The following is a 144,179-nucleotide window of genomic DNA, read 5'->3' as shown; positions in this document are numbered from 1 at the left end:
TTGGCATTACTTTACACACTGTACTAGTTAAAGTAATAAAAACTAAGATAAATGACCCACTGCCACAACAGTCTAAAATAGTCAACACCATGCCAAATAAAGTATTTCCATAAAATATTTCTTTGAATTATAAAACAGTAGCACATTTCTAATGAAGGGCCTACAAAATACAAACTAAGCTTAGTAAATTCATCCTAAGTTAAGGCTAAAATAACATTAAGAGTCAAATATGTGAGAGACAACTTCCACTGAACAATAAATAACAGGGGACTGACTACAACAACAACTACAACATGCCCTCCCTCCCGCCCTCCCTGTTAGAATGTGAATAAACGGGTGTGGAGTCAATCACTCATTCCCATGGCAGGATAGGTCAACATGGCAGGATATGGTCAACTTTCATAAAACAAACAAAAACGCTGATTCATGACAAACAAATATTAGCCAGCCAGCTAACATTTATCCGACGCTAGCTAGCTGGCTAACAGGACAAATAAACAAACTTGGGGGGGGGGACAACAGCGTTTCACCTCCACCTCTCCAGCCCACATCACAAACAAATAACTTACCTTTCCCCTTTGCAAGTTTTTCTTGATCAGTTTTCTTTTCCTTCCGTTTTTCCGCACCGCTGGGATAACTCCTTTTTGATGCCATTATGGTGTCTGTTTGTTTTTAATCCTCTTGCTAACGGGAACGAATGGTAGCTGTCAATCATTCACGTCATACCTGTGCGTCGCCGGCCCTCCACGTCACAACCTGCGTGACAGTGCGGCAAGCCCCCAGAGTCCAAGATGGCCTCCCATTCCTTTCAATGAAGTTGCTCACCCACCGCATGACTCCCAAAAACGTTTTGACTTCCGCATTGATGGGATAATAGAGCATGCGCAGTGTTGTCAGTGTGGAGACCATCACTGACAGACGTGCGCGCTCACGGACCGTACAAAATTCAACATGGAAATCAATGTATTTTTTACGGAATAACTGACGATTGTTGTTTGGAAATTTTAGAAATAATAATGATGATGATGATTATTATTATTATTATATTCATAAAATAGTATTATTATAATAATATACTATTATTTGTGTATTAAACAAGTGAGCAATGTGCCACTGAATAATAAATGATAATTCTTTGAAGCAACTCTCTTTGGAAAGCAGACAAAGTAATGAAATGATTGGTCTATTTATTTCATCAGAACTAAAAAAAATTTAAAATAAAAACTCAACGATCTTAAAAGTTCCTCCCTGAAAGTTCCTCCCTTTCTCTTGCACTTGTCGATGTGTGTAGCTAACACAAATTTGCAAATATTTTGTCGTCCTCGTGGAATTAAACAGCACACCATGTTAATTTATCAGCGAGTGCTCTCTCTTTTCATGCAATTCATCACGCTTAACATGTAATGCTGAATCATGAAAGCTATGGAGCAAAAAATAATAATTACATAAACCACGAGTGAAATAAAATGTGTCATTCATTCAATAAAGATTTCATTCATTCATCTTCTATACCCGCTTATTCCTATTCAGGGTCACGGGGGTCTGCTGGAGCCTATCCCAGCTGTCTTAGGGCGAAGGCAGGGTGACACCCTGGACAAGTCGCCAGTTCATCGCAGGGCCACATAGAGACAAACAACCATTCACACTCACATGCACACCTACGGACAATTTAGAATGTTCAATTGACCTCACGTGCATGTTTTTGGAGTGTGGGAGGAAGCCCGAGAACCCGGAGAGAACCCACGCAGACACAGGGAAAACATGGACACTCCACACAGAAAGGTCCCAGGTCCAGGCCCCGGAATCGAACCCACGACCTTCTTGCTGTGAGGCGGCAGCGCTAACCACTGCACCACCGACTATTTTATTGCTTAGTTGAAAATGCCATTTTATTTCATTTAACAAAGCATATCATTATTTCAAGATGCATTTAATTGTTTTGTGGTCCTGTGTTTTAGTGCTTCATAATTGTATTCTGTTGTCAAATTTGCCCATCAAAGTCAGATTAGTAATCCTGTACATCAGTTTAAGGAAAACCAATTCTAGGTAATGGATTGCAGATCTTGTAATGACCTGTTACAATGGAAAGAAATGTATACATAATAAGTACGTCTGTGTGCCCGATATTTTAGCTAACACTAAACTTTCTGCACAACTGTCTGCATTGTGCTTTTTCTTCGGCCACAGAGAACAGAAACGTCTGTAGTTCTTTGTTCACCCATGGTACAGTTTCATAAGCTTTTCAGTTTTTAATACGTGTTAATGTAAAAATCCACACGCGAGGCATTTGAAAATGGCGGTTTTGGTCTTTCGTGAAAGACTGCCTTTGGCCAATCAGTGTCCTGAACGTTGCTACGTCACCCTTATGGTCTCAGCTCTGCTCGCTTCGAACCCCAACGAGGCAGGTACCAAAATCCTAACCCCTGGGAACGTGACAATTGTTTTTTTCAATTGAAGTTTTCGTTATTTTGTTCGTTTTCGTTAACTATTATAACCGTGGTCAGGACCTCCAGTGAGAAGATCCATTGGAGGACATTTAGAGCAAACAGTCAGACAACAGCAGCTTCACCACATCAGCTGAAAAATGGAGTTTGGAAGCTTTCAGCTTCAAGTCGTGGACAGAAAATGATGCTCACACTGTCACACTGATGTGTTCTGCTGTCTGTTTTCTTCTCCAACCTTCTCTCAGCTCCAGAGGTTGGTGGTCTGCAGGAGCTTCTACAGCAGCAGAAGATCAGTCTGGAGAGGAGATGTGAACGTGTGACTGAAGGTGAAGAAGCAGGAAGTCAAACTCTCCTCAACAACATCTACACTGAGCTCTACATCACTGAGGGACTGAGTGAGGAGGTCAACAGAGAGCATGAGGTCAAACAGCTGGAGACCAAGAAGACCAAGGAGATCCTTCACGACCGTCCAATCAGGTGCAGCCAGATCTTTGAAGCCTCACCTGAGCAGCAGGGACTCAGGGAGTCACAGTGGTGCTGACCAGGTCTCTGGGCTGGACTGGGAAGCCTTGGGGTCCCACTGGAGGAGCTGGAGGAGGTGACTGGGTCCAGGGAAGTCTGGGGGTCTATGCTGAGGCTGCTGCCCCCGAGACCTGACTCCGGATACGGCAGTAGAAGATGGATGGATGGATGGATGGATGGATGCCAGGTGATAGAACATTTAAAAAAAAAGACTCTGCATTATAACTTCTATTAAACTCTAAGAAACTCACTCCAATATAACTGCACTCGTCCTTCTCTCACATTACATTGGATCACAATGACCAAACAACACAACAAAGACAATGATCCAACTGTACTGCCACGTCCAGACTCAGTGTAGGTCTGTAGGCCTCTTGGACCTTCATGTGAACCACTGCGTGTTGACTGGAGGTGAAACATGACTGACTGCTGTCCTCCTACCTGGACAATGCAATCTCACTTTCATTCTGCTGCAGATGGCCATTTTCATTTTACACCGTCCAAATTTACAGCTCAGGGCGCTGGGACGAATTCCAAATTGTGTGCAGATACAGGCCTACACTTCAAATAATTATGAGAAAAATCCAACGTAAAGAGAGCACTTCCATTAGGAAATAGTCAACATGAAATTTCGTCTTCTACTGACACCTGCTGGTCAAATTGAATAGTTGCAAATATTGTGAACAAGTTGTCATCTAATTCTAATCCTAAACAATATGGCCATTCCAAGTCAAGTATTAAGACAATTAATCAGGTTTGTACTGCTTGATTGAACACATTCATCCCGTTCCAGTGCACTAAAACCCACTTCCCTTCAGGACCGTGTCAGCAAAGCCAAAACTTCCTTGAGTGACGCTGTTTCCCAGCATGCAATGCGAGCTAGCGATTCACAATACTATTCCATCACAAACATGGATGTAAAAAATAAAAAGGGACGAAAAATGAAACTTCAGGAACACCAACCATTGCAATACAAGCAGAACTGGGCCGGAGTTTTATATTATGTACACCATAATACAGCCTTCTGGTGGACAAGCCATACTATTTAATCCGTGTCTTCCTATGGCACTTCCGTGGGTAGAAGCTCATCGTAGAGGTCACGTGCTGGGTGCTCGTCACCCCACCAACCACCTCGGGGAAGGTCTAACAGGAGAAGCTTGCTGGCGGAAATGATGCACGACAAGTAGATGTGACGCTAATGAGTGCGATGGATGAGGTAGAGCAATGCTCCAGAACCCGATTCAGACTACTCTCCCTCCACTTTTTTTGTTTTGTATGAGCGTTTAAAAAAAAAACGACGTAATGATAATCGAATAAGCTTTAGTTTATTAATCAGAATTAAAACAAGGTTGTAGATTTGTTATGGATGAGTTTCTTTGTTGTAGTTTGGCGCTTGAAAAACTATATATGGGATGTACCATGACCTGAGGGATTTCCTCATCCCATCCCAGCTTGGTTCTGATGCTGAATGTGAATGTATTTTGCTGTACATCCCACTGAGCTCCAAGGGCCCTCTCCATAGGGAGCTGGTCTCTGTCAAGGTTAAGTGTTTTTACCTTTTTAGCTCTCTGCTCTTCAGAAATGGCGGCCAGCACCGAGCGATGATTGCTCACCCACTTATTGAGCTTAAATCCACCTCTACCGCACAGGTCTGTTAGCTGCTGGTACAGATGTATTGCTTGTTCCACCGTGCTGACGGCCTTTAGACAATCATCCACGTAGAAATTTTGACCAACAGTGTTTATAACCTCGGCTGGGAAGTCATGCTGATTGTCGTCAGCTGCTTTCAGCAGGGCGAATGAAGCACAGCTTGGGGATGACACTGCCCCAAAGATGTGGACCAGCATCCTGTGCTCTTGTAGGTCCTTTGTAATGTCCCCATCTGGCCACCAGAGGAAGCGTAAGAAGTTTATATCCTGGTTGGAAACTCTTACTTGATGAAACGTTCCCTCAATGTCAGTCATGAATGCTACAGGGCCTTGGCGAAAACGAAGCAGCACACCTAGCAGTGTACTTGTCAAATTGGGACCCTGCAGGAGCTCTTTATTTAATGATGTTCACTCACTTTCGATCTCACAGCCACTAAAAAACCTGATTGTGATTGAGAGGTCCTCAGCAGCCAATCACTGTTGGGAGTCCAGCCTTCAAACACTCCTCCTGAATCCACAGTCACATCTGTGAGCATCTGGAACTTTGGCCCTGATCCTCCACACCACACAACTTGGGATGACAGCGCCACCTACCTGTATCCTTTCAGCAGCCAGTCCATGCTCTGACCTGTTTCCACTGTGGCCTGTTGTGTCATCTGGACCGGAGTCTGGATCATCAGTGTCCAGGTTCATGGAATCTGTCAGAGTGCCGCCGTCCTGTGATGTAATGATAGAGAATCACTCTATTTATACTAATGTGCAGAACCACTAGAGTGTCATTTCTTCACTGCTGTCAGCAACAAGCAATTGGTGTCACACTGGTGTACAACACTTATGGGCTAATTAATCAGAAATTACATATTTATGAATCACCCGCAATGCCCAGATTGTTGCTGTTTATCTGCTGATATGAGCCGTCAACTGTTGCAATATAGAACCACGGGCAGGAAATTACAATTAGTGTAGAGCGTATTATAATTTAAAAGTTTACTTACGGTAGTTCTTTAAAGAATTTAGCAGGGATGGAACAGGCTAACGTGACGACGTCACCTGTAACACGGTAGGAGCTCAACCTGCTGTCACGGCGAAAACTCTGTGTTACGTCCCGTCGAGGGGGACCGAGACGCAACGTGTGGGACACCTTCCCCCACTCCCAAGCCTCATTAATTTTTCACTGCAGTTGGCAGTTTCAACAAAAAACATTTTATTAATCATTAAATTAAATAAACAAAACAACTTAACCGGTGGGCAGCAAATAATAAACCAAAGTCCAACTAGCTTGCCTTAAGAACAAACGAAAGAAAGAAAGAGAACCCAAATACAAAAAGGCTAACCTGCCTATATACTTAATAAACAGGAGAAAAGAGGGGACAAAGAAAACGGCAGCGCGCTCTAACACCGTTTCAGAAGTGACTAACTGCAGAGTTTGGAGCGGAGGAGGGACGACGTCAAGCTGGCTCGACTGCTCCTCCTTCTCAGCCGTGGCGCGTACAATCAGCAGCAGACATCCAGCAACCAGGACGTGACCTCTACGACGAGCTTCCACCCACGGAAGTGCCATAGGAAGACACGGTTTAAATAGTATGGCTTGTCCACCAGAAGGCTGTATTATGGTGTACATAATATAAAACTTCGGCCCAGTTCTGCTTGTATTGCAATGGTTGGTGTTCCTGAAGTTTCATTTTTCCCCTTTTCCCTTTTTATTTTTTACATCCATGTTTGTGATGAAATAGTATTGTGAATCGCTAGCTCGCATTGCATGCTGGGAAACAGCGTCACTCAAGGAAGTTTTGGCTTTGCTGACACGGTCCTGAAGGGAAGTGGGTTTTAGTGCACTGGAACGGGATGAATGTGTTCAATCAAGCAAGTACAAACCTGATTAATTGTCTTAATACTTGACTTGGAATGGCCATATTGTTTAGGATTAGAATTAGATGACAACTTGTTTACAATATTTGCAACTATTCAATTTGACCAGCAGGTGTCAGTAGAAGACGAAATTTCATGTTGACTATTTCCTAATGGAAGTACTCTCTTTACGTTGGATTTTTCTCATAATTATTTGAAGTGTAGGCCTGTAGTTGATGAGGAATCACGGTGTGCTAACGCTACTCAAACAGCTTCGATGAAAAAAGGGAGTGTGATTTGGGTTTGTGGTACATTATGACAATCTTGGACTTGCAAGACTGAGGCGACGGTTCAATTCCCACCAATGTGTATTATATATGTGTTATTTAGCTCATCTATTCTACATTTTAAATAGATCACATTTGACATCTGACCCACTGAACACTTACTATTGAACATATTTTTAAACTATGGGCTATTTAGTCTTGTTTTAGGATATAACATAATTCATTGCACAAACTGTCAGGCTAAGTATAGAGCTATAGTCTACTACAATCAGTCGTGCCAAAAAAGAGACATTGTCTTTATTTTTCATTTTTATTTTATTGTGTCAGCATTGAACCATACAAGCATGTAGTGTTGTCCAACAAGAATGCATGGCGAATCAAATCCCAAACAACCTATGAAACAATGAACACGTTTCCATTGCACTTCATTTTATTGAGCACTAGATGACCTCCTCGAGCACTGTGTCATTGAAGCCTCGAGTAATGAACCATTTTTTGAAACAAGTGTTGAAGCTTCAACAAAGCCTCCATCGGCCATCACTACCTACGGCTGCGTGCTCTAACACCATTTCAGAAGTGACTAACTGCAGAGTTGGGAGCGGAGGAGGGATGACCGTCAGGCTGGCTCAACTGCTCCTCCTTCTCAGCCGTGGCGCGTCCAATCAGCAGCCGACATCCAGGACCGCACCTGCAAGACGTCATCCACTCTCTCTCTCACACACACACACACAGACACAAACATAGAGGCACCTAGACCCACCCGTGGGTCATAACACTCCGTTAGGATCTTTTCACTCTGGCATTGAAAAGGGGTGCTAGCGCTAGCCGTTTGCTAAGCTATGTACAGACAGCACCACCGCTTGCCGAACCACATAGTCACACTGTTTATATACAACAACTCGTCATCAATATCTCTAAAGTAGAAGTCAAGAACTTTTTTCAAAAACGATAACTAACTCAAACTTTTTTGTGTGTTTATAAAAACAAACTAAAACAAACTTAAATTGAAGTCATATTTCACTTCGTTTACGTCTGTCAAATGAATATTTGCCCAGGAAAATGTTTTCGTTTTACGCAGCAGCACCTAAATGCACCTCGCGTTCTGTGACGTCACCCCCCTTTCACAGCAGTATGTTGACGAGCGACTCGCGGCGGGAAAGTCCGATATGCCACTTTTTCCCAATACGACGAAGAGAGTGACAAAAGCCAATGTCTTGTGGTGGAAAGACACAAAATATGTGGCTTGCTTCTAAAAAGGGAAAAACCCCGACAAACCTCCATTTAAGAAGCTCGCACAAAGCAGTAGTGAACATTTTTATTGAGACTGGAAAGTAGACACGACAGTTTGACTCAGTTGACTCAAATATCCTGTGGTGATGAGAGTGGTTATGGCTATCTGATAAAGCAAGATTTAATATTGGGAATTTAACAAAATGAAAAGGAACCAACAACGCCACCCTGGGAATTTCACCCAGGGAGTTCTACTAAACACAAAAGTAATAATTAGGCACACAGGTAAGTTCTACGAGGAAGGAGTAGGAGATGTGGTTCAGAATGTTTAAAATATCAAACCAACTTTTATTCAACATTTAAAAATAAAAGGAACAAACAGACCAACACTTAAAACGGAGCTACTGAGCTCCTTATTCTTGGTGTAGAAACTGAGGCTTACCGATGAGGGGCCCAAACGGGGGAGGAACCAAAGAAAACAAGGAACACCCCACTCACACGTGACACACCTGCAAAGAAAGTGAAGTGCAAAAAAAAAGAAGAAAACAACCACAATCCCGGGTCACAGCACTCGAAGTGGCCCACCACCCGGGACAACGCCACCACCAGCAGCTCTCAGCGACTACAAAACAAAAGATAAACAGTTGGTTACTAAAAGTTCCCAAAAATCTGTCACATGTACTGAAATAGCAAGAAAAACAAACAAACAATGCAATTACACACACACACACACACACACACACACACACACACACACACACACACACACACACACACACACACACACACACACACACACACACACACACACACACACACCAAGTTCCCACCAACCACGCACACGCATACACGCACGCACACCACTGTAGCTGGACCGGCGACTTGATAGTGTAACGTCTGCTGTCTGAGGGTCAGCAGTGGCGACGTAAGCAAACAAAGAAAAACACAACGAGAACGGAAAAACAACAAGTAAAACCAAGGCGAGACGGAAGCAACATGCACCGTCCACCGTCTGTACGGGGCGGCTAGCACAATCAAGTGCGGGCGAAGCGGCAGTGTTCCTGCACTTATCTTATAGGACCAAGTTTTGGGCCACAGGTCTTGATCACCAAGCGTCCTCCAGGTGAGGAGAACAACGAGGAGGCTCTGCGCAGCTTTGTGCTCGCAGGCGGCTGTAGTGTGCCGGTGAGGTGTTCAGGAAGCACTGTAAAAAGAACGGACAGGTGAGGTACTACGTACCTATGCTAATAAGCCATAATAATTTAAATGCTAAAATGTCCGCACCTGATCCTCTTAAAACTCTGGCACACAAAGCAGATGTTCAGTGTCCCATTGACCACAATGGACCACTAAACGAAGCTTTTAAGAAAAATGCGAAATGAAGCCACTGAGAGCTAAAACAACATGCAAACAATTTTGAAATCATTTTAATCAACTCTGTCTTCATTGATCAGAAGGTTTTTGCAGATTTGGAATTAAAAAAAATTTAACTGCAGGAATCATAAAATCGTCTCATCAGTGACGTTTATAGAGCCATTAAAAAATTGAATATGTGCTGAACAGACAAACGGAGGTGTAAGAGGCCTGTGTGACCAGCGGGGGGCAGCAGAGGACCGACAGCCGCAAGTTCCTCCTCAGAGAGGCCTGAGAAGGTTCTGCACCTTCAGCTCCTCCAGGAGGTCCTCAGCAAAGTGTCAGAGTTTGTTGGGTTTTTTTACCTCGGTCGGCAGAGTCAAAGTATTAAACTTGTAGCCAGGGGGCGCTGCAGCTCACTCAACACCTACAAGGTTTGAAAAGGAAATTGAGTGGAATTCATCTGGAATGAAAAGAAAAGCACAACTACAGCAGAAAAACTGAACACAAAGACGCACAAAGTTTGAACTACACAAAGATTTTCTTCTTCTGTTGATTCAAATGAATTTGACAGAAATAATATCTGAAAAAATAGAAACCAAATGTTAAATTTCGACATTTAAAAAATGGACAGATTAATTTACACCCAGTAAGATAAGAAGATATTTAGCTCTCAGCCAATTAGAGCTGCTGCTCCTGTGTGTGTGTGTGTGTGTGTGTGTGTGTGTGTGTGTGTGTGTGTGTGTGTGGATGTGGTGGTGTGTGTACCTGAATGTGGGAGTGGGTGTGTTTAAGTACGTCACTGGAAGTAGGCTGCCAATTAGTGCGGCCTCCGAGGCCGCAACCGCCCCACGCCAGCGACGAGCCCGGGGGGGGAGGGGGGGGGGGCCGGACACGGCACACACGCCGCAATGCCGGCCAGGAAGAGGCCCGGAGCAGCAGGCCCCCGGACCGGAGGGCACCCGCCCCACGAGGAGCCAGGGCAAGATGACAGGGAGGCAGATACCCCAAGGAGAAGGGACACCACCCAGGGCGAACAGACAGCAGAGCCCGTCCAGACGGGGCCCCCCAGGGCAAGCGAGACCGGACTCATCCCCATTACAGGACCCAGCCCCTTCACCCACCGGGAGGATCGGTACCCAAGGCAGGCCCGGGCACCCAGAGGCCCCCCCCCTACGGACCCAGTATGGCGCATCGCCGCAAGTGGCGAGGTCCCCATAGGCCCAGCCGGTCTCGCACCCCAGGGGCACCGGACTGCACAGGGCCCATCCAGAGTGGGAAAGATGCTGGATCCCGCCCCCGCTAGCAGGCCGACCCCACTGTGTGTAGGGGTGTCAGTGTGTGTATATGTGAACTTGCTGGTGTGTTGAACTATGGTGCGTTTAAAATGGAGGGGTGGTAAGGCCCTGGGGCAACCACACTGCTGCTGAGCAGGGCGGCGGCCGCAGTGCACAAACCACCCCCCCAGTTCCAAAGTGTCTATAATGCCATTAAGATTGGAGAGGGTCTTAAGGCCAGAAGGCCGGCAGCGATCACCCAAGACACAAATCCGCCGAAACTGAAGAAAATAAATTAATTAATTAAAAATTTAGGGGAAAAAAACATTTAAAAAACACCTATTATGTGACCAGGGGGGACTCCCGGTCAGGGCGTCCCCTCAGCGACATCGGGGCCGGGGACACCACAGGGATCCAGGAGCCAAAGGGGGCCCGCCCCCCCACCGCACCGCACCACCCGGGCACACAGGAGCGGTAGCCGGCGAACGCGCAGCCCCACCCCAGGCATGCGACCCCACCGCGTACGATCCAGCGCCAGTCCCCAGACACAGGGACGGACCAGCCCTCCCCCCGGAGCACCACCCACCCAACCCCCGACCCCCCACCAACCCTGCATTAACTGTGTAGTGTGAGCAGGTCTGAGAGGCGGTCATGCCCATCTGAAACATCCGCTGCCCGGTGTAGTGGATCCTGTGGAGTACTTTAAAATGTATTAATTGTAGAATAGGTTGTTTTATCAGTGAAAAGGTGTTCAGGCAGATTGTTCTCCAGAAATTAGAGTGAGGCTGGAGAGACAGGTCTCTTTCCCAATTAACAATTGGGATAGAAATCGTGCGATCTGTATTTGTAAGCAACTCACTCCAATAGAACTGCACTCGTCCTTCTCTCACATGACATTGGATCACAATGACCAAACAACACAACAAAGACAATGATGCCACTGTGCTGCCACATCCAGACTCTGTGTAGGTCTGTAGGCCTCTTGGACCTTCATGTGAACCACTGCGTGTTGACTGGAGGTGAAACATGACTGACTGCTGTCCTCCTCCCTGGACAATGCAATCTCACTTTCAATCTCACAGCCACTAAAAAACCTGATTGTGATTGAGAGGTCCTCAGCAGCCAATCACTGTTGGGAGTCCAGCCTTCAAACACTCCTCCTGAATCCACAGTCACATCTGTGAGCATCTGGAACTTTGGCCCCGATCCTCCACACCACACAACTTGGGATGACAGCGCCACCTACCTGTATACTTTCAGCAGCCAGTCCCATGTTCTGACCCGTTTCCACTGTGGCCTGTTGGCTCATCTGGTCCAAAGTCTGGATCATCAGTGTCCAGGTTCATGGAATGAGTCAGTGTGCCGCCGTCCTGTGATGTCATGATAGAGAATCACTCTATTTATACTAATGTGCAGAACCACTGGAGTGTGGAAACAGACAGTTACCATAATCCAAATGAAAAAGCAACAGCAGAAATGCTTTTTCATTTTAAGAACGTGGCTGCATTATTTGACTCATAAAAAAAATGGTTAATAAATAATCCAAACTGCATTTTCATTTTCTTATTCATGACTGCTCATTCTTGTACTTAATTCAAATGAAGGAAAACACATTTGAGATTTAATTTTCAAAACATGCACCAGCAAAGAGTTACCAAAATTCAATATGAAATGTAAAATTCAAAAATGAAAAAGCAATAGCAGAATGCTTTTTCATTTTAAGAACGAAGCTGCATTATTTGACTCATAATTAAAATCATTAATAAATATTGCTATATGCATTTTCATTTTCTTATTCGTGTCGCACCTTTTATGACACAATCAAAAAGAAAACTGAGAGCATTGCTTTTTCATTTTCGTGGTCCTGCCCTGCACAAGAGTTACCACAACTCGAAAACGAAATCGCAATCTCAAAGTTTGATTGTGTCATAAAAGGTGCGACACGAATAAGAAAATGAAAATGCATATAGGAATATTTATTAATGATTTTAATTATGAGTCAAATAATGCAGCTTCATTCTTAAAATGAAAAAGCATTTCTGTTATTATATTCTTATTTTAATTTGGATTATGGTAACTGCTTCCATATAAAACAAATACATCCATAAATATATACAATGTGAGAATTGTTTCTTGCAAGAGCTGTACTTCAACCCATGACCATCGATAAAAGTGTACACATCTAATCGTAAACAATCTGCTGCAACCTGAATTTCCACTTCTGTGTCTATAAACCAGTCACAGCTTGACTGATGGCTCTGAAGAAGCAGTTTCCATCAGCCTCTACATTCTCATTTGTACACGGCGAACCTAATGGGCCATTGCAATCAGAAATTGGAAAACTCGCACGGTCCAAATGAATCTTCAAGTTTTTGCAAAGGTCTAAACAAACATCAACATCAAGGGGAGAGAAGTTACACTCTTCATTGGTCACAGCACTGACAAACTCTACGTCAGAATTATCCATGTCAAAGTGAGGAGTTTTGCTCTTCTGAAGTGACTCACTGTTGCCAGCTGGTGCTGGAATTTTAAACCGTGACCGGTTTCGCCTTGATGAAAAGAACCATGCAGAACCTTGGCTAATCTAATACCAGTGCCATGATCTGCCACTGCATCTTCACTAGTACTAACTGATGATGGATCACAAATCACATGTGCGAGGCGTAGAACGAGCGGAGCAGTCAGAGGCAACAGAAGAAGAAAGAAAAGCCTCCTTAGCTTAGTTGATCTTCTGTGTTGCCTCCTGGACGGTGCTGGCCTCCTCTGGCTTGGTGCTGGCAACCACGGGAGCCACAGGAACCACGGGCACAGCTCTGGTCATCTGTGGCGTCGCCTCCACCTGATTAAAATAAGAAAGATGTGATTTTATGCCAATAAACATAGAAAGGAAAACACTAGGCTTTACACGATCACGATTTTTGTGCCAATCACCGATCAGTGAGTTTAAAAAATCAGATCACGTTAGGGGCAATAAATACTTGTTTCTGTACACCCCTTGCCTTCTCACGAGCGCCGTCTAAAGTTGTTTGCTTTAGCATCGGTTTCACAGTTTGCTTTTCTTTTTCTTTCTCCGCGTGTTTCTTGAACTCAACATGCTCCTCCGTGTGTATCTTTTCCAAGTGCCTGATTAAATTTGTGGTGTTGAAATTTTTTGCCAAAATTCCCCCGCTAGGTACTGTAGCGTTGCATATATTGCAGATAGCTTGTGCTATGTCTGTTTCTCTCACTTTGAAAAACTTCCACACCCCCGACACGTTTGTTTGTGTCACCCATGGATGTTGCTGTCGTGAAGATTCAAAGAAACTTTATTGTCCGTCACATAGCGACAGTACTCAAAACAGGAAGAGGCACGAAGACGAAAATGAAGGTTTTTGAATCATGAATCATTATGTCTCGGATACAAACAAATAAACATGTCGATGCTGTGAAACTACTTTGGAGGAAATGAGACAGATTAAAAAAGTTTCAACACGACCATGACGTCATTGATCGGTGATTCATGACATGACGCCCGATCATGAACGTTTCTAAAAATGCCAAATATCGGCCGATCCGATACAGCCGATAAGATCGGTGTAAAGCCTAGAAAACACACACAGGTGATGAAGTGGAAATGAATAAGTACAAACCTGCTGCACTGCTGTGACATTGCTGGAGGCAGACTCAGTCATGTGGACAGTTGAACGTGTTGCCCACACCTGCAAATACAAGGACACAAAGTAACGTTTAAAGAACTGCATTTATTGTCCTATCACAAAGATGCACACAATGAAATACACATATCCCAAATACCAACATGTCACTGGTTTGTTTTGGTTTTTGAGGCAACGCGTGCTGATCGACGTCTCAGGCTGGACATCTGGAAGAACATAAAGAAATGAATTCATAAACAAAGTAACACACTAATTAAACTGTACATGTACTGTACATATGTGATCTTGTGTTGATAATAGGGGTGGGGCGATACGGCTAACCCACGATTCGATACTGTGACGATATTTGGCCCACGATAATGACATCACGACACACGATATCTTCGATATCTTCGAAATTTTGCAGACGATATTGTCATAACCCGGCTCAAGAGTTATGACAATAACGGAAGGGACACTGCGGATTGCGATTAATCAAAAGGTTTATTATAACAAAATAGATAATTGTAAGCAAAATAATGAAATATATGGTGTGTGTTTGTCAGTATTCATCAGTAATGTAAGTGTGGATGAGTGAATAATAGGATGTGGGGTGTTGTCAGGTGCAAAACAGAACAAAAGAAGCTGAGAGTCGGCCAGACGCCCATGGCTGCTGGATGGAGAATGTGGAAGAGACCGAGCGGCACACGCAGTCGGCCTTTTATCCTGCAGGGGGCATCGGCACAGGTGTCCTAATCGGAAGATGCCACTCCCACATCCACCGCTTTCCACCATTTCTAGAACGGAAGTAATGTTGTGTTGTTACAATATTCACCGTCATCATTATTGAATATTGATTCAGATTCCCTGACACTCAGTTACACAAAAAAAACAAAAACAGTATGGGGACAGCATATAGTGTTGTGTTCCTATCACCACTGATAACATGTTTGTTCCAACAGACTCCCACCCACCCTCAAGTTACAACTACCAGGGGAGTGTATCACTACCTATGCCTAGTACACAGCTCTACTCCCCAATAAAATCTTTCCATTCTGCCATGGTCTTTTTTGTATGAGGCTGTGGTGTCTCACTCATGGATAGTGTCCTGTAGCACTTCTGTCTGAATGACAGAGAGAAGGGTTGCCACACACTTTTGGATATGTGAGGTGCAGGGCATAGTAGTAACCCATCAGATGAAGCAGACCGTCACTCAAGTCTTCCTTGGCAAGCGTGGTGGCGGGAGTGGCTCCAAGACAGATGAGACAGCGGGTCCCATCAAACAGCAACACAGTGGTGCAGAAAGACCTCTTCTGCGAGTACATTGTGGGAGCTTCTGTTGGCTAAAGAAAAAGAAGAAGGAAACGCCACATCCATGCATGGAACTATGAAGTGTTGAATGTGAGAAAATGCGAACAAACCTTCACCTGAATGACATGAAGCAGTGCCTCACTGGCATGTCCCAGCTTCTTCGGTGGTGGACTTGGTGAAGGAAAGAGTGTGGGGAGTGCCCTGAGCAGCGCGATGGAATATTCCACTGGAATAGAACAAATCAACTTTGAGTTCAAAGTTAGTCTTCCTAAAAATGAGTCTTATTAGGTTTGTGTTGATCACAAAAAAAATCTTATTTTTTCAGCATGAAGAGTATTACCATTCTGCATCTATTCATTCAGCGCAACATAAACCATCCTATGTCCAAGGAAACAGCTACACAGTCAATTAGAGACACAGCAAAATGACTCACCTACATCCAGCATTATGCGTGGCTTCATCACTTCATTTTTTTTCCAAACACCATAAAATTACACATCGGTGCAGAAGTCTTCCCATCTCTTTTTTTAGTTCATCAATGAATTTTCTGTTGCCCTTATCCAGAATGCGCCGCAGCTCATTCATCGCCTATAATGCAAGTCAATGTTAAAATCTGCAAAAATGCTTGCTTTTCATCATAAACCAAAACAAGTTAATCACTTACACGATAAAGATCCTTGACACATGGATATGCATCCAGGATCTTTGTTGGCCTTGTCCTGTTCTTTCAGAACATCACTATCAATGAAGGATCTTCTTGCTTGAAACTGCAGGTCAAGAATTTGGGAGACAGCATCTTGGTTGGGTTTTGGTTTCTTGTACAGCTCCTGCAGGGTCTGATAATGTCTGGCCTGTGCTGTCAGACCATCTTTGGCTGATGAAATGGAGGAGACAAATCAGTAAATCAGTCAAATGGATGAAATTGTTTGGAGCATCAAAATATATCAAATGACAATTCAAATGTAAAAATGCCTGTGATATATCATGATATCCAAAACTATCATAACATTGCCTGGCTTTCATACATTATCATTATTATTAAAATGGACATGTTTCTACTTACGTGAAGTGTGGACATTATCAGAACTGCGCCCTGGTGTGTGACACAAAATAATTGTTGATCCACCAATTGAGTCTGCATCATGATCTTCTTCTTGGTCACTTGCTGAGAAGTCAATGCGATGCCTTTTCTTCTTGTGGCCCCTCTCTGGCGAATCTCTTGTGAAGATTCTTGTAAGTGCTCGCCTGTGGTAAATAAAATTTCACTCCCCCCCCATGCTCCTCACTTTGTACATATATATATGACTTGAATACAGAACTGTCCATTTGTGATGTTTTGCACTTGGAGTCAAGAGCATATAGGTTTATTTAAATAAAGATGGAAAGTAAACATGCACAGATAAAAAAAAAGTATCAGCCAAAAATAACCACACGCTTCAAAATCTAAGTGCGCAAAATAATATAATCACTTACATGTTTCATTGTTTTGTCTTAATCCTTCAGCATGGGATAATACTCCACTAGTCTTTTAGCCATTGCAGTGACTTCATGCTCAGAAGGGTACCAGACCCCCTCTCCTTGCTGACTGGCTCTCAAGATAGAAATCATGCTGGTGACAGTGTTTCTCACCAGCCTGCGTCTCAGCTCTTTGAACATGACACATTTCCCCTCACTGGCAGTGCGGGCCATCTGGAAGTAGTGCTTACGAGCTTGCTCCAACTCACTGTCTGTATAGAAGGTGGGCAAACTTTTTTAGCAACAGGCCACATGACAGACCTGCATCGAGTCGGCGGGCCACGGAAGGGGGGGTTGTAGGTAGGTACAGAATTCATACTTCAGTGCCTTGGAGCGAATAGCTTCGCCACTCAACTGGCCAAGAGACATGTGGCCTGTCCTTCTCCAATGCAAGCGGGTGGGAAAAGCACAGGAGTTGGTGTCTGCTCTTTTCTTAGAAGACAGCCTGCAATATGATGTTGTAAAGGAAGCAATTTTTCCTGCTTATGAGCTTGTTCCTGAGCCCTACCGGCAAAAATTTAGGAACCATAGAAAATCTAGTGGTCAAACCTTTGTCGAGTTTGCATGGGAGAAAAGCAACCTCTTTGATAAATGGTGTGCAGCTAATGATGTCAAAAATGACTTTGAGTCACTCCGTGAGCTCGTTCTTTTAGAAGATTTTAAAGACTCTTTGCCAGAGAAGGTGGTAATGTTCTTGAATGAACAGAAAGTGTCGTCATTGTCCAAGGCTGCTGTCCTCGCAGATGAGTTTGTGTTGACCCACAAAAATGTCATCTCATCTTCCCCCCCGATCGGACAGGCCTTCTGCTTCTCGTCCCACAAGAGCCGAGTCTAGCCACCTCCCCCTTGAAAAGGCTAGAGGGAAGGGACTTCTGGTTTGGCCATAAAGCGGTAGACTGCGCGACACCAGGGCTCTCGACCGTCTAGGGTAAAAACTCCCCGAAAACTTGAATAACTATTGTCAGATATCATATTAACTACAAAGTGATCAGGGGAACGTTGGAATGGGAAGGAAAACTCCATTCAACCAAAACAGAAACACGGTAACAGACAATATGGCCGAACTACCAGCTTGCTCTGAAACAGAGGGAGATGGCGAAACAAACTCCTCGTGACTAACGACGCGGAAAAGGGCTCGGACATAAAAATTATTAGCAAGGAGATACGGGATTTAAAAATGGAATCAAAAGAAGTCCTTCGCACGTTTGGAGAAACACTGAGGAACGACGTGGAAAAAGACTTGGACGACTTCAAACACAAAATAAATCAACAACTTGCGAAAGTCATCACCGAACAGGAGCTCCAGACCGGCAAGATCAACGAGGCTGAGTCGCGGATTGAAAAGCTAGAACGTTGGGCACAGGAAGCTAATGACGCTCTGGTCATATCACTGAGAGAACAAAAAGCTCTTCAGGACAAGTTAACTGACCTGGAGTCCAGGCCGAGGAGAAACAACCTACGTATCTATGGAGTCACTGAAGGAGAGGAGGGAGAATCTGTGGCCAAGTTTGTGGAAGACCTGCTGAAAAGCAAACTGCACCTGCCAGCACATTTTAATTTCCAAATTCAGAGAGCACACCGCTCATTTGCACAGAAGCCAGCGGACGGTGCCCAACCGAGACCCATCATTGTTAACTTTCTGGAATTTACTACCAAAGAGAGGGTCCTGAGAGAGCTATGGACAAAGAAAATAGAACTGGGGAAGAAATTACCGTCATTCCATCACGATTACGCGACAGAGATGGTCCAAAAGAGAAAGGAGTACAACACTGCTAAAAGAATCCTGAAGGAGAAGGGCATCCGCTTCCAGACGCCATTCACCAAGATGAGGACCCACTGGGATACGGGAACTCGAACCTACAACAGCGCAGAGGAGGTAAAGGAGGAATTGGCGAGACGCGGCCTGGCGGAGAAGACGGCGGTGGCGACGGGTGCGGAGGGGCCTGCGGCACTCGGTGCCCCACACTACGACGGAGTGGCAGTGCAAGGAGGGATCCTGGAGGGGCTACGCATCAGCAGCGACACGAGCCAGAGAAAAGCTACAAGAGTTTCAAAGATTCTTTGATTAAATTCAGAGAATACAGGGAAGAAAGCTGGTAGGGATGTTCTAGTATGACGGGTGTTTTTAGTTGACAAATTATTAAAATTGAATTCCCATGTTAATAGAAAAGAGACTGTGGGAAGTCCGGGTCGCTCCTTTTTTTCTAACGTTGGACTCATTTAGAACGACTAAAATACTCATTGCAGGTTCAAGTGTCATTTCTAAGTTAGGTTAGATTTTTGACTGCCTTCACGCGGGCCGGACAGAGACACGCCGTAGTTTGGCCATGCCTGATCTACAGGAAACACATCTCTCTCAGCAAGAGCTAAATCAACATGATTTAAAAGCTAAACTCGACACAACTAATGGCAACAGAAGTCAGACCCGATTAGACCAGGTTTAGCTGCCTGAGTGTCAAGGAAATAAGTACCATACCAAAAAGACTGTTCAACATTAGAAAATAAGGGGAACAGGGCCAAAGAAACCAAAGAAAACTCAAAAAAGGGAATAAACAAAGCTAAGGGAATCACTACAAACCAAAATTCACGCTACGCCAACTCCTGTCCTAAAGAAAAGAGAACAAAATTAACATACTAATACCTTGAGACACCCAGGCAAGCGTTAAACAGTTAGAACTAAAGGAAAACTTTTATTTATTCTTCGCGCACACACACACGCACACGCACACACACACACACACACACACACACACACACACACACACACACACACACACACACACACGACCAAAACCCAAAACAAAATAGTAACGATCACTGGGGAACAAGATATTAATGAACTAAAAAAGGAAATCAAACTATAACAAAATCGCTACTCAATAGAAAACCCAAAGTTTCACCAAAATTTCACAACAAAACAAAGAAAAGAAAACCAACCAAAGAAAGTGGTTACGCTAACAAAAGAAACAGACAAACTGAATTGTCTAAACCAAATAAACCAAAATCAAAGGAAAAGTGTCCGCGTTGTGGTGGTGACACCGCTGTTACCCGGCTAGACTGGTGCGGCAATTGATTGCGAGGACATCGCCGCCGCAACAGTAACAGAGGGGAATGGAGAAAACAGAGGAAGACGGAGCGACTGCACCCAGGCAGGGGGTTGAGACCAGCGTCCTTCCAGTACCCGTCTCGGCGCACCGGTGTTCAACTGCAAGGCAGCCTCCCCGCCGAGCGCCAGAGGAGGAGGGGGGGCGGGGGGGGCCTGCGGTGAATGCACAACGATCACGCACACACAGCGCCACCTCCCGATGAACGGGCACCCGCCAGGGTTCCTCCTCCGGCTGTGCTTATGGCCCAGCCCGCTCTGGGATTGCTAGCCGAAATGCTAAGAACTGCGAAGGACAGAGTTCTCAGCGTGGACACGCCAGAGGACAGAGTGCTGACTCCAGCCTGCGCTTGTTTTTAAAAGAGCTGCTTTCACTCTGCACTCTCTCTCGTTTACATGCAGAGCTTAATCGGACTAAGCAATAATTCGGTTTTCTCGTCCAATCGGAGTTCTCACCTTGTCCCCCTATACATGCAGCTGAGAAATTTGAATTACTGACGGGAACGTGTCCTCCTCCCAACAGTAGGGGGTGGAGTGAGCCTTTTCAGCTGGTCAGCTGCTTTTTTCGGTTGACATATTACACCATTATGATATAGAATGATAGTTCATAATGTACGTGTTACTTACTTTGCAGATAAGCTGTACCCTATTTCTTGTGCTCATGGTTATCTTAAAAGATAACCATGAGACAAGAACATTGTTTACTGTTGGAGGGCTACAACAACACAATGTCTTCGATGCTACGCTTTGTGCCGTCGCCACGGACCTCAAACTCTCGTTCTTGTTGGATGCGGGTTCTGCGCAGACTGGTGGGAGAGTTTGTGTACAGGTTTTGCAAAGGAACGGTGTCTTCAGTTATACACACGCTCATTAAAGTGCCGACCGTGGAGGAAGCTTGTGCCACTGCACGCCGTTTCCAGCAGAATAACAGCGAAATTATCGAAATAAAAACAAATCAGAAACACATCTCTTTGCTGTGCTTTTATTTACAAAGTTGAAATTCTTCTAACTTATAAAAAATGTGAACGAAAAGGTAGAAATATAAATACGAAGGAATACGTATTTGTTCAGGGCTGCGCAAAGCCGGAGCCCTGCATTTGCTGCGCTACCCTTTTAAAAAAGGTCTCTGTTGTGTGTTATTTTAATATGTCCATCTCTTTTAGAAGAGAAAGCATCGCCCCGGTCTCATCCTCTCTCCAAATGTCAACATTCTTATTCGCGTTTGCTGGTTGTTTCGCGCCGAAGGCAATAATTCAAATTTTTTCATCGCGATTAACGCACACGGTGCTTTTTGAACCTTTGGCCGCTCCGTAGATTGTGGAAACGGGAAATGAATTGACTCACAGCACACAGTCACACGCTTGCAGCCGGCTTGTATGCACAACAAAAAAAAGAAAAATACACTGAGCGTAGGTGAGCACTAGGAAGGACTAACATGGATAAGGCGTCAATTGTAAATGGAAAGTTCCACTTCAAAACCCTGCCAGATGGCAGTCTTGACAGGACAAAAGTGATATGCATTTACTGTAAAGCTGTATTTAGTTTCCACCGGAGTACGAGCAGTCTTACGTTTCACTTGTCTGCGAAGCATACAGCTGACGCGGAGAGCCCTCCGCCCCCTTCTGAGGTAAAGCAAACCACGTTGGATGGTGTGGCACGGAGACCACTGGCCGCGTCCACCACACGCCAACTTTCAACAGCGGGGGCTAAATGGGTGTGGCTACGGCTTGCAGGCCAATTAATGTGGTGGAGGACGAGGGTCTGCGCGATATCATATATATTATACTGACTATGGATGAATATGACACTGACTGTGGATTACTATGGATGCTGAACAGCTGTTATAGGCTATACTGCCTAACTGCACTATATCAGTTGAGTCCTGTACTGTATTGCACTGCCCCCTGTTTAATGCACACTTTATTTATTGTTTTGATTTAATTTAATTGATTTTGTGCATCACAGTTTGATGCAATGCATAAGTGTCATCCTTTTGTCTTAATGGCTGCTGAAAAAAGGGGATGAATAGTTCAAGTTGGAGTTGAAAAGTAAAATAGAGAAATTTTGGTAGTACTAGTAATCATTACTATGTAATGTTACAGTTATGCCCATCTGTTATCTTTGTTGGGCTTGACTTTATGATTATTTTTTTTTTACCCTGTGCATCTTTTGTTTTGTTAGTCGTACTTGTCATTGCTCCAACACGAATAAACATGCTGCATCCCACTAGATGGCGCATTTGCCTTATTTACAAGCACCATGGTCATCGGAGCTGATCGCTGACACTCTCAGCAGCGTGCATCTACTAAGGTCTACTAAGATTCCACAATCTATTACACCTCGTGAGCAAAACAGGCTACAGGTAAAATTAAACATCTTCAGTTGAGCAACTCAGGCAAGTTAAACTGATTTAAAAACAAACAAACACTATAATACTAGGAAAAGAATCCTCTATATGTCAATAAATACAACTTACTTTAAATAAGAAAATCCAACAAACCAACAAGTGCAACACTAAAAAGCAAACCAACAATCAAAATAATGCTTAATTGCCTTAGTTTCGTCCCACACTTATCAGCTTAGCTACTAAGAATAACACACATTATTCACCTGGACAGAAGGAGGTTCTGAGGAACGTGTTGGTCCTGGAGCTTCCTGGTCAGGATGTTCGGGAGATCCCTCTGGCTCAATGTCTGGAGCGCCAACATATTTTAGAATTGCTCCTGCAGAGACAAAGCTCATTAGATCATCAAGCAAAATAGATCAGAAGCGCATTTTCCTATTTTATTATTACAGTGATGTTGCAGTAATATAGGAAAATTAAAAATGAATTTGTTTTTAAATTAAACATTATGGTTGCAGTGTCCCTTTAAAGCTTTTACACAATTACAAAACTGTCATTTTTAAGAGTTTTTGGCATTACTTTAAACACTGTACTAGTTAAAGTAATAAAACTAAGATAAATGACCCACTGCCACAACAGTCTAAAATAGTCAACACCATGCCAAATAAAGTATTTCCATAAAATATTTCTTTGAATTATAAAACAGTAGCACAATTCTAATGAAGGGCCTACAAAATACAAACTCAGTAAATACATCCTAAGTTAAGGCTAAAATAACATTAAGAGTCAAATGTGTGAGAGACAACTTCCACTGAACAATAACAGGGGACTGACGACAACAACAACGACAACAACATGCCCTCCCTCCATGTTAGAATGGGAATAAACGGGTGTGGAGTCAATCAGTCATTCCCATGGCAGGATAGGCCAACATGGCAGGATATGGTCAACTTTCATAGAACAAACAAAAACGCTGATTCATGACGAACAAATATTAGCCAGCCAGCTAACATTTATCCGACGCTAGCTAGCTGGCTAGCCGGACAAATAAACAAACTTGGGGGGGGGGCGTTTCACCTCCACCTCTCCAGCCCACATCACAAACAAATAACTTACCTTTCCCCTTTGCAAGTTTTTCTTGATCGGTTTTCTTTTCCTTCCGTTTTTCCGCACCGCTGGGATAACTCCTTTTTGATGCCATTACGGTTTTTCTTTTTAATCCTCTTGCAAACGGGAACGAATGGTAGCTGTCAATCATTCACGTCATTACTGTCGGCGTCGCCTGCCCTCTACGTCACTAACTGCGTGACAGTGCGGCAAGCCCCCAGATGGCGTCCCATTGCTTTCAATGAAGTTGCTCACCCAGCGCATGGCTCCCAAAAACTTTTTGACTTCCGCATTGATGGGATAATAGAGCATGCGCAGTTGTGTCAGTGTGGAGACCGTCACTGACAGTCGTGCGCGCTCACAAACCGTACAAAATTCAACATGGAAATGAATGTATTTTTTTTACGGAACAACTGACGATTGTTGTTTGGAAATTTTATAAATAATAATGATGATGATGATGATGATGATGATGATGATGATTATTATTATTATTATTATTGTTATTATTATTATTATTATTATTATTATTATTATTATTATTATTATTATTATCATATTAATAAAATAGTATTATTATAATAATATACTATTATTTGTGTATTAAACAAGTGAGCAATGTGCCACTGAATAATAAATGATAATTCTTTGAAGCAACTCTCTTTGGAAAGCAGACAAAGTAATGAAATGATTGGTCTATTTATTTCATCAGAACTAAAAAAATAAAAAATAAAAACTCAACGATCTTGAAAGTTCCTCCCTTTCTCTTGCACCTGTCGATGTGTGTAGCTAACACAAATTTGCAAATATTTTGTCGTCCTCATGGAATTAAACAGCACACCATGTTAATTTATCAGCGAGTGCTCTCTCTTTTCATGCAATTCATCATGCTTAACATGTAATGCTGAATCATGAAAGCTATGGAGCAAAAAATAATAATTACATAAACCACGAGTGAGATAAAATGTGTCATTCATTCAATAAAGATTTCATTCATTCATCTCCTATACCCGCTTATTCCTATTCAGGGTCACGGGGGTCTGCTGGAGCCTATCCCAGCTGTCTTAGGGCGAAGGCAGGGTGACACCCTGGACAAGTCGCCAGTTCATCGCAGGGCCACATAGAGACAAACAACCATTCACACTCACATGCACACCTACAGACAATTTAGAACGTTCAATTGACCTCACGTGCATGTTTTTGGAGTGTGGGAGGAAGCCGGAGAACCCGGAGAGAACCCACGCAGACACAGGGAGAACATGCAAACTCCACACAGAAAGGTCCCAGGTCCAGGCCCCGGAATCGAACCCACGACCTTCTTGCTGTGAGGCGGCAGCGCTAACCACTGCACCACCGACTATTTTATTACTTAGTTGAAAATGCCATTTTATTTCATTTAACAAAGCATATCATTATTTCAAGATGCATTTAATTGTTTTGTGGTCCTGTGTTTTAGTGCTTCATAATTGTATTCTGTTGTCAAATTTGCCCATCAAAGTCAGATTAGTAATCCTGTACATCAGTTTAAGGAAAACCAATTCTAGGTAATGGATTGCAGATCTTGTAGTGACCTGTTACAATGGAAAGAAATGTATACATAATAAGTACGTCTGTGTGCCCGATATTTTAGCTAACACTAAACTTTCTGCACAACTGTCTGCATTGTGCTTTTTCTTTGGCCACAGAGAACAGAAACGTCTGTAGTTCTTTGTTCACCCATGGTACAGTTTCATAAGCTTTTCAGTTTTTAATACGTGTTAATGTAAAAATCCACACGCGAGGCATTTAAAAATGGCGGTTTTGGTCTTTCGTGAAAGACGGCCTTTGGCCAATCAGTGTCCTGAACGTTGCTACGTCACCCTTATGGTCTCAGCTCTGCTCGCTTCGAAGCCCAACGAGGCAGGTACCAAAATCCTAACCCCTGGGAACGTGACAATTGTTTTTTTCAATTTAAGTTTTTGTTATTTTGTTCGTTTTCGTGAACTATTATAACCGTGGTCAGGACCTCCAGTCAGAAGATCCACTGGAGGACATTTAGAGCAAACAGTCAGACAACAGCAGCTTCACCACATCAGCTGAAAAATGGAGTTTGGATGCTTTCAGCTTCAAGTCGTGGACAGAAAATGATGACACTGTCACACTGATGTTTTCTTCTCCAACCTTCTCTCAGCTCCAGAGGTTGGTGGTCTGCAGGAGCTTCTACAGCAGCAGAAGATCAGTCTGGAGAGGAGATGTGAACGTGTGACTGAAGGTGAAGAAGCAGGAAGTTAAACTCTCCTCAACAGCATCTACACTGAGCTCTACATCACTGAGGGACTGAGTGAGGAGGTCAACAGAGAGCATGAGGTCAAACAGTTGGAGACCAAGAAGACCAAGAAGACCAAGGAGATCCTCCACGACCGTCCAATCAGGTGAAGCCAGATCTTTGAAGCCTCACCTGAGCAGCAGGGACTCGGGGAGTCAGAGTGGTGCTGACCCGGTCTCTGGGCTGGACTGGGAAGCCTTGGGGTCCCACTGGTGGAACTGGAGGAGGTGACTGGGTCCAGGGAAGTCTGGGGGTCTCTGCTGAGGCTGCTGCCCCCGAGACCTGACTCCGGATACGGCAGTAGAAGATGGATGGATGGATGGATGGATGGATGAATGCCAGGTGATAGAACATTTCATAAAAACAGACTCTGCATTATAACTTCTATTACACTCTAAAAAACTCACTCCAATATAACTGCACTCGTCCTTCTCTCACATTACATTGGATCACAATGACCAAACAACACAACAAAGACAATGATCCAACTGTACTGCCACGTCCGGACTCAGTGTAGGTCTGTAGGCCTCTTGGACCTTCATGTGAACCACTGCGTGTTGACTGGAGGTGAAACATGACTGACTGCTGTCCTCCTACCTGGACAATGCAATCTCACTTTCATTCTGCTGCAGATGGCCATTTTCATTTTACACCGTCCAAATTTACAGCTCAGGGCGCTGGGACGAATTCCAAATTGTGTGCAGATAGAGGCCTACACTTCAAATAATTATGAGAAAAATCCAACGTAAAGAGAGCACTTCCATTAGGAAATAGTCAACATGAAATTTCGTCCTCTACTGACACCTGCTGGTCAAATTGAATAGTTGCAAATATTGTGAACAAGTTGTCATCTAATTCTAATCCTAAACAATATGGCCATTCCAAGTCAAGTATTAAGACAATTAATCAGGTTTGTACTGCTTGATTGAACACATTCATCCCGTTCCAGTGCACTAAAACCCACTTCCCTTCAGGACCGTGTCAGCGAAGCCAAAACTTCCTTGAGTGACGCTGTTTCCCAGCATGCAATGCGAGCTAGCGATTTCACAATACTATTTCATCACAAACATGGATGTAAAAAATAAAAAGGGACGAAAAATGAAACTTCAGGAACACCAACCATTGCAATACAAGCAGAACTGGGCCGAAGTTTTATATTATGTACACTATAATACAGCCTTCTGGTGGACAAGCCATACTATTTAAGCCGTGTCCTCCTATGGCACTTCCGTGGGTGGAAGCTCATCGTAGAGGTCACGTGCTGGTTGCGCGTCACTCCACCGATCACCTCGGGGCCCTTGCAGGGGATCTGCAGGGTATCTGATTCAGTTGAGTATATGGAAAATATGGGTCGATGGTCAGTTGTAACAAGAGAAGCTTGCTGGCAAAAATAATGTACTACAAGTGAATGTCACACTTTATTTTTGTTTTGTATGAGCATTTAAAAAAAACAACATCATGATAATCGAATACAGACACACACCCAAATCCAACAAGAACGAGAGTTTGGGGTCCGTAGCGACGGCACAAAGCGTAGCATCGAAGTGTTGTTGTAGCCCTCCAACAGCAAACAACGGTCTTGTCTGCCTTTTAAAATAACCAGGAGCACAAGAAATAGGGTACACCTTATCTGCAAAGCAAGTAACACGTACATTATGAACTATCGTTCCATATCATAATAGATTTAATATGTCAACCGAAAGCAGCTGACCGGCTGAAAAGACTCACTCCACCCCCTAGTGTTGTGAGGAGGACACGTTCCCGTCAATAATTTGAATTTCTCAGCTGCATGTATACGGGGACCAAGCTGAGAACTCCGATTGGACGAGAAAACCGAATTATTGCTTAGTCCGATTAAGCTCTGCACGCTTCGCGGCGCTTCCACGTCCAGTGTGAACCGGGCGGAACTTTTCAACATTTTGACGTGGCAGACGCGGGACGATCGTTTTCTATCAGGAGTGTGCACTACATAATCTGTAACGGAAAGTTTGCGCTCCACGACATACGGACCAGAAAAACCAGCCTGCAAACGGGAACCGGGTAACGGCAACAATACCAACACTCGGTCGCCTGTCTCAAAAACTCGAGCCACAGCTTTCTTGTCAAACTGCCGCTTCATTTTAGACTGGCTGGCGACAAGAGTTTTGTGAGCAATTTCACAAGCACGATGCAAGCATTCACGAAAAAAAAAAAAGACGTAATCTAACACATTATTCTCGACTCATTTAACATTGGAAAGCCACTTACCCCTTAACAGACGTGAGGGTCCTCTCACCGAACACTAAATCAGCTGGGCTGAACCCGAGGGACTCCCACACATACAATCGACGGCTCATTTTAACCCCCCCCCTAGATAGATCCCTAGATAGTACGTTTGATAGATGGATAGAAATAGATAATTTAGTTAAAGTTACACACACACACACACACGCACATATATATGTATATATATATATATATATATATATATATATATATATATATATATATATATATATATATATATATTATATATATATATGTATATGTATATATATATATATATATGTGTGTATGTATATATATATATGTATATGTATGTATATATATATGTATATATATGTATATATATATGTATATGTATATGTATATATATGTATATATATGTATATATATATATGTATATGTATATATATATATATATGTGTGTGTATGTATATATATATATATATATGTATATGTATGTATATATATATGTATATATATGTATATATATATGTATATGTATATGTATATGTATATATATGTGTATATATATATGTATATATATATATATATATATATATATATATATATATACATATATAAATAAACCTCTTTCAATGAACTCCAAAACATACATGGTCAAAATCCATATTATTATGTTGTTGTTGTTTTTAAATGCTCATACAAAACAAAAAGAAAGTGTGACATCCACTTGTAGTACATTATTTTCGCCAGTAAGCTTCTCTTGTTAAGACTGACCACATACAAAACAAAAAGGGAGTGTGACATCCACTTGTAGTACATTATTTTCGCCAGTAAGCTTCTCTTGTTAAGACTGACCACATTGACCCATGTTTTCCATATATTCACCTGAATCAGATAACCTGCAAGGGCAACGACCTTGTCTCAGACCTTCCCGGAGGTGATCGCTGGAGTGACGCGCAACCAGCACGTGACCTCTACGATGAGCTTCCACCCACGGAAGTGCCATAGGAGGACACGGATTAAATAGTATGGCTTGTCCACCAGAAGGCTGTATTATGGTGTACATAATATAAAACTTATATAAAACTTCGGCCCAGTTCTGCTTGTATTGCAATGGTTGCTGTTCCTGAAGTTTCATTTTTCCCTTTTTCCCTTTTTATTTTTTACATCCATGTTTGTGATGAAATAGTATTATGAATCGCTAGCTCGCATTGCATGCTGGGAAACAGCGTCACTCAAGGAAGTTTTGGCTTCGCTGACACGGTCCTGAAGGGAAGTGGGTTTTAGTGCACTGGAATGGGAATGGGATGAATGTGTTCAATCAAGCAGTACAAACCTGATTAATTGTCTTAATACTTGACGTGGAATGGCCATATTGTTTAGGATTAGAATTAGATGACAACTTGTTCACAATATTTGCAACTATTCAATTTGACCAGCAGGTGTCAGTAGAGGACGAAATTTCATGTTGACTATTTCCTAATGGAAGTGCTCTCTTTACGTTGGATTTTTCTCATAATTATTTGAAGTGTAGGCCTGTAGTTGATGAGGAATCACGGTGTGCTAACGCTACTCAAACAGCTTAGATGAAAAAAGGGAGTGTGATTTAGGTTTGTGGTACATTATGACAATCTTGGACTTGCAAGACTGAGGCGATGGTTCAATTCCCATCAATGTGTATTATATATGTGTTATTTAGCTCATCTATTCTACATTTTAAATAGATCACATTTGACATCTGACCCACTGAACACTTACTATTGAACATATTTTTAAACTATGGGCTATTTAGTCTTGTTTTAGGATATAATATAATTCATTGCACAAACTGTCAGGCTAAGTATAAGAGCTATAGTCTACTACAATCAGTCGTGCCAAAAAAGAGACATTGTCTTTATTTTTCATTTTTATTTTATTGTGTCAGCATTGAACCATACAAGGACATACAATGAGGATACTCATTATAATATTGATGAAGTGTTGTTGTTTCATGTTTTGTTGGCTGTTTCAAGGGTTTATTTAGTTTGTTGTGACACAATCTAAGGTTCAATTTGTAAAGAAATAAAAGTTTTTGTGAAAAAAGATAGTGGTCAAAGTGATTGATATTTGTGTTTTTTGTAGTCTTGTCTGGATTTGTCCTGTTCGTTTCTGGTCTGTGTTTGTGTTCCCACTCTTGGCCTTCACCTTGTCGTGGTGAGTGGGCTTTTAACGAAGACAGGCTAATTATATATATTGTGTGAAGCCAGCAAAACAGTCATTATTATGAGAATTACAACTGAAGCACACTAAATAATACACCATAAGTCACATTTTGCTTTTCTGTTATTAATCTAATGTGTGTTATGTCAAGCCTCCACAGTGGCGTGCTGCAGTCAGGATGAGACGAACAAGGTGAATGGATGGACGGATTGATGAGCCCAGCGAGCCTCCACCATCCACAGACAAGCCAGTCCCATCTTCTACCCAGAAGGATGTCTCTTCCATCTATCTTTGCCTGCCAGGGAAATGCAACCAAACATAGTAATTACAGATGGTGTTGTCTCTGTTAAAGTGACACATGGAAAAAAATATATATATATATATGTTTTGTGATTCATGTTCATGACAATAACAATCGAAGAGATTGTCTTCATTCTTCCAATGAGTTTCGCAAACAAACATGGAATTTTCCCTGGATCATACAAATACGTTTGTAGATTATATAAAGACAATTATAAAACACATTTGTTGTGGTTTTATATTAAAGCAGATAGTCAAACGTAAATGTAGCATGGTAATGTTGCGAAGACACATTTATTTTTGTTTTTCTTTGTTTCTTTAGAAGCTTTTATTTTTGTTTTCTGTGGAAGCACAACAGACAACACACATGTTAACGTCCGCTACTACGGTTCGCTAAGCAAAGGTCTCACGAGCCACTTGAGAGACTTCCTCTCGAGCGTTATCTACTTTTTACATTTCAAAACACAGATCCATACCCGACTTCGACTTGAACTTATTAATCATGTCGTTTCCCACATTTCCCACATCACTCAGAGACGATACATTCAAAACGTAAATTTAACTCACATACCCTCGATCTCAGACTTCAATTACGAAACAGCCACACATACATTTGCTCTTATTTTCAACCATTTCCCCTTCTCACCTGTGGAAGCACAACAGATAACACACACGTTAACGTCCGCTACGACGGTTCGCTCCACATAGGTCTCATGAGCCACTTGAGACCTCTCTAGCGTTATTCCCCGGGGCGAACACGACCTCCACTGGTAGAAGTGGGTAACTGCACCCTGCTCACTGATCACTCTCACACACGCCACAAACCACAACAAAAGCAGGAACAGTGCTTTGCCACAATTATGCTACATAAACACGTCCTGGTCCCCTCTGGATCCTCTTTTCCGGTCCTCGCGATCACTCTCTTGGCTGCGGTGAGCATGGTTCTGCCCGCGGTGTCTTCCTTTGTCAGGGCATTCTCTGGCCCAGTGACCCATTCGGCCGCAGATGTGGCACGCCCCCTTTTCGCCTCTGTCTCCGCTAGTCGCCCTTCGTCGGTTGTCGTTGTTCCTGTAGGGCCGTCTCGCCGTGTCACTGAGGAGCTTCATCATGGTGAGGGAGGCACGCTTTATCTTCTTGTCCTCTGCATCGCTGGCCTCCTGCAGAAGCCTCTCAGCGTGCACTGCATGACGTCAGACCTCTGTCAGCCGGGCATCTTCAATCCCCACGCAGCAGCTGCTGTTAACTGCTTTGGCGATCTGGGGGAGCAGCCCTTGTCTGAAAGCAGTGATGAGGCTGGCCGTTTGGTTGACGGCAGTCCTGATGAACGTGGCGACGCTGCGGCGTCGGTGCTGGAGTGCGCAGGGTTGTACGGTGGTAGCGTTGGATGAGGGCAGGCGGGAGGAGGGAAGACAGGCATGTCCAGGAGAGGGTCCCTCAGGCCTGTAAGAGAAGGATACAGACGATTTGGTGCATTTGAATGCTCGTGTGTGAGTGGCTCCTTTTCTCCCTCCTCTGGGGAGTGTGTGTGAGCGTGTGCACCCTCTGCCGTTATCTCTGTCACCCCTGTGCTCCAGCGCCCAGCGCTGTTCACACCTTTCTTTACTTGTTTCCTGTCCCTGACCTCTGCTTCAGGTTTCCAGAATGAAAAACACCTTTCATGATCTTTGATGATTTGAATCTCCCACCTGTTTGGGTTTTTCTTTTTTGTAACCTTTCCCTCGGCTATATTCAGTTTATCCCGGAGGTTTCTCAATTCCTCCATACTCAGTGATCCCCCCTCTGGGAAACCATACTTTTCAACCCAAACATCCAACATATCAAGACAATCTGGACCGTATTTTTTCCGCATGTCGTCCACAATTTGTCCCCCCTGGGGAACTGCAGCAGCCACTTTGCTCTGGTTCTTCCCCATCCCTGTCTAGACTTATTACTTGTAGCTGCACAGGCGTCCCTGTGCCCCCTTTTTTTACTCAGGCGCAAAAAGGTAGAGAAAAAATTCACCCCTTCAGTACTTAGTCACCAAAGGTTTTGCCCGCTCAGCCCTCACCAACCTTCTTGGATATCTGGTGAGCGGGACAGGCCCGCGATATGACCTTGACTGGCGCGATATTATGATTTAGCGTACGTTACGCTCAACGTCATTCCGTGCGGCAGGTAAAAAAAAAGGTGGTGTTGTCCCGGGTGTCCCAATTCCATCGCAAGCCGATCGGAGCCGATTATCACCCGGGTCGTTTGTCGGGTTGGTTGACCCGTTTTGTCGTGCAACAGCTGCAACTGCAAACTGCAGGCTTCAATTTACCGACGCCTTACACATGTGATAGCATGGAGACTGTGCATTGTAGCAACATCAGTCCCCTCAGAGAGAATCTTCTCCAAAACAGGGCAGATATTTACAGAGAGAAGAAACAGGATCAGCCGCACAAAGATGAGGCTCTTGGTTTTTCTCATTGTCAATCTTCACTAAAGGACAAAACTGTTATCTGAATGCTGAGGTTTTTTTCTTTTTGTTTTACACATTTTAATTCATATTTTGTTGTGTGAGTTTCTGTAAGCGTATGTTGTTTGACTTTACATTTGTGTAGTAGTAAAAAACTAAACGTTTAAAATTGGTAATAGTTATTTAGATAGAGGCACCTAGACCCACCTGTGGGTCATAACACCCCCTCTCTTAAGAACTAAACCCTATTAACATACCTACAAACAAAACTAAACAAGAAAAACCTCAGTTCCCCTGAAATAAGAATTCCGCAGCTCGTCCACATGTACACGTGATAATGCATCTGCCAACACATTATCAACCCCCCTTCCTGTGGCAAATCTGGAGATTGAAGTCTTGCAGGAGCAGAGACCACCGCATCTACGGCTGGTTTGATTGCGCATCCTATCCAGGACCACGAGGGCATTATAGTCTGTAAAAACCTGACCCCAAATTAACATCAAGATGGGCACTGTCAGAAGGAGAGCCAAAGCTTCTTTCTTAACTTCCCAGAATGGACTCTGTGTGCGTGCTGCTTACTTGTGGCATGTCCCTCTACTTCTATGTCATGGTGCAAAACTGACGTACGGCGGGGGTGGTCAGAAAACAATAGTGGGTGGCTCTCAATTAATTTAACAATATCATGACGGGCTGATGCAGGCAAATGGGACAAAAACAAGCTTAAGTTATTCATAATTTCAGAGTTTCCCAGGCGCGCCGAAGGAACACCGATTTTTTTTTTTTTCAATGAGCCCTCCCTCCGCCAATGGGCACGGAGGGGGCGGAGGCTCACCCCTGTTTTACACCAGAAGCGTCAGCAGAGCGTCAGCAGAGCGTCCGTGTCGACGCAGTGAAACGCGGCCACTAAAGTCAATGAGCAGGTTTACACCAGGCGCAGAGCGTCCGCGTTTCAGAAGCGTCCCAGAAGCAGTAAAACGCGACCCGCTGGAAAAGAACGCCAGAATTTATTCTTTGACGCTTGCTGCGTCAATCGCAGCAGGTAGGATCGTTCAGACAGGAAGTCAATGGTGTAAAAACACGGTGGATCCGGTTGATTTTCATCATAACACAATGTGCTGGATTTTGTACTTATGTGCTGTACTTTACTGTGAAACATCAACGTGACGCATCGGCTTCAACGCTGTTCAGGTCGGCCGTCAAACAAAAACAGATTTCACTTTGAATCTCAAACTATGATGAACAAAATGCATCTATACTTTAAATACCTGCATTTTGTATGATGCCAGTAGTTTACTTTATTATTATTTTTCTTTTTTACACACATCGATACTTCGAGACACTGTTGGGACAGTGTCTCGAAGTATCGATGTTTTGTTTCATTGTTGTTTTCTTTAAAAACACGCGAAAACTACCTGGGTTGTCGCGCGATCTTGCAATCCTCGCGTGAACTGATCGAGCCGCTGCACGAGACGCTCTGCTCGTAAAACGCGTCCTGTGTGGGAGGGTGCTGGAGCGTGAGCAGAGCGTCAACGCGGTCGCTCTGCAGACGCTCTGCAGACAGATACTTCGAGACACTGTCCCAACAGTGTCTCGAAGTATCGATGTGTGTAAAAAAGAAAAATAATAATAAACCGAACTGCTGGCAAAATGCAGGTATTTAAAGTATAGATGCATTTTGTTCATCATAGTTTGAGATTCAAAGTGAAATCTGTTTTTGTTTGACGGCCGACCTGAACAGCGATGAAGCCGATGCGTCACGTTGATGTTTCACAGTAAAGTACAGCACATATAAATACAAAATCCAGCACATTGTGTGTTATGATGAAAATCAACCGGATCCACCGTGTTTTTACACCATTGACTTCCTGTCCGAACGATCCCACCTGCTACGTTTGACGCAGGCGGGACGCGGCAAGTGTCAAAGAATAAATTCTGGCGTTCTTTTCCAGCGGCTCGCGTTTTACTGCTTCTGGGACGCTTCTGAAACGCGGACGCTCTGCGCCTGGTGTAAACCTGCTCATTGACTTTAGTGGCCGCGTTTCACTGCGTCGACGCAGACGCTCTGCTGACGCTCTGCTGACACTCTGCAAACGCTTCTGGTGTAAAACAGGGGTAACTTTTCAACATTTTGACGTGGCAGACTGGCTGCTAATAGGAGTCAATGCGCCAAGAGCCATGGAACCATGGAAGGTAATCAGCAGCCAGGGTAGTGGGCCTGCTGTGAAAACCTTGCTTGGATGGGTCATCAATGGGCCTCTCAGTGATGATGGGAATGATGGATCTCTGCAGTGTAACAGAATATCAATTGAAGAGCTGCTGGTTCAACAATACAACCAAGATTTTATTGAGCAATACTACGAAGAAAAAAAGAAAATGTCTATTGAAGACCTTGAGTTTATGAAAATAGCCTCAAGCTCCGCTGTTTTGAAAAATGGACATTACAGCCTAAGGCTGCCCTTTCGTAAAGCTGATGTACAACAAAGCTGTGGCCCAGCAAAGAGCACATCATCTTCTGAAAAGGTTCAAGAGGAAGGACAAGTTCTTCAGTGAGTACAAAGATTGCATGAAAGATGTTTTTGCAAAGAATTATGCAGAAATTGTGCCAATAGATGAATTGGATCATGAAAGTGGAAAGGTGTGGTTTATACCACACCATGGCGTCTATCACCCACGCAAAAAAAAACTTGCGTGTGGTATTTGACTGTACTGCCACCTACTGTGGAACATCATTAAATAAAGAGCTCCTGCAGGGTCCCAATTTGACAAGTACACTGCTAGGTGTGCTGCTTCGTTTTCGCCAAGGCCCTGTAGCATTCATGACTGACATTGAGGGAACGTTTCATCAAGTAAGAGTTTCCAACCAGGATGTAAACTTCTTACGCTTCCTCTGGTGGCCAGATGGGGACATTACAAAGGACCTACAAGAGCACAGGATGCTAGTCCACATCTTTGGGGCAGTGTCATCTCCAAGCTGTGCTTCATTCGCCCTGCTGAAAGCAACCGACAACAATCAGCATGACTTCCCAGCCGAGGTTATAAACACTGTTCGTCAAAATTTCTATGTGGATGATTGTCTAAAGGCCGTCAGCACGGTGGAACAAGCAATACATCTGTACCAGCAGCTAACAGACCTGTGCGGTAGAGGTGGATTTAAGCTCAATAAGTGGGTGAGCAATCATCGCTCGGTGCTGGCCGCCATTCCTGAAGAGCAGAGAGCTAAAGAGGTAAAAACACTTAACCTTGACAGAGACCAGCTCCCTATGGAGAGGGCCCTTGGAGCTCAGTGGGATGTTCAGCAAGATACATTCACATTCAGCATCAGAACCAAGCTGGGATGGGATGAGGAAATCCCTCAGGTCATGGTACATCCCATATATAGTTTTTCAAGCGCCAAACTACAACAAAGGAACTCATCTATAACAAATCTACAACCTTGTAAGGGCAAAACCTACTTGTTTTAATTCTGATTAATAAACTAAAGCTTATTCGATTTATTTGATTATCATTATGTTATTGTTTTTTTTAAACGCTCATACAAAACAAAAAAAGTGGAGGGAGAGTAGTCTGAATCATTGCTCCACCTTATCCATCGCACTCATTTGCCAGCCGCAAGCGATTCCAAGTTAGTTAGCGTCACATCCACTTGTAGTGCATCATTTCCGCCAGCAAGTTTCTCCGGTTACGACTGCCCACGCTGACCCATATTTTCCATATACTCACTCACCTGTATCAGGTACCCTGCAAGGGCAACGATTAGGCTCTTGTCTCAGACCTTCCCCGAGGTGATTGGTGGAGTGACGCGCAACCAGCACGTGACCTCTACGACGAGGTTCCTCCCACGGAAGTGCCATAGGAGGACACGGATTAAATAGTATGGCTTGTCCACCAGAAGGCTGTATTTTGGTGTACATAATATAAAACTTCGGCCCAGTTCTGCTTGTATTGCAATGGGTGGTGTTCCTGAAGTTTCATTTTTTGTCCCTTTTTATTTTTTACATCCATGTTTGTGATGAAATAGTATTGTGAATCGCTAGCTCGCATTGCATGTGTAAAGGGTTATAATTGAAGAGTCATGTAATTGATCACAATACTGCGTTAATGTTAAAAAAGATGAAAAGTGTTAAAAAGAAATGTTAGAAATGGTTAAATTGAATAAGATTTAATTCATTCATTTAGTATTTTATCTTTTATATTTTTTTGTTGTTGGTGTTAAAAAGTAATGTTAACAGTGATCCGCACGGCGATCTGAATCCAGGAGTCTGTGATCGATTGTGTTTGCCTCCACACCGTACCCCACAGGAGTCGCGCAACACATGGTGGGAAACAGCGTCACTCAAGGAAGTTTTGGCTTCGCTGACACGGTCCTGAAGGGAAGTGGGTTTTCGTGCACTGGAACGGGATGAATGTGTTCAATCAAGCAGTACAAACCTGATTAATTGTCTTAATACTTCACTTGGAATGGCCATATTGTTTAGGATTAGAATTAGATGACAACTTCTTCACAATATTTGCAACTATTCAATTTGACCAGCAGGTGTCAGTAGAAGACGAAATTTCATGTTGACTATTTCCTAATGGAAGTGCTCTCTTTACGTTGGATTTTCTCATAATTATTTGAAGTGTAGGCCTGTAGTTGATGAGGAATCACGGTGTGCTAACGCTACTCAAACAGCTTCGATGAAAAAAGGGAGTGTGATTTGGGTTTGTGGTACATTATGACAATCTTGGACTTGCAAGACTGAGGCGACGGTTCAATTCCCATCAATGTGTATTATATATGTGTTATTTAGCTCATCTATTCCACATTTAAAATAGATCACATTTGACATCTGACCCACTGAACACTTACTATTGAACATATTTTTAAACTATGGGCTATTTAGTCTTGTTTTAGGATATAATATAATTCATTGCACAAACTGTCAGGCTAAGTATAAGAGCTATAGTCTACTACAATCAGTCGTGACAAAAAAGAGACATTGTCTTTATTTTTCATTTTTATTTTATTGTGTCAGCATTGAACCATACAAGCATGTAGTGTTGTCCAACAAGAATGCATGGCGAATCAAATCCCAAACAACCTATGAAACAATGAACACATTTCCATTGCACTTCATTTTATTGAGCACTAGATGACCTCCTCGAGCACTGTGTCATTGAAGCCTCGAGTAATGAACCATTTTTTGAAACAAGTGTCGAAGCTTCAACAAAGCCTCCATCGGCCATCACTACCTACGGCTGCGTGCTCTAACAGCATTTCAGAAGTGACTAACTGCAGAGTTGGGAGCGGAGGAGGGATGACCGTCAGGCTGGCTCGACTGCTCCTCCTTCTCAGCCGTGGCGCGTCCAATCAGCAGCCGACATCCAGGACCGCACCTGCAAGGCGTCATCCACTCTCTCTCTCACACACACAGACACAAACATAGAGGCACCTAGACCCACCCGTGGGTCATAACACTCCGTGTGGATCTTTTCACTCTGGCATTGAAAGGGGGTGCTAGCGCTAGCCGTTTGCTAAGCTATGTACAGACAGCACCACCGCTTGCCGAAACACATAGTCACACCGTTTATATACAACAACTCGTCATCAATATCTCTAAAGTAGAAGTCAAGAACTTTTTTCAAAAACGATAACTAACTCAAACTTGTGTGTTTATAAAAACAAACTAAAACAAACTTAAATTGAAGTCATATTTCACTTCGTTTACGTCTGTCAAATGAATATTTGCCCAGGAAAATCTTTTAGTTTTACGCAGCAGCACCTAAATGCACCTCGCGTTCTGTGTCACCCCTCTTTCACAGCAGTATGTTGACGAGCGACTCGTGGCGGAAAAGTCTGATATGCCACTTTTTCCCAATACGACGAAGAGAGTGACAAAAGCCAATGTCTTGTGGTGGAAAGACACAAAATATGTGGCTTGCTTCTAAAAAGGGAAAACCCCCGACAAACCTCCATTTAAGAAGCTCGCACAAAGCAGTAGTGAACATGTTTATTGAGACTGGGAAGTAGACACGACAGTTTGACTCAGTTGACTCAAATATCCTGTGGCGATGAGAGTGGTTATGGCTACCTGATAAAGCAAGATTTAATATTGGGAATTTAACAAAATTAAAAGGAACCGACAACGCCACCCTGGGAATTTCACCCAGAGAGTTCTACTAAACACAAAAGTAATAATTAGGCACACAGGTAAGTTCTACGAGGAAGGAGTAGGAGACGTGGTTCAGAATGTTTAAAATATCAAACCAACTTTTATTCAACATTTAAAAATAAAAGGAACAAACAGACCAACACTTAAAACGGAGCTACTGAGCTCCTTATTCTTGGTGTAGAAACTGAGGCTTACCGATGAGGGGGCCAAACGGGGGAGGAACCAAAGAAAACAAGGAACACCCCACTCACACGTGACACACCTGCAAAGAAAGTGAAGTGCAAAAAAAAGAAGAAAACAACCACAATCCCGGGTCACAGCACTCAAAGGGGCCCACCACCCGGGACACCGCCACAACCAGCAGCTCTCAGCGACTACAAAAGAAAAGATAAACAGTTGGTTACTAAAAGTTCCCTAAAATCTGTCACATGTACTGAAATAGCAAGAAAAACAAACAATGCAATCACACACACACACACACACTCTGGATAAGAAAATCGAACTCACCCTATGGATCTGCAGTCGTCTGTGTCCGCAAGAAGTGTGGTGGCTTGCGGTTGTGCATAGACTACCGTGAGCTTAACAAAAAGACAATCCCTGACCGCCAGCCAATTCCAAGAGTGCAAGACATCATGGATGGCCTGGGAGGCCACTCTTGGTTCTCCTTGTTAGATCAAGGTAAAGCATACCATCAGGGCTTTATGGCTGAAAAGAGTAGACCTTTAACTGCTTAATGCTGACACAATAAAATAAAAATGAAAAATAAAGACAATGTCTCTTTTTTGGCACGACTGATTGTAGTAGACTATAGCTCTTATACTTAGCCTGACAGTTTGTGCAATGAATTATATTATATCCTAAAACAAGACATCCATGATGTCACACACACACTTCGACGGAAGCAACATGCACCGTCGACCGTCTGTACAGGGCGGCTAGCGCAATCAAGTGCGGGCGAGGCAGCAGTGTTCCTGCACTTATCTTATAGGACCGAGTTTTGGGCCACAGGTCTTGATCACCAAGCGTCCTCCAGGTGAGGAGAACAACGAGGAGGCTCTGCGCAGCTTTGTGCTAGCAGGCGGCTGTAGTGTGCCGGTGAGGTGTTCAGGAAGCACTGTGCTGAACAGACGAACGGAGGTGTAAGATGCCTGTGTGACCAGCAGGGGGCAGCAGAGGACCGACAGCCGCAAGTTCCTCCTCAGAGAGGCCTGAGAAGGTTCTGTACCTTCAGCTCCTCCAGGAGGTCCTCAGCAAAGTGTCAGAGTTTGTTGGTTTTTTACCTCGGTCGGCAGAGTCACAGTATGAAACTTGTAGCCAGGGGCGCTGCAGCTCACTCAACACCTACAAGGTTTGAAAAGGAAATGGAGTGGAATTCATCTGGAATGAAAAGAAAAGCACAACTACAGCAGAAAAACTGAACACAAAGACGCACAAAGTTTGAACTACACACTGATTTTCTTCTTCTGTTGATTCAAATGAATTTGACAGAAATAATATCTGAAAAAATAGTAACCAAATGTTAAATTTCGACATTTAAAAAATGGACAGATTCATTTACACCCAGAAAGATAAGAAGATATTTAGCTCTCAGCCAATTAGAGCTGCTGTGTGTGTGTGTGTGTGTGTGTGTGTGTGTGTGTGTGTGTGTGTGTAGCTGCTCTCAGGGGTAGATCCTCAAAAAATGGCGCGCAGCGCTAAAATGCGGCGCATTTTGCGGCGGGATTGTGGCGGCAATTTGCGCAACAGTTGCGGGTATCCACAAAGGTTTTTGCGCTAATGACATGCAGGCGCAAACACGCCCACGAATGCGGCACCTGAAACAGGTGCGAATGTTGCGGTCTGGCAACCTGAGAGCAGTTTGCGCCAAAGGTTGTTGGTGAGTGCATGTGTTTGACAGTGAAACTCTGCTAGGATAAAAGCGCTCCTGGCATTACGATGCAAGACGCGTTTGTCACCAACACCTGAGTACCATTTGTATTTTTCATAGCCGATCTAAAATATTGGCATATATACTGTAGTCTATGCTGATCTATATGTAAGATTTGGGGACCTACATATGTAACCGTGTTATTAAATTGTGTTCAATCATTTTTAAACTTGGTTGGGGCACAGCCATGGCACTTTATATTTTATTTTTATTTTATTTTGTATTTTATTTTGAAGTTAGCGCTTTGCATTCTGGGCGATCCTCAGTACAGAGGAAGCCCATGAAGCAGGTGAGACGGTCTCCTCCCTGCTGAGACAGAAATTAATGCAATAAGTTGAGCTATGCTTCATGTAACTGTGTTTGAGTGTTTAAATGTGTGCTGGTGTCTTTCATTTAATTTTTTTTTTAAAGCAAAGTTCGTTTTTATTTTTATTGCTATTAAAAACGATTAGCATGCTAGCATGTCCATTAGCAGCACACAGCTCTCATACGGAGCACGTTGTCTCTGCAGGAGGTGACCAAGTTTCACGGAGCAAGTTATGGTTGTGTCCCATTCTGTTTCAGGTATGTGTGTGTAACTGGAAGAATGTTACAGTGTATAAAAATGGAGCTTTAGGGAGTGAATTATTTAAATTGCGAATGTCATTTTTTTGTATTTTGTAGAAAAATTTATTTTTATTTTTTATTTTATTTTATTATTTTTAATATTATTTGTATTGTAAAAACAACTATATGATCACTACTTCAGTACAGAGGAAGCCCATGAAGCAGGAGGTGACCAAGTTTCACGGAGCAAGTTATGGTTGTGTCCCATTCTGTTTCAGAGAATAAACTGCTGCTCCACACCTGACTTCTGCAAGTCTTCATTATACAGCAAGCAGGACAGTAGGAGAGGTCACACACATATATATATATATATATATATATATATATATATATATATATATATATATATATATATATATATATATATATATACATATATATATACATATATATATATATATATACATATATATATACATATATATATATATATATACATATATACATATATATATATATATATATATATATATATATACATATATACATATATATGTATATATATATATATATATATATATATATTGCCGGCTTTTCAGAGAGGAAAGTTACACTCAGAAGCCAGAAACACTTTGACAGACAGAAGCTACGCCTGGTTTTGGCCGGCGGTGTTTGCGTCTGTCAAACTGCGCGCAGACACGAGCGCAAACTCTTTCTGGATCTGCCACGGTTTGAATTAGGCATATTCGCATAGAGGGGGGGTGTCATTTTGCGCGTAATGACTCATTTAAATACATTCAAATGAGTCTGGCGCAACCCTGCCGCTACTTTTGCGCCGATTTTCACGTTTGCGTCCTCTCTGTGGATCGGAATCACCGTTTTTGGCGCTATTTACACGGATTTTCAGGCGCAAAAGCCGCGCAATCGCTTTGTGGATCTGGCCCACAGTCTTTTAAACTGGGACAGTCTTCACACATTTGCAGATTTAATTTTGATTTCTAAAGTACTGCATAGTTTGGCTCCAGATCCTCTGGCAGAGTTCACCAGCCAAAGAAACAGGTGTGTGTGTGTGTGTGTGTGTGTGTGTGTGTGTGTGTGTGTGTGTGTGTGTGTGTGTGTGTGTGTGTGTGTGTGTGTGGGGTGTGGGGGGGTTAGAGAGCGAGTCTGGACACAATTTGAACAGCTTGAAGATCTCGATTGAAGCAGCACAAGTCCTCCATGCAGACATCAGGTTGCACAGCAGTGGGTTGAGGACCACTCAGCTGCCCGCTGAGCTGCCCACTCAGCTGCCCGATGACAAAAGAACACAGAAAAAACAGTTCCTGAAAGCTCAACCCTCGGGGATTTGAAACAACTGATGAATGTGATATTTATGTCCCAAGTTTAGTTGTGTCTGTTTGAAACAGGGAGCTCACTCACTCACTCACTCACTCACTCACTCAATCATTCACAGTGCTCTGGGATTTCAGGTAACGGGGAGCAGCTCAAAGCCCAAGTGGTTCTCCGTCAGGCTCCATGTTGAGTGGAGGCAGCAGCAGCAGCAGGGTGAGTCCTCACTGACTCATGGATCCACATGAAATGTGATACCAGTCAACAGGGTCAGTGAGAGGTGGACCAGTGTCTGTTTCACTCCACTGGAGACTCAGTGACATTGTTTGAAGCAAGTGTGATCGTCCTCCTGTAGGTGGCTCTGCTCTGCTGTGATGTGGAACTGGCCAATCCTTGATCCACAGTCTCTATTGCAGTGGGTGCATGTGTGAATGCTTGTCGTGGTGGTGGTGGTGGAGGTGTCAGGACGCGTCTTGGTGGTTGCTCTCTCCTTTCTCAGTGGCCTCTTTTTCCCTGCGGCACTGTGGACGTCCCTCTCTATTTGTACTGAGCCTTCATGGACCATCCTGCTCCACATGCCTCTCTGGAGGGCAGCCTCCTCCCAGGTGTTGAGCTTCAAGTGGCACTTTCTCTAAAGTGTGGTCTTCTAGTTAATGTTTATCACTCTCTTGAAGGTTTATCGTTCATGTTTTCTGGAATTTCTGGTGAAAAACAGATTGCAGATGTTATTTTTCTTGGGGATGAAAAGTGGATGAAAACTGTTTTTATCTTCATCATATGTTGAAAAAAGTCAAATTCAGTTCATTTGATTAATTTACTGGAAATGTCATATTTTAGCATATACAGACTATTGACGTTCCATGATTACTGACTTTTTTTTAAACCTTTTTCCAGAGTGTGCTGTCATTTCAGGCAACACTTCCTGTATCAGAAAGACTAGAACCAGGAATCCTGAAACACTAAAGCAGCAGCTCAAAGTCCAACACGGTCGTGTTCACCTCCCGCCCCTTACTTTAGTCGCAGATCAGAGGCGAGGAGTGTTGGTAGATCACAGCCAACGATCTATACACTGGAAGAACCCAAAACGCTGGAAATTGGACATGAGATGTGCTGCAGAGACCAGGACCAAGCAGGTACGGATGATGAATGAATGATAAGATATGATACGTTGTTTCATCAGGAAGTTGTTTCACCTGGGACGGTCGGCACGTAAGCCCGGGAAAGAGATGTGTACCTGCAAAAGACTTTGTTCAGTGTGAAATGAGTGAGTGAGTGAATTGGTGAGTGAATGAGTTGGGGTGGTGTGTATGGGTCTGGATACCCATTCATTTCCTATGGCGGTCACTTTTGACCGGGAACACCACAGGTGTTGATTAAAACACTCAAAATTCAATGAAAGAGCTCAAAATTAATTTTATATGTTCAAGTGCGTAGAGTGTAAGGCCTTGAGGCAATCAGATGTAAAACACAATATTTATGAGTGTTTTAACTTGTACATCAATCAGATTTGACCCAAACACGACAGGAAGGTGAAGAGGAGGTGAAAGTGAAAGTACAGCCACCACCAGTGGACACACAGACCTGGAGAGAATTCTTGGTCAACTCCACAGTGTTGTTCCTCCAACAATGATTCTCACCTGCTTTGTGGTGCTTCTTCCCTGGTTGTGCAGCTCAGCGCCAAGGAAGTTTCTAATGGCTTCACAATGCTGTCCAATATTTCTGCCGTTTGGTACAATCTGCCACTTATCAGATTCACCCACTAATTATGTTTGAAGGCTCTTCTATGACAATAAACAACCTACTGCTGTGTAGAACCAATATATGAACGCAAGAAGGTGAAAATGAGGAGATGATGAGTGTGTGTGTGCGCGTGCGCTCTTGGTGTTAGCCACTCTGCTATATCAGCAGCTCCTCCAGTCACAGGGTGGATCAACATCAGCAGATCCACTTGTGGCTGCAGGTCTCCAAGAAAACAATGAGGGAAACACTGAGTGGTGACTTATAGCAGCAGGCTGTCAACACAGGGTTAACTCAGCTGCTTTGTGTTGGATGGTGAGTGCAGTGAAGCTGCTCCACTGGAGTCTAGGATGGAGATGAAGATGTGACGGTGGCAGAATGAGGAGCTTTGTTCAGTGTGAAGGATTCATGCAGACAGTCAATCAACACATTGAACAAACAAACACATCACATCCTTCCTTCATTTGGCAGCAGACAATAAAACAGCAGTTGGATCAAAGATGCACTGGAGTCCGAAGAGACGCCAGTGAAGGATCTCTGATCCAGTGGAGCTCCAAGCTGCAGTGACTTTACACACAACTGAGCATCATGTTGAGTTGAAGCAGCAGATCAGAGCAACACTGTCAGTCACAACAGGACGTGTTGACACTCAGTGGCTGGAACACACTGGAGTGTGAAGCTACACTGAGGACACTGTAGTGGAGACACTGAGGACCTGGGGCTTCATTTACAAAAACGTACATGGATTTCATCCTGAAACAAAAAAATCTGGATGTTCAAAATGTTGCGAATGCACAAACGCACACCCATTTCCTTTGAGCGTCCCAATCCTCGTGGAATTGATCGCACATGAGCACGAGCCCTGCTCCTCCCTCGGAACATCTCCACATACAAAGCGTTGTCCCCCCTTGTTGGAAATCCAACATGCTGGTGGACTTTTGGAAGGACAGTCTTGAGGTCAGCATGACTAAAATCTCCAGTGAGGATGGTAAAGCTTTTGGGTTTGCTGTCTGTTGATCACTGATGGCCTGGTACAGTTCATTGAGTGCAGCGTTCCTCTCACTGCTGTTGTTGGTGGGAGGGATGTAAACTGCAACTAGCAAAATGGCAGTAAACTGCCAGGGCAGATAGAATGGACGGCACTTTATGATCATCAACTGTGCCAGTGGTGAACAGTGTTTGCATACCACTGCAGTGTCCCGGCACCACGCACCACAGATGTAAACACATGCTGCACCACCGCGGGACTTCCCTCCATTTACATGATGATGGTGATGATGATGATGATGATGATGATGATGATGATCAGACATTAATGAGTCTTGATTCACTTTCACTGTCTTTAGAATCTCACATGTCGACCACAACTTCTCTCTCTGCTCTCCTTCATCCAGTGAACTCTCAGAGCTTCAGTGTGCAGTGGTGTCTTCAGCTCTGCAGTCCAGCCCCTCCCACCTCACACTGCTGGACCTGAGTGAGAACTTCCTGAGGGATCCTGGAGTGAAGCTGCTCTGTGCTGGACTGCAGAGTCCAAACTGCAGACTGGAAGTTCTCAGGTCAGTTCCTGCTTTCTACTGGTGGACAGTGTGTGTCAGCAGATGACAACTGGTGTGTAACGCTGCTCAGTGTGAAGACTTTGAAGCAGATATTCAAGACTCATCTAGACAAAGTGGATGTTGTTGATATTTTCATGTCAACAATCTGCAGCCAGAAAAGACTTTGGATGGTGGAAGAAAGTGTGGAAAATGTCTCCAGTCACTTTGGAGCTCAATGGAAGTTGTTGATTGGTGATGAAGGTCACATGACTGAGCAGAAGATCCTGTGAAGAAACATTAGAGGCAGATTAATAGTGCAGCAGTATTTCTTCATCTTGTCCTTTGAATGTGTTTGACTTGTAACGAGACTCTGATGACTGAAAACAGCCACAAGCACACAAAGGACTCACTGATTATTTTCCATCTTCACTGCTGATTGGCTGCACACTGACTGACACACTGCTGTTGTTATTGTGTTGACAACCCACTGGCACAATGAGTCGTTTGAGGGAATGACTCAGTGATCCCAACAGCTGCACATCTGGATCATCAACAGGGAGAAATGACTCTGAATATGACATTTACACCATGGAAGAAATCAAATATTGATTCTTTATTCAGGCTGGAGAACTGCTGGTTGACAAAGCTCAGCTGTGATTGGCTGCTCTCAGCTCTGAAGTCCAACCCCTCCCACCTCAGAGAGCTGAACCTGAGTTGGAACCACCTTAAGGATTCATCAGTGAAGGAGCTGAGTGGTTTTCTGCAGAGTCCAGACTGTAAACTGGAGACTCTGAGGTCAGTTCACCCTCTTCACTCTACAACTTCTATCACTCTTGTTGTTGTCATGATTTTCACTTCACTGCTGTTGGAAATTCAATTTGCAGTCACATTTGTTTGATAATGAATGAAAGGGCGTGTTTTCATTGCCTCACCTCGCCTCGCCATGGTATGGTGTTAGGGTGTTTGCACTGGCTACTACACAGTTGTAGGGGGCGCTGTTTTGGTACCTCAATCCCCCAGGGTCCGAGCAAGACGAAGCGAGTTTAGTGGTGACGTAGCGACGAGCAGGGCACTGGATTGGCTCCGTGTCCGCGTCGATGTTCCCGGTCAGAGCGGACATCCACGCCAACTCCTTTGACACAGAACTTCCGTGTCAGGTACATTTTACCGTGAATACAAGTAGCTACTATTGGTGTTGTACAAATACATTTATGTGTATACAGTTTTTGAAAACAGCTTTTTCAATACATGTTTACTTTCGTCTTTTGGGGAGAGGCAGGCGAACCGGGAATGCCCTCGACGTCGCGAGTGTGTTCAACCATATTCGCGAAAACGACAAACGGCAAATGGCGAAGCGCTTGGTAAAGAAAACAAATCGAGTTGCTCTTGCATTTCTTCTCTATTCAGGTTGGAGTACTGCTGGTTGTCAAAGCTCAGCTGTGATTGGCTGCTCTCAGCTCTGAAATCCAACCCCTCCCACCTCAGACACCTGGACCTGAGTCAGAACCAGCTGCAGGATTCATGAGTGAAGGTTCTGAGTGGTTTTCTGCAGAGTCCAGATTGTAAACTGGAGACTCTGAGGTCAGTTCACCCTCTTCACTCTACAACTTCTATCAGTCTTGTTGTTGTCGTCATGATTTTCACTTCACTGCTGTTGGAAATTCAATTTGCAGACACTGGTTTGTGTTTGAAATGAGTGGAACTGGGTTTGAAGCAGGGGTGTCCATTAGGTCAATCATGTGGAGTCCTCGTCACTTCCAGCAGGTAGAATGGTTCAGGCAGGAACTCAGTGATCTTGGTCATAATGTACGATGTGCTGGATTTTGTTTTTATATGTGCTGTATTTTACAGTCAAAGGTAAATGAGACGAATCGGCTTCTGCACCGCTCAGATCAAATAAAGGAGACATAAAGCAGATTTCATTTTAAATCTGAAACTGTAATAATTGTTAAAATCAATGTATACTTCAGATACCTGCATTCTGTATGAGAGCAGACAGGGACAGCAAAAAGAGTTTGGCTGTTGTTTTCTTTAAATACACGCCAAACTACCGTGCTTGTCGCGTGAGCCTGCAATCCTGGCGTAAACTGACGGAGACGCCTCACTCACAAAATACGCTTCAAAGTCACGCACAGCAGAAGCACCGGAGATCCTGGGAGATGCTGCTAGCAAAACATCTGCGTTCCACACACACACACACACACACACACACACACACACCGATTGTATAGTAGGTAGATCTTTTTGACTTGGTCATTTTAAAAGTAGCTCGCATGTTGAAAAAGTGTGAGCACCCCTGGTTTAAAGGTGCAGTGTGTAAAATCCTGCCATCTGGTGGTCAGATTTCAGATTGCAGCGCTCATTCACTCACCCTCTCTCCTTTGATGAGTGTCAGATTCTAAAGTCGACATTTGACTTTGATTCTCAGAGTGAAGACACCCTGGAAAAACTCTCCATCATTTCTTCTCTATTCAGGTTGTGGAGGTGCAGGTTGTCAAAGCTCAGCTGTGAATGGCTGCTCTCAGCTCTGAAGTCCAACCCCTCCCAACTCAGACACCTGGAGCTGAGTTGGAACTGCCTTCTGGATTCAACAGTGAAGGTGCTGAGTGGTTTTCTGCAGAGTCCAGACTGTAAACTGGAGACTCTGAGGTCAGTTCACCCTCTTCACTCTACAACTTCTATCACTCTTGTTATTGTTGTCATGATTTTCACTTGACTGCTGTTGGAAATTCAATTTGCAGTCACTGGTTTGTGTTTGAAATGAATGAAACTGGGTTTAAAGGTACAGTGTGTAAAATCCTCCCATCTAGTGGTCAGCTTGCAGATTGCAGATTCTGAAGTGGACATTTCACTTTGATTTTCAGAGTGATGACACCCTGGAAAAACTCCATCATTATAAACTCTCCATCATTTATTCTGTATTCAGGTTGTGGTGCTGCAGTTTGTCAGAGCTCAGCTGTGATTGGCTGCTCTCAGCTCTGAAGTCCAACCCCTCCCACCTCAGACACCTGGACCTGGATGGGAACCAGCTGCAGGATTCAGGAGTGAAGCCACTAATGGATCTTGTCTACAGCAGTGACCATCAACTGGAGAGTGTGAGGTCAGTACTGGTTTAGAACCATTGGATGATGGTTCCAGCACCAAAGCCAGTTGATCCCACAGCAGAGGTCCAGTGTTCCCAGTCACAGTGTGAGAGGAGGACGGTGACGTCCAGCTGCTCCTCATTCATCCAACATCTGCTGCCAAACTGCTTCTTCTCTCAGTTCACCACCCAATTATTGATCAGTTCATCTTCATCAGGCCTCAGTATCAGTCCAACACTCCATGGTCACATGACCCTCACATGTTCCACACTAGACATGTGACTGAGAGTCTGCTTCTTCTCACCAGTCACTCCACCATCTCCATCAACAGTCAGCGTCTCTGTGATGATGCGTTCAAGGACCCTGAGTCCTGACTCCTGCTGTCTCTTCTTCTCTCTACAGGTGGAGGTGAGGGAGGATGAGGAGGAGACTGAAGAGGAGCGCTCCATCTAGTGGTGGCTGACAGAACTACAACAAGTGGAGCCAAACAGCAAGCTGTGTGTCATGACTAGTGATGGTGAGGTGAAGCCTCATGAGGCATTGAACCACTTGAGCCAACTGGTTCGAGAAACGGTTCATTTCTCGAAGCTTCATGTGCACACGAAACCACCTACTGGCCAAATGTACAATCACAGGCAAGCTGTGTCTGAACCATGTGTGATGCATTGAATTTTTGTGTCTGTTATGTCTGTTGGGAATGACTATGAATTGCAAAAAATGAATGACCAAATAATTTCTGTACATAAATTATATATATATTTTTGTTTTTTTTTCTCACTTATTTATGATTATTTTTATGGGTACTGATGCCAGTGGTTATGGGGATGCTCCAAACAAATGTTGTTGTTAACTTTGTTCAACAATGACAATAAATAAATAACTTGACTTGATAACTATGTGTATGATACATTTTTTGAATGTATTCTGTTTGTGCAATTTTTTTCTGAAAATGGCATGGGTGTAATCAGGCAGATGACAGTGAAAGTGATTGTGGGACTTGGAAAAGGGCATAGATCAGGGGTGCTCACACTTTTTCAACATGCAAGCTACTTTTAAAATGAGCAAGTCAAAAAGATCCACCTCCTATAAAACAGGAAAAGTCATTCAGCAATATATTTGTAGTCCAATGATAAAGAAAGAAAGAGGATTAAATGGGTCAACATGTTCCCATGTGCATTTATGCTCATCATTGCACAGAAAACTCATGGTTTAAAATTGTTTAGGTTATATCTGCTTATGTTTGATTTTATCAATTAAAGTGTGTTTACGTTAAGATGTTTTGCTGTATAGTTTTCTGTTTTCCAGCGCATAGGTTAGGGATAATTGGTGTGTGTGTGTGTGTGTGTGTGTGTGTGTGTGTGTGTGTGTGTGTGTGTGTGTGTGTGTGTGTGTGACGCAGACGTTTTGCCAGCAGCATCTCCCAGGATCTCCGGCGCGTCTGCAGTGCGTGCGCACTTTGAAGCGCATTTTCCGAGCGAGGTGTCTCCATCAGTTTATGCCAGGATTGCAAGCTCACGCGACAACCCCGGTAGTTTTGCGTGTAAAACAACAGCGAAACTCTTTTTCCTGTCCCTGTCTGGTCTTTATTTGATCTGAATAGTGCCGAAGCCGATAGTCACATTTACGTTTCACTGTAAAGCACAGCACATTTAAGAACAAAATCCAGCACATCGTACATTATGACCAAAATCAACCAGATCCACCGTGTTTTCTAATCCTGCCTGAACGATTCTACCTGCTGTAATTGACGCGGATCTCTCTCTCTCTCTCTCTCTCTCTCTCTCTCTCTCTCTCTCTCTCTCTCCCTCTCTCTCTCCATGCGATCACCCAAACTCCCTTCGCAATTGACCAGTAGATCGCGATGGACGTAATGGGCACCCCTGGCATAGATGCTTGTGTAACATGGACATTGATGTACAGGACAGGGGGCTCCATCCTATCACCTCTCCTCTCCTCACTCTCTCCCTAAGCTCTCAAAACTATCTCCAAACTAAACGCTATCTAGTCTCAAACACTCCAAACTATAAACACTATCCAAAATCTAGTCATCCAAACTCTCTCCAAATCTCAGTTGACTGCAACTCTCCTACAATAACCCCCATTTTGAATGGAGCCTCAGGGGTCTATATAAACCGTTAAAATATGAATTGCAGATATATATATATGGGTCCACTTTTCTGCTGCAGCTGGCCATTTTCATTTTACACCGTCCAAATTTACAGCTCAGGGCGCTGGGACGAATTTCAAATTGTGTGCAGATACAGGCCTACACTTCAAATAATTATGAGAAAAATCCAACGTCAAGAGAGCACTTCCATTAGGAAATAGTCAACATGAAATTTCGTCTTCTACTGACACCTGCTGGTCAAATTGAATAGTTGCAAATATTGTGAAGAAGTTGTCATCTAATTCTAATCCTAAACAATATGGCCATTCCAAGTGAAGTATTAAGACAATTAATCAGGTTTGTACTGCTTGATTAAACACATTCATCCCGTTCCAGTGCACTAAAACCCACTTCCCTTCAGGACCGTGTCAGCGAAGCCAAAACTTCCTTGAGTGACGCTGTTTCCCAGCATGCAATGCGAGCTAGCGATTCACAATACAATTTCATCACAAACATGGATGTAAAAAATAAAAAGGGATGAAAAATGAAACTTCAGGAACACCAACCAATACAATGCAATACAAGCAGAACTGGGCCGAAGTTTTATATTATGTACACCATAATACAGCCTTCTGGTGGACAAGCCATACTATTTAATCCGTGTCCTCCTATGGTACTTCCGTGGGTGGAAGCTCATTTTAGAGGTCACATGCTGGTTGCACGTCACTCCACGGATCACCTCGGGGAAGGTCGTTGCCCTTGCAGGGTACCTGATTCAGGTGAGTATATGGAAAATATGGGTCAATGTGGTCAGTAGTAACAAGAGAAGCTTGCTGGCAAAAATAATGCACTACAAGTGGATGTGACACTTTTTTCTTGTTTTGTATGAGCATTTAAAAAAAACCACAACATAATAATAATATGGATTTTGACCATGTATGTTTTGGAGTTCATTGAAAGAGATTAATATATATATGTATATATATATATGTGCGTGTGTGTAACTTTAACTAACTTATCTATTTCTATCCATCTATCAAACTTACTATCTAGGGATCTATCTACTACTAACTCTCAAAAAACTAACGGACAACCAAGAGCAACAAAACCAACCTACTGCAATTCGTATATTTTAGTGTGTGTGTGTGTGTGTGTGTGTGTGTGTGTGTGTGTGGGGGGGGGGGTTAAAATGAGCACAGTGATGGTTCCGCAGCATAAAGTGTATCTTCAGTCGTCGATTGTATGTGTGGGAGTCCCTCAGGTTCAGCCCAGCTGATTTAGTGTTCGGTGAGAGGACCCTTGCGTCTGTTAAGGGGTAAGTGGCTTTCCGATGTTAAGCGAGTAGAGAATAATGTGTTAGATTACGTAATTTTTTTTCGTGAACGCTTGCATCGTGCTTGTGAAACTGCTCACCAAACTCTTGTCGCCAGCCAGTCTAAAATGAAGCGGCAGTTTGACAAGAAAGCTGTGGCTCGAGTTTTTGAGACAGGCGTTGTGTGTTGGTATTGTTGCCGTTACCCGGTTCCGGTTTGCAGGCTGGTTTTTCTGGTCCGTATGTCGTGGAGCGCAAACTTTCCGATACAGATTATGTAGTGCACACTCCTGATAGAAAACGATCATCCCGCGTCTGCCACGTCAAAATGTTGAAAAGTTACGCCCGGTTCACACAGGACGCGGAAGTGCCGCGAAGCGCCGCGAAGCGAAGTGAAGCGCTGCAAATCGCCAAGCGCTTCCATTCAGCGCCCATGTTAATCAATCAGTGCGTTTACATGCAGAGCTTAATCGGACTAAGCAATCATTCGGTTTTCTCGTCCAATCGGAGTTCTCACCTTGGTCCCCGTATACATGCAGCTGAGAAATTCAAATTATTGACGGGTCCTCCTCCCAACACTAGGGGGTGGAGTGAGTCTTTTCAGCCGGTCAGCTGCTTTCGGTTGACATATTAAATCTATTATGATATGGAACGATAGTTCATAATGTACGTGTTACTTGCTTTGCAGATAAGGTGTACCCTATGTCTTGTGCTCCTGGTTATTTTAAAAGGCAGACAAGAACGTTGTTTGCTGTTGGAGGGCTACAACAACACTTCGATGCTACGCTTTGTGCCGTCGCTACGGACCCCAAACTCTCGTTCTTGTTGGATTCAGGTTCGGAGCAGACTGGTGGGAGAGTTTGTGTACAGGTTTTGCAAAGGAACGGTGTCTTCAGTTATACACACGCTCATTAAAGTGCCGACCGTGGAGGAAGCTGGTGCCGCTGCACGCCGTTTCCAGCAGAATAACAGCGAAATTACTCAAATAAAAACAAATCAGGAAAACATCTCTTTGCTGTGGTTTTATTTACAAAGTTAAAATTCTTCTAATTTACAAAAAATGTGAACGAAAAGGTAGAAATATAAATTCGAAGGAATACGTATTTGTTCAGGGGTGCGCAAAGCCGGAGCCCTGCATTTGCTGCGCTACCCTTTTTAAAAAGGTCTCCGTTGCGCGTTATTTTAATATGTCCATCTCTTTTAGAAGAGAAAGCATCGCCCCGGTCTCATCCTCTCTCCAAATGTCAACATTCTTATTCGCGTTTGCCAGGTTGTTTCGCGCCGTCTGTTTTGTTAGACGACGTAGTTGTGCGGTCATGAGTCGCGAGAGCGATGCGTGGCGCATGCGCACTCGCATTGTCCAGTTAATAGTCCGATTAAGGCGTATACATGGCAGAGAAATTCGAATTCCAATCGCATTATCTGGGTGTCTCAATCGGAGTTCTCCGATTCCAATCGGAGTTCTCAAACTCCAATCATAATCGGAGTAAGGTGTTTACATGCACGTGAGTTCTCCGATCATAATCGGACTAAGGCAATAATTTGATTTTCTCTAGTGCCATGTAAACGCACTGAATGTAGTGGTTCAGACCAGACGCGAACAGGCGAACGGCTCGTGCCATTCATTTCAATGGAAGCGGAAGCGCCGCGCCAACGAATTTCGCGAGCGAGGCTCCAACTGGTTCACACCAGACGCGAACAGCTCCGCGACAGTCGACAAGCGCTTCTGCTCTCTTTTTTTCACTCCCACTTTTTCACTTCTTTTTTTTTCTTTAAAAAAAATAAAATAAAAAAAATCATTTTCGTCATCGCCCCCCCTCGCCCCGTAGCCAGCCCGCTCCATAGCTCACTTTTGTGCGTGTGTGTGTAAATAAATAGAAACACGCACTCAGGTGTCCATCTCAAGACAAAGACCTCTTTCATAATGATCATTGACCGGCATCTCTAGGATCAAACAGACGTATTTTGATCAAGTCTTTCTCTGTGTGTGTGTGTGTGTGTGTGTGTTTAATCTCTCTCGCACTCTGATACAATGTACTGACAAATATAACATACAAATATGATATATGATCGAATTTGTCATTGGGTTTTTATTTTGAAATTAGTTTATTTTGAAAATTCACCGGATTTTCACGTTTTTATTGAGCGACTTCCTGTACTATTGACGAGGACCGCTCGCGGCTCGCGCACGAAATAGAGCAGACGCCGAAACAACAAATGCATGCCGCGAGCCGCGCAACCACCACATTGATTAACGTCGGCGCCGAATGGAAGAGCTCGGCGCTTCGCGGCGCTTCGTGGCGCTTCCGCGTCCAGTGTGAACCGGGCGTTACGTCGCTTGGAAAAATATGTCGCCTGAGCCTCCGCCCCCTCCATGCCCATTGGCGGAGGGAGGGCTCATTGAAAAAAAGAAATCGGTGTTCCTTCGGCGCGCCTGGGAAACTCTGAAATTATGAATAACTTAAGCTCGTTTTTGTCCCATTTGCCTGCATCAGCCCGTCATGATATTGTTAAATTAATTGAGAGCCACCCACTATTGTTTTCTGACCACCCCCGCCATACGTCAGTTTTGCACCATGACATAGAAGTAGAGGGACATGCCACAAGTAAGCAGCACGCACACAGAGTCCATTCTGGGAAGTTAAGAAAGAAGCTTTGGCTCTCCTTCTGACAATGCCCATCTTGATGTTAATTTGGGGTCAGGTTTTTACAGACTATAATGCCCTCGTGGTCCTGGATAGGATGCGCAATCAAACCAGCCGTACATGCGGTGGTCTCTGCTCCTCCAAGACTTCAATCTCCAGATTTGCCACAGGAAGGGGGGTTGATAATGTGTTGGCAGATGCGTTATCACGTGTACATGTGGACTAGCTGCGGAATTCTTATTTCAGGGGAACTGAGGTTTTTCTTGTTTAGTTTTGTTTGTAGGTATGTTAATAGGGTTTAGTTCTTAAGAGAGGGGGTGTTATGACCCACAGGTGGGTCTCGGTGCCTCTATCTAAATAACTATTACCAATTTTAAACGTTTAGTTTTTTACTACTACACAAATGTAAAGTCAAACAACATACGCTTACAGAAACTCACACAACAAAATATGAATTAAAATGTGTAAAACAAAAAGAAAAAAAAATCAGCATTCAGATAACAGTTTTGTCCTTTAGTGAAGATTGACAATGAGAAAAACCAAGAGCCTCATCTTTGTGCGGCTGATCCTGTTTCTTCTCTCTGTAAATATCTGCCCTGTTTTGGAGAAGATTCTCTCTGAGGGGACTGATGTTGCTACAATGCACAGTCTCCATGCCATCACATGTGTAAGGCGTCGGTAAATTGAAGCCTGCAGTTTGCAGTTGCAGCTGTTGCACGACAAAACGGGTCAACCAACCCGACAAACGACCCGGGTGATAATCGGCTCCGATCGGCTTGCGATGGAATTGGGACACCCGGGACAACACCACCTTTTTTTTTACCTGCCGCACGGAATGACGTTGAGCGTAACGTACGCTAAATCATAATATCGCGCCAGTCAAGGTCATATCGCGGGCCTGTCCCGCTCACCAGATATCCAAGAAGGTTGGTGAGGGCTGAGCGGGCAAAACCTTTGGTGACTAAGTACCGAAGGGGTGAATTTTTTCTCTACCTTTTTGCGCCTGAGTAAAAAAAGGGGGCACAGGGACGCCTGTGCAGCTACAAGTAATAAGTCTAGACAGGGATGGGGAAGAACCAGAGCAAAGTGACTGCTGCAGTTCCCCAGGGGGGACAAATTGTGGACGACATGCGGAAAAAATACGGTCCAGATTGTCTTGATATGTTGGATGTTTGGGTTGAAAAGTATGGTTTCCCAGAGGGGGGATCACTGAGTATGGAGGAATTGAGAAACCTCCGGGATAAACTGAATATAGCCAAGGGAAAGGTTACAAAAAAGAAAAACCCAAACAGGTGGGAGATTCAAATCATCAAAGATCATTAAAGGTGTTTTTCATTCTGGAAACCTGAAGCAGAGGTCAGGGACAGGAAACAAGTAAAGAAACGTGTGAACAGCGCTGGGCGCTGGAGCACAGGGGTGACAGAGATAACGGCAGAGGGTGCACACGCTCACACACACTCCCCAGAGGAGGGAGAAAAGGAGCCACTCACACACGAGCATTCAAATGCACCAAATCGTCTGTATCCTTCTCTTACAGGCCTGAGGGACCCTCTCCTGGACATGCCTGTCTTCCCTCCTCCCGCCTGCCCTCATCCAACGCTACCACCGTACAACCCTGCGCACTCCAGCACCGACGCCGCAGCGTCGCCACGTTCATCAGGACTGCCGTCAACCAAACGGCCAGCCTCATCACTGCTTTCAGACAAGGGCTGCTCCCCAGATCGCCAAAGCAGTTAACACAAGCTGCTGCGTGGGGATTGAAGATGCCCGGCTGACAGAGGTCCGACGTCATGCAGTGCACGCTGAGAGGCTTCTGCAGGAGGCCAGCGATGCAGAGGACAAGAAGATAAAGCGTGCCTCCCTCACCATGATGAAGCACCTCAGTGACACGGCGAGACGGCCCTACAGGAACAACGACAACTGACGAAGGGCGACTAGCGGAGACAGAGGCGAAAAGGGGGCGTGCCACATCTGTGGCCGAATGGGTCACTGGGCCAGAGAATGCCCTGACAAAGGAAGACACCGCGGGCAGAACCATGCCCACCGCAGCCAAGAGAGTGATCGCGAGGACCGGAAAAGAGGATCCAGAGGGGACCAGGACGTGTTTATGTAGCATAATTGTGGCAAAGCACTGTTCCTGCTTTTGTTGTGGTTTGTGGCGTGTGTGAGAGTGATCAGTGAGCAGGGTGCAGTTACCCACTTCTGCCAGTGGAGGTCGTGTTCGCCCCGGGGAATAACGCTAGAGAGGTCTCTCAAGTGGCTCGTGAGACCTATGTGGAGCGAACCGTTGTAGCGGACGTTAACGTGTGTGTTATCTGTTGTGCTTCCACAGGTGAGAAGGGGAAAGGGTTGAAAATAAGAGCAAATGTATGTGTGGCTGTTTCGTAATTGAAGTCTGAGATCGAGGGTATGTGAGTTAAATTTACGTTTTGAATGTATCGTCTCCGAGTGATTACCTAGCGAAGAGGAAACAACGGCTAGCCCGTTGCTAGGTTACCAGGAGGCGGGGTTGACGCTCGGTTACGTTAGTGTTCGTTTAACGTTATGGGATGTTTATTCAGTAGAAATGTGAATATTTAAATGTATACGAGTAAGATTGAATGTGGGAAACGACATGATTAATAAGTTCAAGTCGAAGTCGGGTATGGATCTGTGTTTTGAAGTGTAAAAAGTAGATAACGCTCGAGAGGAAGTCTCTCAAGTGGCTCGTGAGACCTATACGGAGCGAACCGTAGTAGCGGACGTTAACATGTGTGTTGTCTGTTGTGCTTCCACAGAAAACCAAAATAAAAGCTTCTAAAGAAACAAAGAAAAACAAAAATAAATGTGTCTTCGCAACATTACCACGCTACATTTACGTTTGACTATCTGCTTTAATATAAAACCGCAAAAAATGTGTTTTATAATTTTCTTTATATAATCTACAAACGTATTAGTATGATCCAGGGAAAATTCCATGTTTGTTTGCGAAACTCATTGGAAGAATGAAGAAAATCTGTTCGATTGTTATTGTCATGAACATGAATCACAAAACATATGTATATATATATATGTATATATATATGTATATATAAATATATATATATATATATATATATATATATATATATATATATATATATATATATATATATATATATACATACATATATATATATATATATATATATATATATATATATATATATATATATATATATATATATATATATATATATATATATGTATATATATATATATATTGTTTTTTTCATGTGTCACTTTAACAGAGACAACACCATCTGTAATTACTATGTTTGGTTGCATTTCCCTGGCAGGCAAAGATAGATGGAAGAGACATCCTTCTGGGTGGAAAATGGGACTGGCTTGTCTGTGGATGGTGGAGGCTCGCTGGGCTCATCAATCCGTCCATCCATTCACCTTGTTCGTCTCATCCTGACTGCAACACGCCACTGTGGAGGCTTGACATAACACACATTAGATTAATAACAGAAAAGCAAAATGTGACTTATGGTGTATTATTTAGTGTGCTTCAGTTATAATTCTCATAATAATGACTGTTTTGCTGGCTTCACACAATATATATAATTGGCCTGTCTTAGTTAAAAGCCCACTCACCACGACAAGGTGCAGGCCAAGAGTGGGAACACAAACACAGACCAGAAACGAACAGGACAAATCCAGACAAGACTACAAAAAACACAAACACAAATAACACTAATATCACTTTGACCACTATCTTTTTTCACAAGAACTTTTATTTCTTTACAAATTGAACCTTAGATTGTGTCACAACAAACTAAATAAACCCTTGAAACAGCCAACAAAACATGAAATAACACTTCATCAATATTATAATGAGTATCCTCATAAATGATTTCAAGATAACTTTCAAGACTTTCTTATAAATTTTTTTTTACGTCTGCTGTAATGATTTTCAAGTTTTTTTCATGTGAATATTTTAACATTGAACATGTTAACTGAACAGTCAATGTAAAATCCCTTCATTGTTGCTCTGACCTCTTCATCATTTGTGACCTCTTCATCATTGGTGATCTGTACATCATTTGTGACCTCTACATCTACATCAGACACAGTATGGCTGTCACATGGTTCCTGAATCACGAGAAAACTGTCTTCTTCCAAGATCTCTGACACCTCTTTACATTTTTTAGAATATGTGTGGTCAAAGATTTGATCAAAATCACGTGTGTGTGTGTGGGTGTGTGTGTGTGACTCACTTACCTTTTGTTTGGTAGACATGCTCTTACCTGATTTGAAGAAACTAAAAATGGTTGGGACAGCTGTTGAAGTTAGGCACTTTCTCTCACCACGCAAAATGAAAGATTTCTCCTCAAAGTGAAGAGCACACAGCCTGGAGTTGTCATTGGGTGTCCAGTTTTTTCTTCTCACATTTTCCACCCATTTGTGCAACCTTTTTCTGTCCCCAAAAGGAAAGCTGTAAAAAGCAAAACATTCCAAAAATAAATGTACAATATTGTTTTTTGTGTAATTTTACTTAAAATTGGGTATGCAAACATATTTAACTAATTTAAACTTAAACACAATGCAGACAGTTGTGCAGAAAGTTTAGTGTTAGCTAAAATATCGGGCACACAGACGTACTTATTATGTATACATTTCTTTCCATTGTAACAGGTCACTACCAGATCTGCAATCCATTACCTAGAATTGGTTTTCCTTAAACTGATGTACAGGATTACTAATCTGACTTTGATGGGCAAATTTGACAACAGAATACAATTATCAAGCACTAAAACACAGGACCACAAAACAATTAAATGCATGATGAAATAATGATATGCTTTGTTAAATGAAATAAAAGCGCTGCCGCCTCACAGCAAGAAGGTCGTGGGTTTGATTCCGGGGCCCGGACCTGGGACCTTTCTGTGTGGAGTTTGCATGTTCTCCCTGTGTCTGCGTGGGTTCTCTCCGGGTTCTCCGGCTTCCTCCCACACTCCAAAAACATGCATGTGAGGTCAATTGAACGTTCTAAATTGTCCGTAGGTGTGCATGTGAGTGTGAATGGTTGTTTGTCTCTATGTGGCCCTGCGATGAACTGGCGACTTGTCCAGGGTGTCACCCTGCCTTCGCCCTAAGACAGCTGGGATAGGCTCCAGCAGACCCCCGTGACCCTGAATAGGAATAAGCGGGTATAGAAGATGAATGAATGAAATCTTTATTGAATGAATGACACATTTTATTTCACTCGTCGTTTTATGTAATTATTATTTTTTGCTCCATAGCTTTCATGATTCAGCATTACATGTTAAGAGTGATGAATTGCATGAAAAGAGAGAGCACTCACTGATAAATTAACATGGTATACTGTTTAATTCCATGAGGACGACAAAATATTTGCAAATTTGTGTTAGCGACACACATCGACAGGTGCAAGAGAAAGGGAGGAACTTTCAAGATCGTTGAGTTTTTATTTTTTATTTTTTTAGTTCTGATGAAATAAATAGACCAATCATTTTATTACTTTGTCTGCTTTCCAAAGAGGTTATTAATTAAAAAAATATGTGTGGCAGTGCTGTTATGGTCCATAGAGAGTTGCTTCAAAGAATTATCATTTATTATTCAGTGGCACATTGCTCACTTGTTTAATACACAAATAATAGTATATTATTATAATAATACTATTTTATTAATATAATAATAATAATAATAATAATAATAATAATAATAATAATAATCATTATTATTGATAAAATTTTGAAACAACAATCGTCAGTTGTTCCGTAAAAAATACATTCATTTCCATGTTGAATTTTGTACTGTTCGTGAGCGCGCACGTCTGTCAGTGACGATCTCCACACTGACACAACTGCGCATGCTGTATTATCCCATCAATGCGGAAGTCAAAAGGTTTTTGGGAGCCATGCGCTGGGTGAGCAACTTCATAGAAAGGAATGGGACGCCATCTTGGACTCTGGGGGCTTGCCGCACTGTCACGCAGGTTGTGACGTAGCGGGCCGGCGACGCCGACAGGTATGATGTGAATGATTGATAGCTACCATTCGTTCCCGTTAGCGAGAGGATTAAAAACAAACAGACACCATAATGGCATCAAAAAGGAGTTATCCCAGCGGTGCGGAAAAACGGAAGGAAAAGAAAACTGATCAAGAAAAACTTGCAAAGGGGAAAGGTAAGTTATTTGTTTATTTGTCCTGTTTGTTTATTTGTCCTGCTAGCCAGCTAGCTAGCGTCGGATAAATGTTAGCTGGCTGGCTAATATTTGTTCGTCATGAATCAGCGTTTTTGTTTGTTTTATGAAAGTTGACCATATCCTGTCAAGTTGGCCTATCCTGCCATGGGAATGACTGATTGACTCCACACCCGTTCATTCAAATTCTAACAGGGAGGGAGGGAGGGAGGGCATGTTGTAGTTGTTGTTGTAGTCAGTCCCCTGTTATTGTTCAGTGGAAGTTGTCTCTCACATATTTGACTCTTAATGTTATTTTAGCCTTAACTTAGGATGAATTTACTAAGCTTAGTTTGTATTTTGTAGGCCCTTCATTAGAAATGTGCTACTGTTTTATAATTCAAAGAAATTTTTTATGGAAATACTTTTTTTGGCATGGTGTTGACTATTTTAGACTATTGTGGTAGTGGGTCATTTATCTTAGTTTTATTACTTTAACTAGTACAGTGTGTAAAGTAATGCCAAAAACTCTTAAAAGTGACAGTTTTGTAATTGGGTAAAAGCTTTAAAGGGACACTGCAATCATAATGTTTAATTTAAAAACAAATACATTTTTAATTTTCCTATATTACTGCAACATCACTGTAATAATAAAATAGGAAAATGTGCTTCTGATCTGTTTTGCTTGATGATCTAGTGAGCTTTGTCTCTGCAGGAGCAATTCTAAAATATGTTGGCGCTCCAGACATTGAGCCCGAGGGATCTCCCGAACATCCTGACCAGGAAGCTCCAGGACCAACACGTTCCTCAGAACCTCCTTCTGTCCAGGTGAATAATGTGTGTTATTCTTAGTAGCTAAGCTGATAAGTGTGGGACAAAACTAAGGCAATTAAGCATTATTTTAATTGTTGGTTTGCTTTTTAGTGTTGCACTTGTTGGTTTGTTGAATTTTCTTATTTAAAGTAAGCATTTTTTTTTGTTCTGTTTTATTTCTTGACATATAGAGGATTCTTTCCCTAGTATTATAGTGTTTGTTTGTTTTTAAATCAGTTTAACTTGCCTGAGTTGCTCAACTGAAGATGTTTAATTTTACCTGTAGCCTGTTTTGCTCACGAGGTGTAATAGATTGTGGAATCTTAGTAGACCTTAGTAGACGCACGCTGCTGAGAGTGGCAGCGATCAGCTCCGATGACCGTGGTACTTGTAAATAAGGCAAATGCGCCATCTAGTGGGACGCAACATGTTTACTCGTGTTGGAGCAATGACAAGTACTACTAACAAAACAAAAGATGCACAGGGTAAAAAAAATAATCATAAACTCAAGCCCAACAAAGATAACAGATGGGCATAACTGTACTTAGTAATGATTACTAGTACTACCAACATTTGTATATTTTACTTTCAACTCGAATTTGAACTATTCATCCCCTTTTTTCAGCAGCCATTAACACTAATAAATTAAATTAAATCAAAACAATAAATTAAAGCTGCAAGCAGCGTTTGCGGGACTGAGCCGCCGTGGCCGACGCGATGCCCGATGACCCCCGATGACGCCTGACCCCTGTCGACGCCCGCAATTGACCCCCGTCCTCTGCCGACGCCCGGCGACATCTGCTGAAAGAAGTCAATGCAAATGATGCAGATTTCTCACCTCCATTTTTTTTTTTTGGAGGATGCTGTCAAATGTAAAATATTGGCCTTGATGAGACAAACACGTAGGTATTTGAATGACGTCTGTAGCACTTTTCTAAAGGAAACTGCAGGCATTTGTGTGTTGACAAAGAGGGAGAAGAGGTCTAATCATCATATGCCTGTGTATTTTTGACCTGCATTTCTTTTTAAGTGGCTGTCAAATGTAAAATATAGGTCTTGATGAGACAAACACATGGATGTTTGAATGACGTCTGTAGCACTTTTGTAAAGGAAACTGCAGCCATTTACAGTATAGTGTGTGTGTGTGTGTGTGTGAAAGTAGGGATGTGCGATACCACTATTTTTCCTTACGATACGATACCAGGTGATACCAAGGCTAGTATCCCGATACCAATACAGATACCGATACTTTTAGATGTCCAACTTGTGTATATGAAAATGATGACTTTTACAACGAAAACTCGTGAATGTTATTATAAAAAATGTATTTTATACCTATGTATAAGAATTAAACAAGCTGCCAAATATCAGACTTTGTTTTAATTTTAATCAGAGAAATCAAATCAACAGGTCAACTGAAAATCTGAGCAAATCTCTCTCAAAAAAGAGAAAATAAGAACAGCTGCTCTCAATTCAATATAATTCTTTTTGGACTTTTTGGACAGAGTGGTCTTCAGGTTAGAACTTGACAGAATATGTCTGTCTCTTTGGGAGTCATCTATGAAAAATTTAAATATTCTTGATGTAAAAGGAAGTCTTTTTATGGGAAGTATAACTCACATACCACCACAAATAGACTAAATAGCAACAGTTTTACTTGAAATGTGCCATTTAAGTAATTTAATTATTATGCTTTTCCAACTTAAAAGTGACACTGAATTGTGTTAAGATGATGGCAGGAATGTGAGTTAAATTAACAAATACATATTGTGCTGGGAGGAAACATTTTTATCTAACTAAATAAATAAAATATGTTTTAATGAAAAATTGACAAACATTCTGGTATTTTATGTAAATTTATCTTATCTACGTCTATATGCCTGTGATGGTGGGCACTGGGATGTATTTTCACTCCACCTGGATATTGCCTTTCTCTCTGCAGTGCTGGTTGGAAATTGCGCTAACGTTGACGGGGGGGGGAAGCACGCTATCGCTGTCGCGCTACGCTAACGTGTCGGCAAAGTTAACGTGCCAAGTTTCGTTGCGGGGGGGGGGACTGGACTCCAAGATGCTCCTGCTGATCACTGCTATGCTGGAGCTGGAGATGTGGCCTGTGATGTCTGCACTGGGAGGAAACTGAAGGCCCTCAAGTCCTGTCTGGTCTGTCGGGCCTCCTACTGTGACTCTCACCTCCAGCCTCATCGTGATGCTGCTCCCCTACAGAGACACAAGCTGGTGGAACCCAGCCAGCAGCTCCAGGAGAACATCTGCCCTCGTCATGATGAGGTGATGAAGATGTTCTGCCGCACTGATCAGAAGATCATCTGTGCTTTATGCTGTATGGATGAACATAAAGGTCATCAGACAGTGTCAGCAGCAGTACAGAGGCCTGGGAGGCAGAGAGAGCTGGAGGAGACCAGGCAGAAGATCCAGCAGAAGATCCAGCACACAGAGGAAGACCTGAAGGGGGTGGAGTCCATCAACGGCTCTGCTGATAAAGCAGTGAAGGACAGCGAGAAGATCCTCACCCAGATGATCCGTCTGCTGGAGAAAAGACGCTCTGAGGTGCAGCAGCAGGTCAGATCCACACAGGGGGCAGCAGTGAGTGGAGTCAAAGAGCTTGAGAAGAAGCTGGAGCAGGAGATGATGGAGCTGAAGAGGAGAGATGCTGAGCTGGAGAGGATCTCACACACACTGGACCACAGCCAGTTTCTCCACAGGTTCTCCTCTCTGCCAGCACTCAGTCCGTCTCCAGACTCCTCCAGCCTGGAGATCCGTCCTCTGAGATACTTTGAGGACGTGGCAGCAGCTGGACCAAGCTGAGAGATGAAATACAGCAAGTTCTGCACAGTGCACAAACGTCTGTTATTATCTGAGGAGAACAGAAAAGTGACATTCATGGAGGAAGTTCAGTCTTATTGTGATCATCCAGACAGATTCACTGACAAGAAGCAGGTCCTGAGTAGAGAAGGTCTGACTGGACGATGTTACTGGGAGGTTGAGTGGAGAAGGGGGAGGGACTTCTGTGGTTTATTTTAGGGGGTTGGTGTAGCAGTGGCCTACAGGAACATCGGCAGAGCAGGAAGGTCAGAGGAAAGTAGATTTGGATTCAATTGCTGTGTCTCTATTCAGGTTCTGCATCCTTGAAGTGCGCATTTTGAAAGGAAGTTGCGTCATCGCATTGCGCGAAGGCTTGTCCCAATTCCCGAGGGTGTTTAGGACGCTCAAAATGCGCACTCGTAAATACGCACTCGTTTTAGCCGATTCCGGGGTTGGCCAGCCAGAGGGAACGGCGGTGACGAAAACGAGGAAATACGCCGAAGGCTAGACCGTCCCGAGTGGTTAGCGGGGAGGCGGGGTTTGGTCCGTCCTTCTAGGCTGGGAACTCTAAGAACGCTTCCTTCAGACGGAGGACACTCGGCCTCAAGGGTGCAGAACCTGAATTGAAACACAGCAAATGACAAATCCTGGAGTTTATATTGTTACCCAGGTGAATATTGGTTTCGTCACAACAACATGAGTACTCGTGTCTCAGGTCCTCGGTCCTCCAGAGTGCGAGTGTACCTGGACCACAGAGCAGGTCTTCTGTCCTTCTACAGCGTCTCTGGAACCATGGAGCTCCTCCACAGAGTCCAGACCTCCTTCACTCAGCCGCTACATGTTGGACTTTATGTTCCTTCAGGTTCTTCAGCTGAGTTGATGAAAGTGTGACTGAAGTCGTCAGAGAGACTCTGAGCTGAATTCTCACCTTTGATTCTTCTTCTGTCTTCACGTTTGTTACCCAGTGTCTCCGGCTGTCAATCACAGGGTGGGCGGGGCCTGGACGCCACTTCCTGTTGGTGCTCCTGGTGACTGTTGTCCACCTGCTGGATGTTTGTGCCACGTTGTTTCTCTTCCTCTGCAGCCCATTCATCCCGCAGATTAATAATGTGTCATTAGTCCACATGACAACTTTATTACTGTGGAAACACAGCTGAGGTCTGTTTCCACTCTGGACCTTTCCGCCCTGACCTTTGACCTTTCAACAACTCATCCATCTGATCAACCTTCTGACTGTTGATCCGTTTGTCAACAATCAGATGAATGCATGTAAATATTGTGAGAGAATTTTGTCTTTTGATTCTGCTTGTTGGCTCAATGTGACAACAGTCAATCAATAAGTCATGAAATATACCATCAGTCTATACTGCATAACAATGTCAAGTCAATGATCAACTGTTGAATTGAAGCAATAAAGCAACAAGACAATCCAGATAAAGTCTCTGCTTGTTGGTAGATTTCTCTTCTGTCAAGATCTCCATGTATTCACCACAGACATTTAGAAAGTCAACACCATGAAGACAAGATCAAAGTTTCAAAAGCACATCAGTCAATGTGGGAAACAGCTGATATTTATCTGGCACACACACACACACACACACACACACACACACACACACACACACACACACACACACACACACACACACACACACACCACTATTTTACAGAACAAGTAGAGAACGGGTACTTTACTGACTCATAGTCTATTTACTTTATTGCATCTTAACCAATGTTCCCTCTAAGCTGCTTGCTTGCGCAATCGCGCACTACTTGCACATTCTCAGCGCACAAGGAAATCTATGTAGCACATAAAATAAAATTCAACAGAAACATATTAATTAATAATTTTAGAGCTTTTATTAGGCGGCGCACCGCTACGCCTTCAGAATGATGATTTTTTTTCTTTTCTTCCAGCTGCACCGTATGAGTCCAAAAGGCAGAGAAAGTTTCCAGGCTTTCACAGCCAAGCGGTGAACGCACAACCATCACGCACACACAGCACCACCTGCCGATGAACCGGCACCCGCAACCAGGGTTCTTCCTCCGGCTGCGCTAATGTCCAAGCCCAGTGCACCCGCTTTAAACCCCACCACCACGCGCCAGAAGCTTTTTAAAACATTCAGCAATGAATGCCCATTGCCCACCTCTGGGAATGCGAGCCGAAATGCCAAGAACTGCGGAGGACAGAGTTCTCAGCGTGGACACTGGGGTTGCCGGAGCGGCGGAGTGGAGACAAAGTCAAGTGCGTCCCGTCTCAGTTCATTACGGGACAGCTTTTTTAGTTGCCAAATACGGGACAATGGCGTATTTGAGCACGGAATCGACGCAAAGTCACAAACACAAATACAAGTTTACAACGGTACAAAAAGAGGATCGTGGTGCAAACGCAAAAAAACAAAACAAAAAAACAACACGCTGCAGGACAACATTCACTTCATCAGAGGAGCGATGCAAAGCAAGAAAACGCTGCATAACGCATTCCCTACACCGGAAGTAGAGTTGCTCCACGAGGAGCGCTCCCCTACAGCGAAGAACAGTCCCGACACTTCCAGTGAGAGTCGCCGCCTCCTACAGTTTCAACACCGGGACATCTTGCGGGGGGTGGAGGACCTCCACCTGAATGTGGGAGTGGGTGTGTTTCCACAAAATATGTGTCTTCATGGTATTTAGCTTTTTAATGAAAGGACTCTTAAAACACTGAAAAATAAATGCAATATAGCTATTTTATGACTTACTGTAAATGTACAGGTAGGAGACATTTCCTGCTTGGCATTGCTGCCTGTCGCACTTCTTTCGGTGCCCACGGGTCAGCTGCAGGGTCATCAACCATGAACTACCATTCATTGACGTTTCGCCCCTTGTGGCGGGACAGTGACAGGGACGTTTGCCTCGTTGATTCTGTGGTTGTTGATGGGGTGAGGTGTTCTTTCCCCAACTCCTGTCCTTGTTTCGTTCTTTCTTTTATACAGTCCGGCAATCTTTGTAGATACGCTACTTTTATTGTATGGCCGCAAGTTATAACAGTGCTCATCAGGTAAAACACCCGGAAGCCAACGTCATCAACTCGCACCAGATGTCTCTGCATATTGCATGGAACTTGGCTGCCATCTAGTGGTTAACTTTCGTAACATCTCCTTTAACATATGGAAAGAAAGCAGTTGGACAATAGTGACCGGATGAGAGTTACGTGGCCAGCAACAACAATAGCTGGCTACAGGTTAAACAGAAATGACTAGTTCACTCTCCTAAACATTAGAAAAAAATGAACAGTCCACATGAACAAAGTGGCACAGAAATAAACAAGAGATGACATTCCTTCTTCAGAAAGTTTAAACAACAAAGTCTTTGCGGTACCTCTCAGGAGGTTTTATGTTGGATCTGGTTCTGGTCTGCTTGAGGCCTAAATGTCCAGATTGGGGGACACTTGGCACATCAGTCAACACTGGAGCCCGTTCTAGTTCTGAAGCCCCTTCCCTCCTGTCACCAACTATGTGCTCGAGTCTGCTGTCTGTTTGACTGTTGTCCCAGTCATCTTCCACCAGGGAATATGTACATATATATATATATGTATATATATATATATATATATATATATATATATATATATATATATATATATAGCTTTCGAAAAACACCCTCTCGCAGGGCAAAGAGGATGCTGGTGTTGCCAGGCAGGTACTCATTTGCTAGCTTGTATAGGTTTGGGTATACAGCTTTGTGTGTCATCCAGTACACCAGAGGGTCCTGTGATAACACTGCACCTCCACTATGGCATCAGCAGTAGCATTGCTGGATGCCCTCGCTTCTTCAGCGTCCCGGTCCAACAGCTTCCGCAGGTCAATGGCTGAAAATGAAACATTAGCTAAAGTTTAGTCCGTACATGAAAAAATACAAATAAAGTCTATTGATCCAAATTCTATAATTTTTGTACTTGGGAAGATGCAGCTGGTTCTGGCTGTGCTCTCGAAGTAGATGGCGGCTCCTCTTCATGCGGTACATTCCGCAACAATGCTGCACACTCAGATTTTAACCGGCGCACAGCTGACTCAGCATTTTCAGGGCTTTTATTTGTTATTGTATGAATAAGTTGAGTAATACGCTTGTAACAAATGACCTTGTTCGGCGGCACGATTTCAAAATGCTCCCAGACTTGAGATCTCTTCCTGGTTGGTTCCGTTGCAGAGCAATAAGAAAGCAAACCGAAAGCAATACGAAAGCTGATCAAATCAATCCAAAAGGTATCGACCAGATAGGCAACGCATTGCGCCGTTTCATCCATTTTAAACTCAACTGAGACCTGCCAGTCTTTCAAAGCCTCACCCACTGAACCAAACCAGCCAGCTGATTCAGTCTGAATGAAGCAGTGAAGTGGTTCAAACGTCATCAGTCACGTGATTTGAAGCAAGCTCTGGAGCAGTGCTTCAGAAAAAAACCCTACCGAGTTGTGGGGCGTGGTTCGAAGCCCCGTGTCAGAGAGAACATCACTAGTTGTGTCTGAAAGTTCATCTAGTTCCCAGTCGTCAGAGTAGTAGAAAGGTCGCAGTTCTGGAGCTACTGCTTGTGTAGCTGTGGGCCACCCTTTCAATATGTAAGTCTGGAGTGCACAACATAGTGGATCTTTGATTGTGGCAGTTCTAATGGACTCCAGTGTAGCTGTTGAAATATTCGTGTCTGCGAGGTGGTCGACTCGTTGTAGGTCTTTGGTGGTGAGGCCCATGGCATAGATGGTGGCAGGTGTTTGCATGTGGGCATGCTGTGTGTTTGGCTGTTAAGTCCTCGATAGAAAATCTGCCACATGAAGATCCTTCCCTTGCTTGTACACCACCTTTGCGCATATCTCTGTTCAGTAGGCGAATGCAACAGGTTGCCCATTCTGGAGAAGAGCTGCACCTAGGCCTGTCTCGCTGGCGTCACACTGTAGTGTGACTTCTTCCTGCAGGTTGTAGTACTTGAGTACTGGGTGGTATGTGATTAATTGCTTTACAGTGTCAACGGCAGATTCATGTTGTGAGAGCCATGTCCACTCCACGTCCTTATCTGTCAGGCGTTGGAGAGGCTCGCACACATCTGAGAGATGAGGAAGAAATTTGGCAAGATAATTTACAAACCCCAGGAATCTCTGTAGCGATTTAACATCAGTGGGTGTTTGCATGTGTTGAAACGCTGCCACCTTCTCTGGGTCAGGGCGAAGGCCCTCTGTGGTGAGAAGATGTCCCATGTATTGGACACTGGATAGTTTTAGTTTCAGCTTCTTTTTATTGAGCTTTAGATTGACCTCCCTGGCCCTCTGCAGCAAGGCAGTCAGGTTTCTGTCATGGTCAGTTAGTGCCTCTTCTGAAGTGTCTCCACAGCCGTAGAGAAGAATGTCGTCTGCAATGACACTTACACCGGTCAGGCCTTGCAACACCTCATGTTGCCTGCGTTGATATTCTTCTGCAGCTGGTTTTATGCCGAAAGGCATCCTTAGCCACCCGAATCTGCCAAGCGGGGTCCAAAAGGTGGTCAGATAACTGCTCTCTTCTTCAAGTTTGACTTGCCAGTAGCCATCTTTGGCATCAAGCACGGAGAATACTTTTGCTTTTGCAATGTCTGGGAGTATCTCCTCTATTGTTGGCATCTGGTAGTGTGACCGCCGTAGAGCTTTATTGAGTGCGCTGGGATCAATGCAGGTGCGCAGCTTTCCTGGCTTTTCTATGACAACCATGTTGCTGATCCATTGTGTTGGCTCTGTGACTCTTTTGATGATGCCATTCTTCTCCATGGATCGTATGGCTTCAGTGACTTTGTGTTTGAGCGGAATGGGAATTCGTTGTGGCACCTGATGCACAGGCCTAATGTCGGGGTCCACCTCGAGGTGTAGTTCACCAGGAAGACAGCCAAGGCCTTCAAACACGTTGTTGTATTTTGAGATGATGTCCTCTGTGGTGGTTGTGAAATGCATATCTGTCCCTGTTGTGCTGCGTGAGACCGCTGTAGATGACATATCTGTGTGGTGTATGAAATAGCAAGTTGAGTCTTTTGCATGTTTTTGCAGAAAGCAGAGGCATTTGTGACGTGTGCATAACTTGAAACTTCAGGTCGTGTGTTTGTCCATCATGGTCAGCTTTGAGGTGACACAACCCAGCTAGTTTCACTTGTGACCCATCATACAGTTTAATGGTGGCTTTGCTGGCTGGTATGTCTGGATTACCATCTTGTGTGATGAGCTGGAGATCTCTGAAGCTTATGGCGTTGGTTGTGGCTCCTGTGTCCAATTGACATGATTGTATGGCTAGGGTCATATGATACTGGTTCAGTCATGTACGGTGTTACTTTGAGGTTGACAAGCCATTTCTCGTTTCCCTGTTCCATAGCGTTTATGTTTGATAGGAACCACACCTCTTCCATTTCTTCTTCCTCCTCTACTCTGTCTTCTCCAAGAAAGTTCACCCGTGTCTTGCGCTGGGCTTGTTTGCACACTCTTGCAGTGGCAAGTGGTTTTTCTTTCCACAGGCTTTGCAGATGACGCCAAATGCAGGGCATTTCATTCTGTCATGCACTGCTCCACAGTAACGACAGAGGTTATTATTTGGGCGTTTATCTTTGTTTGCATGTCCCATATGCTCTTTGTAATTATGCTGAGGTGCAAATGAGGGGCGCATCTCTGAGCGTTTGTCATGTGCAAAGTGTACATTCTCCTGTTCCACACCAGTTATTATCTTATTTTGAATTTGTGCTAGTTCGCTGACTCTAAACATGTCTATTGCTTTGGCAAGTGTGAGTTCTGATTCACGTAACATGAGTGCTTGTGTACTTGCATTTTTAGTCACAAGCACTAATCTGTCACGGATCAATTCATCTCGCAGGGGACCAAATTCACATTTGTCTGCTAGCTTTCTCAGGTTTGCAACATATTACTCTGTTGACTCATGTTGACTCTGCTGTGCAGTGTTAAATACGTAGCACTCGTAGATTACATTTCTGGAAGGTTCAAAGTGTTTTTGTAGTGCATCCAGATTCTTCTGTGGATTGTCTCTGTCCTCCGCTGACATGTGAAGATGTCTTTGTATTATGTGACATTCTTTGCCCATTACTGTAAGCAGGGTGGCTACTCTTACTTTTGCTTCTTTTTTGTCCAGTTCCGTTGTTATCTCATAGTTTTCCCATTGTGCTCTAAAGAATGTCCAGTTGTTATATACGTCGCCCTTCATGTCCATTGCGTCTGGTACAGGAATCGAAAAAGCCATGGTTCGTCAGGTATTAGCTTAGCAGTTTAGCTCCATTGAAAAAACGTCCAGCCTTTATAGCGCCTTGATGTTCTGTCTTCAGCCGCGGCGTTAAGTTTCCGCTTCTGACACCATGTTTCGTTCTTTCTTTTATACAGTCATGCAATCTTTGTAGATACGCTACTTTTATTGTATGGCCGCTAGTTATAACCATAGATATATACAGAAGGCTAGATGTCTCACGGCGCAGAATCCAACGTCCGCACTGGCCGCCATCTTTCCACAGTCAGGCAGTCACTGTCTGATGTAGTGAATGTGAGGGAACGTGAGTGACCTGAACAAACATTAACACTCTGATCTCGCTGAAAACATGACGGCTTTGCACACGGTTTGCTTTCTTACAAACGTTCATAACGTAGCAATAATTCTGGATGGTTGAACATGTTGAGAGTGCAGCTTTCTATTAGAAAAAAAACACAATGGTGCTATGGCAGCCTATCTGCACAAGTTAATACGACTGAGACCACTAAGATTTTCATTTCTTAAGTTAAGTATAGCCAACAGCTATTTCAGGACAAACTAGTATTTTGTTCACATACAATATTTGTGGTGTCGGTTGTAGTTATTCGCTGAGGTGCGTTTCCTATAACGTTGCTGCTGCATGAACGCAGTCTCATCAGTTCATGCAGCAGAGACACGGTGATCAATGAACTAGAGCTGCTGATATCTCATCCCCCACCTGTTTGATTCAGAGTCGAACGGTGACAACCTGAGATTACAGGCCGTCTTTTTTCTTGTTGTGATAAAAGGGATTAGGATTGGTAGGTGTAAATAAAACAAGCAATTTGACATATGGAGAGACAGAATAGCTTTTTTTCCATATCATTTAACTTAATTCGCAAATGATTTACAATTGGATTGCTTTGCTACAGCATCATGCATTATGGTTTCTACAGGAAATCGGTGACTGAAAAAATGCCGAACTTCTGTGCCGCTTATGGATGCAGCAATCGTCGCTGTCCACAAACAAAAGCTTGTAGGATCACATTTCATCTGTAAGCTATTGTTGGAGCTGTTTGATTAATGTTACGATTTAGTGCTTGTTTGTTTAGTTTAGCGTTTAGCATATATGTTTTTATTAAATACGGGTGTGTGCGTGTGTTTGCTATTTTCACATGAAAGCCGATGGTTATAAATCATTAATAAGTATGCAGTATCATAACTATGCTTATAACCTTTGTAACAAACCAAACTGCTCGAAATTCGGTTGAAAATAGAGCAATTTAGGGCTATTTAAAAGAACATGCACAATAAGAATACATAGTTATGAGTGAGAGGGGCGGAGCGAGGTGACTGTGGCAAGATGGCCGCCAGTGCGGACGTTCGATTCCATTGGCCAGCAGCGCGGATAAGACATCTCGCCTTCTGTATATATCTATGGTTAGAACAGTGCTCATCAGGTAAAACACCCGGAAGCCAACGTCATCAACTCGCACTAGATGTCTCTGCATATTGCATGGAACTTGGCTGCCATCTAGTGGTTAACTCTCGTAACACTGTCCATTATGAAACATTTCGTCATCTACTCAAATCTTACAATAAAACTGTCAAACAGGCAAGAATAACCCATTTCTCCAACCTCATCACAAACAATAGCAAAAACCCTTGATTTCTTTTCTCTACCTTCAATCTTTTAACCAATACAAATTTTAATCAGGACGTACAGACACCAACAGATGCCCTCTGTGAGGATTTTGCAGACCACTTTGTAAGTAAAATTGATGTCATTAGGTCCAGTATTTTAATTAATCAAAATCAATTTTTCTACACATCTGGACAACCACTTTTATCTGAGGAAACACTGGAGAGTTTTGCTCTAGTTGATGCAAGGACACTTGGTCGAGTTTTCTCCCAAGTAAAGCCCACAACACAGCCTGCCTTTTAGACCCAATTCCCACGTCACTCTTAAAGTCACTTTATGGGTTCTTTGAGGAGCAGATTTTATATATTGTCAATTGCTCTCTTCAGACGGGTGTTTTCCCTGCTGCCTCTAGAACGGCGGTGGTGAGGCCCCTTTTGAAGAGGAGCAACTTGGATCCAAACATTTTTAATAACTACCGACCTGTATCCAACTTACCGTTTTTAAGTAAGATTTTAGAAAAACTGTTTTTTAACCAAGTAAATTACTTTTTAAATACAAACAATATTTTAGAGAATTATCAATCTGGTTTTAGAAAGAACCACAGTCCTGAGACAGCCCTTTTAAAGATCGTCAATGATTTCAGGTGTAACGCAGACTCTCAGAAGCTGACAGTCTTGGTGCTACTGGATCAAAGCGCTGCTTTTGATACAGTAGATCACCATATTTTATTAAATAGACTCAGAAACCTGGTGGGCCTGTCAGGTACTGTTTTTAACTGGTTTCATTCTTATCTCACAGATCGATGTTTCTTTGTAAGTATGGATACGTGCTCCTCCAGAATGCATGAAATTAGATGTGGGGTGCCCCAAGGGTCAATTTTAGGTCCGGTTCTTTTTAATCTGTACATGCTTCCCTTGGGGGACGTCGTAAGGAAACACGGCATCAGCTTCCACAGCTATGCTGATGATACACAAATGTACATTGCCGTGTCTCCTGATGACACAGCGCCAATTGATGCCCTTTTAAACTGTATTTTAGATATCAAATCATGGATGGCAGAGAATTTCCTACAGCTTAACCAGGACAAAACTGAGGTTTTAGTTATTGGTCCTGAAGGCCGGAGAGAGGAACTTTTACCAAAACGTTGGGATTTTAAACCCTCGCAATTTGTAAAGAATCTGGGCGTTGTTTTTGATTCTGAGCTCACCTTTGTTCCACATATAAAAAATATTACAAAGATAGGTTTTTATCATCTAAAGAAAATAGCCAGAATCCGCCCGTTCCTCTCTCAGGCCAACACGGAGGTGCTAATGCATGCTTTTATTTCTTGTAGACTAGATTATTGCAATGCCCTGCTCTCTGGTCTTCCCAAAAAGAGTGTTTACAGTCTACAAATACTACAAAACTCAGTCGCACGTGTGCTGATTAGGACCAGAGGAAGGGAACGCATTACACCGCTTTTAAAGTCACTGCTTTGGCTCCCCGTCCGCTTCAGGATTGATTTTAAGGTTCTCTTATTAGTTTTTAAATGTCTCAACGGTCTTGGCCCATCTTATCTAACTGACCTGCTTTCATCATATCCTAGGTCTTCTGGCACTGGCCTGTTAACTGTTCCCCGAGTCAAAAAAAAACCCATGGTGAGGCTGTTTTCAGCCATTACGGCCCTACTCGGTGGAACAGCCTGCCAGAGAGCCTCAGGACCGCAGAGACTGTTGATATTTTTAAGGGGAGGCTCAAGATGTACCTTTTTAACCTGCCGTTTAACTGACTTCTTTTACTCTTCTCTCTCTTACTCCACTAATTTTATGCCGTTTTACTATTTTTATGCCTTTTATTACCTTCAATTGATTTTTATACTTTTATAATGGTTACCCATTTTTATGCCACTGTTTCACACTTTATTCTTATGTATTTGGTTTATTTCTCATTATGATTATTTTCCCTTTTATACTTTTAGTGCCAGTGTTTCCTCATGGGGGGCCCTTCACGGTGGGAGCTACGCCTGGTCTGCCCATAGGGGCGCTGCAGGCCATGGTGCCCCCTTGTGTGGACGGCTCCCCATAGTGGCCTTTCCTCAACAGATTCTTCAGTGCCAAGCCGTGTTATCTAATGTCTGTGTGAATATGGGGGTGGGCGTTTGTCTGTGTGCGTTGGTGGGGAGGGGTGGGTCCGTATGGGGTGGGGGGAGGGGCAGTGGAGCTTTTTATTTTTTCTCATTGTTATTATTATGATTGTTGTTCTTCTTATCATTATTATTACCTTTCTTTGTTTTGTTTTGTTTTATTTTGTTAAGCACTGTGGGTTGCACATGTTGTGTATGAGCAGTGCTATATAAATAAAGTTTATTGTTATTATTATTATTATAGAAACATGAAGACACATCAAAGAGTAACATGAGGTTGTTGTTGTGACACTGGACGGTAGAGAGTCTGAATCCCCGTCCCAGGCGCAAATCCTCATGGAGGCTTCTGAGGAGGTCAAAGATGGCCAATCCGTCAATCCCAGCTCCATAACGGGGGTCTATGGAAGGAAGCCGCGAGCATTGCGCACTGATCCAGGATAGCTTTCACCTGGCTTGATGGATCCGTGTCTTCTCATCCTGGATGGCTTTTAGTGCGACCCATGAAGCCTGGACACACGTGTTGTGGATTGGTTGAACGCTGAAGGCTTAGTGACTCATCTTGGATGACGCAATCCTACTTTGGTGCAAGGGGGCCCAGACAGCAACATCATCAAGAGCCAGTAATGGACTCCACAGTGCAGCACTCATTCGCTCGCCCTCCCTCTCCCATTTTATTCTGTAGTGTCAGATTCTGAAGTCGATTTCACTTTGATTTTCAGAGTGATGACACCCTGGAAAAACTCATCCATCATTATAAACTCTCCATCATTTATTCTCTATTCAGGTTGGAGTATTGCAGGTTGTCAAAGCTCGGCTGTGATTGGCTGCTCTCAGCTCTGAAGTCCAACCCCTCCCACCTCAGACTCCTGGACCTGAGTAGGAACCAGCTGCAGGATTCATCAGTGAAGGAGCTGAGTGGTTTTCTGCAGAGTCCAGACTGTAAACTGTAAACTCTGAGGTCAGTACTGGTTTGGAACCAGTGGATGAGGGTTTCAGCACCAAACACAGTTCATCACACATGTTGAATAAACGTTGAACTGAAGGTTGATTCATCTCAAAATGACATCCAGAATATGAAAACTTCATTCTGTTCATGTTTGAAGTAAAAAAAAAAAAAAAAAGAAAAGAAAAAGGAAAAGGAAAAACAGGTCATCAGTGGTCATGTGACCAAACATCATTTGAACACACATTAGTTTTGGACAGAGGATTTAATTTCAAGGTGACATTTTCTGTAGTGTCAGATTCTGAAGTCGACGTTTCATTTTGATTTTCAGAGTGATGACACCCAGGAAAAACGCTCCATCATTATAAACTCTCCATCATTTATTCTCTATTCAGGTTGATTGACTGCAGTTTGTCAGAGCTCAGCTGTGATTGGCTGCTCTCAGCTCTGAAGTCCAACCCCTCCCACCTCAGAGAGCTGGACCTGAGATACAACCATCTGAAGGCTTCATCAGTGAAGCCACTGATGGATCTTGTCCACAGCAGAGACTATCAACTGAAGACTCTGAGGTCAGTACTGGTTTGGAACCATTGGATGATGGTTCCAGCACCAAAGCCAGTTGATCCCACAGCAGAGGTCCAGTGTTCCCAGTCACAGTGTGAGAGGAGGATGGTGACGTCCAGCTGCTCCTCATTCATCCAACATCTGCTGCCAAACTGCTTCTTCTCTCAGTTCACCACTCAATTATTGATCAGTTCATCTTCATCAGGCCTCAGTATCAGTCCAACACTCCATGGTCACATGACCTTCTGATGTTCCACACTTGACATGTGACTGAGAGTCTGCTTCTTCTCACCAGTCACTCCATCATCTTCATCAACAGTCAACGTCTCTGTGATGATGCGTTCAAGGACCGTGAGTCCTGACTCCTGCTGTCTCTTCTTATCTTTGCAGGTGGTGGTGAGGATGAGGAGAGTGAAGAGGAGAGCGCCATCTACTGGTGGCTGACAGAACTACAACCAGTGGAGCCAAACAGCAAGCTGCACGCACCAACACTGTGTGGGTGTGTCACGACCTTTGACCCCAGTGCAGCCTGGTGGCTGGCGGACTGCTTCTCCCTACAAGCTGCTGTGGTTACTGGGAGAGACGTCCCAGAAGCCACTGGTGGAGCTGAATCCTCAGTGGAAGAAGCAGGACTTGGAGCAGCTGCTCAGTGAAGGCAGCAGCAACACAACCACTGCTTCTGCTCTCATCATCCACGGCTGGAACATCTCAGCATGAAGGTTCCACACATCAACAACACACTGCTCTGCTCTCACTTCAGACTTCTATAACATCTTCATTTTGGAGATGAAAAATACTTTTCAAGAGACTTTATTTCTGCTTCATGATCTTAAATGAGGAAATCATGTGGAAAAGATAAAGTGATTCACAACACCTGTGATGGGAACTCAAATCATAATTGAATTATAAGTAAGACAAAAGAAGTTTCCCTCAAAATAATTCATGGTTTTGATGCTTGCCAGATGTTTGTGTGGAGATTTCAGAAGGACGTCAATGAATCAGAAGGAAACCAGATCATTTATTTTATGTGATTATGTTATATCATCCTAACTTTGTTACAAGCTCAAACATTATATTTCAATGATTCAATATTCTGACAATAAAAGCCATCACAACCTGTGTGACCTTGACCTCAACTGACGTTTCATTTCTGCTGCTTTAACACTTTGATTATATATCTCCTGAAGTCCTGCCATGGGGATTCTCCGTATCTGAATAACTTGTGTACTCAAACCTTCTGTAGGCCATACCCACTTCTCCACTAGGTCTCAACATAAACCACATGAATCAATGAAAATAAATCTCACTTTTACAAACAAATCCAATTCAGTTCAAATATAATTTAAATAAAATAAATGATACATTATAATTAATCACCAACAGATAAATCAATGCTGGATATGAGGTGGTTTGCCCTCTCTGGGTCGGTGGGGAGGCCCTGCCTCAGAGGGAGGAGTTCCAGCATCTCGGGGTCTTGTTTGGGACGCCTCCCTGGGGAGGTGTTCCAGGCATGTCCCACCAGGAGGAGACCCTGCTGGAGGGACCAGGTCTCTGGGCTGGACTGGGAAGCCTTGGGGTCCCACTGGAGGAGCTGGAGGAGGTGACTGGGTCCAGGGAAGTCTGGGGGTCTCTGCTGAGGCTGCTGCCCCCGAGACCTGACTCCAGATACGGCAGTAGAAGATGGATGGATGGATGGATGGATGGATGGATGGATGGATGGATGGATGGATGCCAGGTGATAGAACATTTCATAAAAACAGACTCTGCATTATAACTTCTATTACACTCTAAATAACTCACTCCAATATAACTGCACTCGTCCTTCTCTCACATTACATTGGATCACAATGACCAAACAACACAACAAAGACAATGATCCAACTGTACTGCCATGTCCAGACTCAGTATAGGTCTGTAGGCCTCTTGGACCTTCATGTGAACCACTGCGTGTTGACTGGAGGTGAAACATGGCTGACTGCTGTCCTCCTACCTGGACAATGCAATCTCACTTTCAATCTCACAGCCACTAAAAAAACTGATTGTGATTGAGAGGTCCTCAGCAGCCAATCACTGTTGGGAGTCCAGCCTTCAAACACTCCTCCTGAATCCACAGTCACATCTGTGAGCATCTGGAACTTTGGCCCTGATCCTCCACACCACACAACTTGGGATGACAGCGCCACCTACCTGGATCCTTTCAGCAGCCAGTCCATGCTCTGACCCGTTTCCACTGTGGCCTGTTGTGTCATCTGGACCGGAGTCTGGATCATCAGTGTCCAGGTTCATGGAATCTGTCAGAGTGCCGCCGTCCTGTGATGTAATGATAGAGAATCACTCTATTTATACTAATGTGCAGAACCACTAGAGTCTCATTTCTTCACTGCTGTCAGCAACAAGCATTTGGTGTCACACTGGTGTACAACACTTATGGGCTAATTAATAAGAAATTACATATTTATGAATCACCCGCAATGCCCAGATTGTTGCTGCTTATCTGCTGATATGAACCGTCAACTGTTGCAATATAGAACCACGGGCAGGAAATTACAATTAGTGTAGATTGTATTATAATTTAAAAGTTTACTAACGGTAGTTCTTTAAAGAATTTAGCAGGGATGGAACAGGCTAACGTGACGACGTCACTTGTAAAACGGTAGGAGCTCAACCTGCTGTCACGGTGAAAACTCCGTGTTACGTCCCGTCTCGGGGGACCGAGACGCAACATGTGGGACACCTTCCCCCACTCCCAAGCCTCATTAATTTTTCACGGCAGTTGGCGGTTTTCAACAAAAACATTTATGAATCAGTAAATGAAAGAAACAAAACAACTTAACCGGTGGGCAGCAAAGGCTTCAGGGTGGGCCCAGGCCAAAATAATAAACCAAACTCCAACTAGCTCGCCTTAAGAACTAACTAAAGAAAGAAAGAGAAGCCAAATATAGAAAGGCTAACCTCCCTACATACTTATTAAACAGGAGAAAAGAGGGGACAAAGAAAATGGCAGCCCACCCCTACGGCTGCGTGCTCTAACACCATTTCAGAAGTGACTAACTGTGGACTTGGGAGCGGAGGAGGGATGACCGTCAGGCTGGCTCAACTGCTCCTCCTTCTCAGCCATGGCGCGTCCAATCAGCAGCCAACATCCAGGACCGCACCTGCAAGGCATCATCCACTCTCTCACACACACACAGACAGAAACATAGAGGCACCTAGACCCACCCGTGGGTCATAACACCCCCTCCCTTAAGAACCAAACCCTATTAACATACCGACAAACAAAACTAAACAAGAAAACCCTCAGTTCCCCCGAAATAAGAATTTCGCAGCTAGTCCACATGTACACGTGATAATGCATCTGCCAACACAATATCAAGATCCCTAGATAGTAAGTTTGATAGATGGATAGAAATAGATAAGTTAGTTAAAGTTACACACACTATATATATATATATATATATATATATATATATATATATATATATATGTATATGTATATATATATATACATTATATTTTTATTTTATTATTAACCTCTTTCAATGAACTCCAAAACATACATGGTCAAAATTCATATTATTATTATGTTGTTGTTTTTTTTTTAAATGCTCATACAAAACAAGAACATTATTTCCAGCAGCAAGCTTCTGTTACGACTGCCGCAACGATTGGTGGAGTGACCCAGCACGTGAATTCTACGATGAGCTTCCTCCTACGGAAGTGCCATAGGAGGACACGGATTAAATAGTATGACTTGTCCACCAGAAGGCTGTATTATGGTGTACGTAATATAAAACTTTGGCCCAGTTCTGCTTGTATTGCATTGTATTGGTTGGTGTTCCTGAAGTTTCATTTTTCGTCCCTTTTTATTTTTTACATCCATGTTTGTGATGAAATAGTACTGTGAATCGCTAGCTCGCATTGCATGCTGGGAAACAACGTCACTCAAGGAAGTTTTGGCTTCGCTGACACGGTCCTGAAGGGAGTGGGTTTTAGTGCACTGGAACGGGATGAATGTGTTTAATCAAGCAGTACAAACCTGATTAATTGTCTTAATACTTCACTTCGAATGGCCATATTGTTTAGGAATAGAATTAGATGACAACTTCTTCACAATATTTGCAAATATTCAATTTGACCAGCAGGTGTCAGTAGAAGACGAAATTTCATGTTGACTATTTCCTAATGGAAGTGCTCTCTTGACGTTGGATTTTTCTCATAATTATTTGAAGTGTAGACCTGTATCTGCACACAATTTGGAATTCGTCCCAGCGCCCTGAGCTGTAAATTTGGACGGTGTAAAATGAAAATGGCCAGCTGCAGCAGAAAAGTGGAAAAGTGGACCCATATATATATATATATATATATATATATATATATATATATATATATATATATATATATATATATATATATATATATATATATGTATATATATATATATATATATATATATATATATATATATATACATATATATATATATATACATACATATATATACATACATATATATAATAACCCCCATTTTGAATGGAGCCTGAGGGGTCTATATAAACCGTTAAAATATAAATTGCAGATATATATATTATATATATATGTATATGTATGTATATATATATATATATATATATATATATGTGTATATATATATATATATATATATATATATATATATATATATGTATATGTATATATATACATATACATATACAGTATTTAAAAACAGTTTTGAAAAATACCGTATTAATTTGTGGTTTCCATCTATGTGCCACATTGCATTTGGTGCAGGAACAGAATACTGCCTCCGTCTTAGTGTGCGATTGGCCAAGGCTCGCACTTCAGTCCCAATTGGGTCCACTCTTCTTAAGGAATCACGTACTCTTTGAACTACAACAACAGCAACAAAAAAAAAGAAAGACAAAGTACATAAAATATTAAAGGCACAAATCCGTGTTAACACAGATAATGCTGACAAAAGGTATGATTTCATTTATTAAATACCCCCCCTTTCTTTTTTTAAATATACCGCCATTCTTTTTTTAATCATCCATGTAAGCACTTTTAGCTACATTTTGTACGGAAAGCGTTATACAAATAAAGCTAATTATATTTGTTTGTTTCGGTTAAACTGATGCACAATACAGATTACTGAATACATTCATGTGGGGATCAACTTCATATCAAACTTACTTTGCACTCGTACATCCCCTGGCATGAAGGAATGCTCTCATCATTCTGTACCCTGTGTTTGGGTGACTGAGTTGGATTTCTGCAATGACGGCATCCAGCTCTTCATCACAAAGCGCTGAATACATGTCCGACATTCTAAACAAACAAAGAATAATTCCTGAAATTTTACTTGGCAAGAGCCAAAACATATAATAATAATAATAATAATAATAATAATAATAATAATAAACTTTTATTTGTACAGCGCTAAATCACAACCAAAGGCGTCTCAAAGCGCTTTATACAATCGTATAATATATGATATATGATATATTATATTATATATTATATACTGATATATGATTAAAAGCGTCCATTTTCACTGCAACCATTTTGACGTGTATTTGTTGTATCATTAGTGTTATTAGGTACAAGTGTTGCTACGTTCATTGCAAGGTTAACAACGTCATTTGCGTCAATAGATATGGAAAACAACTACACTTAAGTTTAAAAGAAATGTGCACGATTTGTAAATGGCAATTTCTTCTTCTTCTTCTTCTTCTTATTATTATTATTATTGTTATTATTATTATTATTATTATTATTATTATTATTATTATTATTATTATTATTGTTAGTGTTCTGTTAAGGTGAAACAACAAAGAAGCCTTTAAGTCTAAATTGTTTAACAAATAGGTTAAGAGCAGTTGGTGTAAGTATGAAAGTCATTTCATTTATTTGTTGCATTAAGAGAAGCATTTATAGAGCGTCGTTGCCACCTACTGGCATCTTTCGGTAGTATTTCTGTTGTAATTTTGAAGCGAACTTTATACCGGAAGTAAGACACGGGAAACACACTGCCAGCGTTTTCTGATGAGCACCCGTTCCTGTAAACCAGTGTTTGTGTGCCGCGAGATATTGTCAGGTGTGCCGTGGGAAATTATCCCATTTGTGTGCATGTGCAGTCTAGCGCTTGGCAGAGTAATCATGTAGTACTCTTCCATACCAGTAGGTGGCAGCAGCAGGTAGCTAATTGCCTTGCGCTTGGAGACAAGCGAATTAGTGACGCATGGATGCAGCGACAGGTGTGTGGATTGTGGATAGCGGGACGACGGTTGAAAGTGATGGATAAGTTTTTGAAGAGGAAAAATTCTGACTCTGAACTGGACCATGGACAAAATCCGGACCCAGATGAAGGCCCTAGTATGAGTGGAGGCAAAGACGGTGACGTCGAGCAAAGTTTCTGGCGTGAGGCAATACAATGAAAGCTATCTTTCATTTGGATTTACTTTTACCGGAGATGCAACGGCACCGACTCCGTTGTGCTTGGTATGTGGTGAAAAGCTCTCCAACAGTGCTATGGTCCCAAGTAAGCTCCAAACGAAACAGCCCTCAGTTCAAAAGAAAAATGTGGAGTATTTTGTTCGCCTGCGTGAACACACGGAGAAACAGGCAACTTTCATGAGAAAAACCGCAAAAGTAAACGAGAGAGCCCTTAAAGCTAGCTACCACGTCGCTGAACTAGGGTTGCCACCTACCAGAGTTACAAATCCGGGACCTCTGGGGGGGGGGGGGGGGGGGGGGGGGGGGGGTCACCGAAATATACGGGACACAAAGTGAAGTGCGTCCTGTATCAGTTCATTACGGGACAGGTTTTTTAGTTGCCAAGTACGGGACAATCGCGTATTTTACGGGAGTAGACCACAGGCAGAAATCAAATGAGGTTTTGTCATTTTCCCTTAAAAACGGGACAAATTGTGTCCCGGGAGAGATTTTATTTTTCCCGGGACAGGTGGTGAAAAAAGAGAACAATTCTGGGAAAAACGGGACGGGTGGCAACACTACGCTGAACTTGTGGCTAAATCAAAAAAGTCCCACACTGTGGCAGAGCAATTAATACTTCCCGCCTGCAAAGCCATTGTAAATGAGACGCTCGGACCCGAAGCGGCTAAAGAAATAGCCAAAGTCCCTCTCTCAGATAACACAATCTCCAGACGTATTAATGAGATGTCTGCAGACATCGAAAGTGTGGTTTTGGACAAGATCCCTATCAGTAAGAAATTTGCCTTGCAACTTGATGAGTCTACTGATATAAGTGTTGTTGCAGATTCTGAAGTGGACATTTCACTTTGATTTTCAGAGTGATGACACCCTGGAAAAACTCTCCATCATTATAAACTCTCCATCATTTATGCTCTATTCAGGTTGGAGTATTGCAGGTTGTCAAAGCTCAGCTGTGATTGGCTGCTCTCAGCTCTGAAGTCCAACCCCTCCCACCTCAGACACCTGGACCTGGATGGGAACCAGCTGCAGGATTCAGGAGTGAAGCCACTAATGGATCTTGTCCACAGCAGAGACTATCAACTGGAGAGTGTGAGGTCAGTACTGGTTTAGAACCATTGGATGATGGTTCCAGCACCAAAGCCAGTTGATCCCACAGCAGAGGTCCAGTGTTCCCAGTCACAGTGTGAGAGGAGGATGGTGACGTCCAGCTGCTCCTCATTCATCCAACATCTGCTGCCAAACTGCTTCTTCTCTCAGTTCACCACCCAATTATTGATCAGTTCATCTTCATCAGGCCTCAGTATCAGTCCAACACTCCATGGTCACATGACCTTCACATGTTCCACACTAGACATGTGACTGAGAGTCTGCTTCTTCTCACCAGTCACTCCACCATCTCCATCAACAGTCAGCGTCTCTGTGATGATGCGTTCAAGGACCCTGAGTCCTGACTCCTGCTGTCTCTTCTTCTCTCTACAGGTGGAGGTGAGGGAGGATGAGGAGGAGACTGAAGAGGAGCGCTCCATCTAGTGGTGGCTGACAGAACTACAACAAGTGGAGCCAAACAGCAAGCTGTGTGTCACGACTAGTGATGGTGAGGTGAAGCCTCATGAGGCATTGAACCACTTGAGCCAACTGGTTCGAAGCTTCATGTGCACATGAAACCACCTACTGGCCAAATGTACAATCACAGGCAAGCTGTGTCTGAACCACGTGTGATGCATTGAATTTTTGTGTCTGTTATGTCTGTTGGGAATGACTATGAATTGCAAAAAATGAATGACCAAATAATTTCTGTACATAAATTATATATATATATTTTTTTGTTTTGTTTTTCTCGCTTATTTATGATTATTTTTATGGGTACTGATGCCAGTGGTTATGGGGATGCTCCAAACAAATGTTGTTGTTAACTTTGTTCAACAATGACAATAAATAAATAACTTGACTTGATAACTATGTGTATGATACATTTTTTGAATGTATTCTGTTTGTGCATTTTTTTTCTGAAAATGGCATGGGTGTAATCAGGCAGATGACAGTGAAAGTGATTGTGGGACTTGGAAAAGGGCATAGATCAGGGGTGCTCACACTTTTTCAACATGCAAGCTACTTTTAAAATGAGCAAGTCAAAAAGATCCACCTCCTATAAAACAGGAAAAGTCATTCAGAAATATATTTGTAGTCCAATGATAAAGAAAGAAAGGATTAAATGAGTCAACATGTTCCCATGTGCATTTATTTTATCAATAAAAGTGTGTTTAAGTTAAGATGTTTTGCTGTATATTTTTGTGTTTTCCAGCGCATAGGTTAGGGATAATTGGTGTGCGTGTGTGTGTGACGCAGACGTTTTGCCAGCAGCATCTCCCAGGATCTCCGGCGCGTCTGCAGTGCGTGCGCACTTTGAAGCGCATTTTCCGAGCGAGGCGTCTCCATCAGTTTACGCCAGGATTGCAAGCTCACGCGACAACCCCGTTAGTTTTGCGTGTAAAACAACAGCGAAACTCTTTTTCCTGTCCCTGTCTGGTCTTTATTTGATCTGAATGGTGCCGAAGCCGATACGTCACATTTACGTTTCACTGTAAAGCACAGCACATATCGGCCATATATATATATATATATATATATATATATATATATATATATATATATATATATATGGGTCCACTTTTCTGCTGCAGCTGGCCATTTTCCTTTTACTCCATCCGTCAAGAGAGCACTTCCATTAGGAAATAGTCAACATGAAATTTCGTCTTCTACTGACACCTGCTGGTCAAATTGAATATTTGCAAATATTGTGAAGTGTCATCTAATTCTAATCCTAAACAATATGGCCATTCGAAGTGAAGTATTAAGACAATTAATCAGGTTTGTACTGCTTGATTAAACACAGTCATCCCGTTCCAGTGCACTAAAACCCACTTCCCTTCAGGACCGTGTCAGCGAAGCCAAAACTTCCTTGAGTGACGTTGTTTCCCAGCATGCAATGCGAGCTAGCGATTCACAGTACTATTTCATCACAAACATGGATGTAAAAAATAAAAAGGGACGAAAAATGAAACTTCAGGAACACCAACCAATACAATGCAATACAAGCAGAACTGGGCCAAAGTTTTATATTACGTACACCATAATACAGCCTTCTGGTGGAAAAGCCATACTATTTAATCCGTGTCCTCCTATGGTACTTCCGTGGGAGGAAGCTCATCGTAGAGGTCACGTGCTGTGTGCTCGTCACTCCACCACACCAATCACGGTTGAGTGAGTTAGTCAACGGAGAATTCGTAACAGGAGAAGCTTCCTGGAAATAATGCGCTACAAGTGGATGTGACCCTCACTGAACCCAATTCAGACGACTCTCCCTCCACTTTTTTTTGTTTTGTATGAGCATTAAAAAAACAAAACAACAATAATAATATGGATTTTGACCATGTATGTTTTGGAGTTCATTGAAAGAGGTTAATAAAAAAAAGGGGGTGGGCTGCCATTTTCTTTGTCCCCTCTTTTCTCCTGTTTATTAAGTATGTAGGGAGGTTAGCCTTTCTGTATTTGGCTTCTCTTTCTTTCTTTAGTTAGTTCTTAAGGTGAGCAAGTTGGAGTTTGGTTTATTATTTTGGCCTGGGCCCACCCTGAAGCCTTTGCTGCCCACCGGTTAAGTTGTTTTGTTTATTTCATTTACTGATTCATAAATGTTTTTTGTTGAAACTGCCAACTGCCGTGAGAAATTAATGAGGCTTGGGAGTGGGGGAAGGTGTCCCACACGTTGCGTCTCGGTCCCCCTAGACGGGACGTAACACAGAGTTTTCACCGTACAGCAGGTTGAGCTCCTACCGTTTTACAAGTGACGTCGTCACGTTAGCCTGTTCCATCCCTGCTAAATTCTTTAAAGAACTACCGTTAGTAAACTTTTAAATTATAATACACTCTACACTAATTGTAATTTCCTGCCCGTGGTTCTATATTGCAACAGTTGACGGCTCATATCAGCAGATAAGCAGCAACAATCTGGGCATTGCGGGTGATTCATAAATATGTAATTTCTTATTAATTAGCCCATAAGTGTTGTACACCAGTGTGACACCAAATGCTTGTTGCTGACAGCAGTGAAGAAATGAGACTCTAGTGGTTCTGCACATTAGTATAAATAGAGTGATTCTCTATCATTACATCACAGGACGGCGGCACTCTGACAGATTCCATGAACCTGGACATTGATGATCCAGACTCCGGTCCAGATGAGCCAAGAGGCCACAGTGGAAACGGGTCAGAACATGGACTGGCTGCTGAAAGGATCCAGGTAGGTGGCGCTGTCATCCCAAGTTGTGTGGTGTGGAGGATCAGGGCCAAAGTTCCAGATGCTCACAGATGTGACTGTGGATTCAGGAGGAGTGTTTGAAGGCTGGACTCCCAACAGTGATTGGCTGCTGAGGACCTCTCAATCACAATCAGTTTTTTTAGTGGCTGTGAGATTGAAAGTGAGATTGCATTGTCCAGGTAGGAGGACAGCAGTCAGCCATGTTTCACCTCCAGTCAACACGCAGTGGTTCACATGAAGGTCCAAGAGGCCTACAGACCTACACTGAGTCTGGACGTGGCAGTACAGTTGGATCATTGTCTTTGTTGTGTTGTTTGGTCATTGTGATCCAATGTAATGTGAGAGAAGGACGAGTGCAGTTATATTGGAGTGAGTTATTTTTAGTGTAATAGAAGTTATAATGCAGAGTCTGTTTTTATGAAATGTTCTATCACCTGGCAACCATCCATCCATCCATCCATCCATCCATCTTCTACTGCCGTATCTGGAGTCAGGTCTCTGGGGCAGCAGCCTCAGCAGAGACCCCCAGACTTCCCTGGACCCAGTCACCTCCTCCAGCTCCTCCAGTGGGACCCCAAGGCTTCCCAGTCCAGCCCAGAGACCTGGTCCCTCCAGCAGGGTCTCCTCCTGGTGGGACATGCCTGGAACACCTCCCCAGGGAGGCGTCCCAAACAAGACCCCGAGATGCTGGAACTCCTCCCTCTGAGGCAGGGCCTCCCCACCGACCCAGAGAGGGCAAACCACCTCATATCCAGCATTGATTTATCTGTTGGTGATTAATTATAATGTATCATTTATTTTATTTAAATTATATTTGAACTGAATTGGATTTGTTTGTAAAAGTGAGATTTATTTTCATTGATTCATGTGGTTTATGTTGAGACCTAGTGGAGAAGTGGGTATGGCCTACAGAAGGTTTGAGTACACAAGTTATTCAGATATGGAGAATCCCCATGGTAGGACTTCAGGAGATATATAATCAAAGTGTTAAAGCAGCAGAAATGAAACGTCAGTTGAGGTCAAGGTCACACAGGTTGTGATGGCTTTTATTGTCAGAATATTGAATCATTGAAATATAATGTTTGAGCTCGTAACAAAGTTAGGATGATATAACATAATCACATAAAATAAATGATCTGGTTTCCTTCTGATTCATTGACGTCCTTCTGAAATCTCCACACAAACATCTGGCAAGCATCAAAACCATGAATTATTTTGAGGGAAACTTCTTTTGTCTTACTTATGATTCAATAATGATTTGAGTTCCCATCACAGGTGTTGTGAATCACTTTATCTTTTCCACATGATTTCCTTATTTAAGATCATGAAGCAGAAATAAAGTCTCTTGAAAAGTATTTTTCACCTCCAAAATGAAGATGTTATAGAAGTCTGAAGTGAGAGCAGAGCAGTGTGTTGTTGATGTGTGGAACCTTCATGCTGAGATGTTCCAGCCGTGGATGATGAGAGCAGAAGCAGTGGTTGTGTTGCTGCTGCCTTCACTGAGCAGCTGCTCCAAGTCCTGCTTCTTCCACTGAGGATTCAGCTCCACCAGTGGCTTCTGGGACGTCTCTCCCAGTAACCACAGCAGCTTGTAGGGAGAAGCAGTCCGCCAGCCACCAGGCTGCACTGGGGTCAAAGGTCGTGACACGCCCACACAGTGTTGGTGCGTGCAGCTTGCTGTTTGGCTCCATTGGTTGTAGTTCTGTAAGCCACCAGTAGATGGAGCTCTCTTCTTCACTCTCCTCATCCTCACCACCACCTGCAAAGATAAGAAGAGACAGCAGGAGTCAGGACTCACGGTCCTTGAACGCATCATCACAGAGTTGATGGAGATGATGGAGTGACTGGTGAGAAGAAGCAGACTCTCAGTCACATGTCAAGTGTGGAACATCAGAAGGTCATGTGACCATGGAGTGTTGGACTGATACTGAGGCCTGATGAAGATGAACTGATCAATAATTGAGTGGTGAACTGAGAGAAGAAGCAGTTTGGCAGCAGATGTTGGATGAATGAGGAGCAGCTGGACGTCACCATCCTCCTCTCACACTGTGACTGGGAACACTGGACCTCTGCTGTGGGATCAACTGGCTTTGGTGCTGGAACCATCATCCACTGGTTCCAAACCAGTACTAACCTCACACTCTCCAGTTGATGGTCACTGCTGTAGACAAGATCCATCAGTGGCTTCACTGATGATTCCTTCAGCTGGTTCCTACTCAGGTCCAGCTCTCTGAGGTGGGAGGGGTTGGACTTCAGAGCTGAGAGCAGCCAATCACAGCTGAGCTCTGACAAACTGCAGTCAATCAACCTGAATAGAGAATAAATGATGGAGAGTTTATAATGATGGAGAGTTTTTCCAGGGTGTCATCACTTTGAAAATCAAAGTGAAATGTTGACTTCAGAATCTGACACTACAGAAAATGTCACCTTGAAATTAAATCCTCTGTCCAAAACTAATGTGTGTTGAAATGATGTTTGGTCACATGACCACTGATGAACAGAATGAAGTTTTCATATTTCTGGATGTCATTTTGATATGAATCAACCTTCAGTTCAATGTTTATTCAACATGTGTGATGAACTGTGTTTGGTGCTGAAACCATCATCCACTGGTTCCAAACCAGTACTGACCTCAGAGTTTACAGTTTACACTCTGGACTCTGCAGAAAACCACTCAGCTCCTTCACTGATGAATCCTGCAGCTGGTTCCAACTCAGGTGCAGCTCTCTGAGGTGGGAGGGGTTGGACTTCAGAGCTGAGAGCAGCCAATCACAGCTGAGCTTTGACAACCTGCAATACTCCAACCTGAATAGAGCATAAATGATGGAGAGTTTATAATGATGGAGAGTTTTTCCAGGGTGTCATCACTCTGAAAATCAAAGTGAAATCGACTTCAGAATCTGACTCTGCAAAATAAAATGGGAGAGGGAGGGCGAGCGAACGAGTGCTACACTATGGAGTCCATTACTGGCTCTTGATGATGTTGCTGTCTGGGCCCCCTTGCACCAAAGTAGGATTGCGTCATCCAAGATGAGTCACTAAGCCTTCAGCGTTCAACCAATCCACAACACGTGTGTCCAGGCTTCATGGGTCGCACTAAAAGCCATCCAGGATGAGAAGACACGGATCCATCAAGCCAGGTGAAAGCTCTCCTGGATCAGTGCGCAATGCTCGCGGCTTCATTCCATAGACCCCGGTTATGGAGCTGGGATTGACGGATTGGCCATCTTTGACCTCCTCAGAAGCCTCCATGAGGATTTGCGCCTGGGACGGGGATTCAGACTCTCTACCGTCCACTGTCACAACAACAACCTCATGTTACTCTTTGATGTGTCTTTATGTTTCTATAATAATAATAATAACAATAATAACAATAAACTTTATTTATATAGCACTGCTCATACACAACATGTGCAACCCACAGTGCTTAACAAAATAAAACAAAACAAAACAAAGAAAGGTAATAATAATAATAAGAAGAACAACAATCATAATAATAACAATGAGAAAAAATAAAAAGCTCCACTGCCCCTCCCCCCACCCCATACGGACCTACCCCTCCCCACCAACGCACACAGACAAACGCCCACCCCCATATTCACACAGACATTAGATAAAACGGCTTGGCACTGAAGAATCTGATGAGGAAAGGCCACTATGGGGAGCCGTCCACACAAGGGGGCATCATGGCCTGCAGCGCCCCTATGGGCAGACCAGGCGTAGCTCCCACCGTGAAGGGCCCCCCATGAGGAAACACTGGCACTAAAAGTATAAAAGGGAGAATAATCATAATGAGAAATCTGTTGGTGTCTGTACGTCCTGATTAAAATTTGTATTGGTTAAAAGATTGAAGGTAGAGAAAAGAAATCAAGGGTTTTTGCTATTTTTTGTGATGAGGTTGGAGAAATGGGTTATTCTTGCCTGTTTGACAGTTTTATTGTAAGATTTGAGTAGATGACGAAATGTCTCATAATGGACAGTGTTACGAGAGTTAACCACTAGATGGCAGCCAAGTTCCATGCAATATGCAGAGACATCGAGAGCCAGACCCAGACCCGACCCAGAGTCCAAGATGGCGTCCCATTCCTTTCAATGAAGTTGCTCACCCAGCGCATGGCTCCCAAAAACTTTTTGACTTCCGCATTGATGGGATAATAGAGCATGCGCAGTTGTGTCAGTGTGGAGACCGTCACGAACCGTACGAAATTCAACCTGGAAATGAATGTATTTTTTACGGAACAATTGACGATTGTTGTTTGGAAATTTTGATGATGATGATGATGATGATGATGATGATTATTATTATATTAATAAAATAGTATTATTATCATAATATACTATTATTTGTGTATTAAACAAGTGAGCAATGTGCCACTGAATAATAAATGATAATTCTTTGAAGCAACTCTCTTTGGAAAGCAGACAAAGTAATGAAATGATTGGTCTATTTATTTCATCAGAACTAAAAAATAAAAACTCAACGATCTTGAAAGTTCCTCCCTTTCTCTTGCACCTGTCGACCGGTCAACTTTTGGCTTCTCTACAGTGTTCGAGAAAATGCCGACCTGTGCTGCAATTAACTGTGTCACCCGATCAACAGGCAAAGGGTGCAAAGGACCCACGTTATTTCGGTAAGAATGATTAATGAAATGACTGTAAGGAACTTTTATGCCGCTGACGTTTTTACGTACGTACGTCCGTGTGTGTGTGGCTAACACAAATTTGCAAATATTTTGTCGTCCTCATGGAATTAAACAGCACACCATGTTAATTTATCAGTGAGTGCTCTCTCTGTTCATGCAATTCATCACGCTTAACATGTAATGCTGAATCATGAAAGCTATGGAGCAAAAAATAATAATTACATAAACCACGAGTGAAATAAAATGTGTCATTCATTCAATAAAGATTTCATTCATTCATCTTCTATACCCGCTTATTCCTATTCAGGGTCACGGGGGTCTGCTGGAGCCTATCCCAGCTGTCTTAGGGCGAAGGCAGCGTGACACCCTGGACAAGTCAGCAGGTCATCGCAGGGCCACATAGAGACAAACAACCATTCACACTCACATGCACACCTACGGACAATTTAAAATGTTCAATTGACCTCACGTGCATGTTTTTGGAGTGTGGGAGGAAGCCGGAGAACCCGGAGAGAATCCACGCAGACACAGGGAGAACATGCAAACTCCACACAGAAAGGTCCCAGGTCCGGGCAGTTGAAAATGCCATTTTATTTCATTTAACAAAGCATATCATTATTTCATCATGCATTTAATTGTTTTGTGGTCCTGTGTTTTAGTGCTTCATAATTTTATTCTGTTGTCAAATTTGCCCATCAAAGTCAGATTAGTAATCCTGTACATCAGTTTAAGGAAAACCAATTCTAGGTAATGGATTGCAGATCTGGTAGTGACCTGTTACAATGGAAAGAAATGTATACATAATAAGTACGTCTGTGTGCCCGATATTTTAGCACACTAAACACTAAACTTTGTAACACTAAACTTTCTGCACAACTGTCTGCATTGTGTTCAAGCTTAAATGAGTTAAATATGTTTGCATACCCAATTTTAAGTAAAATTACACAAAAATTTTTTTGGAATGTTTTGCTTTTTACAGCTTTCCTTTTGGGGACAGAAAAAGGTTGCACAAATGGGTGGAAAAGGTGAGAAGAAAAAACTGGACACCCAATGACAACTCCAGGCTGTGTGCTCTTCACTTTGAGGAGAAATCTTTCATTTTGCGCGGTGAGAGAAAGTGCCTAACTTCAACAGCTGTCCCAACCATTTTTAGTTTCTTCAAATCAGGTAAGAGCATGGCTACCAAACAAAAGGTAAGTGAGTCACACACACACCCACACACACACGTGATTTTGATCAAATCTTTGACCACACATATTCTAAAAAATGTAAAGAGGTGTCAGAGATCTTTGAAGAAGACAGTTTTCTCGTGATTCAGGAACCATGTAAGAGCCATACTGTGTCTGATGTACATGTAGAGTTCACAAATGATGTAGAGATCACCAATGATGAAGAGGTCACAAATGATGAAGAGGTCAGAGCAACAATGAAGGGATTTTACATTGACTGTTCAGTTAACATGTTCAATGTTAAAATATTCACATGAAAGAAACTTGAAAATCATTACGGCAGACGTAAAAAAAAATTTGTAAGAAAGTGTTGAAAGTTATCTTGAAATCATTTATGAGGATACTCATTATAATATTGATGAAGTGTTATTTCATGTTTTGTTGGCTGTTTCAAGGGTTTATTTAATTTGTTGTGACACAATCTAAGGTTCAATTTGTAAAGAAATAAAAGTTCTTGTGAAAAAAGATAGTGGTCAAAGTGATATTAGTGTTATTTGTGTTTGTGTTTTTTGTAGTCTTGTCTGGATTTGTCCTGTTCGTTTCTGGTCTGTGTTTGTGTTCCCACTCTTGGCCTGCACCTCGTCATGGTGAGTGGGCTTTTAACTAAGACAGGACAATTATATATATTGTGTGAAGCCAGCAAAACAGTCATTATTATGAGAATTACAACTGAAGCACACTAAATAATACACCATCAGTCACATTTTGCTTTTCTGTTATTAATCTAATGTGTGTTATGTCAAGCCTCCACAGTGGCGTGCTGCAGTCAGGATGAGACGAACAAGGTGAATGGATGGACGGATTGATGAGCCCAGTGAGCCTCCACCAGCCACAGACAAGCCAGTCCCATTTTCCACCCAGAAGGATGTCTCTTCCATCTATCTTTGCCTGCCAGGGAAATGCAACCAAACATAGTAATTACAGATGGCGTTGTCTCTGTTAAAGTGACACATGGAAAAATAATAATAATAATAATAATAATAATAATAATAATATATATATATATATATATATATATATATATATATATATATATATATATATATATATATATATATATATATATATATATGTTTTGTGATTCATGTTCATGACAATAACAATCAAACAGATTTTCTTCATTCTTCCAATGAGTTTCGCAAACAAACATGGAATTTTCCCTGGATCATACAAATACGTTTGTAGATTATATAAAGACAATTATAAAACACATTTGTTGTGGTTTTATATTAAAGCAGATAGTCAAACGTAAATGTAGCGTGGTAATGTTGCGAAGACACATTTATTTTTGTTTTTCTTTGTTTCTTTAGAAGCTTTTATTTTGGTTTTCTGTGGAAGCACAATAGACAACACACATGTTAACGTCCGCTACTACGGTTCGCTCCGCATACGTCTCACGAGCCACTTGAGAGACTTCCTCTCGAGCGTTATCTACTTTTTACATTTCAAAACACAGATCCATACCCGACTTCGACTTGAACTTATTAATCATGTCGTTTCCCACATTCAATCTTACTCGTATACGTTTAAATATTCACATTTCTACTGAATAAACATCCCATAACGTTAAACGAACACTAACGTAACCGAGCGTCAACCCCGCCTCCTGGTAACCTAGCAACGGGCTAGCCGTTGTTTCCTCTTCGCTAGGTAATCACTCAGAGACGACACATTCAAAACGTAAATTTAACTCACATACCCTCGATCTCAGACTTCAATTACGAAACAGCCACACATACATTTGCTCTTATTTTCAACCCTTTCCCCTTCTCACCTGTGGAAGCACAACAGATAACACACACGTTAACGTCCGCTACGATGGTTCGCTCCACATAGGTCTCACGAGCCACTTGAGAGACCTCTCTAGCGTTATTCCCCGGGGCGAACACGACCTCCACTGGTAGAAGTGGGTAACTGCACCCTGCTCACTGATCACTCTCACACACGCCACAAACCACAACAAAAGCAGGAACAGTGCTTTGCCACAATTATGCTACATAAACATGTCCTGGTCCCCTCTGGATCCTCTTTTCCGGTCCTCGCGATCACTCTCTTGGCTGCGGTGGGCATGGTTCTGCCCGCGGTGTCTTCCTTTGTCAGGGCATTCTCTGGCCCAGTGACCCATGCGGCCGCAGATGTGGCACGCCCCCTTTTCGCCTCTATCTCCGCTAGTCGCCCTTCGTCGGTTGTCGTTGTTCCTGTAGGGCCGTCTCGCCGTGTCACTGAGGTGCTTCATCATGGTGAGGGAGGCACGCTTTATCTTCTTGTCCTCTGCATCGCTGGCCTCCTGCAGAAGCCTCTCAGCGTGCACTGCATGACGTCGGACCTCTGTCAGCCGGGCATCTTCAATCCCCACGCAGCAGCTTGTGTTAACTGCTTTGGCGATCTGGGGGAGCAGCCCTTGTCTGAAAGCAGTGATGAGGCTGGCCATTTGGTTGACGGCAGTCCTGATGAACGTGGCGACGCTGCGGCGTCGGTGCTGGAGTGCGCAGGGTTGTACGGTGGTAGCGTTGGATGAGGGCAGGCGGGAGGAGGGAAGACAGGCATGTCCAGGAGAGGGTCCCTCGGGCCTGTAAGAGAAGGATACAGACGATTTGGTGCATTTGAATGCTCGTGTGTGAGCGGCTCCTTTTCTCCCTCCTCTGGGGAGTGTGTGTGAGTGTGTGCACCCTCTGCCGTTATCTCTGTCACCCCTGTGCTCCAGCGCCCAGCGCTGGAGCACGTTTCTTTACTTGTTTCCTGTCCCTGACCTCTGCTTCAGGTTTCCAGAATGAAAAACACCTTTCATGATCTTTGATGATTTGAATCTCCCACCGGTTTGGGTTTTTCTTTTTTGTAACCTTTCCCTCGGCTATATTCAGTTTATCCCGGAGGTTTCTCAATTCCTCCATACTCAGTGATCCCCCCTCTGGGAAACCATACTTTTCAACCCAAACATCCGACATATCAAGACAATCTGGACCGTATTTTTTCCGCATGTCGTCCACAATTTGTCCCCCCTGGGGAACTGCAGCAGCCACTTTGCGCTGGTTCTTCCCCATCCCTGTCTAGACTTATTACTTGTAGCTGCACAGGCGTCCCTGTGCCCCCTTTTTTTACTCAGGCGCAAAAAGGTAGAGAAAAAATTCACCCCTTCGGTACTTAGTCACCAAAGGTTTTGCCCGCTCAGCCCTCACCAACCTTCTTGGATATCTGGTGAGCGGGACAGGCCTGCGATATGATCTTGACTGGCGCGATATTATGATTTAGCGTACGTTACGCTCAACGTCATTCCGTGCGGCAGGTAAAAAAAAAGGTGGTGTTGTCCTGGGTGTCCCAATTCCATCGCAAGCCGATCGGAGCCGATTATCACCCGGGTCGTTTGTCGGGTTGGTTGACCCGTTTTGTCGTGCAACAGCTGCAACTGCAAACTGCAGGCTTCAATTTACCGACGCCTTACACATGTGATGGCATGGAGACTGTGCATTGTAGCAACATCAGTCCCCTCAGAGAGAATCTTCTCCAAAACAGGGCAGATATTTACAGAGAGAAGAAACAGGATCAGCCGCACAAAGATGAGGCTCTTGGTTTTTCTCATTGTCAATCTTCACTAAAGGACAAAACTGTTATCTGAATGCAGATTTTTTTTTCTTTTTGTTTTACACATTTTAATTTATATTTTGTTGTGTGAGTTTCTGTAAGCGTATGTTGTTTGACTTTACATTTGTGTAGTAGTAAAAAACTAAACGTTTAAAATTGGTAATAGTTATTTAGATAGAGGCACCGAGACCCACCTGTGGGTCATAACACCCCCTCTCTTAAGAACTAAACCCTATTAACATACCTACAAACAAAACTAAACAAGAAAAACCTCAGTTCCCCTGAAATAAGAATTCCGCAGCTCGTCCACATGTACACGTGATAATGCATCTGCCAACACATTATCAACCCCCCTTCCTGTGGCAAATCTGGAGATTGAAGTCTTGCAGGAGCAGAGACCACCGCATCTACGGCTGGTTTGATTGCGCATCCTATCCAGGACCACGAGGGCATTATAGTCTGTAAAAACCTGACCCCAAATTAACATCAAGATGGGCACTGTCAGAAGGAGAGCCAAAGCTTCTTTCTTAACTTCCCAGAATGGACTCTGTGTGCGTGCTGCTTACTTGTGGCATGTCCCTCTACTTCTATGTCATGGTGCAAAACTGACGTACGGCGGGGGTGGTCAGAAAACAATAGTGGGTGGCTCTCAATTAATTTAACAATATCATGACGGGCTGATGCAGGCAAATGGGACAAAAACAAGCTTAAGTTATTCATAATTTCAGAGTTTCCCAGGCGCGCCGAATGAACACCGATTTTTTTTTTTTTTTTCATGAGCCCTCCCTCCGCCAATCGGCACAGAGGGGGCGGAGGCTCAGGCGACACATTTTTCCTAGCGACGTAACGCCCAGTTCAGACTGGACGCGGAAGCGCCACAAAGCGCCGCAAAGTGCCGAGCGCTTCCATTCGGCGCCCATGTTAAGCAATGTAGTAGTTCACACCAGACGCGAACAGGCGCGCGGCTCCCCTCACGGATCGCGCCATGCATTTAACGTCAGTTCACTGGACGTGGAAGCGAAGCGCCGCCGAGCGCTTCCATTCGGCGCCGACGTTAATCAATGTGGTGGTTGCGCGGCTCGCGGCATGCATTTGTTGTTTCGGCGTCTGCTCTATTTCGTGCGCGAGCCGCGAGCGATCCTCGTCAATAGTACAGGAAGTCGCTCAATAAAAACGAGAAAATCTGGTGAATTTTCAAAATAAACTAATTTCAAAATAAAAACCCAATGACAAATTCGATCATATATCATATTTGTATGTTATATTTGTCAGTACATTGTATCAGAGTGCGAGAGAGATTAAACACACACACACACACACACACACAGAGGAAGACTTGATCAAAATACGTCTGTTTGATCCTAGAGATGCCGGTCAATGATCATTATGAAAGAGGTCTTGTCTTGAGATGGACACCTGAGTGCGTGTTTCTATTTATTTACACACACACGCACAAAAGTGAGCTATGGAGCGGGCTGGCTACGGGGCGAGGGGGGGCGATGACGAAAATGATTTTTTTTATTTTATTTTTTTTAAAGAAAAAAAAAGAAGTGAAAAAGTGGGAGTGAAAAAAAGAGTGCAGCTGAGCAGAAGCGCTTGTCGACTGTCGCGGAGCTTTTCGCGTCTGGTGTGAACCAGTTGGAGCCTCGCTCGCGAAATTCGTTGGCGCGGCGCTTCCGCTTCCATTGAAATGAATGGCACGAGCCGCGCGCCTGTTCGTGTCTGGTCTGAACCACTACATTCAGTGCGTTTACATGGCACGAGAGAAAATCGAATTATTGCCTTAGTCCGATTATGATCGGAGAACTCACGTGCATGTAAACACTGTTGTGATTCTATATTTAGTTTAATGCATTATAGCAGTGAGAGTTAGTATATTAGCAAATATTGTATGTATGTGTTAGAAGTATTATAGTTAGTTAAATGTTTAAATGTAATGAATGTCAATACATGTAGTCCTCTTATAATCATTTGCCCATTCTTATCAGTACCATTCAGAACCTCGGAGTAAAGACAGATACTGTTTGACTGATTAAGCCTCAGGAACAGTGACTTGGGGTGATCAAAGTGGGGGTGAACACAGAAACTGCATTTGTTACCCCCCATAAAGTTTGTGACCCTTTCAGGCACGGGAACACGAACTTTTCACCTCAGGGTTTTATGGCAGGAAAGTTTCCAGCAGACCAGATCGAGAGGAGGATGGACTATTTGGCTCCCGGCCAAATAAGGACTTGTTTCCTGCCACAGATTAGCCTAAAACGGGGAAGGCTATACCATCGGACAGCCAATAGGAGGACGACATGGAAGAAGACATCTACATATTTTATTACTGTTTGTTTCTGTATTTAAGATGGCGTAAGGGACAGATAGATCAGACTTGGCATCTGATAACACATTGTTGTTGTTAGGGTTAAGCCTCCGGAACTCTGTACCAAGTATCTTGTTTTTTCTGTTACTAAAACTTCTTAAGATTTCACTTGTCTACTATTCTCTTCATTCAACGAACACGCGGTTTGGTAGCATGAGATTGGATAAAAGAACCAAACCAACAACACCTTACTCCGATTATGATTGGAGTTTGAGAACTCCGATTGGAATCGGAGAACTCCGATTGAGACACCCAGATAATGCGATTGGAATTCGAATTTCTCTGCCATGTATACGCCTTAATCGGACTATTAACTGGACAATGCGAGTGCGCATGCGCCACGCCTCGCTCTCGCGACTCATGACCGCACAACTACGTCATCTAACAAAACAGACGGCGCGAAACAACCTGGCAAACGCGAATAAGAATGTTGACATTTGGAGAGAGGATGAGACCGGGGTGATGCTTTCTCTTCTAAAAGAGATGGACATATTAAAATAACGCACAACGGAGACCTTTTTAAAAAGGGAAGCGCAGCAAATGCAGGGCTCCGGCTTTGCGCACCCCTGAACAAATACGTATTCCTTCGTATTTATATTTCTACCTTTTCGTTCACATTTTTTGTAAGTTAGAAGAATTTTAACTTTGTAAATAAAAGCACAGCAAAGAGATGTTTTCCTGATTTGTTTTTATTTGGGTAATTTCGCTGTTATTCTGCTGGAAACGGCGTGCAGCGGCACCAGCTTCCTCCACGGTCGGCACTTTAATGAGCGTGTGTATAACTGAAGACACCGTTCCTTTGCAAAACCTGTACACAAACTCTCCCACCAGTCTGCTCCGAACCAGAATCCAACAAGAACGAGAGTTTGGGGTCCGTAGCGACGGCACAAAGCGTAGCATCGAAGTGTTGTTGTAGCCCTCCAACAGCAAACAACGTTCTTGTCTGCCTTTTAAAATAACCAGGAGCACAAGAAATAGGGTACACCTTATCTGCAAAGCAAGTAACACGTACATTATGAACTATCGTTCCATATCATAATAGATTTAATATGTCAACCGAAAGCAGCTGACCGGCTGAAAAGACTCACTCCACCCCCTAGTGTTGGGAGGAGGACCCGTCAATAATTTGAATTTCTCAGCTGCATGGATACGGGGACCAAGGTGAGAACTCCGATTGGACGAGAAAACCGAATGATTGCTTAGTCCGATTAAGCTCTGCATGTAAACGCACTGATTGATTAACATGGGCGCTGAATGGAAGCGCTTGGCGATTTGCGGCGCTTCGCTTCGCGGCGCTTCCACGTCCAGTGTGAACCGGGCGTAACTTTTCAACATTTTGACGTGGCAGACGCGGGACGATCGTTTTCTATCAGGAGTGTGCACTACATAATGTGTATCGGAAAGTTTGCGCTCCACGACATACGGACCAGAAAAACCAGCCTGCAAACCGGAACCGGGTAACGGCAACAATACCAACACACAACGCCTGTCTCAAAAACTCGAGCCACAGCTTTCTTGTCAAACTGCCGCTTCATTTTAGACTGGCTGGCGACAAGAGTTTTGTGAGCAGTTTCACAAGCACGATGCAAGCGTTCACGGAAAAAAAATTACGTAATCTAACACATTATTCTCTACTCGCTTAACATCGGAAAGCCACGTACCCCTTAACAGACGCAAGGGTCCTCTCACCGAACACTAAATCAGCTGGGCTGAACCTGAGGGACTCCCACACATACAATCGACAACTGAAGATACACTTTATGCTGCGGAACTACACTCCCAATCACTGTGCTCATTTTAACACCCCCCCCCCCCCCCCCCACACACACACACACACACACACTAAAATATACGAATTGCAGTAGGTTGGTTTTGTTGCTCTTGGTTGTCCGTTAGTTTTTTGAGAGTTAGTAGTAGATAGATCCCTAGATAGTAAGTTTGATAGATGGATAGAAATAGATAAGTTAGTTAAAGTTACACACACGCACATATATATATATAAATATATATATTAACTTCTTTCAATGAACTCCAAAACATACATGGTCAAAATCCATATTATTATTATGTTGTTGTTTTTTTTAAATGCTCATACAAAACAAAAAAGAAGTGTTACATCCACTTGTAGTGCATTATTTTTGCCAGCAAGCTTCTCTTGTTACGACTGACCACATTGACCCATATTTTCCATATACTCACCTGAATCAGGTACCCTGCAAGGGCAACGACCTTCCCCGAGGTGATCGGTGGAGTGACGTGCAACCAGCACGTGACCTCTACGACGAGCTTCCACCCACGGAAGTGCCATAGGAGGACACGGCTTAAATAGTATGGCTTGTCCACCAGAAGGCTGTATTATGGTGTACATAATATAAAACTTCTGCCCAGTTCTGCTTGTATTGCAATGGTTGGTGTTCCTGAAATTTCATTTTTCGTCCCTTTTTATTTTTTACATCCATGTTTGTGATGAAATAGTATTGTGAATCGCTAGCTCGCATTGCATGCTGGGAAACAGCGTCACTCAAGGAAGTTTTGGCTTCGCTGACACGGTCCTGAAGGGAAGTGGGTTTTAGTGCACTGGAACGGAACAATGAATGTGTTCAATCAAGCAGTACAAACCTGATTAATTGTCTTAATACTTCACTTCGAATGGCCATATTGTTTAGGATTAGAATTAGATGACAACTTCTTCACAATATTTGCAACTATTCAATTTGACCAGCAGGTGTCAGTAGAAGACGAAATTTCATGTTGACTATTTCCTAATGGAAGTGCTCTCTTTACGTTGGATTTTTCTCATAATTATTTGAAGTGTAGGCCTGTAGTTGATGAGGAATCACGGTGTGCTAACGCTAACTCAAACAGCTTAGATGAAAAAAGGGAGTGTGATTTGGGTTTGTGGTACATTATGACAATCTTGGACTTGCAAGACTGAGGCGACGGTTCAATTCCCATCAATGTGTATTATATGTGTTATTTAGCTCATCTATTCTACATTTTAAATAGATCACATTTGACATCTGACCCACTGAACACTTACTATTGAACATATTTTTAAACTATGGGCTATTTAGTCTTGTTTTAGGATATAATATAATTCATTGCACAAACTGTCAGGCTAAGTATAGAGCTATAGTCTACTACAATCAGTCGTGCCAAAAAAGAGACATTGTCTTTATTTTTCATTTTTATTTTATTGTGTCAGCATTGAACCATACAAGCATGTAGTGTTGTCCAACAAGAATGCATGGCGAATCAAATCCCAAACAACCTATGAAACAATGAACACGTTTCTATTGCACTTCATTTTATTGAGCACTAGATGACCTCCTCGAGCACTGTGTCATTGAAGCCTCGAGTAATGAACCATTTTTTGAAAAAAGTGTCAAAGCTTCAACAAAGTCTCCATCGGCCATCACTACCTACGGCTGCGTGCTCTAACACCATTTCAGAAGTGACTAACTGCAGACTTGGGAGCGGAGGAGGGATGACAGTCAGGCTGGCTCGACTGCTCCTCCTTCTCAGCCGTGGCGCGTCCAATCAGCAGCCGACATCCAGGACCGCACCTGCAAGGCGTCATCCACTCTCTCTCTCACACACACACAAAATAAATTGTGTTCAATCATGTTAAACTTGGTTGGGGCACAGCCATGGCTCTTTATATTTTATTTTTATTTTATTTTGTATTTTATTTTGAAGTTAGCGCTTTGCATTCTGGGCGATCCTCGGTACAGAGGAAGCCCATGAAGCAGGTGAGACGGTCTCCTCCCTGCTGAGACAGAAATTAATGCAATAAGTTGAGCTATGCTTCATGTAACTGTGTTTCAGTGTTTAAATGTGTGCTGGTGTCTTTCATTTAATTTTTTTTAATTTATTTTTTTATTTTTATTTTTTTTAGCAAAGTTCGTTTTTTTTTTTTTTTATTGCTATTAAAAACGATTAGCATGCTAGCATGTCCATTAGCAGGACACAGCTCTCATACGGAGCACGTTGTCTCTGCAGGAGGTGACCAAGTTTCACGGAGCAAGTTATGGTTGTGTCCCATTCTGTTTCAGGTATGTGTGTGTAACTGGAAGAATGTTACAGTGTATAAAAATGGAGCTTTAGGGAGCGAATTATTGAAATTGCGAATGTCATTTTTTTGTATTTTGTAGAAAAATGTATTTTATTTTTAATATTATTTGTATTGTAGAAACAACAACTATACGATCGCTACTTCAGTACAGAGGAAGCCCATGAAGCAGGAGGTGACCAAGTTTCACGGAGCAAGTTATGGTTGTGTCCCATTCTGTTTCAGAGAATAAACTGCTGGTCCACACCTGACTTATGCAAGTCTTCATTATAAAGCAAGCAGGACAGAATAGGAGAGGTCACATTGGTGCCGTGACTCGAGACTCTTTTGTTGTGCTACCGATGCTGCAGAGCGACCCGGGGACTGTTCTGCTGCTGCTGTTCATCTGCGGTCACTGAAGTTGTTCAGATGTGTTGCTTTTGTGCAGTGTTAGACATCAGATAGAGGGTTTATGTACTTTTATTTTATTTTATTTTATTTTTTTTATTTTTATTTTTTTCAGTTTCCAGCCTAGGCCTTTTGTGGTTTCATCCTTTTGTTTTGTGGTATTGTGTTTTGTTAACTTTTTGGAAAGATGAGTAATCCTCAGGGTAATGTTTTTGTAACTCCTTTTGGTGCTGGCAGAGGGAGGGGTTTTATGCATCCTTCAAGTTTACTGTTTGAGAGTCCTGTTCAGGGGGGTGGTGTAGTGTTGGGTAATCAGTGTACACCTGGGCGCCCCTTGCTCAGTACTGGTGTTATCCCTCCCCCCAACTCAGATGCAAACCCTCATGCCCTTGCTAGCCAGGGCACGCATTCCCCTGTCCCGGACAGGCACAGCATGTGTTCCCCTGCACCTACCCCTGATGTTATTGCTGCTAGTATTGTAGGTCAGATGGGTGATGCATTGATTCAACAGGTCAGCCAGCGGGTGGCACAGGACATTATCTCTCACCTCAGTGCATCTGTCACTACCCCTTTACTCAGTGCTGCCCCTTCACCTGCCCATGCTGATATGCTAGCCAGTTCCCCTTTACATAGTGCTACCCCTCGACCTAGCCATGCAAATGTGTCTGCCACAAATGCTTTTGACGTGTCCCATTTGCAATATGTCCCTTATCGAAAGCTGAAGGAGCCCCCCTGCTTCAGAGGAGACAACTCAGACTCTGTTTCCGTCCAGGAGTGGGAGGAGCTCATGAGGAGTTTCATTAAGAGGGGGAATCTGCAACCTGAGGAACAAGCGGAGGAGATCCTTGTTCATCTTGGTGGCAAAGCAAAGGATGTTGTCAGGTTTGGGACCAGGAACAGTGGTATTAACATCACCTGTAACCCCGATGCCATTTATGGTCTCTTGCGGAAGCACTTTGATTCTGTTCCGTGTTCACCACTCCCATTAGCAGACTTTTACACCACTCTTCCTGGGAAGGGTGAGGATGCCTTTGACTACAGGCTTAGACTGAACCGCGCTGTTGACTTGGCCATTGAACGTCTGAAGGAGCAAGGAAAGTCACTGGACAGCCCCAGCACTGAGGTGACTCGAATGTTCATAAAGAACTGCCCTTCTACTGAGCTCGCCATGACCTTCAGGTCGAAGACGATAGACAAGTGGACTGCTCGTGAAGTCCAAGACATTCTGAACGAATATCATTCTGAAATGATGTCAGTGAACAGAACTTCCAGAGAAAGGGTGTCAGTGAATGCTCTTGCTGCTGTCTCGCCACCTGCACCACCTGCTGAAGAACAGAGCCCACTGCAGCCACAGGCCACTGACCCTGATGCCCTGAACCGCCTTATTAACATGCTGGAGAAGGTGCTCCTGCAAAGATCTTCCCCAGCTTCAAACAGTCCTGTTCATGGTCCGACTCGACGGCCTGGCCCAAGGCACCCCAGGATCGGTGGGTTGCACTTGGAGGAAATGTCTTCTTCTCCACCATGGACTTGACGTCTGGCTTCTACAATGTGCCACTCCATGAAGAGCACAAAAAATACACAGCTTTCTCTTCACCTTTTGGCCTCCACTAGTACAACAGAATGCCACAAGGTCTGTCCAACAGTCCTGCAACATTCATGCGAATGATGATGTCAATCTTCGGGGATGAAAACTTCACTAGTCTGCTCTGCTATCTTGATGACCTGATGGTCTTTGCCCCAACTGAACAGCAGGCGCTTGAGCGTCTAGAGATGGTGTTCTCCCGTCTGAAAAGTCACAAACTCAAACTGGCCCCCAAGAAGTGTCATCTCTTGCGGAGGTCAGTAAGGTTCCTGGGACATGTCATTTGTGGGGACGGGGTGATGAAGGACCCTGACAAGATGAAAGCCATCATGGATGTGGGAGAGGCTGACCTGATGGAGAGTGATGGTGTGACCCCTTCCTGGAGGAAGATTAATTCTTTCCTGGGCCTAATCTTCTACTATCAGCACTTCATAGCTGACTGCTCTGCTAAAGCAAAACCCTTGTTCAGACTCCTCTCTGGAAGGCAGGTGCAGCATAAGGCCATGAGAGGCAGGAAGGTGAAAAAGCGATCATCTGCTCCACCAGCGCTTATGGCGAGCGACTGGACTGCTGCATGCAAAGAATCGTTCCAGACCCTGAAGAATGAATTAGCTTGCAATGTCACCTTATCCCACCCCAACTTCAGTGAGCCCTTCGTTCTCGCTGTTGATGCGTCGTTTGATGGCATTGGCGCAGTCCTGTCTCAAGTGCCACCAGGTGAGACTGTTGCTCGACCTGTCGCTTTCGCCAGCAAGACACTGTCCCGATCACAAATTAACTATCCAGCGCACAGGTTGGAATTCCTGGCGTTAAAATGGGCCATTTGTGACAAGTTTGGTCATTGTCATTGCCCATTGTCCTACATCTTAACAAAGCCATGTTTGGACGCATGTGAACAAAGATGGGTTGCTAAGCTTGCCGCATTCGATTTCCATCTGAAGTATGTCCCTGGCGTTAAGAACGTTGTCGCTGATGCGCTAAGCCGCGAGCCATTCGTTCAGTCATGTATCAGTCAACGTCTGATGAAAGAGCCCTACGTTGCACTGCTGGACGAAGTTAATGGCGTCGTCAGGGGTACAGTGCAAGATGCCTTCCGGCTGACAACTGCCAAGTTCTTCAAGAAAGGGAACCAGACCATCCGATTCTGATGCTGAAGCCGTTATTTTATTTTGAAAGGTGACCCGCAGCTATTTTAGGTCGAGAAAAAAAAATGGCCGAAATGTTTGTTTGATGGAAAGCGGGTCAAGCCGGAGTGGTTGGTGAGCCAAAAATTCTTTTGACCTCACGTTGTCTGTGTTGCCTCGAACCAAAAACTCAAGAAGGAAAATAAACGAGTTAAATGGAACCCACGTCTCATCAAATTATGAATGATGTAGTGGTGCTGGTATGACGGACGGACATTGAAGACACCTGAGCGTCAAAGGTAAAGAGCGGCTACATGAATGAAAACTGTGGAACTACACAGTCAATCAACACAATCAACACATTGAACACACAAACACATCACATCCTTCCTTCATTTGGCAGCAGACAATGAAACAGCAGTTGGATCAAAGATGCAGTGGAGTCCGAAGAGACGCCAGTGAAGGATCTCTGATCCAGTGGAGCTCCAAGCTGCAGTGACTTTACACACAACTGAGCATCATGTTGAGTTGAAGCAGCAGATCAGAGCAACACTGTCAGTCACAACAGGACGTGTTGACACTCAGTGGCTGGAACACACTGGAGTGTGAAGCTGCACTGAGGACACTGTAGTGGAGACACTGAGGACCTGGGGCTTCATTTACAAAAACGTACATGGATTTCATCCTGAAACAAAAAAATCTGGATGTTCAAAATGTTGCGAACGCACAAACGCACACCCATTTCCTTTGAGCGTCCCAATCCTCGTGGAATTGATCGCACATGAGCACGAGCCCTGCTCCTCCCTCGGAACATCTCCACATACAAAGCGTTGTCCCCCCTTGTTGGAAATCCAACATGCTGGTGGACTTTTGGAAGGACAGTCTTGAGGTCAGCATGACTAAAATCTCCAGTGAGGATGGTAAAGCTTTTGGGTTTGCTGTCTGTTGATCACTGATGGCCTGGTACAGTTCATTGAGTGCAGCGTTCCTCTCACTGCTGTTGTTGGTGGGAGGGATGTAAACTGCAACTAGCAAAATGGCAGTAAACTGCCAGGGCAGATAGAATGGACGGCACTTTATGATCATCAACTGTGCCAGTGGTGAACAGTGTTTGCATACCACTGCAGTGTCCCGGCACCACGCACCACAGATGTAAACACATGCTGCACCACCGCGGGACTTCCCTCCATTTACATGATGATGGTGATGATGATGATGATGATGATGATGATCAGACATTAATGAGTCTTGATTCACTTTCACTGTCTTTAGAATCTCACATGTCGACCACAACTTCTCTCTCTGCTCTCCTTCATCCAGTGAACTCTCAGAGCTTCAGTGTGCAGTGGTGTCTTCAGCTCTGCAGTCCAGCCCCTCCCACCTCACACTGCTGGACCTGAATGAGAACTTCCTGAGGGATCCTGGAGTGAAGCTGCTCTGTGCTGGACTGCAGAGTCCAAACTGCAGACTGGAAGTTCTCAGGTCAGTTCCTGCTTTCTACTGGTGGACAGTGTGTGTCAGCAGATGACAACTGGTGTGTAACGCTGCTCAGTGTGAAGACTTTGAAGCAGATATTAAAGACTCATCTAGACAAAGTGGATGTTGTTGATATTTTCATGTCAACAATCTGCAGCCAGAAAAGACTTTGGATGGTGGAAGAAAGTGTGGAAAATGTCTCCAGTCACTTTGGAGCTCAATGGAAGTTGTTGATTGGTGATGAAGGTCACATGACTGAGCAGAAGATCCTGTGAAGAAATATTAGAGGCAGATTAATAGTGCAGCAGTATTTCTTCATCTTGTCCTTTGAATGTGTTTGACTTGTAACGAGTCTCTGATGACTGAAAACAGCCACAAGCACACAAAGGACTCACTGATTATTTTCCATCTTCACTGCTGATTGGCTGCACACTGACTGACACACTGCTGTTGTTATTGTGTTGACAACCCACTGGCACAATGACTCCTTTGAGGGAATGACTCAGTGATCCCAACAGCTGCACATCTGGATCATCAACAGAGAGAAATGACTCTGAATATGACATTTACACCATGGAAGAAATCAAATATTGATTCTTTATTCAGGCTGGAGAACTGCTGGTTGACAAAGCTCAGCTGTGATTGGCTGCTCTCAGCTCTGAAGTCCAACCCCTCCCACCTCAGAGAGCTGAACCTGAGTTGGAACCACCTTAAGGATTCATCAGTGAAGGAGCTGAGTGGTTTTCTGCAGAGTCCAGACTGTAAACTGGAGACTCTGAGGTCAGTTCACCCTCTTCACTCTTACAACTTCTATCACTCTTGTTGTTGTTGTCATGATTTTCACTTCACTGCTGTTGGAAATTCAATTTGCAGACACTCTTTTTTTGATAATGAATGAAAGGGCGTGTTTTCATTGCCTCGCCTCGCCTCGCCATGGTATGGTGTTAGGGTGTTTGCACTGGCCGCTACACAGTTGTAGGGGGCGCTGTTTTGGTACCTCAATCCCCCAGGGTCCGAGCAAGACGAAGCGAGTTTAGTGGTGAAGTAGCGACGAGCAGGGCACTGGATTGGCTCCGTGTCCGCGTCGATGTTCCCTGTCAGAGCGGACATCCACGCCAACTCCTTTGACACAGAATTCCGTGTCAGGTACATTTTACCGTGAATACAAGTAGCTACTATTGGTGTTGTACAAATACATTTATGTGTATACAGTTTTTGAAAACAGCTTTTTCAATACATGTTTACTTTCGTCTTTTGGGGAGAGGCAGGCGAACCGGGAATGCCCTCGACGTCGCGAGTGTGTTCAACCATATTCGCGAAAACGACAAACGGCAAATGGCGAAGCGCTCGGTAAAGAAAATAAATCGAGTTGCTCCTGCGTGAGGCGCGGTAAGCTAGGGAACCCCAGGAGTCTTGAGGAGAGACGAAATACTGATTCGTCGAGAGGACGTGGCTCTTGGCCGCGAGGAAGCCTCAAACACCGCGGCATATAACAAAGTCGTCCTTGGCTCGCTAGGGCAGCTATTTCAAATAAGGAGGCGTGTTTACTGTCTGTTTTTCTGTTTGTTTGTTTTTAAATAAACGCTATTTCCCGTTGTATCCGTCTCGTGTTTACTTTTGGTGAAAATATGAAGGTTGAACTACACATTTGCTCGCATGGAAAATGAAACAATAAATTATAAATGTTGCTGCATAAATGATCAACTGTGACTTCAGTGAGGGAAAGTGTTCTTTCTTGAACAGAAAAGCAACCACAGACCGAGCAGCAGGTATGAAACAACTTCTACTTTGTCCATCGCTGCGCTGTTGTGTATCGCACAGAAGTGATGCTGGGGAAAACATTGTCCCGCTTTACCGTGTCGACTCCGCCCACGGTCTCGTAATCACAGAGCCAATGAAAACGCAATCGTACCGAGGCGAACCGTGGTGAGGCGAGGCAATGAAAACACGCCCTAAACTGGGCTTGAAGGTACAGTGGGTAAAATCCTCCCATCTAGTGGTCAGATTGCAGACTGCTTTTGTTGCAGATTCTGAAGTCGACGTTTCACTTTGATGTTCAGAGTGATGACACCCTGGTAAAATTCCATCGTTATAAACTCTCCATCATTTCTTCTCTATTCAGGTTGGAGTACTGCTGGTTGTCAAAGCTCAGCTGTGATTGGCTGCTCTCAGCTCTGAAATCCAACCCCTCCCACCTCAGACACCTGGACCTGAGTCAGAACCAGCTGCAGGATTCATTAGTGAAGGTTCTGAGTGGTTTTCTGCAGAGTCCAGATTGTAAACTGGAGACTCTGAGGTCAGTTCACCCTCTTCACTCTACAACTTCTATCACTCTTGTTGTTGTCGTCATGATTTTCACTTCACTGCTGTTGGAAATTCAATTTGCAGACACTGGTTTGTGTTTGAAATGAGTGGAACTGGGTTTGAAGCAGGGGTGTACATTAGGTCAATCGTGTGGAGTCCTCGTCACTTCCAGCAGGTAGAATGGTTCAGGCAGGAACTCAGTGATCTTGGTCATAATGTACGATGTGCTGGATTTTGTTTTTATATGTGCTGGATTTTACAGTCAAAGGTAAATGAGACGGATCGGCTTCTGCACTGCTCAGATCAAATAAAGGAGACATAAAGCAGATTTCATTTTAAATCTGAAACTATAATAATTGTTAAAATCAATGTATACTTCAGATACCTGCATTCTGTATGAGAGCAGACAGGGACAGCAAAAAGAGTTTGGCTGTTGTTTTCTTTAAATACATGCCAAACTACCGTGCTTGTCGCGTGAGCCTGCAATCCTGGCGTAAACTGACGGAGACGCCTCACTCGCAAAATACGCTTCAAAGTCACGCACAGCAGAAGCACCGGAGATCCTGGGAGATGCTGCTAGCAAAACATCTGCGTTACACACACACACACACACACACCGATTGTATAGTAGGTAGATCTTTTTGACTTGGTCATTTTAAAAGTAGCTTGCATGTTGAAAAAGTGTGAGCACCCCTGGTTTAAAGGTACAGAGTGTAAAATCCTGCCATCTGGTGGTCAGATTTCAGATTGCAGCGCTCATTCACTCACCCTCTCTCCTTTGTTGAGTGTCAGATTCTAAAGTCGACATTTGACTTTGATTCTAAACTCTCCATCATTTCTTCTCTATTCAGGTTGGAGGGGTGCAGGTTGTCAGAGCTCAGCTGTGATTGGCTGCTCTCAGCTCTGAAGTCCAACGACTCCCACCTCAGACACCTGGACCTGGGTCAGAACCAACTGCAGGATTCATCAGTGAAGGAGCTGAGTGGTTTTCTGCAGAGTCCAGACTGTAAACTGGAGACTCTGAGGTCAGTTCACCCTCTTCACTCTACAACTTCTATCACTCTTGTTATTGTTGTCATGATTTTCACTTCACTGCTGTTAGAAATTCAGTTTGCAGTCACTGGTTTGTGTTTGAAATGAGTGAAACTGGATTTGAAACAGGGGTGCCCATTAGGTCGGAGAGAGAGAGAGAGAGAGAGAGAGAGAGAGAGAGAGAGAGAGAGAGAGAGAGAGAGAGAGAGAGAGAGAGAGAGAGAGAGAGAGAGAGAGAGAGAGAGAATCTAATTTTTTTCTCTTTTCCTTTTCTGTATTTGTGATTCATCTGAACCTGGATCCTTTGGAGGCAGACAGGAGGACGAGTTGCCCTGTTGGTGACGGCATGGAGGTCTTGCATTTAAGGCCAGTGAAATTTATATATATACATATATTGTTTATGATTTGGAATTTACGCTTGTTCTCTTGTGGCCTCCTTTTGAACAGGTTCAGAAGGACATAAAATACGTTTATACACATTCCGAACTATTCTTGCATACTCTGATTTTTTACAGGTCATTTTTTAATCTTTTGTCTTTTTCTGGCTCGGTGCATATTATCTTGCTTTGCCTTTGTTATCTCTGTTTTTGAAAATTAAGGGTCAATTTTTTAGAATTCATAACTGAGTTTATTTTTTAGATTGAGAGCCCATATCGGAAACCTTTCAGTTCTTTTTTTACAATAGATAAACCCCGCGAAAGACGAAAATGACGGAGGTCGTTGCTAAACCCATAACACCACTTGAGGTGATGCAGAAAAATAATCCTCTTGTTAAAGGTTTAACAGAAGATTATATCTTGATTGAGAGAAAGACTTGATTAACAATTAAGAATATAGACTCAATAATAATAAAATTCTCGTGATCTGACATTAGTCTTCAGTTCAGGGATGGCTTCTATAAATTAACAAAACTATTCAGTTTGTTCATTAAACATGGAAGAATAGCCTGATGTCTGGGTTGGAGTATTCAGAGGTTATTGAACATGATACCCAATCTTATCTGACCAACTCAGAGGTTAAGGGTTTGAATAATGTCCAGTGAAACTTACCATATAACTAAGGTCTTTGGGATTCTGATTAATCCCTATCTTAGTTCAGTGATGGCAGATATAGACAAAGCATTCAGTGACCTTCTTAACATAGAAGAACAGCCCAGACATCTAGGTTGAGATATTCAGAGGTTTATATCTTCCAACTCAATAGTTAGAAAAACATGACACTCAATCTTTTCTATTCAACTCAGAGGTAAAGAGTACAAGCATTACTCAAATGAATTTACCATATAACTGAAGACTAAATCAATATCTGATGTCAGATTGCTCTCCACATAGAAACAAAAGTCTCAACAAGTTAATATTGAAGGGGAATGGATAACATACCAGTTTATTGCGATGTCCAGAGTAAAAATGCAGCAAAAATGTAATAGACCGGTTGTGTAAAAATGATGGTAAAACAAATCAAGAAGTCAAAGAAAAAGAAGAAGGAGAGAGAGAGAGAGAGAGAGAGAGAGAGAGAGAGAGAGAGAGAGAGAGAGAGAGAGAGAGAGAGAGAGAGAGAGAGAGAGAGAGAGAGAGAGAGAGAGAGAGAGAGAGAGCTTTAAGAGTGGAGTCCTCGTCACTTACAGCAGGTAGAATGGTTCAGGCAGGAAGTCAATGATTAGAAAACACGGTGGTTGTGGTTGATCTTGGGGTGAATTCCAATTCCTCCCTTAACCCTCAATCTCAACCCTCAATCTCAAAAATGCGCGCTCTCTGCTAGGTGCAAATGCTGTCCCCATTCTAAGAACGTCCAGTTGAGGGAGGAGATTAAGGGCTGTATCGCCCTCAATATTGAGATTCTCTGGGACCACCCTTGGCAGTGAGGGCTACCCAGAAGGCATTGCGTATTTTCGCCAAGACATCTTCGAAAAAGATGGCGACGAAAAAGCGAGCTACAAATGGAAGTATTTTCTTAGTTAATAAAGATATAAATATTACAAAACCATTTTATTGTCTTAGTTTAAGAGTTTTTTATGGATTATTGACATCGTTGTTGCGTAACATTTTTATTTTTTTTACTTTACGATGTTTGTCAGCCGGACCGGCGGTCCCAGCTTCACGTTACTTGTGTACCTCGTTGTGTAGCGACGGAGGACTTCTTCTTTTTCATCGTCTTTTTCTTCTTCTCCTTCTTCTTCGTCGTTGTCGTCTTCTTGACAGACTGGACTTAGCTTTGGCGTACGGCAGCCCCCCACAGTCTGAAGACGTAACTGCACTTAAGGGGTGTCCCATTTCTAAGCCCTTACACTTATTTTTGAGGGCCAAGATTGAGGGCCAAAGATTGAGGGTTAAGGGCGAGGGTTGAGATTGAGGAGTTAAGGGAGGAATTGGAATTGGCCCTTGGTCATAATGTCCGATGTACTGAATTTTGTTTTGACGCCTCGCTCGGAAAATACGCTTCAAAGTCACGCACAGCAGAAGCACCGGAGATCCTGGGAGATGCTGCTAGCAAAACATCTGCGTTACACACACACACACACACACACACACACATACACACACACACACACACACACACCGATTGTATAGTAGATAGATCTTTTTGACTTGGTCATTTTAAAAGTAGCTCGCATGTTGAACAAGTGTGAGCACCCCTGGTTTAAAGCTACAGAGTGTAAAATCCTGCCATCTGGTGGTCAGATTTCAGCGCTCATTCACTCACCCTCTCTCCTTTGTTGAGTGTCAGATTCTAAAGTCGACTTTTGACTTTGATTCTCAGAGTGAAGACACCCTGGAAAAACTCTTCATCATTATAAACTCTCCTTCATTTCTTCTTTATTCAGGTTGTGGAGGTGCAGTTTGTCAAAGCTCAGCTGTGATTGGCTGCTCTCAGCTCTGAAGTCCAACCCCTCCCACCTCAGACACTTGGACCTGAGTTGGAAACAGCTGCAGGATTCAACAGTGAAGGAGCTGAGTGGTTTTCTGCAGAGTCCAGACTGTAAACTGGAGACTCTGAGGTCAGTTCACCCTCTTCACTCTACAACTTATATCACTCTTGTTGTTGTTGTCATGATTTTCACTTCACTGCTGTTGGAAATTCAATTTGCAGTCACTGCTTTGTGTTTGAAGCGTATGAAATTGGGTGGAAAGGTACAGTGTGTAAAATCCTACCATCTAGTGGTCAGATTTCAGATTACTTTAGTGTCAGATTCTGAAGTCAACATTTCACTTTGATTTTCAGAGTGATGACACCCTGGAAAAACTCTCCATCATTTCTTCTCTATTCAGGTTGTGGAGATGTAGTTTGTTAGAGCTCAGCTGTGATTGGCTGCTCTCAGCTCTGAAGTCCAACCCCTCCCAACTCAGACACCTGGAGCTGAGTTGGAACTGCCTTCTGGATTCAACAGTGAAGGTGCTGAGTGGTTTTCTGCAGAGTCCAGACTGTAAACTGGAGACTCTGAGGTCAGTTCACCCTCTTCACTCTACAACTGCTGCAGTTGTTGTTGTCATGACTTTGAATTGAGTTTGTTGGAATTCACTTTGATTCCATTAGAAATGTGTAAAACTGGTTTTAAATTTTACACACACACACACACACACACACACACACACACACACACGTATGCGCACATACGCACTCACGCACGCACACACGCGCGCGCGCGCGCGCACACCCAACTGTGAATGACACTCTCCATCATTTATTCCGTATCCAGGTTGGAGAGGTGCAGGTTGTCATAGATCAGCTGTGGTTGGCTGCTCTCAGCTCTGAAGTCCAACCTCTCCCACCTCAGACAGCTGGACCTGGCTGAGAACTATCTTCAGGATTCATCAGTTAAGGAGCTGAGTGGTTTTCTGCAGAGTCCAGACTGTAAACTGGAGACTCTGAGGTCAGTTCACCCTCTTCACTCTACAACTTCTATCACTCTTGTTGTTGTCGTCATGATTTTCACTTTACTGCTGTTGGAAATTCAATTTGCAGACACTGGTTTGTGATAGTAATGAATGAAACTGGGCTTGAAGGTACAGTGGGTAAAATCCTCCCATCTAGTGGTCAGATTGCAGATTGCAGATGCTGAAGTCGACATTTCACTTTGATTTTCAGAGTGATGACACCCAGGAAAAACTCTCTATCATTATAAACTCCATCATTTATTCTCTGTTCAGGTTGTGGGGCTGCAATTTGTCAGAGCTCAGCTGTGATTGGCTGCTCTCAGCTCTGAAGTCCAACCCCTCCCACCTCAGAGAGCTGGACCTGAATATGAACCCCCTGAAGGAGTCATCAGTGAAGGAGCCACTGATGGATCTTGTCTACAGCAGTGACCATCAACTGAAGAGTGTGAGGTTAGTACTGGTTTGGAAGCAGTGGATGATGGTTCCAGCACCAAAGCCAGTTGATCCCACAGCAGAGGTCCAGTGTTCCCAGTCACAGTGTGAGAGGAGGATGGTGACGTCCAGCTGCTCCTCATTCATCCAACATCTGCTGCCAAACTGCTTCTTCTCTCAGTTCACCACCCAATTATTGATCAGTTCATCTTCATCAGGCCTCAGTATCAGTCCAACACTCCATGGTCACATGACCTTCTGATGTTCCACACTTGACATGTGACTGAGAGTCTGCTTCTTCTCACCAGTCACTCCATCATCTCCATCAACAGTCAACGTCTCTGTGATGATGCGTTCAAGGACCGTGAGTCCTGACTCCTGCTGTCTCTTCTTATCTTTGCAGGTGGTGGTGAGGATGAGGAGAGTGAAGAGGAGAGCTCCATCTACTGGTGGCTGACAGAACTACAACCAGTGGAGCCAAACAGCAAGCTGCACGCACCAACACTGTGTGGGTGTGTCACGACCTTTGACCCCAGTGCAGCCTGGTGGCTGGCGGACTGCTTCTCCCTACAAGCTGCTGTGGTTACTGGGAGAGACGTCCCAGAAGCCACTGGTGGAGCTGAATCCTCAGTGGAAGAAGCAGGACTTGGAGCAGCTGCTCAGTGAAGGCAGCAGCAACACAACCACTGCTTCTGCTCTCATCATCCACGGCTGGAACATCTCAGCATGAAGGTTCCACACATCAACAACACACTGCTCTGCTCTCAATTCAGAGTTCTATAACATCTTCATTTTGGAGGTAAAAAATACTTTTCAAGAGACTTTATTTCTGCTTCATGATCTTAAATAAGGAAATCATGTGGAAAAGATAAAGTGATTCACAACACCTGTGATGGGAACTCAAATCATTATTGAATCATAAGTAAGACAAAAGAAGTTTCCCTCAAAATAATTCATGGTTTTGATGCTTGCCAGATGTTTGTGTGGAGATTTCAGAAGGACATCAATGAATCAGAAGGAAACCAGATCATTTATTTTATGTGATTATGTTATACCATCCTAACTTTGTTACGAGCTCAAACATTATATTTCAATGATTCAATATTCTGACAATAAAAGCCATCACAACCTGTGTAACCTTGACCTCAACTGACGTTTCATTTCTGCTGCTTTAACACTTTGATTATATATCTCCTGAAGTCCTGCCATGGGGATTCTCCGTATCTGAATAACTTGTGTACTCAAACCTTCTGTAGGCCATACCCACTTCTCCACTAGGTCTCAACATAAACCACATGAATCAATGAAAATAAATCTCACTTTTACAAACAAATCCAATTCAGTTCAAATATAATTTAAATAAAATAAATGATACATTATAATTAATCACCAACAGATAAATCAATGCTGGATATGAGGTGGTTTGCCCTCTCTGGGTCGGTGGGGAGGCCCTGCCTCAGGGGGAGGAGTTCCAGCATCTCGGGGTCTTGTTTGGGACGCCTCCCTGGGGAAGTGTTCCAGGCATGTCCCACCAGGAGGAGACCCTGCTGGAGGGACCAGGTCTCTGGGCTGGACTGGGAAGCCTTGGGGTCCCACTGGAGGAGCTGGAGGAGGTGACTGGGTCCAGGGAAGTCTGGGGGTCTCTGCTGAGGCTGCTGCCCCCGAGACCTGACTCCAGATACGGCAGTAGAAGATGGATGGATGGATGGATGGTTGCCAGGTGATAGAATATTTCATAAAAACAGACTCTGCATTATAACATCTATTCCACTCTAAATAACCCACTCCAATATAACTGCACTCGTCCTTCTCTCACATTACATTGGATCACAATGACCAAACAACACAACAAAGACAATGATCCAACTGTACTGCCACGTCCAGACTCAGTGTAGGTCTGTAGGCCTCTTGGACCTTCATGTGAACCACTGCGTGTTGACTGGAGGTGAAACATGGCTGACTGCTGTCCTCCTACCTGGACAATGCAATCTCACTTTCAATCTCACAGCCACTAAAAAACCTGATTATGATTGAGAGGTCCTCAGCAGCCAATCACTGTTGGGAGTCCAGCCTTCAAACACTCCTCCTGAATCCACAGTCACATCTGTGAGCATCTGGAACTTTGGCCCTGATCCTCCACACCACACAACTTGGGATGACAGCGCCACCTACCTGGATCCTTTCAGCAGCCAGTCCATGCTCTGACCCGTTTCCACTGTGGCCTGTTGTGTCATCTGGACCGGAGTCTGGATCATCAGTGTCCAGGTTCATGGAATGAGTCAGAGTGCCGCCGTCCTGTCATGTAATGATAGAGAATCACTCTATTTATACTAATGTGCAGAACCACTAGAGTGTCATTTCTTCACTGCTGTCAGCAACAAGCATTTGGTGTCACACTGGTGTACAACACTTATGGGCTAATTAATAAGAAATTACATATTTATGAATCACCCGCAATGCCCAGATTGTTGCTGCTTATCTGCTGATATGAGCCGTCAACTGTTGCAATATAGAACCACGGGCAGGAAATTACAATTAGTGTAGAGCGTATTATAATTTAAAAGTTTACTAACGGTAGTTCTTTAAAGAATTTAGCAGGGATGGAACAGCCTAACGTGACGAAGTCACTTGTAAAATGGAAGGAGCTCAACCTGCTGTCACGGTGAAAACTCTGTGTTACGTCCCGTCTAGGGGGACCGAGATGCAACGTGTGGGACACCTTCCCCCACTCCCAAGCCTCATTAATTTCTCACGGCAGTTGGCGGTTTTCAACAAAAACATTTAGGAATCAGTAAATGAAAGAAACAAAACAACTTAACCGGTGGGCAGCAAAGGCTTCAGGGTGGGCCCAGGCCAAAATAATAAACCAAACTCCAACTAGCTCGCCTTAAGAACTAACTAAAGAAAGAAAGAGAAGCCAAATATAGAAAGGCTAACCTCCCTACATACTTAATAAACAGGAGAAAAGAGGGGACAAAGAAAATGGCAGCCCACCCCTACGGCTGCGTGCTCTAACACCATTTCAGAAGTGACTAACTGCAGACTTGGGAGCGGAGGAGGGATGACCGTCAGGCTGGCTCGACTGCTCCTCCTTCTCAGCCGTGGCGCGTCCAATCAGCAGCCGACATCCAGGACCGCACCTGCAAGGCATCATCCACTCTCACACACACACACAGACAGAAACATAGAGGCACCTAGACCCACCCGTGGGTCATAACACCCCCTCCCTTAAGAACCAAACCCTATTAACATACCGACAAACAAAACTAAACAAGAAAACCCTCAGTTCCCCCGAAATAAGAATTTCGCAGCTAGTCCACATGTACACGTGATAATGCATCTGCCAACACAATATCAAGATCCCTAGATAGTAAGTTTGATAGATGGATAGAAATAGATAAGTTAGTTAAAGTTACACACACTATATATATATATAAAACTCCAAAACATACATGGTCATAATCCATAATATTATTATGTTGTTGTTTTTTTTAAAATGCTCATACAAAACAAGAAAAGTGGAGGGAGAGTGATCTGAATTGGGTTCAGTGAGCATCACATCCACTTGTAGTGCATTATGTCCAGCAGCAAGCTTCTGTTACGACTGTTCACTTTTCCATTCACTCGCGAACTCAACCGCAACGATTGGTGGAGCGACGAGCATCCAGCACGTGACCTCTACGACGAGCTTCCACCCACGGAAGTACCATAGGAGGACACGGATTAAATAGTATGGCTTGTCCACCAGAAGGCTGTATTATGGTGTACATAATATAAAACTTCGGCCCAGTTCTGCTTGTATTGCATTGTATTGGTTGGTGTTCCTGAAGTTTCATTTTTCGTCCCTTTTTATTTTTTACATCCATGTTTGTGATGAAATAGTATTGTGAATCGCTAGCTCGCATTGCATGCTGGGAAACAGCGTCACTCAAGGAAGTTTTGGCTTCGCTGACACGGTCCTGAAGGGAAGTGGGTTTTAGTGCACTGGAACGGGATGAATGTGTTCAATCAAGCAGTACAAACCTGATTAATTGTCTTAATACTTGACTTCGAATGGCCATATTGTTTAGGATTAGAATTAGATGACAACTTCTTCACAATATTTGCAACTATTCAATTTGACCAGCAGGTGTCAGTAGAAGACGAAATTTCATGTTGACTATTTCCTAATGGAAGTGCTCTCTTTACGTTGGATTTTTCTCAGAATTATTTGAAGTGTAAGCCTGTATCTGCACACAATTTGGAATTCGTCCCAGCGCCCTGAGCTGTAAATTTGGACGGTGTAAAAGGAAAATGGCCAGCTGCAGCAGAAAAGTGGACCCATACATATTTATATATATGTATATATATATATATATATATATATATATATATATATATATATATATATATATATATATATATATATATATATATATATATCTGCAATTCATATTTTAACGGTTTATATAGACCCCTCAGGCTCCATTCAAAATGGGGGTTATTGTAGGAGAGTTGCAGTCAACTGAGATTTGGAGAGAGTTTGGATTACTAGATTTTGGATAGCGTTTATAGTTTGGAGTGTTTGAGACTAGATAGCGTTTAGTTTGGAGATAGTTTTGAGAGCTTAGGGAGAGAGTGAGGAGAGGAGAGGTGATAGGATGGAGCCCCCTGTCCTGTACATCAATGTCCATGTTACACAAGCATCTATGCCAGGGGTGCCCATTACGTCCATCGCGATCTACTGGTCAATTGCGAAGGGAGTTTGGGTCTATCGCATGGAGAGAGAGAGGGAGAGAGAGAGAGAGAGAGAGAGAGAGAGAGAGAGAGAGAGAGAGAGAGAGAGAGAGAGAGAGAGAGAGAGAGAGAGAGATCCGCGTCAATTACAGCAGGTAGAATCGTTCAGGCAGGATTAGAAAACACGGTGGATCTGGTTGATTTTGGTCATAATGTACGATGTGCTGGATTTTGTTCTTACATGTGCTGTGCTTTACAGTGAAACGTAAATGTGACGTATCGGCTTCGGCACTATTCAGATCAAATAAAGACCAGACAGGGACAGGAAAAAGAGTTTCGCTGTTGTTTTACACGCAAAACTAACGGGGTTGTCGCGTGAGTTTGCAATCCTGGCGTAAACTGATGGAGAAGCCTCGCTCGGAAAATGCGCTTCAAAGTGCGCACGCACTGCAGACCTGCCGAAGATGCTGGGAGATGCTGCTAGCAAAACGTCTGCATCACACACACACACACACACACACACACACACACACACACACACACACACACACACACACACACACACACACACACACACACACACACACACCAATTATCCCTAACCTATGTGCTGGAAAACACAAAACTATACAGCAAAACATCTTAACGTAAACACACTTTTATTGATAAAAATCAAACATAGGCAGATATAACCTAAACAATTTTAAACCATGAGTTTTCTGTGCAATGATGAGCATAAATGCACATGGGAACATGTTGACCCATTTAATCCTCTTTCTTTCTTTATCATTGGACTACAAATATATTTCTGAATGAATATGTTTTCCTGTTTTATAGGAAGTGGATCTTTTTGACTTGCTCATTTTAAAAGTAGCTTGCATGTTGAAAAAGTGTGAGCACCCCTGATCTATGCCCTTTTCCAAGTCCCACAATCACTTTCACTGTCATCTGCCTGATTACACCCATGCCATTTTCAGAAAAAAATTGCTCAAACAGAATACATTAAAAAAATGTATCATACACATAGTTATCAAGTCAAGTTATTTATTTATTGTCATTGTTGAACAAAGTTAACAACAAAATTTGTTAGGAGCATCCCCATAACCACTGGCATCAGTACCGATAAAACAATCATAAATAAGTGAGAAAAAACCCCCAAAATATATATATAATTTATGTACAGAAATTATTTGGTCATTCATTTTTTGCAATTCATAGTCATTCCCAACAGACATAACAGACACAAAAATTCAATGCATCACACGTGGTTCAGACACAGCTTGCCTGTGATTGTACATTTGGCCAGTAGGTGGTTTCGTGTGCACATGAAGCTTCGAGAAATGAACCGTTTCTCGAACCAGTTGGCTCAAGTGGTTCAATGCCTCATGAGGCTTCACCTCACCATCACTACAGTCACTGCATCCTGAATCAGTCACACTCAAAGTCGCACACCACCTCTGCTTTGTTCTGGACTGTGAAATGGGCAATATTAATTTAATCTAATTACATTCTGTTTTATTACTTTATGTCTATTTTAATGCTCTTTATTGGTGCTGAATGGAAGTGTGGTTGTTGTTTTATGAGCTAATGGATAGACAAGTGGCCTATAACATAAGACGCTTAAATGAAGTGAATAGGATATGTCCACAATGTCAAGAAAGGAAGCAGGGTGTCTTTAAAATCGATAACATTTGAATAAGTATTAAAAGTTGAGTTGATGTTATACTTGTATTGACATTATGAGTAATTTATACAACTTTTCCCAGGAACTTTTCCCAATGATGAGGTTGAGGGCCCATCATCTGCAATTCAGCATTCTGCAGGTAGTCAACACCAAAACAAGCGTATTCAGCTGTCATAATCCTGTTTGTAAATAATACATATAAACTGTGTACTTGTAATATAAGTCAAACTTTGGTAACTTGAATATAATTCTCACAAAGGGATTTTTCATGTGTATGCACTTTGTACCTGTTATGAATTTAAAAAAAAAAATACCCCCCCTTTCTTTTTTTAAATATACCGCCATTCTTTTTTTAATCATCCATGTAAGCACTTTTAGCTACATTTTGTACGGAAAGCGTTATACAAATAAAGCTAATTATATTTGTTTGTTTCGGTTAAACTGATGCACAATACAGATTACTGAATACATTCATATGGGGATCAACTTCATATCAAACTTACTTTGCACTCGTAATCCCCTGGCATGAAGGAATGCTCTCATCATTCTGTACCCTGTGTTTGGGTGACTGAGTTGGATTTCTGCAATGACGGCATCCAGCTCTTCATCACAAAGCGCTGAATACATGTCCGACATTCTAAACAAACAAAGAATAATTCCTGACATTTTACTTGGCAAGAGCCAAAACATATATAATAATAATAATAATAATAATAATAATAATAATAATAATAAACTTTTATTTGTACAGCGCTAAATCACAACCAAAGGCGTCTCAAAGCGCTTTATACAATCGTATAATATATGATATATTATATATTATATTATATATTATATACTGATATATGATTAAAAGCGTCCATTTTCACTGCAACCATTTTGACGTGTATTTGTTGTATCATTAGTGTTATTAGGTACAAGTGTTGCTGCGTTCATTGCAAGGTTAACGTTGTTTGCGTCAATAGATATGGAAAACAACTACACTTAAGTTTAAAAGAAATGTGCACGTTTTGTAAATGGCAATTTCTTAATATTATTATTATTATTATTATTATCATTATTATTATTATTATTATTAGTGTTCTGTTAAGGTGAAACAACAAAGAAGCCTTTAAGTCTAAATTGTTTAATAAATAGGTTAAGAGCAGTTGGTGTAAGTATGAAAGTCATTTCATTTATTTGTTGCGTTAAGAGAAGCATTTATAGAGCGTCGTTGCCACCTACTGGCATCTTTCGGTAGTATTTCTGTTGTGATTTTGAAGCGAACTTTATACCGGAAGTAAGACACGGGAAACACACTGCCAGCGTTTTCTGATACGCACCCGTTCCTGTAAACCAGTGTTTGTGTGCCGCGAGATATTGTCAGGTGTGCCGTGGGAAATTATCCCATTTGTGTGCCTGTGCAGTTGACTGCAGTGAAAATCATGACAATAACAACAAGAGTGATAGAAGTTGTAGAGTGAAGAGGGTGAACTGACCTCAGAGTCTCCAGTTTACAGTCTGGACCCTGCAGAAAACCACTCAGCTCCTTCACTGTTGAATCCTGAAGGTGGTTCCAACTCAGGTCCAAGTGTCTGAGGTGGGAGGGGTTGGACTTCAGAGCTGAGAGCAGCCAATCACAGCTGAGCTTTGACAAACTGCACCTCCACAACCTGAATAAAGAAGAAATGAAGGAGAGTTTATAATGATGGAGAGTTTTTCCAGGGTGTCTTCACTCTGAGAATCAAAGTCAAAAGTCGACTTTAGAATCTGACACTCAACAAAGGAGAGAGGGTGAGTGAATGAGCGCTGCAATCTGAAATCTGACCACCAGATGGCAGGATTTTACACTCTGTACCTTTAAACCAGGGGTGCTCACACTTTTTCAACATGCGAGCTACTTTTAAAATGACCAAGTCAAAAAGATCTACCTACTATACAATCGGTGTGTGTGTGTGTGTGTGTGTGGAACGCAGATGTTTTGCTAGCAGCATCTCCCAGGATCTCCGGTGCTTCTGCTGTGCGTGACTTTGAAGCGTATTTTGCGAGTGAGGCGTCTCCATCAGTTTACGCCAGGATTGCAAGCTCACGTGACAAACACGGTAGTTTGGCGTGTATTTAAAGAAAACAACAGCCAAACTCTTTTTGCTGTCCCTGTCTGCTCTCATACAGAATGCAGGTATCTGAAGAATACATTGATTTTAACAATTATTATAGTTTCAGATTTAAAATGAAATCTGCTTTATGTCTCTTTATTTGATCTGAGCGGTGCAGAAGCCGATTCGTCTCATTTACCTTTGACTGTAAAATCCAGCACATATAAAAACAAAATCCAGCACATCGTACATTATGACCAAGATCACTGAGTTCCTGCCTGAACCATTCTACCTGCTGGAAGTGACGAGGACTCCACACGATTGACCTAATGGACACCCCTGCTTCAAACCCAGTTCCACTCATTTCAAACACAAACCAGTGTCTGCAAATTGAATTTCCAACAGCAGTGAAGTGAAAATCATGACGACAACAACAAGAGTGATAGAAGTTGGAGAGTGAAGAGGGTGAACTGACCTCAGAGTCTCCAGTTTACAGTCTGGACTCTGCAGAAAACCACTCAGAACCTTCACTAATGAATCCTGCAGCTGGTTCTGACTCAAGTCCAGGTGTCTGAGGTGGGAGGGGTTGGATTTCAGAGCTGAGAGCAGCCAATCACAGCTGAGCTTTGACAACCAGCAGTACTCCAACCTGAATAGAGAAGAAATGATGGAGAGTTTAGAACGATGGAATTTTACCAGGGTGTCATCACTCTGAACATCAAAGTGAAACGTCGACTTCAGAATCTGCAACAAAAGCAGTCTGCAATCTGACCACTAGATGGGAGGATTTTACCCACTGTACCTTCAAGCCCAGTTTAGGGCGTGTTTTCATTGCCTCGCCTCACCACGGTTCGCCTCGGTACGATTGCGTTTTCATTGGCTCTGTGATTACGAGACCGTGGGCGGAGTCGACACGGTAAAGCGGGACAATGTTTTCCCCAGCATCACTTCTGTGCGATACACAACAGCGCAGCGATGGACAAAGTAGAAGTTGTTTCATACCTGCTGCTCGGTCTGTGGTTGCTTTTCTGTTCAAGAAAGAACACTTTACCTCACTGAAGTCACAGTTGATCATTTATGCAGCAACATTTATAATTTATTGTTTCGTTTTCCATGCGAGCAAATGTGTAGTTCAACCTTCATATTTTCACCAAAAGTAAACACGAGACGGATACAACGGGAAATAGCGTTTATTTAAAAACAAACAAACAGAAAAACAGACAGTAAACACGCCTCCTTATTTGAAATAGCTGCCCTCGCGAGCCAAGGACGACTTTGTTATATGCCGCGGTGTTTGAGGCTTCCTCGCGGCCAAGAGCCACGTCCTCTCGACGAATCAGTATTTCTTCTCTCCTCAAGACTCCTGGGGTTCCCTAGCTTACCGCGCCTCACGCAGGAGCAACTTGATTTGTTTTCTTTACCGAGCGCTTCGTCATTTGGCGTTTGTCGTTTTCGCGAATATGGTTGAACACACTCGCGACGTTGAGGGCATTCCCGGTTCGCCTGCCTCTCCCCAAAAGACGAAAGTAAACATGTATTGAAAAAGCTGTTTTCAAAAACTGTATACACATAAATGTATTTGTACAACACCAATAGTAGCTACTTGTATTCACGGTAAAATGTACCTGACACGGAAGTTCTGTGTCAAAGGAGTTGGCGTGGATGTCCGCTCTGACAGGGAACATCGACGCGGACACGGAGCCAATCCAGTGCCCTGCTCGTCGCTACGTCACCACTAAACTCGCTTCGTCTTGCTCGGACCCTGGGGGATTGAGGTACCAAAACAGCGCCCCCTACAACTGTGCAGCGGCCAGTGCAAACACCCTAACACCATACCATGGCGAGGCGAGGTGAGGCAATGAAAACACGCCCTTTCATTCATTATCAAAAAAAAAGTGTCTGCAAATTGAATTTCCAACAGCAGTCAAGTGAAAATCATGACAACAACAACAAGAGTGATAGAAGTTGTAGAGTGAAGAGGGTGAACTGACCTCAGAGTCTCCAGTTTACAGTCTGGACTCTGCAGAAAACCACTCAGCTCCTTCACTGATGAATCCTTAAGGTGGTTCCAACTCAGGTTCAGCTCTCTGAGGTGGGAGGGGTTGGACTTCAGAGCTGAGAGCAGCCAATCACAGCTGAGCTTTGTCAACCAGCAGTTCTCCAGCCTGAATAAAGAATCAATATTTTTTTTCGTCCATGGTGTAAATGTCATATTCAGAGTCATTTCTCCCTGTTGATGATCCAGATGTGCAGCTGTTGGGATCACTGAGTCATTCAGTGACTTTCCTTTCTCCTTCAGACGTTCAATGGCCAAGTCAACAGCGTGGTTCAGTCTAAGCCAGTAGTCAAAGGCATCCTCACCCTTCCCAGGAAGAGTGGTGTAAAAGTCTGCTAATGGGAGTGGTGAACACGGAACAGAATCAAAGTGCTTCCGCAAGAGACCATAAATGGCATCGGGGTTACAGGTGATGTTAATACCACTGTTCCTGGTCCCAAACCTGACAACATCCTTTGCTTTGCCACCAAGATGAACAAGGATCTCCTCCGCTTGTTCCTCAGGTTACAGATTCCCCCTCTTAATGAAACTCCTCATGAGCTCCTCCCACTCCTGGACGGAAACAGAGTCTGAGTTGTCTCCTCTGAAGCAGGGGGGCTCCTTCAGCTTTCGATGAGGGACATATTGCAAATGGGACACGTCAAAAGCATTTGTGGCAGACACATTTGCATGGCTAGGTCGAGGGGTAGCACTATGTAAAGGGGAACTGGCTAGCATATCAGCATGGGCAGGTGAAGGGGCAGCACTGAGTAAAGGGGTAGTGACAGATGCACTGAGGTGAGAGATAATGTCCTGTGCCACCCGCTGGCTGACCTGTTGAATCAATGCATCACCCATCTGACCTACAATACTAGCAGCAATAACATCAGGGGTAGGTGCAGGGGAACACATGCTGTGCCTGTCCGGGACAGGGGAATGCGTGCCCTGGCTAGCAAGGGCATGAGGGTTTGCATCTGAGTTGGGGGGAGGGATAACACCAGTACTGAGCAAGGGGCGCCCAGGTGTACACTGATTACCCAACACTACACTACGACTCTCAAACAGTAAACTTGAAGGATGCATAAAACCCCTCCCTCTGCCAGCACCAAAAGGAGTTACAAAAACATTACCCTGAGGATTACTCATCTTTCCAAAAAGTTAACAAAACACAATACCACAAAACAAAAGGATGAAACCACAAAAGGCCTAGACTGGAAACTGAAAAAAATAAATAAATAAAAGTACATAAACCCTCTATCTGATGTCTAACACTGCACAAAAGCAACACATCTGACCGACTTCAGTGACCGCAGATGAACAGCAGCAGCAGAACAGTCCCCGGGTCGCTCTGCAGCATCGGTAGCACAACAAAAGAGTCTCGAGTCACGGCACCAATGTGACCTCTCCTATTCTGTCCTGCTTGCTGTATAATGAAGACTTGCAGAAGTCAGGTGTGGAGCAGCAGTTTATTCTCTGAAACAGAATGGGACACAACCATAACTTGCTCCGTGAAACTTGGTCACCTCCTGCAGAGACAATGTGCTCCGTATGAGAGCTGTGTGCTGCTAATGGACATGCTAGCATGCTAATAGTTTTTAATAGCAATAAAAAAACCGAACTTTGCTAAAAAATAAATAAATAAATAAATAAATAAATAAAATAAAAAAATTAAATGAAAGACACCAGCACACATTTAAACACTGAAACACAGTTAGATGAAGCATAGCTCAACTTATTGCATTAATTTCTGTCTCAGCAGGGAGGAGACCATCTCACCTGCTTCATGGGCTTCCTCTGTACTGAGGATCGCCCAGAATGCAAAGCGCTAACTTCAAAATAAAATACAAAATAAAATAAAAAATAAAATATAAAGAGCCATGGCTGTGCCCCAACCAAGTTTAACATGATTGAACACAATTTATTTTGTGTGTGTGTGAGAGAGAGAGTGGATGACGTCTTGCAGGTGCGGTCCTGGATGTCGGCTGCTGATTGGACGCGCCACGGCTGAGAAGGAGGAGCAGTCGAGCCAGCCTGACTGTCATCCCTCCTCCGCTCCCAAGTCTGCTGTTAGTCACTTCTGAAATGGTGTTAGAGCACGCAGCCGTAGGTAGTGATGGCCGATCGAGGCTTTGTTGAAGCTTCGACACTTGTTTCAAAAAATGGTTCATTACTCGAGGCTTCAATGACACAGTGCTCGAGGAGGTCATCTAGTGCTCAATAAAATGAAGTGCAATAGAAACGTGTTCATTGTTTCATAGGTTGTTTGGGATTTGATTCGCCATGCATTCTTGTTGGACAACACTACATGGTTGTACGGTTCAATGCTGACACAATAAAATAAAAATGACAAATAAAGACAATGTCTCTTTATTGGCACGACTGATTGTAGTAGACTATAGCTCTATACTTAGCCTGACAGTTTGTGCAATGAATTATATTATATCCTAAAACAAGACTAAATAGCCCATAGTTTAAAAATATGTTCAATAGTAAGTGTTCAGTGGGTGAGATGTCAAATGTGATCTATTTAAAATGTAGAATAGATGAGCTAAATAACACATATATAATACACGTTGATGGGAATTGAACCGTTGCCTCAGTCTTGCAAGTCCAAGATTGTCATAATGTACCACAAACCCAAATCACACTCCCTTTTTTCATCGAAGCTGTTTGAGTAGCGTTAGCACACCGTGATTCCTCATCAACTACAGGCCTACACTTCAAATAATTATGAGAAAAACCCAACGTAAAGAGGGCACTTCCATTAGGAAATAGTCAACATGAAATTTCGTCTTCTACTGACACCTGCTGGTCAAATTGAATAGTTGCAAATATTGTGAAGAAGTTGTCATCTAATTCTAATCCTAAACAATATGGCCATTCGAAGTGAAGTATTAAGACAATTAATCAGGTTTGTACTGCTTGATTAAACACATTCATCCCGTTCCAGTGCACTAAAACCCACTTCCCTTCAGGACCGTGTCAGCGAAGCCAAAACTTCCTTGAGTGACGCTGTTTCCCAGCATGCAATGCGAGCTAGCGATTCACAATACTATTTCATCACAAACATGGATGTAAAAAATAAAAAGGGACGAAAAATGAAACTTCAGGAACACCAACCAATACAATGCAATACAAGCAGAACTGGGCCGAAGTTTTATATTATGTACACCATAATACAGCCTTCTGTTGGACAAGCCATACTATTTAATCCGTGTCCTCCTATGGCACTCCCGTGGGTGGAAGCTCGTCGTAGAGGTCACGTGCTGGTTGCACGTCACTCCACCGATCACCTCGGGGAAGGGCTTTGACCTTGCAGGGTACCTGATTCAGGTGAGTATATGGAAAATATGGGTCAATGTGGTCAGTCGTAACAAGAGAAGCTTGCTGGCAAAAATAATGCACTACAAGTGTATGTGACACTTTTTTCTTGTTTTGTATGAGCATTTAAAAAAAACAACAACATAATAATAATATGGATTTTGACCATGTATGTTTTGGAGTTCATTGAAAGAGATTAATATATATATGTATATATATATATATATATATATATATATATATATATATATATATATATATATATATATATATATGTATATATATATATATATATATATATATATATATATATATGTATATATATATATATATATACATATATATATATATATATATATATATATATATATATACATATATGTGCGTGTGTGTAACTTTAACTAACTTATCTATTTCTATCCATCTATCAAACTTACTATCTAGGGATCTATCTACTACTAACTCTCAAAAAACTAACGGACAACCAAGAGCAACAAAACCAACCTACTGCAATTCGTATATTTTAGTGTGTGTGTGTGTGTGTGTGTGGGGGGGGGGGGGTTTAAAATGAGCACAGTGATGGTTCCGCAGCATAAAGTGTATCTTCAGTCGTCGATTGTATGTGTGGGAGTCCCTCGGGTTCAGCCCAGCTGATTTAGTGTTCGGTGAGAGGACCCTCGCGTCTGTTAAGGGGTAAGTGGCTTTCCGATGTTAAACGAGTAGAGAATAATGTGTTAGATTACGTCATTTTTTTTCCGTGAACGCTTGCATCGTGCTTGTGAAACTGCTCACCAAACTCTTGTCGCCAGCCAGTCTAAAATGAAGCGGCAGTTTGACAAGAAAGCTGTGGCTCGAGTTTTTGAGACAGGCGACCGAGTGTTGGTATTGTTGCCGTTACCCGGTTCCGGTTTGCAGGCTGGTTTTTCTGGTCCGTATGTCGTGGAGCGCAAACTTTCCGATACAGATTATGTAGTGCACACTCCTGATAGAAAACGATCATCCCGCGTCTGCCACGTCAAAATGTTGAAAAGTTACGCCCGGTTCACACTGGACACGGAAGCGCCGCGAAGCGAAGTGAAGCGCTGCGAATCGCCGAGCGCTTCCATTCTGCGCCCATGTTAATCAATGAGTGCGTTTACATGCAGAGCTTAATCGGACTAAGCAATCATTCGGTTTTCTCGTCCAATCGGAGTTCTCACCTTGGTCCCCGTATACATGCAGCTGAGAAATTCAAATTATTGACGGGTCCTCCTCCCAACACTAGGGGGTGGAGTGAGTCTTTTCAGCCGGTCAGCTGCTTTCGGTTGACATATTAAATCTATTATGATATGGAACGATAGTTCATAATGTACGTGTTACTTGCTTTGCAGATAAGGTGTACCCTATTTATTGTGCTCCTGGTTATTTTAAAAGGCAGACAAGAACGTTTTTTGCATTTGGAGGGCTACAACAACACTTCGATGCTACGCTTTGTGCCGTCGCTACGGACCCCAAACTCTCGTTCTTGTTGGATTCGGGTTCGGAGCAGACTGGTGGGAGAGTTTGTGTACAGGTTTTGCAAAGGAACGGTGTCTTCAGTTATACACACGCTCATTAAAGTGCCGACCGTGGAGGAAGCTGGTGCCGCTGCACGCCGTTTCCAGCAGAATAACAGCGAAATTACCCAAATAAAAACAAATCAGAAAAACATCTCTTTGCTGTGCTTTTATTTACAAAGTTGAAATTCTTCTAACTTACAAAAAATGTGAACGAAAAGGTAGAAATATAAATACGAAGGAATACGTATTTGTTCAGGGGTGCGCAAAGCCGGAGCCCTGCATTTGCTGCGCTACCCTTTTTAAAAAGGTCTCCGTTGCGCGTTATTTTAATATGTCCATCTCTTTTAGAAGAGAAAGCATCGCCCCGGTCTCATCCTCTCTCCAAATGTCAACATTCTTATTCGCGTTTGCCAGGTTGTTTCGCGCCGTCTGTTTTGTTAGACGACGTAGTTGTGCGGTCATGAGTCGCGAGAGCGAGGCGTGGCGCATGCGCACTCGCATTGTCCAGTTAATAGTCCGATTAAGGCGTATACATGGCAGAGAAATTCGAATTCCAATCGCATTATCTGGGTGTCTCAATCGGAGTTCTCCGATTCCAATCGGAGTTCTCAAACTCCAATCATAATCGGAGTAAGGTGTTTACATGCACGTGAGTTCTCCGATCGTAATCGGACTAAGGCAATAATTCGATTTTCTCTAGTGCCATGTAAACGCACTGAATGTAGTGGTTCAGACCAGACGCGAACAGGCGAACGGCTCGTGCCATTCATTTCAATGGAAGCGGAAGCGCCGCGCCAACGAATTTCGCGAGCGAGGCTCCAACTGGTTCACACCAGACGCGAACAGCTGCGCGACGGTCGACAAGCGCTTCTGCTCAGCTGCACTCTTTTTTTCACTCCCACTTTTTCACTTCTTTTTTTTCTTTAAAAAAAATAAAATAAAAAAAATCATTTTCGTCATCGCCCCCCCTCGCCCCGTAGCCAGCCCGCTCCATAGCTCACTTTTGTACGTGTGTGTGTAAATAAATAGAAACACGCACTCAGGTGTCCATCTCAAGACAAGACCTCTTTCATAATGATCATTGACCGGCATCTCTAGGATCAAACAGACGTATTTTGATCAAGTCTTTCTCTGTGTGTGTGTGTGTGTGTGTGTGTTTAATCTCTCTCGCACTCTGATACAATGTACTGACAAATATAACATACAAATATGATATATGATCGAATTTGTCATTGGGTTTTTATTTTGAAATTAGTTTATTTTGAAAATTCACCGGAATTTCTCGTTTTTATTGAGCGACTTCCTGTACTATTGACGAGGACCGCTCGCGGCTCGCGCACGAAATAGAACAGACGCCAAAACAACAAATGCATGCCGCGAGCCGCGCAACCACCACATTGATTAACGTGGGCGCCGAATGGAAGCGCTCGGCGGCGCTTCGCTTCCACGTCCAGTGAACTGACGTTAAATGCATAGCGCGATCCGCGAAGGGAGCCGCGCGCCTGTTCGCGTCTGGTGTGAACTACTACATTGCTTAACATGGTTTGCGGCGCTTTGTGGCGCTTCCGCGTCCAGTGTGAACCGGGCGTTACGTCGCTAGGAAAAATGTGTCGCCTGAGCCTCCGCCCCCTCCGTGCCCATTGGCGGAGAGGGGGCATGAAAAAAAAAAAAAAAATCGGTGTTCCTTCGGCGCGCCTGGGAAACTCTGAAATTATGAATAACTTAAGCTTGTTTTTGTCCCATTTGCCTGCATTAGCCCGTCATGATATTGTTAAATTAATTGAGAGCCACCCACTATTGTTTTCTGACCACCCCCGCCGTACGTCAGTTTTGCACCATGACATAGAAGTAGAGGGACATGCCACAACTAAGCAGCACGCACACAGAGTCAATTCTGGGAAGTTAAGAAAGAAGCCTTGGCTCTCCTTCTGACAATGCCCATCTTGATGTTAATTTGGGGTCAGGTTTTTACAGACTATAATGCCCTCGTGGTCCTGGATAGGATGCGCAATCAAACCAGCCGTAGATGCGGTGGTCTCTGCTCCTGCAAGACTTCAATCTCCAGATTTGCCACAGGAAGGGGGGTTGATATTGTGTTGGCAGATGCGTTATCACGTGTACATGTGGACTAGCTGCGGAATTCTTATTTCAGGAGAACTGAGGTTTTTCTTGTTTAGTTTTGTTTGTAGGTATGTTAATAGGGTTTAGTTCTTAAGAGAGGGGGTGTTATGACCCACAGGTGGGTCTAGGTGCCTCTATCTAAATAACTATTACCAATTTTAAACGTTTAGTTTTTTACTACTACACAAATGTAAAATCAAACAACATACGCTTACAGAAACTCACACAACAAAATATAAATTAAAATGTGTAAAACAAAAAGAAAAAAAAATCAGCATTCAGATAACAGTTTTGTCCTTTAGTGAAGATTGACAATGAGAAAAACCAAGAGCCTCATCTTTGTGCGGCTGATCCTGTTTCTTCTCTCTGTAAATATCTGCCCTGTTTTGGAGAAGATTCTCTCTGAGGGGACTGATGTTGCTACAATGCACAGTCTCCATGCCATCACATGTGTAAGGCGTCGGTAAATTGAAGCCTGCAGTTTGCAGTTGCAGCTGTTGCACGACATAACGGGTCAACCAACCCGACAAACGACCCGGGTGATAATCGGCTCCGATCGGCTTGCGATGGAATTGGGACACCCGGGACAACACCACCTTTTTTTTACCTGCCGCACGGAATGACGTTGAGCGTAACGTATGCTAAATCATAATATCGCGCCAGTCAAGGTCATATCGCGGGCCTGTCCCGCTCACCAGATATCCAAGAAGGTTGGTGAGGGCTGAGCGGGCAAAACCTTTGGTGACTAAGTACCGAAGGGGTGAATTTTTTCTCGACCTTTTTGCGCCTGATTAAAAAAAGGGGGCACAGGGACGCCTGTGCAGCTACAAGTAATAAGTCTAGACAGGGATGGGGAAGAACCAGAGCAAAGTGGCTGCTGCAGTTCCCCAGGGGGGACAAATTGTGGACGACATGCGGAAAAAATACGGTCCAGATTGTCTTGATATGTTGGATGTTTGGGTTGAAAAGTATGGTTTCCCAGAGGGGGGATCACTGAGTATGGAGGAATTGAGAAACCTCCGGGATAAACTGAATATAGCCGAGGGAAAGGTTACAAAAAAGAAAAACCCAAACAGGTGGGAGATTCAAATCATCAAAGATCATGAAAGGTGTTTTTCATTCTGGAAACCTGAAGCAGAGGTCAGGGACAGGAAACAAGAAAGGTGTGAACAGCGCTGGGCGCTGGAGCACAGGGGTGACAGAGATAACGGCAGAGGGTGCACACACTCACACACTCCCCAGAGGAGGGAGAAAAGGAGCCACTCACACACGAGCATTCAAATGCACCAAATCGTCTGTATCCTTCTCTTACAGGCCCGAGGGACCCTCTCCTGGACATGCCTGTCTTCCCTCCTCCCGCCTGCCCTCATCCAACGCTACCACCGTACAACCCTGCGCACTCCAGCATCGATGCCGCAGCGTCGCCACGTTCATCAGGACTGCCGTCAACCAAACGGCCAGCCTCATCACTGCTTTCAGACAAGGGCTGCTCCCCCAGATCGCCAAAGCAGTTAACAGAAGCTGCTGCGTGGGGATTGAAGATGCCCGGCTGACAGAGGTCCGACGTCATGCAGTGCACGCTGAGAGGCTTCTGCAGGAGGCCAGCGATGCAGAGGACAAGAAGATAAAGCGTGCCTCCCTCACCATGATGAAGCACCTCAGTGACACGGCGAGACGGCCCTACAGGAACAACGACAACCGACGAAGGGCGACTAGCGGAGACAGAGGCGAAAAGGGGGCGTGCCACATCTGTGGCCGAATGGGTCACTGGGCCAGAGAATGCCCTGACAAAGGAAGACACTGCGGGCAGAACAATGCCCACCGCAGCCAAGAGAGTGATCGCAAGGGCCGGAAAAGAGGATCCAGAGGGGACCAGGACGTGTTTATGTAGCATAATTGTGGCAAAGCACTGTTCCTGCTTTTGTTGTGGTTTGTGGCATGTGTGAGAGTGATCAGTGAGCAGGGTGCAGTTACCCACTTCTACCAGTGGAGGTCGTGTTCGCCCCGGGGAATAACGCTAGAGCGGTCTCTCAAGTGGCTCGTGAGACCTATGTGGAGCGAACCGTCGTAGCGGACGTTAACGTGTGTGTTATCTGTTGTGCTTCCACAGGTGAGAAGGGGAAATGGTTGAAAATAAGAGCAAATGTATGTGTGGCTGTTTCGTAATTGAAGTCTGAGATCGAGGGTATGTGAGTTAAATTTACGTTTTGAATGTATCGTCTCCGAGTGATTACCTAGCGAAGAGGAAACAACGGCTAGCCCGTTGCTAGGTTACCAGGAGGCGGGGTTGACGCTCGGTTACGTTAGTGTTCGTTTAACGTTATGGGATGTTTATTCAGTAGAAATGTGAATATTTAAATGTATACGAGTAAGATTGAATGTGGGAAACGACATGATTAATAAGTTCAAGTCGAAGTCGGGTATGGATCTGTGTTTTGAAATGTAAAAAGTAGATAACGCTCGAGAGGAAGTCTCTCAAGTGGCTCGTGAGACCTATACGGAGCGAACCGTAGTAGCGGACGTTAACATGTGTGTTGTCTGTTGTGCTTCCACAGAAAACCAAAATAAAAGCTTCTAAAGAAACAAAGAAAAACAAAAATAAATGTGTCTTCGCAACATTACCACGCTACATTTACGTTTGACTATCTGCTTTAATATAAAACCGCAAAAAATGTGTTTTATAATTTTCTTTATATAATCTACAAATGTATTAGTATGATCCAGGGAAAATTCCATGTTTGTTTGCGAAACTCATTGGAAGAATGAAGAAAATCTGTTCGATTGTTATTGTCATGAACATGAATCACAAAACATATATATATATATATATTTATATATATATATTTTTTTTTTCTCATGTGTCACTTTAACAGAGACAACACCATCTGTAATTACTATGTTTGGTTGCATTTCCCTGGCAGGCAAAGATAGATGGAAGAGACATCCTTCTGGGTGGAAAATGGGACTGGCTTGTCTGTGGATGGTGGAGGCTCGCTGGGCTCATCAATCCGTCCATCCATTCACCTTGTTCGTCTCATCCTGACTGCAGCACGCCACTGTGGAGGCTTGACATAACACACATTAGATTAATAACAGAAAAGCAAAATGTGACTGATGGTGTATTATTTAGTGTGCTTCAGTTATAATTCTCATAATAATGACTGTTTTGCTGGCTTCACACAATATATATAATTGGCCTGTCTTAGTTAAAAGCCCACTCACCACGACAAGGTGAAGGCCAAGAGTGGGAACACAAACACAGACCAGAAACGAACAGGACAAATCCAGACACGACTACAAAAAACACAAACACAAATAACACTAATATCACTTTGACCACTATCTTTTTTTCACAAGAACTTTTATTTCTTTACAAATTGAACCTTAGATTGTGTCACAACAAACGAAATAAACCCTTGAAACAGCCAACAAAACATGAAATAACACTTCATCAATATTATAATGCGTATCCTCATAAATGATTTCAAGATAACTTTCAACACTTTCTTACAAATTTTTTTTACGTCTGCCGTAATGATTTTCAAGTTTTTTTCATGTGAATATTTTAACATTGAACATGTTAACTGAACAGTCAATGTAAAATCCCTTCATTGTTGCTCTGACCTCTTCATCATTTGTGACCTCTTCATCATTGGTGATCTGTACATCATTTGTGACCTCTACATCTACATCAGACACAGTATGGCTGTCACATGGTTCCTGAATCACGAGAAAACTGTCTTCTTCCAAGATCTCTGACACCTCTTTACATTTTTTAGAATATGTGTGGTCAAAGATTTGATCAAAATCACGTGTGTGTGTGTGGGTGTGTGTGTGACTCACTTACCTTTTGTTTGGTAGACATGCTCTTACCTGATTTGAAGAAACTAAAAATGGTTGGGACAGCTGTTGAAGTTAGGCACTTTCTCTCACCACGCAAAATGAAAGATTTCTCCTCAAAGTGAAGAGCACACAGCCTGGAGTTGTCATTGGGTGTCCAGTTTTTTCTTCTCACATTTTCCACCAATTTGTGCAACCTTTTTCTGTCCCCAAAAGGAAAGCTGTAAAAAACAAAACATTCCAAAAATAAATGTACAATATTTTTTTTTGTGTAATTTTACTTAAAATTGTGTATGCAAACATATTTAACTAATTTAAACTTAAACACAATGCAGACAGTTGTGCAGAAAGTTTAGTGTTAGCTAAAATATCGGGCACACAGACGTACTTATTATGTATACATTTCTTTCCATTGTAACAGGTCACTACCAGATCTGCAATCCATTACCTAGAATTGGTTTTCCTTAAACTGATGTACAGGATTACTAATCTGACTTTGATGGGCAAATTTGACAACAGAATACAATTATGAAGCACTAAAACACAGGACCACAAAACAATTAAATGCATGATGAAATAATGATATGCTTTGTTAAATGAAATAAAAGCGCTGCCGCCTCACAGCAAGAAGGTCGTGGGTTCGATTCCGGGGCCCGGACCTGGGACCTTTCTGTGTGGAGTTTGCATGTTCTCCCTGTGTCTGCGTGGGTTCTCTCCGGGTTCTCCGGCTTCCTCCCACACTCCAAAAACATGCATGTGAGGTCAATTGAACGTTCTAAATTGTCCGTAGGTGTGCATGTGAGTGTGAATGGTTGTTTGTCTCTATGTGGCCCTGCGATGAACTGGCGACTTGTCCAGGGTGTCACCCTGCCTTCGCCCTAAGACAGCTGGGATAGGCTCCAGCAGACCCCCGTGACCCTGAATAGGAATAAGCGGGTATAGAAGATGAATGAATGAATGAATGAAATCTTTATTGAATGAATGACACATTTTATTTCACTCGTCGTTTATGTAATTATTATTTTTTGCTCCATAGCTTTCATGATTCAGCATTACATGTTAAGAGTGATGAATTGCATGAAAAGAGAGAGCACTCGCTGATAAATTAACATGGTGTGCTGTTTAATTCCATGAGGACGACAAAATATTTGCAAATTTGTGTTAGCTACACACATCGACAGGTGCAAGAGAAAGGGAGGAACTTTCAAGATCGTTGAGTTTTTATTTTTTATTTTTTTAGTTCTGATGAAATAAATAGACCAATCATTTTATTACTTTGTCTGCTTTCCAAAGAGGTTATTAATTAAAAAAATATGTGTGGCAGTGCTGTTATGGTCCATAGAGAGTTGCTTCAAAGAATTATCATTTATTATTCAGTGGCACATTGCTCACTTGTTTAATACACAAATAATAGTATATTATTATAATAATACTATTTTATTAATATAATAATAATAATAATAATAATCATTATTATTGATAAAATTTTGAAACAACAATCGTCAGTTGTTCCGTAAAAAATACATTCATTTCCATGTTGAATTTTGTACGGTTCGTGAGCGCGCACGTCTGTCAGTGACGATCTCCACACTGACACAACTGCGCATGCTCTATTATCCCATCAATGCGAAAGTCAAAAGGTTTTTGGGAGCCATGCGCTGGGTGAGCAACTTCATTGAAAGGAATGGGACGCCATCTTGGACTCTGGGGGCTTGCCGCACTGTCACGCAGGTTGTGACGTAGCGGGCCGGCGACGCCAACAGGTATGATGTGAATGATTGATAGCTACCATTCGTTCCCGTTAGCGAGAGGATTAAAAACAAACAGACACCATAATGGCATCAAAATGGACTTATCCCAGCGGTGCGGAAAAACGGAAGGAAAAGAAAACTGATCAAGAAAAACTTGCAAAGGGGAAAGGTAAGTTATTTGTTTGTGATGTGGGCTGGAGAGGTGGAGGTGAAACGCTGTTGTCCCCCCCCCCAAGTTTGTTTATTTGTCCTGCTAGCCAGCTAGCTAGCGTCGGATAAATGTTAGCTGGCTGGCTAATATTTGTTCGTCATGAATCAGCGTTTTTGTTTGTTTTATGAAAGTTGACCATATCCTGTCAAGTTGGCCTATCCTGCCATGGGAATGACTGATTGACTCCACACCCGTTCATTCACATTCTAACAGGGAGGGAGGGAGGGAGGGCATGTTGTAGTAGTTGTTGTAGTCAGTCCCCTGTTATTGTTCAGTGGAAGTTGTCTCTCACATATTTGACTCTTAATGTTATTTTAGCCTTAACTTAGGATGAATTTACTAAGCTTAGTTTGTATTTTGTAGGCCCTTCATTAGAAATGTGCTACTGTTTTATAATTCAAAGAAATATTTTATGGAAATACTTTTTTTGGCATGGTGTTGACTATTTTAGACTATTGTGGTAGTGGGTCATTTATCTTAGTTTTATTACTTTAACTAGTACAGTGTGTAAAGTAATGCCAAAAACTCTTAAAAGTGACAGTTTTGTAATTGGGTAAAAGCTTTAAAGGGACACTGCAATCATAATGTTTAATTTAAAAACAAATAAATTTTTAATTTTCCTATATTACTGCAACATCACTGTAATAATAAAATAGGAAAATGTGCTTCTGATCTGTTTTGCTTGATGATCTAGTGAGCTTTGTCTCTGCAGGAGCAATTCTAAAATATGTTGGCGCTGCAGACATTGAGCCAGAGGGATCTCCCGAACATCCTGACCAGGAAGCTCCAGGACCAACACGTTCCTCAGAACCTCCTTCTGTCCAGGTGAATAATGTGTATTATTCTTAGTAGCTAAGCTGATAAGTGTGGGACGAAGCTAAGGCAATTAAGCATTATTTTAATTGTTGGTTTGCTTTTTAGTGTTGCACTTGTTGGTTTGTTGGATTTTCTTATTTAAAGTAAGCATTTTTTTTTATGAATACTCAATCTGTTGTATTTATTGACATATTGACGATTCTTTTCCTAGTATTATAGTGTTTGTTTGTTTTTAAATCAGTTTAACTTGCCTGAGTTGCTCAACTGAAGATGTTTAATTTTACCTGTCGCCTGTTTTGCTCACGAGGTGTAATAGATTGTGGAATCTTAGTAGACCTTAGTAGACGCACGCTGCTGAGAGTGGCAGCGATCAGCTCCGATGACCGTGGTGCTTGTAAATAAGGCAAATGCGCCATCTAGTGGGACGCAACATGTTTACTCGTGTTGGAGCAATGACAAGTACTACTAACAAAAAAAAAGATGCACAGGGTAAAAAAAATAATCATAAACTCAAGCCCAACAAAGATAACAGATGGGCATAACTGTACTTAGTAATGATTACTAGTACTACCAACATTTGTATATTTTACTTTCAACTCAAATTTGAACTATTCATCCCCTTTTTTCAGCAGCCATTAACACTAATAAATTAAATTAAATCAAAACAATAAATTAAAGCTGCAAGCAGCGTTTGCGGGACTGAGCCGCCGTGGCCGACGCGATGCCCGATGACCCCCGATGACGCCTGACCCCTGTCGACGCCCGCAATTGACCCCCGTCCTCTGCCGACGCCCGGCGACATCTGCTGAAAGAAATCTATGCAAATGATGCAGATTTCTCACCTCCATTTTTTTTTTTTTGAGGATGCTGTCAAATGTAAAATATTGGCCTTGATGAGACAAACACGTAGGTATTTGAATGACGTCTGTAGCACTTTTCTAAAGGAAACTGCAGGCATTTGTGTGTTGACAAAGAGGGAGAAGAGGTCTAATCATCATATGCCTGTGTATGCAAATGATGCATATTTTTGACCTGCATTTTTTTTTAAGTGGCTGTCAAATGTAAAATATAGGTCTTGATGAGACAAACACATGGATGTTTGAATGACGTCTGTAGCACTTTTGTAAAGGAAACTGCAGCCATTTACAGTATAGTGTGTGTGTGTGTGTGTGGAAGTAGGGATGTGCGATACCACTATTTTTCCTTTCGATACGATACCAGGTGATAGGCTAGTATCCCGATACCAATACAGATACCGATACTTTTAGATGTCCAACTTGTGTATATGAAAATGATGACTTTTACAACGAAAACTCGTGAATGTTATTATAAAAAATGTATTTTATACCTATGTATAAGAATTAAACAAGCTGCCAAATATCAGAGTTTGTTTTAATTTTAATCAGAGAAATCAAATCAACAGGTCAACTGAAAATCTGAGCAAATCTCTCTCAAAAAAGAGAAAATAAGAACAGCTGCTCTCAATTCAATATAATTCTTTTTGGACCAGACAGAGTGGTCTTCAGGTTAGAACTTGACAGAATATGTCTGTCTCTTTGGGAGTCATCTATGAAAAATTTAAATATTCTTGATGTAAAAGGAAGTCTTTTTATGGGAAGTATAACTCACATACCACCACAAATAGACTAAATAGCAACTGTTTTACTTGAAATGTGCCATTTAAGTAATTTAATTATTATGCTTTTCCAACTTAAAAGTGACACTGAATTGTGTTAAGATGATGGCAGGAATGTGAGTTAAATTAACAAATACATATTGTGCTGGGAGGAAACATTTTTATCTAACTAAATAAATAAAATATGTTTTAATGAAAAATTGACAAACATTCTGGTATTTTATGTAAATTTATCTTATCTACGTCTGTATGCCTGTGATGGTGGGCACTGGGATGTATTTTCACTCCACCTGGATATTGCCTTTCTCTCTGCAGTGCTGGTTGGAAATTGCGCTAACGTTGACGGGGGGGGGGGGGGGGGGGGAAGCACGCTGTCGCGCTACGCTAACGTGTCGGCAAAGTTAACGTGCCAAGTTTCTTTGCGGGGGGGGGGGGGACTGGACTCCAAGATGCTCCTGCTGATCACTGCTATGCTGGAGCTGGAGATGTGGCCTGTGATGTCTGCACTGGGAGGAAACTGAAGGCCCTCAAGTCCTGTCTGGTCTGTCGGGCCTCCTACTGTGACTCTCACCTCCAGCCTCATCGTGATGCTGCTCCCCTACAGAGACACAAGCTGGTGGAACCCAGCCAGCAGCTCCAGGAGAACATCTGCCCTCGTCATGATGAGGTGATGAAGATGTTCTGCCGCACTGATCAGAAGATCATCTGTGCTTTATGCTGTATGGATGAACATAAAGGTCATCAGACAGTGTCAGCAGCAGTACAGAGGCCTGGGAGGCAGAGAGAGCTGGAGGAGACCAGGCAGAAGATCCAGCAGAAGATCCAGCACACAGAGGAAGACCTGAAGGGGGTGGAGTCCATCAACGGCTCTGCTGATAAAGCAGTGAAGGACAGCGAGAAGATCCTCACCCAGATGATCCGTCTGCTGGAGAAAAGACGCTCTGAGGTGCAGCAGCAGGTCAGATCCACACAGGGGGCAGCAGTGAGTGGAGTCAAAGAGCTTGAGAAGAAGCTGGAGCAGGAGATGATGGAGCTGAAGAGGAGAGACGCTGAGCTGGAGAAGATCTCACACACACTGGACCACAGCCAGTTTCTCCACAGGTTCTCCTCACTGCCAGCACTCAGTGCGTCTCCAGACTCCTCCAGCCTGGAGATCCGTCCTCTGAGATACTTTGAGGACGTGGCAGCAGCTGGACCAAGCTGAGAGATGAAATACAGCAAGTTCTGCACAGTGCACAAACGTCTGTTATTATCTGAGGAGAACAGAAAAGTGACATTCATGGAGGAAGTTCAGTCTTATTGTGATCATCCAGACAGATTCACTGACAAGAAGCAGGTCCTGAGTAGAGAAGGTCTGACTGGACGATGTTACTGGGAGGTTGAGTGGAGAAGGGGGAGGGACTTCTGTGGTTTATTTTAGGGGGTTGGTGTAGCAGTGGCCTACAGGAACATTGGCAGAGCAGGAAGGTCAGAGGAAAGTAGATTTGGATTCAATTGCTGTGTCTCAATTCAGGTTCTGCATCCTTGAAGTGCGCATTTTGAAAGGAAGTTGCGTCATCGCACTGCGCGAAGGCTTGTCCCAATTCCCGAGGGTGTTTAGGACGCTCAAAATGCGCACTCGTAAATACGCACTCGTTTTAGCCGATTCCAAGGATACACCGCTACTATCCTTTGCGTACTTGGGTATCCCATGATGCTTTGCGTGCTGCTGCAAAGCATCGTGGGATCCTGGGAAGTCAGCTGAAATTAGCGGCATGTACTGGTTAAGACACGACATATAAATTTAAATATTGACGTTTCACATAAAGTATCCAGTTT

At 43.3% G+C, this 144,179-nt stretch overlaps 1 protein-coding gene across 1 annotated transcript; it reads left to right on the top strand.

Annotated features, from left to right (window-relative positions):
- The first annotated feature begins 44,146 nt into the window (after window positions 1-44,146).
- On the top strand, window positions 44,147-133,462 carry LOC142889835 (uncharacterized). The gene is made up of 7 exons (XM_076028491.1): window positions 44,147-44,179; window positions 44,717-44,775; window positions 108,822-108,983; window positions 109,584-109,757; window positions 111,100-111,273; window positions 112,133-112,306; window positions 133,441-133,462. The coding sequence occupies exons 1-7, from the start codon at window positions 44,147-44,149 to the stop codon at window positions 133,460-133,462; spliced, it is 798 nt and encodes a 265-aa protein (XP_075884606.1).
- The last annotated feature ends 10,717 nt before the right edge of the window (window positions 133,463-144,179 follow it).

The sequence above is a fragment of the Nelusetta ayraudi genome, unplaced genomic scaffold, assembly GCF_046127955.1.
Source record: "Nelusetta ayraudi isolate G7.1 ecotype Tasmania unplaced genomic scaffold, CSIRO-AGI_Nayr_v1 ptg000024l, whole genome shotgun sequence".
NCBI classification, from domain to species: domain Eukaryota; kingdom Metazoa; phylum Chordata; class Actinopteri; order Tetraodontiformes; family Monacanthidae; genus Nelusetta; species Nelusetta ayraudi.
The sequence above is the reverse complement of the archived record's forward strand: the minus strand, read 5'-3'. Positions and strand labels throughout refer to the sequence as shown.

Coding starts and splice junctions, on each gene's coding strand:
- LOC142889835 (XM_076028491.1), top strand. CDS start 44,147: ATGAGATGTGCTGCAGAGACCAGGACCAAGCAG. Junction 44,776..108,821: donor TCCAATATTTCTGCCGTTTG/GTACAATCTGCC, acceptor TCCTTCATCCAG/TGAACTCTCAGAGCTTCAGT. Junction 108,984..109,583: donor TGCAGACTGGAAGTTCTCAG/GTCAGTTCCTGC, acceptor TTCTTTATTCAG/GCTGGAGAACTGCTGGTTGA.